The sequence below is a fragment of the Magallana gigas genome, chromosome 9, assembly GCF_963853765.1.
Source record: "Magallana gigas chromosome 9, xbMagGiga1.1, whole genome shotgun sequence".
Taxonomy (NCBI): Eukaryota; Metazoa; Mollusca; class Bivalvia; order Ostreida; family Ostreidae; genus Magallana; species Magallana gigas.
Window position 1 is genome coordinate 36,729,311 of NC_088861.1, and position 144,179 is coordinate 36,873,489.

Here is a 144,179-nt window from a genome sequence, read left to right on the forward strand (position 1 = left end):
AGCTCGAAGTCCATGGGACCGAAGAAAAACTTCGAGGTTTCAAGAGTTCGAGTTTTCAAGAGTTCGGAATTTTCCAGGTTGACCGACGGGTTTTAAAATTAGTCTTACCGGATGTTATGATTCAGCCATTTATTTAGTGCTAACCTTACGCACGTGCTTAAACAACGTTTTCTTTTCAGTAAAATATACAGAAATTGATGTTTTTCTTTAAAACTGAATAAAATAACTATTAAATAAATTCATAATAATTATTTATTTTATGCATCATATTAAGACCAAATTGCTCAGTACTACTGTACTGCGAGACGATCGACATGTCATAAATGTGATAACTGAGTACCACCCATTGTTCCCACTGTACGGGTCCTTCACCAGCTGTAAGAACTTGTTCAGGAATAATCATTATAATGACAATGATGCTGCTAAACATAATTTTTTTCAGTTTTATAATTTTAAAATTTGACCATGGCTCAATATCATCGTTTCGTCTCAATTAATTTCTCATTTTCATTGCGTCTCCAAATTATCGTAAAATGGTTGGTGTTGATTATAGATTAGGTATCGGTATGGGCAATCATCAAACAGGACAAGTGTCGCCTAAATAAACAACCCGTGACACGGGTCCTGCATCTAACGCCTGGAGCAATTTAAATGACCATGTAGGTGTTAATTAGGTATAGCGCTTGGAGATAAAGGGCGACTTCGAGGTATCGAGAGTAAAAAACTATAGATTATGAATAACGGGACTTCAGTTTGACTTCGAGGGATCAAGGGTTTCGAGAGATCAAGAGTTCGAGAAATCAAGAGTAAATTTGCTTAGTTATATAGGGAAAAAAATCGGGACCCTAGACTCACTTCGAGCGATCAAGAACTTCGAGGGATCGAAGTTCGAGCCATCGAGAGTTACCTGTATATCTATATTAGCCAATGAATGGACAGTTAACCATGGGTAGACCTGACCTTTATCAATTTGAAGTTTGTCATGAGTAAAAGTGAGAGTGAAAGCTCTTGTTAAAACAGTATTGTTTTATTTAGGTATGACGAGTGGGAGAAGAGTTCTCAGTACCTACCTTCATCAGATTCTGGAGACGAAGATGAGCAGTAAGGAATACTTTCCACAACTTTACAAAAACATAACACTGAACTACGTTGACAGGTCGTTGGCAAAAGAAATTTTAACAATCATATTGTAAAACGCTTTAAAGTTGCACCAATATAGAATATATACATGCAATATGTAGACCTTTAAATATTTTATTTATTTCTCTTTACTGTTCTGTAAATGATGAATTTTTCATCTTTGTTGCCTAAAATTTACCCCTTTTAACTCTCTCTCTCTCTCTCATTCAAGTCACAAGCAGTTATGTCTCAACCTTTATTTCTATGATCTGATTGGGCAAATGCTCATCAAAACATTACTGGTAGTTAAGACTTTTCTGGAGGTAACACCTATTAAGAGCTTCTATTCAGTTCTCTGTAATTCCATAAATCTTCTGATCAGTAGCTGCAGTGTTATGATTTAGTAATTGAAATGTTTTTAATACTTTAGGGGCACCCAATAGAGGCTGTGTTGATGATCTTTTGATTTAACTTTATTCTATTATTAGCTCACCTGAGCCAAATCATCAAGTGAGCTTTTTTGACCAAAATTTGTTCTTAGTAGTTGTTGCACAAACCTTCCAAGGGCCAAGGGAATTCAAATTTGTCCAAGGGACGTGCCCTTTCTGCAAGGGAGATAATTAAGAAATAATGTAAACTTTTTTAGATTCATTTGTTAAAAAATCTTCTTCTGAAATATCATTTTGCCAATAAAGTTGAAACTTGTATGGATGCTTACTCAGGTAGTGTAGATTAAAGTTTTTTCAAATCATGATCCCGGGGTTGGGCTGGGTCACATTGAGGGTCAAAATTTTACATTAGAATATATATTTAAAAAACTTCCTCTGGAAAACTGCTTGGTCAGAAAAGTTGAAATTCATGCTTAAGTATCTGGATGTTGTAGATTCAGGTTTGTTCAGATTAAGATCCTTGGGGTAGGGTGGGGTCACAATGGGGGTCAAAATTTAATTTGTAATTTCTAAGGGAAAATCTTTTTAAACTTTCTTCTCAAAAACCATTTGACCAGAAAAAATTTAAAATTATGTGAAATCATTCTTATGTACTCTAGATTTAAATCTATTTAAATCACAATCCCCTGTGGGACAAGTTTAGCCTAAATGAGGGGTCTAATTTATACATAGGAATATCAAAAATCTTTAAAATCTTCCTTTCACATACCATATGGATATTAAAGTTGGATCTTGTGTGGAAGCTACCTAGGGTAATGTAGATTCAATTTTGTTCAAATTATAATCCTTAGGGAAAGGGTAGGGTTGGGGAAGTGGTAAAATTTTTTACATAGGAACATTTATAATCTTCTCAAAAACTTTTTTGCAAGAAAATTTGAAACCTATATGGAAGTGTCCCCAAATTGTGTATATTCAAGTTCATTCAAAACATGATTCCTGGAGTTAGGGTTGGGCCAAAATAGGAGGGGGGATTTTTACATAGGAATAAATAGAGTATTATCTTTAAAAACCTTCATTCTTAAGAAGAAGCAGAATGTTATGAAATGTGCCAAAATAGAGAGAGAAAAAAATGTGAAATTTTACAGATATTTTCATATTTGATATCTGATAAAAAAAAAAAGCTGTTAGAGTTATGTCAGTTTTGTATTGTTGTCCAGATGAGCAATGTAACCCCTGGGCCTCTTGTATTTCATAAGGTATGAAAAGTGGAAAGAAAGCTCTCAGCAGCCATCATCTGCATCAATGTCCAACCATCCTTATATGACAAGGCATTCACTGAAAAAGATCTCGCAGCATCTACCTTCTGCACAAAGTTCCAGTGTTCCTAATACAACACAGCCTGAATCTCATACTTCATCAACAGAAGATGAAGATAAACAGTAAGGAATACTTTCTCACAGATTTAAAAGAACATTAATTCGTCACATTGTAGAGGAATCTTCAGTAGTTGAAGTCTTATAATCTACAAATTTGAAATGTTTTAAATGGTTGAGGGGCATCCAAGTGGAAATCATGTTGATGTTATTTTAAATATGATAATTCAATGTGGAACTCCATAGATTTATCATATTCAATATAAAGGTATGCAGAGTGGAAGAAGACCTATCAGCACCGACCTTCATCACCAGTACTAAGCCATCCTTATACGACAAAGCCTGAACCTGACACTTCATCAACAGACACAGGAGACGAAGAATCAATAGATACTGTAGAAGAAGATGAATATAAAGGTATATATGCTTTTATATCTATACTGTATACAGGGAATTATTCGTCATCGTTTTAATTTTGCACATTTCGCTTTGTTGTCAGCAGGTGAGATTAGGACTGGGCAAATCCCAGTGTCTCAAATTATCTCTCTTTAAACACAACAATGTCTTAGTGAAATCATGATGGGGTAAGGCTGTTTGCAAGTGTCAAAGGGCAAAAATTACACAGGGCAAAAATAACCCTGACAGCTAGTGTATATCGTAGTTGATTTGGGTAAATACTTGTCAAATAAATATAATTTACGTGTCAGATATCTATATATAATATTAATATTGCACATGATTAAGTTTAAGTTTGTTTTTGTTCTAAAATAAACATATCATCATTACAATTTTTTAATGTTTAAATAGACGTACATGTATACCTATCCCATTCAGTGCACACACTGTGAAACAAGGAAGTCTTTGAGGCTTAATTATTCAGTAGGTACCAGTTAATTAATAAAACTTCCCAAACTTGACAAAAATATTGATCATTTTCCGAATCTAGAGAAAATTGTCATTCGGTGCTTAAGTACATGTATAAGCTGTTACCTGTCACAACTCAAACAGAATTCTGTAGGCTATATTATAAGTACATATTTACGTGCAAATATTTACCATTATGAAATAAAAGAATTGTTTTATATTTTCAGGATAAGAAGAGATACCAGTTTGTAAATTCTAACCGACATCTGGCTAAAAAGTTTTCAAAATATAGATTTTGAGAGATGATGTGTTCAACCAACTTAACCCTGTGGCAGGCACATAACTAGACATTGCTGTCTCGTACAGTTTGGTGGAACCATGTTCAAAGAAGCAAACTGTGTTACGCTGCAAATCTAATGGCAATGAAATTCAAATATATGTGTGCTACCATTAAAATATTCAATATGGCAGCTCTCTTTGCACAAAGAGGCTTTTCACAGGAGTCGGAAGTACTTCTGGGTAGTATGCAGTGTGCAGTATGGGAAAATTTTATTTTCCAGAGACTATGCAAACTAAATAAATGTTGATTTAAAACCAAAATGAACCAGTGCAATAGCCAAAAATGTGACATATTTTTCTGCTTGTCACAATTGAATTTTAAAAACCTTTATGAAAATAGGTATTTATGTACCTGTTCCTTGTATACAAAGAAATTAATGAGTGTGCAAGAACTTGTTATTTTATTGATACATACCACATTGTGTAAGTAATAGTGGCGCAGAGAGAGAGAGGGAGAGAGAGAGAGAGGGGGAGAGAGCAGTATGAACAAGAGGGAGACTCAGCTAGATGATATATTAGTGATACAATTAATCTGCTGAACTAGAGGTACATATAACAGTTACACGGACTCTTTAAAAGACCCCCAGTTAAGTTTAGGTCAAAAGGTCATAGTTAGAATGCTGTATATAACTGTATATGTACATGAAATGGTTGTCATTTAAAAACTGATTATTTTTTCAGTTTTTGCAATAAAACTTTATACATATAAATGTATTGATTCTTTTTTTTTATGGAACCTTATTGATTTGGGGTAAAAATGACATTTATAGGCCTATATTGTATTTTGGGGGTTGTTTATATACTATTAATTTATATGTATTATTATGCTCGATCTGTCAGAACAAAGATTTTAGATTTTCTGGTTTTGAATTTATTCTGCTTTGCCTGTTAGCATGTGTTAGACTGCATGTTTATGCTTCAAAAAGATATAGGCTGAAGATGTGGAAATTAATAGTATGACCACCAGACACATATACATTCCTGATCTCATTGTTAGCAAAAATTGAAGCAAAAACTGCCCCCCCCCCCCAAAAAAAAAATGTAATTTTAAAAGCAAGATATTAAGTAGAAGAAAAATTAAAGAGTATTAATTGACAAAAAGTAAGGACACTTGATTTTTTTTTTTTTGGGGGGGGGGGGGTTTACTTATTGGTGTAGGCAAACCCCCCCCCCCCCAAAAAAAAATGTAATAATAAAAGCAAGGTATTAAGAAGAAGAAATAAAGTATCAATTGACACAAAGTAAGCATAATTGATTTTTTTTTTTTGGGGGGGGGGGGGGGGGGTATGCATATTGATGTTGGTAATATTAAGAAGGTAGGATCAAAGTAAATAGACCGAAAAACATGATGAATTTTCATCGGGTTCGATGTTCATTTAGATTTTTTTCTCACGCAGACTTGAGGAATTTTTGGGCAAAAACTCAAAGGTAAAATTTTGTTAATTGCGGTTGAATTTTTTATGGGACATGATAATACATGTATATTGAAGGGTCTATGATTCAGTTGCACAGTTTATATCATGTACGTAGTCGAATACAGCTGTGTGACTTCCAGCATGTCACAGCAAACCCTACTGTAGCCTGGGTGTAGAGTGTAGGGACTCGTTACTAACTTTTTGTCTTCTTACTATGATACCCACTCTAAACAGCTAAAATACATAATGCATTTTACGTTTTTAGTAAGGCCATCGATATATATGTTTATATAAGCATTTTTATCGGATATTGACGGTACATTTAGTTATGCATTTTTTTTTCTCTGATTGCAGCATAGGACCCACATCTTTTCGGTATTCATCTTTTCATGGTGCCCAGGCGTTGTAAAAGTCTCAGGGAACCTTTGTACCTTTTTCCTATCAGCAAAGCCTGTCCTTACAGGTGCCTAGGATTTTACCTCTGGTTTTTAGCCTTCATATCAATTTTTCATCATTGGGTGATAGAGGGGGATACAGATTGAGCAAATGATAATTCATGAAACCCCAGCTGACAATGAATCAAAAATAGTTATTTATCCTGTTATTTCAAGGTAATACATGAAATCCAATTGTGAGTACCATAGAAAAGGCCTTAGGAAGTTAATATAGATATTACCAGTCCAGAAATGAATACTCCAGTGTCAAATCGTCTGAACAGGATAAATCCAATGAATGTGTTGAACTCCAGTGCAGTGACACATCCATTCAAGTCATGCAATGCTCTACGTATCAATGCAGTTGACAATTTGAATGAACAAAGGGTGATTTTTAACAACATAGATGTTCCTACAACTTCACAAGATATGGTTATTGAGGATAAAAATGAACTTGACATGACTGCAGAACAGACAAGTTACCCTGTCTCATTTGAACCAGTTCAAGAACCGGAGGTTGTTATTGAGGTTAAAGATGAACCAAATGTAGAGATAAAAGATGAACCGGACTTGACCAATTCATCAGCAGTTAATTTCAAAGCACCTATAGTTAGTTGTCCTTTTAATTTTGAATCAGTTCTAAAACCAGATGTGGATATTGAGGTCAAAGTTGAACCTCATATAAAGATTAAAGATGAACCGGACATCACCAGTACATCAGACACAATCTTTCAAGAGCATAGTTGCCCTGTTCACTTAAATTTGGTTTCAGAACCAGATATGGTTACTGGTTATCATGAAAAACCTGGTCTGTCCTATTCAGTAGATGCAAATTTTGCAGCTCAAAGTTTCCCATACCTATTAGATCTGGTTAAAAAACCACATGTAGTTATTAAGGTTAAAGATGAACCAGATTTAGTGATGAAAGATAAACCAGACTTAGTGAGTAAAGATAAACCAGAATTAGTGATTAAAGATGAACCAGACTTAGTGATTAAAGATGAACCAGATATGATTTTTTCATCAGATGCAAATTTTGAAGCACCTTCCAGTAGTGACCCTGTCAAAGTAGAACCAATTCAAGAACCTGAGATTAAGGATAAACCAGACAGAACCGGTTCTTCAGGTAATACAAATTTTGTAGCACAGAACTACCCAGTCCTAACAGAACCAGTTCAGATGCCAGACTCAGCCAGTCAAGCTCTGGAAAAACCAACACAGAGCGTAATTTTGAAAATGGGCCCTCAACATTTTGGCGCAGGAAAGGAGAAAATTGTATTAGGACCAGTGAGTTTTTATTTATTATTTCTTGAAACTAAACCAAAAAAAAACCTTTACATGTCTAATTTTTGCATTATTATTACTTTAATAATCCCCCACAGATGAGACCACTGAAATCTATTTTGTGGTCTGTCCCCATTTTTCAGATAGCAGTATATTTTCGTTACGGTTTTGCAAATTGTTAAATTTGGACTTCCTGATATAGACTCTAATGAACCCAAAATTGATGAAGAAATTAATTTGAAACAACTCTAATTTTCATTTTTTATTGCTATTAATCAGATTTTCCTTTATTATATATTTATAAAAAAATTTATATAAAAAAAAAACTTTCATAGAATTTTCTCCCTCCTTGTCTGCACATACGAGGACAATTGTTTTAGAATTGGAGGGGGGAGGGGACATGTATTGCTTATGCCATCATCTCAGGATGCTTTGATTATTTTTGCAATTTTGCAGGGAGACTTTGGGCCTACTGAAACCAAAGAATCGAGGTTAATGAGAGAGAAGAAAAGAATGGAAGAAATTGGATCCTGTTTTTACAAATGTGGAATTTGTAATGAAGAGTTCAGCAATGCCATGGAATTGCAGATTCATGTTCAATTGCACAATGGCTATGAGAATGAATTGATTATCTGCAACTATTGTGATAAAGTATTCACTGGAAAGACAGGAACTTTCTCGCATCTTAGGCATGTGCATGGGATTGCTTTGGACTATGCAAAGAGCACTAAATCGGAACTATTACTGCCATGGGTTCAGACTAACAGAGAAAGTTTCTCAACTTTAAGTGTTCATCGAGTTAAAAAACTTGATTGTAGTGTCTGTGGTACCAAATTCACATCACTTGAAATATATAAGCTGGATGAAACTGTGTCCAATGAAACCTCAGAGGAGAAGGAGAAAACTCATAAAGAACATTTGTGTGGGAAGTGCCAGAAAGATCATTTCCAAAACTTGAATACAAGAAGAAGGGATGGCAAGAAACAATATGAGTGCGCTCAATGTAGAAGGTTCTTCTTCAAGCCGCTGTATGAGGACCACGTCAGAAGTTTACATGGCCTGCTGAAACTTTTTAAATGTAATGTGTGTGGCATGAGGAGCGTTTCTCGCCCTTCCCTGTTAGCTCACAAAAGATCTCATAAAAAGAGAGGAACGTTAAATTGAATTGTAAAGTATGTGGGAAGATGTATGAATGTTTGCTCACTCTCTTAAAAAAAACCTCAGCATTATTCTTACTGTCAGAATTAGCATGTTAAGGTATGTTGATTGCAAATGGTGCTAAAAATTTACATCAAAGTTCATACCAGTGAGAAGCTTTTTCCTGCAAAGTCTGTAAGAAAGATTTACAATGTATTTGCAAATTTAGTCACTACCATCACTTTAAGCATGTTAAAGGATCAAAGAAATTGGAAATGAAATCTAGTTTTTCTCATTTTAAGTGTATTGCCATTTATCAAACAATAAGCATGTAAACTGTTCAAAGTCAGTTTTGAAGCTCTGAATGTCAGAAATGTAGAAGTGTGGTAAAAAAAAAAACCCAGCTGTTCATTGGCTGATTCCATGGAATTGATGCAAGAATTATTTGTCGCAATCTAATTAAAATTAGATGTTAGATCCGCCCAGTGGGCTTTCACTTAGGTTCAGTTAGCTTTCACTTAGGTCCAGTTGGCTTTTACTTGGGTCCAGTGGGCTTTCACTTGGGTCCAGTGGGCTTTCATCTAGGTCCAGTTGGCTTTCACTTGGGTCCAGTGCGCTTCCTTTTGCGTCCATGCACGAATATGGTCAGTGGATTTTCATTTGTATATAACTGTGTACAAATCACAAAAATCATTTATTGTTAGGGGTGAATGCTTGATGAAAACTGAAAAGACTGTATTTCAGATTTAGAGCTTGAAATATTTTTTGTTGAAAACTCTCTATGTAGTTGTATTACTGAATTGGAATTATTTCCGTGTTCATTTTTATGGCGTCGAGCGAAGCTCGAAAGCCATCTAGGGATCGTACGTCTGGAAGTTACATTTTTAGGAGCCAAACAACTCAAATGAGTGCAAAGTTTTCGTATGTGTTTCAAGAAAAATAGATGACATACTTCAATTTCGAGCAGAACTGTACGTCAACAAAACAAGTTTGCAGATTCGAAATGGTTGCCGTCTTTAAAAATGTTCACATTTTATTGAAAACAATATGTCTCGGTTTCAGCGGATGAATACACTAGCACCGAGACACATGCGATAGCTGGGCTTACATACTCAATTTGGTTATGAAATGTACTAGCCTGCAAAATAGATTATTTTGTATCCATATCGAAAATTGACAATGCACAAATGTTTGATCTTGTAGAAACAAAACTTCCTAATCGAGCGATAAGTACATCTACATAAACCAACTAGTGAACTACTTTCACTTTGTAAACAACGTGAATGGGTGCTTTCTTTTATCTACCCCCGATCTTTTCGGCCCGTGTCATTTGGATCCTTGTGAATTTTAGATGAAATTGATAATAAGAGACAGAGTGGTTATCAGCAGTATACAATATTTAGAATTAAACACAATAATAATTTAAATATTTATTTCCATATAAATAGAGAAAAAAAATCTAAAAAATTTTTAACTCCTAAGATATTACTATAAACTTAAATTTTCAATTGAAATTCAAAACTTTTTAAGAATTAGGTGAGCAAATTTGTAATGAATTGTAATTTTATTAGTTATGTGATAAATAACGTTTTATATTTTTTTTGAAAAGTTTTTTTTTTGATAATTTATGGAAAACAAAATACCAGCTTTTGAACTTGGTCATTTTTTGGCAAAATATTGCATATAGGGTACCATCATTGTATGGATAAGTCCTCCTACAGTTTTCAAAATAGGAAGTTGTTCTTTTGCAGATCAATTAAGCATATATCAGAGGTATGCATATTGCTAGGATTTTGATTTTCGATAATTTATGAAAAAAATACCAGCTTTTGAACTTGGTCATTTTTTGGCAAAATATTGCATATAGGGTACCCTCATTGTACGGATAAGTCCTCCTACAGTTTTTAAAACAGGAAGTTGTTCTTTTGCAGATCAATTACACATATATCAGAGGTATGCATATTGTTAGGATTTTGATTTTTGATAATTTATGAAAAAAATACCAGCTTTTGAACTTAGTCATTTTTGGCAAAATATTGCATATAGGGTACCCTCATTGTACGGATAACTCCTCCTACAGTTCTCAAAATAGGAAATTTTTCTTTTGCAGATCAGTTATACATATATCAGAGGTGTGCTTATTGCTAGGAGTTTGGTTACTGATAATTTATGAAAAAAAATTGCTTGTATTTTGGTTACTGATAATTTATGAAAAAAAAATTAAGTCATTTTTTGGCAAAATATTGCATATGATATAGCGTACCCTCATTGTACGGATAACTCCTCTTACAGTTTTCAAGATAAGAAGTTGTTCTTTTGCAGATCAATTATACATATATCAGAGGTGTGCATATTGCTAGGATTTTGATTACTGATAATTTGTGAAAAAAATACCAGCTTTTGAAGTTAGTCAATTTTTAGCAAAATATTGCATATAGGGTTACCTCATTGTACGGATAACTATTCCTACAGTTTTATAGATAAAAAGTTGTTCTTTTGCAGATTAATTGTACATGTATCAGAGGTGTGAATATATTTAGGATTTTGATTACTGATAATTTGTGAAAAAAATACCAGCTTTTGAAGTTAGTCAATTTTTTGGCAAAATATTGCATATAGGGTACCCTCATTGTACGGATAAGTCCTCCTACAGTTTTTAAAACAGGAAGTTGTTCTTTTGCAGATCAATTACACATATATCAGAGGTATGCATATTGTTAGGATTTTGATTTTTGATAATTTATGAAAAAAATACCAGCTTTTGAACTTAGTCATTTTTGGCAAAATATTGCATATAGGGTACCCTCATTGTACGGATAACTCCTCCTACAGTTCTCAAAATAGGAAATTTTTCTTTTGCAGATCAGTTATACATATATCAGAGGTGTGCTTATTGCTAGGAGTTTGGTTACTGATAATTTATGAAAAAAAATTGCTTGTATTTTGGTTACTGATAATTTATGAAAAAAAAATTAAGTCATTTTTTGGCAAAATATTGCATATGATATAGCGTACCCTCATTGTACGGATAACTCCTCTTACAGTTTTCAAGATAAGAAGTTGTTCTTTTGCAGATCAATTATACATATATCAGAGGTGTGCATATTGCTAGGATTTTGATTACTGATAATTTGTGAAAAAAATACCAGCTTTTGAAGTTAGTCAATTTTTAGCAAAATATTGCATATAGGGTTACCTCATTGTACGGATAACTATTCCTACAGTTTTATAGATAAAAAGTTGTTCTTTTGCAGATTAATTGTACATGTATCAGAGGTGTGAATATATTTAGGATTTTGATTACTGATAATTTGTGAAAAAAATACCAGCTTTTGAAGTTAGTCAATTTTTTGGCAAAATATTGCATATAGGGTACCCTCATTGTACGGATAAGTCCTCCTACAGTTTTTAAAACAGGAAGTTGTTCTTTTGCAGATCAATTACACATATATCAGAGGTATGCATATTGTTAGGATTTTGATTTTTGATAATTTATGAAAAAAATACCAGCTTTTGAACTTAGTCATTTTTGGCAAAATATTGCATATAGGGTACCCTCATTGTACGGATAACTCCTCCTACAGTTCTCAAAATAGGAAATTTTTCTTTTGCAGATCAGTTATACATATATCAGAGGTGTGCTTATTGCTAGGAGTTTGGTTACTGATAATTTATGAAAAAAAATTGCTTGTATTTTGGTTACTGATAATTTATGAAAAAAAAATTAAGTCATTTTTTGGCAAAATATTGCATATGATATAGCGTACCCTCATTGTACGGATAACTCCTCTTACAGTTTTCAAGATAAGAAGTTGTTCTTTTGCAGATCAATTATACATATATCAGAGGTGTGCATATTGCTAGGATTTTGATTACTGATAATTTGTGAAAAAAATACCAGCTTTTGAAGTTAGTCAATTTTTAGCAAAATATTGCATATAGGGTTACCTCATTGTACGGATAACTATTCCTACAGTTTTATAGATAAAAAGTTGTTCTTTTGCAGATTAATTGTACATGTATCAGAGGTGTGAATATATTTAGGATTTTTATTTCTGATTATTTATGAAAAAAATACCAGCTTTTGAACTTAGTCTTTTTTTAGCAAAATATTGCATATGAGGTACTTTATTTCACTGGATATGGGTTGACATGGATTATGGATACAGTTCACATATAAAAAGAAAACCCAGTTAGCTGTCTCATTGACAGCTTTTCACTTGTTTAAAAAATTATTTAGGTTTTTACTCTTCAAATTAACTTTAACTCGACGCCATTGTGGCCCTTCAGGCCTTTGATTTTATTAAATGATCTTATACATTGTACGTTTTCAAGATGTAATTATCTTTTGAGCGTCATTGCTTTTCATAAGTACGTTAGGTAAAAATATACAAGATTGAAAAACTTATTTATGAAACATTGTTTAAATTAATATGCTTTTGAATTACTTATTTTACCAAGACAACATTTTCGGTGTCAAAAAGATTTTTAAAAATATTTGTAGATATGAGAGGATGACTGGAACACGTATTGAGAAGACAATCCAGAATTGCGCCTTAACAAATTTATCAAATTACTTTTCATTACAGGTATGAGTTTTATATTGCTGTATGGGGTACCGTAGTCATATTTAATGATGGAATATCCATATCTATACCGTAACGGTAAAAAGACATCACTTTGCAGAAAATATCAAGCTAGATAATGTTGTGATTTACCGGTATTATTATTACGAAGTTTGTCAGATTATTAAAATAAACGACATCACAAATTAATGCAAATTTTAATTAGCTAATAAACATTCACCTGCCTTATTTATCAATTATTTTAGCCCTTGATGATGTAGCGCACTGAATATAATTAAAAACTATTGATACCCGTGATCATACTAACACTTTACAGTACAGAAGAGTTGCCGGGTCATTCAAAATATTCAAATTAATTATTGCAGAAACTTGTATCTAAAAACGAAACCAAATTGAGTTCTCAGGTAAATAAAATGTTAGTGGGGTTGTTGAAAACTAGACACAATCTACATTATTTATTTAAAAATGTCTTTATGATAGATTTGATCACCCCAGACCGAATTTGATCACCTCATTTTATTCAAGAAAAATTCCATATTACTTATATTTATATAATTGTTTTAGCAATTGTACGAACAGAAAATTGACATAATTATGTGATTTCCATTTCTTTAAATTATGCAATCCCCGCGCCCCGAAATCGATTCGAAGTGTCATCTCAAAGACACTGGGAAGTGTAAATATATGGTTGTAGTGATATATATTGGATTTGATCACGCCCGACCGAAATTATAACCTCATAATACTCAAAGAACGATTCCTTATTCCTTACATAATTCACTTTGCGGAAATTCCATGTGATCTTCAAGAAAACTCAATGACGTTAAAATCTTTGAAGTTTGAAATTACTTGCAATTAAATACAAAAAAGATCCTATACTGTATGCTCCGATTTTTTATTATAGACGTGGACAATTTTCCATAGAAATAAATTCGTGTTCAATAATAGGTATGTAGTGTGTGGTTATATCTGATAGCGGTATTCTCAACGTCAAGCAAAATCACGTGCGCCTTGAACAAATTACTAATCTCATGTTTGAACTGGCCTACAAAATGCGCAAAACTGCGTCTCATAATAAGAAACAATCAATCAAATTGAATGCAGATATTCTGAAATAATTGCAAAACGGTTGATAATTTCAACAAAAGCAATTGATTTAAAACCAGTTAGCAATGATTCGTTCAAATGGATACAATGACATTTATCGATCGATCCATGTATTCAAAAATGAATCATTGTATGCTATTTAAAAAAAAATTCAATACTTATGTGATCTCACACTGGATCATATTGTTAGACCAAAAACCTGCAATCGCAACCGTGGATTAAACATCAGGTTTGAGTGTGTTTGTGAGGACGTGTAGTAGATGATACTGGTATGTACCACTTAATTATCAGAAAAACTGTACGCAGGGTTATTTTCGCCCCGTGTAATTTCGCCTTTCTACATTTGTTTTGCCATTTGAATTTCAATTGGCGATCTTGACTTGTATTGAAGAAAAAAATTTAACTCCCGAGCTTTTCACTCAATCCAAATTAAAATTCATGTAAATGTACCTCGGGCCCATTTCTTATCGTCTGACAAATTTTGAGCGGATTGAACTTTTTTAAAGAAGAAAGTCGTGAGATCATATGGCACAGATTGCTTGAACGGGAATTAAATTTTACACAGTTCACGGGTTGTAAGCCATAGTAAAATATTTTTGGTGCATGTACATTTCTTTTCTTGTGAAAAGTTTTGCCCCGTTTTAATTTCGCCCAGATACAATTGATAACACAGAGATAATTTAAGTAGGCCGACTTTAGTTTCCATTGCGCATGATTTTGCGCATTCTAGTATAATACGGTTGATTTTATTGTATATTATTTTTAAGAAAATTTGTATTTTTTTAAAAGATTTTTCTGTTGTGCGGTAGGGGAGCGTTGTCATTGCGCTTTTATGACGTTGTGAAAAAATGTAGCTTTGTAGGAGTACGTTATAAGGAATAACAGAAAAGAAAAAGTAAAAGTTGTACGCCGTTAAAATTTTATACACAGAATGATGCTATCCTCGAGGACATTTTCCTTATTTTTTGAATGAATCTATTTTACCAATCTTCATTCGTAATGCTCCAAATATATAGCAAAGAAGATGGGTGGATAAGGCGTGTAAAATGCCCATACGCGGTCGGACAGGCTACTGAAAAATTAAAGTATCAATAAATCTGATGGGTTTTTTTTTAAATCATTGAAAACAATATATATTTAACGAATCATTGATTTTTAACCTATAGGTATGTTCAATACTTGGAATATGTTGACTCAAACAGGCGTGTACGTATCAAAACTTACAAATACTGTCATTTTTTAGAACTTCAGGGCATTTTCTTTTATAGAGTGGGTCTGTGCTCCATATTTTTCTCATAGTCTAATTAAGGTCTAGTGGAAAACAAACCGATTTCAATCAACAAAAAAGTGGAGAGATGACCCACTATACATTAAAAATATCATTTTATATCCCAACAATTGAACGTGTTGAAAAAATAATACAAGTCCGGTAGTTCGTGACCTTAGTCACACATAATATTTAAAAAGCCCACTTTGTTGTGTCTGAAATGGCTCAGTGGTTAAAGCACCTGGTATAAGCTAACCTTATATATCTAGGGTTTTTATGTTACGGGTTCGATACCACCATAATTTCCGACACTATTTTTTTTTCTTATTTTTTGTTAAATACCGTATATCAGGTTTTTTCCGCGTCATGTTTTTTCTGCGATTCAGAACCTGGAACGGTATATAAAATTTACGCGAATGAAATTTTCACTATTTCAAATTCATAGTGAAAATATAATTCAAGATTGTTTAACCCTGTGAAGTAAGAGGGTAAACGTATCTAAATTGCCGCTCTTTATAATAAAAATATTGGACAAACCATTTACACGATTTCCTTAATGTTAAATAATTACCGATAATTATTTTCAGAGACGCAAACAGTCATAGATAAATAGATCAAGTACCGTTACATATACCAGTAGCTCAGGTATAATTAGACATCGGTTTACGCAAGAAAAGCGACCGTTTTAATTAGCTTGTCAATGGATTATTAAATAAACTATGAGTCTTACATACCTATTATCCTGCGCTTCCGATCCCGCAATTTCTACTCTAAACTGACTGAACACAGTTCAATGTACTTTTACATACCTGTTTACTTCATAAGGAAAGAGAGAATTATATAATAAGAACAACACTTTATATCAAATTTACGCTGATACATGTATATTTTCCGCGATTCGGAAATCGTGGCGAACAAAGCGGAAATTGGATACACGCGGAAAAAACCTGATATACGGTATATTAAAAACTGACTATAGTTAAAAATTTTGCTTTCGCAAAGTTTTATTATAATATATTTGAATAGATTTAATTGGGGAAAAATAAATTCAAAATTGTAATTCCCTACTAGACCGAATGGGCATTTGCGCCATCTTATTCCCCCATCTTCTTTGGTGCATTTTAATATTTTGAAATGGCCGCACTAAAAACCAGACGGTTAAATTCAGTATTTTTTTACATATAGGAAATAACATCACTAATCATATATCACAATTTTCTATATACTCCTATAATAAATGTACCTCTATTTTGAGATGGTTTCTAAAAAGAACCAGACGGTCGATTTTCTTGAAACTTTGCAAATGAACTAGAGTTGGTTTAAACGACATATGGTTAACAATTAATATTTCTGAAATCAAGATCAGAGAAAACTTTTACGGTATTGCAACACTTATTATTTTATCTGTAAATAAATATTTACATATTCATATACAAATACATTTATATTGCTGTTTATCTTTCGTAGGGAAATCAAAATCATAAACAAGTCATGCATTGTCTTTCAGAATTCTTTAAATGAATGATTGGGGCCATGGACGCCAATTTTAGCCTCCAGGATATCGTAAGGTGCCATCTTTGTGAGAACCCTGACCCCTCTCTATACTGTAGCGTTTGCCTGAATAATATATGTGGAGCCTGCAAAAGTAAACATACCAACTTAAGTAAATCTAAAGATCACGAGATTGTACCATTTAGAAAGCGTAGATATACGTATAAATGTCCAAAACATTCCACAAAAATATGTGAAATGTTTTGTGAAGATTGCAACGTATCTATGTGTGATAAGTGTGACTCTTCCGGTGAACACAAAAAACACAAACAAGTTGACATCTTAAAGAGATTTGAATTCAAGAAGGAAGACTTACAGACAGATTTTCAAGAACTACAAAAATCTATTTATCCGATATATCAGGAGATTGCATCCTATGTAGCACTTCAGAAAGCTAATGTGTATCAAAATTCTCAAAAATTGACGACTGTTCTCAGTAATCAAGGAGAGAAATGGCACAGAGAAATAGACGATTTGATTGAGAAACTCAAATCTGATTTTGAAGAACTGGACTCAAAACACCTGGCTGTCGTAGTTAAACAAGAAAAAGAAATCACAACTCGGATTTCTGAAATCTCAAAATGTATCGTTGAACTAGAAACATTAATTGAATCCACCGATGTACGTCTTGTCTCGAGCTACAAATCAAAAAATGCTGAATTCAGAAAATTACCCCCAAAACTGACAGCTTATTTGCCTAATTTTATACCTCCAAACATCAACCGAGAACAACTTTATCAACAGTTTCTTTCTCTTTCAAAATTATCTTTTAAAACAGAAGAACATGGCTACACAATGAATTGCCCAGTGTTATCTCCCCAGGATAGAGCAATGATGCAAAAGCCACGTATCGTTACAGATATAGCCACGCATTATACAGATGGAAGATATGACAACTTACTACGTGTGTCCTGTTTAACGGATGAGGAAATTTGGATGCATGGCGATACCAACATCATAACACTCTACAACCTTCAGGGAAAAGTGGTTCAGTCAATTAAAACCAAGTCAGGACATAAACCACGTGGCATAGCTGTGACAAAAGGGGGTCACTTAGTTTATATTGATTCATATAATCGAACTGTGTATATAATATTCTGTAATATGATTCATGAAGTTGTCAAAATTCACGAGTGGGATCCTATCAATTTATGCTGTACCTCCGCTGATGAACTCCTGGTAATCATGGATAATGAAGATCATACAGAAACAAGAATTGTGCGTTATCGTGGCGAGATTGAAAAGCAAATAATTGAATCAAATGACAAAGGGAGACCTTTGTATTTACCTTGGCATTACCGTAAATTTCTTTGTGAAAACGGGAACTTAGATGTATGTGTGACAGATAGTGATGCCGGTGCACTAGTAGTGGTCAATCAGGCAGGGATACTTCGATTCAGATACACTGGATTTTCTACTAATAACCGAAAATTGTTGTTAACTGGCATTGCCACAGACAGCCAGTGTCGGATCCTGACAGCAGACTTGAACAAAAGTTGTATTCACATCATAGATCAGGACGGACATTTTCTCCGCTACATTGACATGGAGTTACTAGTATACATAGTATACAAACCATGGAGTTTATGTACAGATTCCAAAGACAACCTCTATGTGACTTACACTGGCACGGGTCGAGTGAGGAAAATCCAATATTATATGCCAGTTTTTATGATTTAATGATAGTACATCTACATTCCATCGGCATCACACATCTTAACAGGCTCATCAAGCCTCCTCTTAGTTGACATGCAGTGGCACACTATTAAGACGCGACCAAATGCGATCCAAGTATTTGAAATGCAACGTACCAACATTATGACGAACGTCTTCAACGTTTTGTGTACTCTTCGCAAGAGTGATGCCATATTTTAAAGCTTGGAAGATGAATTGCAGCTGTTTATGCATGTGTTTTGCGACCATGATACTGTTGTTCAACGTCATTTAGTCTTACAAAGTTGTACTATCATTGCACGATTCATGAGTTAAAATATGTCATATTTTGTCACTACTATACATACCCTGAATAAGGAACTCTTTTTTCAGACCACAATTGACCACGAAACTGCTGCGCATGCGTCTCCTTTTCTTCGTGGGCGGCATCTTCTCCCTCATTCAACTATGTCTACCTGGTTTTGTTCGTTTGATAGGATCTGCCTCTTGGAAACTTTTTACCGGTCCAAAATACTAGTAGTGCCATCATTTGCATGCACAGATCCAGGAACTGTTCATGACATGTCCGTATTATACACGGATTCGTGGCTTGGCATTGTTTGTTTGTGGTTTCATCATTATTAGACCATTATCGAACCAAAAAAGTCTACAGTTTGTATTTTTAAAATAAATGTCCAATTTATGTAATTTCCAAAATTATTCACGGGGCTACGACATGTTTGTCTGTCCCAAGTTACTGTTTCTGCCACTTTTTGGACAAATTTTAACAAAAATACGCTTACCTGTTAAAGAAACAAAAATGTTTTCATATTGCTCTTTATTTATGCATTGAATATATTTTTTTCAAGGTACAGTCTCATAACTGCAGCGGTGTGTGCATACACATAGAGTAACGCGTTAAAGCGCGGTATGATAATTTGTCTGCACCGCTTGGTGTCATAGGACCGACGACATCCAAAAATAAGCATTCAATGCTTAAATGGTCGTGTTGAACCATTCAATACAAGACACCTCTACAGTAGCTGCCTCTCCTTTCAGACAGCAGTAAATCCTAATGCGCATTACTCAATTTGTATGCTCACACCACTGCAGTTATGAAACTATATTAATTTTTACCCGGAAAAAATTCTTACGAAGATTTTAAATGGGAAATGCTGATGTCTTTTCACCATTTGGAAGTACCATGTCGTTTGTAATACAAAATCCCCGTTGACTGTTTATTTTTAGTTTGGTTTGGTGTATTGAAACCCGAAGCGATAGAGTGGGTGTTTTATTTAGCACAGAAAAACTGGAGTTTCTTTAGTTTTTAACAACAACAGATTACATGTGACTGTTTTGTCCATGCATTGTGACAGTAAACTGGGTTTTCTTTTGAGTGAACAGTATCTATAAATCATTTGTCAACCTTGATTTGATAAACAATACCTATCTAGAGAAATGGGGTACTCTATGTAATATGTAATATGCCAAAAAATAACTAAGTTCAATAGTTGGGTTTTTATGATATGCACATCTCTGATATATGTACAGTTGATTTGCAAAACATCAACTTTCTATCTCGATAAATGTAGGAGGAGTCATCCATACAATGAGGGTACCCTTTATGCAATAGTTTGCCAAATATAACGAAGTTCAACAGATATATCTTAGATATATGTACGATTGAACTGCAAAACAACAACTTGAGTCCCTATATCGAAAACTGAAGGAGTTATCCGTACAATAGGGTTACCTTTTAACAGCAGCCCTCCTGTCTTTTTCACCGATTCAATAACTGGATTTTTCCTCTGGAAAACCAGGTTAATAAACACCTTCTTTACGGCTCGTAATCTGTTAGCAGTACTTGGACGTTTTGCATTCTTTGATCCCCAGACTCTGTTAGAACTCTTACGTCTTGGTTCAAATAAGTATACCCCTGTCTCATCACCAGTATCTAAACTATCAAAAGTCTGTTTGGAATAATATTTTGGATCCAAATTCAATTATTTTTTTGAATTTTCAACACGTGGTCTCTCTATTGTTCATCGCTTATCAAGTGAGGCATCCTTCTGGCGTTTATCTTTCTTAGCATTACTTAGATTTTTTTTTCAAAATAACATGAACACATTTTTTTTCCAAATAACATGAACACGTTCTAACGACAAGTTTGTCATCCGAAACAATTGCCTCACGGTATATTTTGTGTCTTTTTGCAAGAGTTGTTGGGTTTTTACGATGTTATTATTGGTTGTAACTGTTACATGGCGATCTTGTTGAGCAGAATCTTTGAGGTGTTCGTAAACTAGCTTTTTCTTTGCCAAACCACCTAAAGAAATAGACTTATTAGACATTTGATCAGTCCATAGATACCACAGACCTCGCGATAAATATAGATCTACGGGTGTAATGCCAAGCAAGGGCCTACCATTTTGGGTATGGTATAATGAATACCTGTAAAGCAAAGTACACTGCCGCTTTAAATTTGTGAAATGTTCTTCCGTTACGGTTCAGTGACCATCCTTACGTAACAATGTAATGTAATAATGTACGTAACAAAGAAGGTGAAATGACACTCCTCGTATGATATAAAAACCTTTATTACATACTTAGTAATAAATACAGGTTTTTGGCCTATGTGATACAGATGACATCACAAAATCCGTATCGGCCTCCGGGGCTGATATAGGTTATCAGCCCTCCATTGCTGATACGGATCCGTATCACACCCCTTTCGGAACTCCTCTGCCTTTTTTCGCTTCGGCATTTTTGCATGTTTACAGACGAAAAATAAAATATTTTCAGTTACAGTCGACATTTTTAAGTGCAGTTGAAAACTTCAAATGCTAGCAAATGTTTTAAAGCAGTCAACTTTTAAAATCTGATGAAATTCCGTTCTGTAGCTTCAAGTTAAAACAAGAAGAACTCATATTTTTATTAAATACATGTACACGTGCAGACTTTTTTCAAATAATATGAATAATCAATTCAAAAAAATTTGATGGTTTTTTTTTAAATTTATTATTAAGTATGTAATAAATATAATAATAGATACCCTTTTCCATATCACAGCTTGTATCAGCCCTCGACCAATATCATCCCTCGGGCCTTCGGCCCTCGGGCTGATATTGGAGTCTCGGGCTGATACAAGCTGTGATATGGAAAAGGGTATGTATTATTCTCTATTTCTAATCAAGATATGTTAATATTTAACACAATGTGAAGCAAAATGAAATTTAATTTCAAAATTAATTCGGTATAAAAGTGGTGAAATGTGCAACATATGGAAATATGCCGCATGCAGTTTCTAGTAAATACCACAGGGGCCAAGCCCGTTTTAACATTAATTTCAATGTAACCATAAATAAAGAAAGGGGTCGAACTCTGACCCAAATAAAAAACTACCAGCTCGCTTCAAAAGCCTAATAAATCAATTAATTTTTAAAAATACTCGCAATATGCATGTATTTTTCAGAAAAGTAATGTCTGAGATACACTCATGCCGAATTTCAAATTGATGGGTCTTAAAATAGCGGAGATATACGTCATTATTCTCTCGAAGTCGCCAGTTTATTTTTACTCGGACATTTACCGGTCCAGGACTCACGATGGGATTTTGCCTCTGACAACAGCAGTATTGCAACAAGTCGAGAAAAATTCGCACTAATCTTTGAAAATCTTACATCAAATGCACGCTACTTACATACAAAAACTCCGATAAAATTCCTTAGATACTCTCCATAATGAACTTTCATTCTGCAGCCACATCAACTTCTGACCAGACCGGCCATTGTGATAGCTAATGTTTAACTCAATTTCATTGGTTAATATTCCTGATGGTCCAATCAGAATCAGTCTTTCTCGAAGACGTCAAAATGGCTGGTCTGGTCAGAAGTTGATGTGGCTGCAAAAACTCCGATAAAATTCCTTAGATACTCTCCATAATGAACTTTTATTCTGCAGCCACATCAACTTCTGCTGCAGAATGAAAGTTCATTACGGAGAGTATCTAAGGAATTTTATCGGAGTTTTTGTATGTAAGTAGCGTGCATTTGATGTAAGATTTTCAAAGATTAGTGCGAATGTTTCTCGACTTGTTGCAATACTGCTGTTGTCAGAGGCAAAATCCCATCGTGAGTCCTGGACCGGTAAATGTCCGAGTAAAAATAAACTGGCGACTTCGAGAGAATAATGACGTATATCTCCGCTATTTTAAGACCCATCAATTTGAAATTTGGCATGAGTGTATCTCAGACATTACTTTTCTGAAAAATACATGCATATTGCGAGTATTTTTAAAAATTACTTGATTAATTAGGCTTTTGAAGCGAGCTGGTAGTTTTTTATTTGGGTCAGAGTTCGACCCGTTTCTTTATTTATGGTTACATTGAAATTAATGTTAAAACGGGCTTGGCCCCTGTGGTAAATACATTCAAATAATAAATGCTATGATTGAAATGATATCCTTTAAGAAATCTTTGTTTTTATATTTTATTATACATGTACGATGTACAATTTGATCAAATAAATTATACTTTTGACAGTGTTTTCACCAATATTATGTATAATCTTTATCAATGGGTTCGATCGTTAAAATTGTCATTTTCCTGGCTTAAACTTAGGTCTGACAGAATAGAAAAATCTTTTAGGTATTGTAGCTTTTGTGTGGAAGAGCTATTCATGCAAAATCTGATTACCTTATCGCGTAATTTTGGTCATATAGCGTTGCATTAAAAAACACTGAGATTTGAAATCCAATGTCAACCTATTCATTTTTTTAAACTTTTACCTCTATTAGCGAAATCCTTTTGTTACATGGATGACAGGGTTTTTTTTCTACTTTTGCAAAATTTGGTTACCCATTTTTTGTTCGGGAACCTTTTTTTTTACTCTATTCTTTCCCTCTGGTTCACATAGAAAACATGTTCAATATCAAGTTACTATCTCATTTAGTCGTCCTTGGCTCCTTTGTATATGTCTTTTATAAATACCTTTGTAGAGTTTTATCATTCGACGGGGTTTGTTTCGTGGAAACTTTATGCACGTCCAGATAACCAGTATAGTGCCGTCATATGTAGTTACTTCTTAGGTGTCCATATACTATTAGCGCAGTGGACAGAGCACGCGCTTATCACCGCTGCGGCCAAAGTTCGATCCCCGTGATCGCCAGTGGCTGTATGTGAAAGGGTATGGTGGTCGCCTGCTTGGACACGTGGGTTTTCTCCTCACACCCCGGCTTCCTCCCACACACCAATGACCCCCTCGCCCTAACATCCGTGCCAACGAAATCAAGATACCGATATAAGTTGTAGAACTTGTTTATTGATCTTTGTAAAATTAATAAAGTTATACATGTACAGTTTTATGTTGTTACATGTACTATTCCTTATAGTCATCATTATATGGTATAGTCACTGTAAAAACCATGTTTTATAATTTTAGTTTAAAGCTATTATCGTTTATATCCACACAAAGTCATGTTCTAGTTGACTAGGGATGTCAATTTTACTCGGTTGGCTTAGTCAATTAATCGGAGGCCAGTCGAGTACTCCATGCTTTAATTGAAAATGTGGGTCCTTTTCAATTAAAATCAAATAATGCTACTGCCACATACATCTTATCTCATTTAAAAACTTATGATAATATATATATTTACTGTATTCTGTTTAGAACAAATACTTTTTGGAAAATTAATGTATTTTATGTAAATATCCGGTCAAAAATTATCCTGGCTTTTCCTGTTTTTCATGTTACTCATACACATAATTGAGTTCCCTATCATCTTAGGCAAATCAAATGTGACCTTCCTGTATTGTTCCAAGTTAAGTTATTGTCCATGTCTTATCAACAATCAAAGATTGATATTTTTTTAATTCCTTAAGATAATTAATTACACGATTAAATTTTTGATTAATATACATGTGCAAACATCTAATTCAATAAATATCTGGATAAAAGAAAACACAAACCTAAGAGGAATCACGGACTGCACAAAATAATCACGATGATGTCAGGCTCTAATTCCCAAAGAAGATGATATTTCTAATTCTTCTTTCTAACGTACTGATGGACATTACCAATGATTTAGTTAATTTCACTTATTTTTAAAGTTTCAATTATTAATTTGTTAAAAGAAAAATGTAAATATTAATAGATATGCTTTTCATCAGGCACGTAGCATTCGAAGGGGGGGGTGTATCTTTTTGGCCTGTCGAGGTTTTTGGAAGAATCTAACCCCCCCCCCCCACCCCCCTCCACACACACTTTCAAAAACGATGCTATGTGCTTGACTTTGATGATTCATGGCGGTTATGGAGGTAGCGTCATTGCATAAAAAAACTACATAACCGCTAACGCGCGTTACTTATTTTTTTTCTGCAATGACCTACCTTGATTTCCCGCATGAATCACCAAAGAAAACTTTTTGCGTGGACCCTGAGGTCCACGCAGAAAATATATAAGCGAGGTTAAACCGGATGCTATGGGGAAAATTCAGCCTGCGCATGATCTAGCCTGGTTCCTGTGCGTAATGGGTAGCTCAGGGAACCAGGCTAGCACAAGTTTATCTGAATCGGGATCGGGATTCCTTGCCATATGACACATATAAGTTCAAAGGCGCTGTAATTGTAAAGTTGTCGGTAAACGGTACAGACAAGGTATTCCTTTTAAAGAAATGATTGGCATGTGATATGAACTATCAGTATTATGAAATAAGTTAATGTTATGCCGAAACTACAACATGCATCAAATAGCATAATTTGCAATGTTTTGTTGTTTTCCGAATACACATGTAACTTAACTTTACATTTATAGTAGGCGAGGCTAGAGAACTTCCCGATTAAATTTTTTAATAATTTAAGTATGATTGAATAATTATGTCACTATAAAAGTTTAAATCTCAAGAAAAATGCATCAAAATATGAAATTTTTTAATTTACACAAAGCTGTGACTGTAAAGTTAATAAAGTAAAGCGAATCGTAATGTGTGTACAAATAGCAGAATTCACCGAATGCCTGATACCATACATGTTAACTTCATTCATAGATAAATCATAATTATTTTAGAAGTATGAATCCTTTAAATTCTGAGATAAAAAGTCAGGGCTATACATGCATGTATACGCAATACAACGTACAAGTGGTTAAAAGCAGAGGGCTGGATTCTGTGGAATCTCTGATAATTTTAAGGCTTTCACGTTTTCGTTGGAAACACATGCAAAAGGTCCACGTATTGTAGTCCTTTTTTAAAGGACAGCAACTTGTTATTCTTTAAACATAACGTAAGTGATATGGGTAGGGAGGGTTGACAGCAAAGAACGACAACATACGTGTTTATCCGTTCATTCAGAGGGTCACCTCACACATGAGGTTGCATATATGTTGATAGTTCTCGTTTATAAACGGTTTCGTTTTGTTATCTATTTCTAACTTCTATGTGCGTCCTGTCTTTAACGACGACTAATTTAATTCTGTTCTTGACATTTCTTGTGACATTACACGAAATGGTGGCCTAACATTGTTTATCTGCGGTTTCATCATTAGTCATTGTGATAAGTTGTGTTTATAAAGTAATTGTCGGCAAGTTACGTACTGTCGACATTGTGCATTACCCAAAAACCACGAAAACGGAATGCTTATGAATATCAATGAATGTATTTACTCTCAATTGTAACTGCCATCCCTACCCCTCAAGCCCTACCCTGCGGAACAATCACTGATTTTTTAAGGGAATGAAAAATATTGTATAAATTCCAATAATTCAATGCACTTTTAATTTTTCGAGCAGATTTCAGGGTCGATTAACATAATTTTGGATTTTTGATTAATTTCTCAAATTGCAATCAGCAAGAACAGCACAGACTGCATTCTAAAATTAGTGATTATTCCAAAAAGACAAAAAAAAAACAAAAAAAAACAACATTGGAATGACATAAGAGCACATGATTTTATCCACTATGATTCGTCTTGATTAGTTAATGTATTTAAGAAAGTCGTTCCAATGTCCAGACCTAATGTAATGTCAAATAAAAAGATAGATTTAAAATATAACATTATAGGGATAGGCCTATTCATAATTAACGTACTTTAAACTGTACGTTCTATTTTTAGCATTTTAATTAAGTATCGTAATACATTATATGTGTAAGCTCTCAGATACTTGTTAACTTTGTCCCACTCAATTCGATTCATTAATTCAGAAAAAAAGGCGACAATTCAAGAGCCATAAATGATATAGTTACATGTTTATATATACAAGCAGTCTAGATTACGAAGAACGAAGTGTAATAAGAATTTTTGTGGAAAACACACAATAACAGCAAAGGCACGCTAAAGTCGCCATCCAAAGCTTTATGTTGAAATCGCCCGCCGTGACTGTATTTTGTAATTAACAATAAATGGTGTCGGCGTGTCCCCTCTGGGTAGATTACAGGTCTGTATGAATACTCCTTATCGGCTCTTCACTTCGATTGGCTGGGGCTGATAATGATCACAGGTTTAATGAGTCTTTGACTTTGAAAGTGTTTGTTGAACGCAAAGGGTCGTGTTTGCACGTTATATTAGTGAGTATTTGTTATTTTTATTAATGAAAAAATTACACTGGATACGGTTGACCTAGAATACGGAAGTGAATCAAGGTATTTGCAAAGCTTTTCGTAATAATAATTTCAGTAATCCATCTTCAATGGTGAATAAACAAAACTCTAGTTTTCGTCCGATTTTACGAGCGTAGCATAGGATTTTAAATTAAGTAATATTTAGAGTACCCTTGAACGAGTGTATCTTCCGATACCGGTCGAGGGGGCGGAGCCCCCGAGACTGGTATCGGAAGATGCACGAGTTCAAAGGTTACTCTAAATATTTTGTATCATTGCGTATTCAAATTATTGCATCAGTTTTAATAATAAAACTGTGATCTAACATGAAATTGGCGCGGCTAAAATTTGACCAATCGGACCTCAATCAGGAAAGCACGAGAACAAAATCAGTTTGCAGACAGTTAATTATGGAGGACGGCATGGATTTTTTGCTGTACCAATGTGCGGAATCTGTAGAAAATCAGATATTTATGGAATATTCGTTTGATTCTTTAACTCTTTCCCAAATAAGTGAATTACCGGAAATGAAGAATGAACTCGACGTGGACGTTAACTTTGATATAGGAGATGTTTTACAAATGTTGGAGACTGCTGAAAACGCCCAAAATTCCACCACTTCTGAAGTCGACGATAAAAAGAAAAATGAACGATTTGGTCAGGTTCAGATGATGAAATTCAACGTTTAATTGACTCGCAAACCAATTCAAATACGCACAAGAATACCAAGTGGGCGATTGAGACATTTAACAAGTGGCGTATCGCGTGGGTCAATGTACCACTGTTGACCGAGATGACGAGTGAAACTCTTAATTACTGGATGCAGCGATTTGTTTTGGAGGTTAGAAAACATACCCACCGCTCTACTACATTGTGGGTGGTTTATTACGTTACATGAGGGATGAATACATTCACAATATGAACTTTTTAGACGAAAAGGATCACAGATATGCTGTATTTCAGCGGGTTTTAGACGTGCGAATGAAAGAACTGCTGTCAAAGGGATTAGGAACAAAAGTTCGTCAGGCGGATCCAATTTTAGCAGAAGTCGAAGAAAAAATTTGGAGCCTAAAAGTATTTGGTATGCATTCTTCTAAAGCGTTGCAATACAGAGTGTTTTTTTTATAACTGTAAACTTTTTGGGCTACGTGCGTATGATGAACACAAATCACTGGAATGCGATCAGTTTGATTTAGGCTGAGATGACAGAGGAAAATACATTCATTTTCATTGACGATCATCAAAAACTTATAAAGGAGGCCTAAGGCATATTTAGTTGTAAAACAAAGATATCAAACACTACTGCCTCAATGGTGAGTTAAACTTTGTAAATATTAATAAAGTATAAAATGTATATTTTTATAATGTGCATTTTTCCATGAGATATTCCTTAAGGTTACCCGTTATTAGGATTATGGAAATACAGTAGGTATATTAATTTTTTTGTATTTGTAAATACAGTATTTAACGTCACCATCGAATTCTAATTTTGTATTTCCAGCGGAGAGATGTCTGGCTGACTTTTACCTGGCATATATTGACGCCCTCGGACACAGGGGTGCATTTTACCGACGATGGCAAGTGGTATCAAGTACAGCGAGCAGGTTCTTGGGATAAACAAAATCGAGGGTCTGATGAAAGAGATAACCGGTAACGATGGACTTGTCGGGAGTTTTACAAATCATTCCGGTAAAAGGACCTGTGCTACCCAGCTGTATCAAGCGGGCTTCGACGAGCAAGATATCATGAGTAGAACCGGTCATAGGTCCGAATCGGCTGTTAGGAAGTACAAGCGTACAAATTCCGTTCTTCAAGAAAGTGTATCGAAAGTTTTGAATCCTCCCAAGAAGACAAAATGTGACATCTCATTAACGCCCGACATGGATCTAGATGTATCGCCAATATCAGGAAAACATTCCGACAACGACGAGAAAAGGGACGCCTCGAAGTCAGTCTTTAACAATTGTGTTTTTAGCTTTACGGCATAAAACAAATGTGTGTGGATTCTTAAAACTATACACTTTTGGATCCTAATTTTGCACTCAGTTCAATATCATGCTTTAAAAAGTTTGTGTGTTTTGATATATGCAAGGAAACATTATTTTTTTCATTATTTTGTCAATAAATCTTTTTTTGCTTGTTTCACTTTATTTATAATCTGATAATGGTTTATCTGGATACACCACAGCTGTTAGAGCACAGCTAAACCATGGTGTATCAGAAATAAAAACACAAAGGACATCAAAGCAAAAGTATCGCAGCCATGATACAAACAATAAACAGCGGTAGTTTTATTTCAGACTGAATGGGAACGTACGTGTGATGTTTAAAACTGTGTCCGCTCTTACTCGACAAGAGACAACAGTGAAAGTCTTACTATGTTATATATAACAAAGTACAGTTAGCATTGTTTTAGTGGGACTGAGGAAACTTTATCTGACCCAGTGGAGAATATTATCCATGATGTGGAGCTACAAGCATCTATCAGCGGCGACCTTAGGCTATATCACAATCCTAACCATTTCCTTGACGTGCCATGGGTTCGGACTGACCATTCTCCACACCAACGATGTACACGCGAGAGTTCAGGAGATGAACAATTTTGGTGGACAGTGCTCCGTCGGTGGGGGCTGTTTTGGGGGAGCAGCTAGGATGAGGACAAAGATTGAGGCCCTCCGAGGGTTGCATCAAAACACGCTGCTACTGGACGCCGGGGGCCAATTTCATGGGACCCTTTGGTTCACTCACTACGGGGGCAGGGTCACGTACACGATGATGAATCTATTGGGATACGATGTCATGGTAATATTTGCATATATACATTTCATCTCCATTTTTTGTGTTCTTTAGAGTACTTTGGGTTATGGGTTCTATTCTCAAAATTTGCACTGAACATATCTTATTGAAACGAATGAAAATGATTGGACACAAGTTCTGAAAACTTAGGTGCTGCCTTACATGCATTGCATATTGGATTACCGGTAACTGTCATACATAAACATGTTTTATTTTTTCTGATTGAATGATACTTTAGCGTTTATTCCTTTTCTATGATCACTTGACGTAAAAAAAAAATCCCATACATTTTACCACCGAACATAAATTTATGCAAAATGTTTATTTAGTGATTTATGGAGAAGATATTTGTGCATGAAATGTCATTCCGCACTTCGATTTGGAAGCCTCTGGATAACATTTGTTGCACAAATTAGAGCATCTGGCTTTTGTAAAATATGAAATAACACATTTTACAGACATTGATCATATTAAATAAGCTTTGGTCAATAATTCCGAAAAAAAAACACGGGAATTTGATATAAACGTTTTGAAATTATAGCAATTAACTCAAATATGAACAGAAAGCCAGGACAAAGAATCGGCTCTCGAACAACTCAAAACACTCGACTGTATTTTACAAATTGAATCCTGTACCACGGGTATTTAAAGTAATGACATTTTTTCATTTTGTAACATCGCGATCGATGTGACATGTTTGCCTTGTATGGTCAAAATCATTCATGTCTAGAAATACGACACTAAAATATTCTCAAAAGCAACTTTTAATCAATTTTAGGGCATTGCTATCTGGAGCAATACAAACCTACACTCCTCTGTCTATGTATTTATTCATCCAGTCCTCTGCAATTGACAGGATAGACATAAGTATATATATATATTATATATATATATATATATATATATATATATATATATATATATATATATATATATATATATATATATATATATACATGAAGATACATAAAGATACATGTAAAGACGATTCACATCCTACTTCTTACATTAGTGTTACGACAATCGTATTACATTGATGTTAATTACGACAACCGTATTACATTGATGTTATGGCAACCATATAACATATATACTCAGTATCTAGACCCGACAATAAAATAATGCACAAAATCATTACATGCAGTTGTAACCATATTATAAACGTCAAAATTATCAACGGTCGGGGTTGTCTCACCCCCCCCCCTCCCCCCATCCCATCCCATTGGAAAATTTAAAGTTTTAAAGGATATCGTCGTCAACCCGTGTTTTCTACTTTTTATGACAGTACGCCGCATCAAGGCGATTTTAACCCATAATAAAACAGTTTATATCGCCAAGATTTGTTGTCTTTCTTTGTGAGGCATTGGGTGCGGCCTGGATCTACTGACCCACAGGTCCCGGGTTACAATGCTGCAAGAACTTTCGTTTTCAAAAATAGCGGCAAAATTTAAAAAATACATTTTACCCCAAAACCCCGAGCAAAAATTCCTGGATCCTAAATTGAACAGATTACATTTATAAATTATGCAGGATTATAATTAGTAGGATAATTCTAGCATTTCTTTTCGTTTATTAATCATATCTTGATAATGGATTATTTATCAAATCTTGATATTGGATAAAGCAACCAACTGTTCGTCCCAACTACCAACTACATGCAAACAAAATAACGTTTCTAATTAATCTAGTTCTTTAAAATGATTATCTTTGGCCATAACTAAATGGTTGGATACTTTGGCCATAACTAAATGGTTGGATACTTTGGCCATAACTAAATGGTTGGATACTTTGGCCATAACTAAATGGTTGGATACTTTGGCCATAACTAAATGGTTGGATACTTTGGCCATAACTAAATGGTTGGATACTTTGGCCGTAACTAAATGGTTGGATACTTTGGCCATAACTAAATGGTTGGATACTTTGGCCATAACTAAATGGTTGGATACTTTGGCCATAACTAAATGGTTGGATACTTTGGCCATAACTAAATGGTTGGATACTTTGGCCATAACTAAAGTCACAGATACTTTAACCAACAAAAATGAATGGATACGTTAGCTTTAACAAAATATACGGATACATGTAACTAAATGTACGGATATTTCGGCCATTAAAATTTGTACGGATACCTTCCTGCGAATCTAGCAAATTTAAAAACCTGGGATAATCAAAATGACATATCTTAAAATTTATGGATTAATGTTCCCCCACCTCTCTCTCTCTCTCTCTCTCTCTCTCTCTCTCTCTCTCTCTCTCTCTCTCTCTCTCTCTCTCTCTCTCTCCTGTATAGAGATTGTTCTGTTTCACCAAGTCATTATCCTCTTTATTACGTTACTTCACCTTTGAAAAATGTTGATAAAACTCATTCGATACAGTTCATGAGTCGATCAGCTCCATCGGCCCATTACTCCAATCACGTCAGGAAATAAACGACACCGTGTATTGTGGAGTATCAAGTAATTCCGTGATTTTGTGGAAACGCTTCAGTAAACTTTATAAAAACAATTTCTTAAAGTACTCGAGTCTCTTCAGAACTAAAGTACATGTACATCATTATTTCATACAAAAAAAAAAGAAAACGACAAATTGATTCTTATGCACATGTCTAATCAAATATTGAAGAAAAGTATTTATTAAAAGCATATTAAAAACTCAACAGCTAGTGCCCTACTTGCAACCTATTTTTTTTCACTAGAAATACTGAAAAGTATGGATAGTCTAGAGCGCGTGTTTGTATCTGAAATCATGTTTCGAAAGCAATATTTTGACGATCCACGATGAAACAAAAAGTTACTATTATAGCAGTTTACCCGCTTTGATGTAGTTATTTCGTGGTAATACGAATAGCTTCCTCTTTTGTAAGCCAGTTCTAAGAAATATCCTAAATAATTTCTCTTATTTGTATTTTTGCTATAAAAACTGAGGATGACTTGTATATGAAATATTTAAAATATATGTATTAATATGCGATGTTCTTACATGTATCAGAATGAACTGCAATGCACGAACAAATAAATGTATAAGCAGTAAGTAGATTGTATCATTGCTGCGATAGTTTTGCTTTGATGACCTTTGTGTTTTTATTTCTGATACACCATGGTTTAGCCGTGCTCTAACAGCTGTGGTGTATCCAGATAAACCATTATCAGATTATAAATAAAGTGAAACAAGCAAAAAAAGATTTATTGACAAAAATATGAAAAAATGGTTTGTTTCCTTGCATATATCAAAAACACAAACTTTTTTAAGCATGATATTGAACTGAGTGCAAAATTAGGATCCAAAAGTGCATAGTTTTAAGAATTCACACACATTTGTTTTATGCCGTAAAACTAAAAACACAATTGTTAAAGACTGACTTCGAGGCGTCACTTTTCTCGTCGTTGTCGGAATGTTTTCCCGATTTTGGCAATACATCTAGATCCATGTCGGGCGTTAATGCGATCTCACATTTCGTCTTCTTGGGAGGATCCAAAACTTTCGATGAACGGAATTTGTACGCTTGTACTTCCTAACAGCCGATTCGGACCTATGACCGGTTCTACTCATGATATCTTGCTCGTCGAAGCCCGCTTGATACAGCTGGGTAGCACAGGTCCTTTTACCGGTATGATTTGTAAAATTCCGGACAAGTCCAGCGTTTCCGGTTATCATCAGACCCTTGATTTTGTTTATCCCAAGAACCTGCTCGCTGTACTTGATACCACTTGCCATCGTCGGTAAAATGCACCCCTGTGTCCGAGGGCGTCAATATATGCCAGGTAAAAGTCAGCCAGACATCTCTCCGCTGGAAATACAAAATTAGAATTCGAAGGTGTTGTTAAATACTGTATTTACAAATACAAAAAAATTAATATAGCTACTGTATTTCCATAGTCCTAATAACGGGTAACCTTAAGTAATATCTCATGGAAAAATGCACATTATAAAAATATACATTTTATACTTTATTAATATTTACAAAGTTTAACTCACCATTGAGGCAGTAGTGTTTGATATCTTTGTTTTACAACTGAATATGCCTTAGGCCTCCTTTATAAGTTTTTGATGATCGTCCATGAAAATGAATGTATTTCCCTCTGTCATCACAGCCTAAATCAAACTGATCGCATTCCAGTGATTTGTGTTCATCATACGCACGTAGCCCAAAACGTTTACAGTTATAAAAAAAACACTCTGTATTGCAACGCTTTAGAAGAATGCATACCAAATACCTTTTGGCTCCAAATTTTTTCTTCGTCTTCTGCTAAAATTGGATCCGCCTGACGAACTTTTGTTCCTAATCCCTTTGACAGCAGTTCTTTCATTCGCACGTCTAAAACCCGCTGAAATACAGCAAATCTGTGATCCTTTTCGTCTAAAAAGTTCATATTGTGAATGTATTCATCCCTCATGTAACGTAATAAACCACACACAATGTAGTAGAGCGGTGGGTATTCCGATCCGTCTTGTTTTCTAACCTCCAAAACAAATCGCTGCATCCAGTAATTAAGAGTTTCACTCGTCATCTCGGTCAACAGTGGTACATTGACCCGCGCGATACGCCACTTGTTAAATGTCTTAATCGCCCACTTGGTATTCTTGCGCGAATTTGAATTGGTTTGCGAGTCAATTAAACGTTGAATTTCATCATCTGAAACCTGACCAAATCGTTCATTTTTCTTTTTATCGTCAACTTCAGAAGTGGTGGAATTTTGGGCGTTTTCAGCAGTCTCCAACATTTGTAAAACATCTCCTATATCAAAGTTAACGTCCATGTCGAGTTCATTCTACATTTCCGGTAATTCACTTATTTGGGAAAGAGTTAAAGAATCAAACGAATATTCCATAAACATCTGATTTTCTACAGATTCCGCACATTGGGACAGCAAAAAATCCATGCCGTCCTCCATAATTAACTGTCTGCAAACTGATTTTGTTCTCGTGCTTTCCTGATTGAGGTCCGATTGGTCAAATTTTAGCCGCGCCAATTTCATGTAAGATCACAGTTTTATTATTAAAACTGATGCAATAATTTGAATACGCAATGATACAAAACATTTAGAGTAACCTTTGAACTCGTGCATCTTCCGATACCAGTCTCGGGGGCTCCGCCCCCTCGACCGGTATCGGAAGATACACTCGTTCAAGGGTACTCTAAATATTACATAGTCCCCTGTAATCCCGTTCATAATATACAGTTATATATTGGATACGAGGGGAAAAATAACATGAAAAATACAAATTTTGCTCAAAGCTGAGGGACGAGGGCAACATTTCTGTCTAAAGGTCCAACAAAACTATTGTTTGCCTCACGTATTCTGAACATAACAATCCGACATAATTCCATAGGCAGCCAGTAACAACCCAATAAGTAAATAACTACGAATTTTTATGATAGTATGTGTACATATTCATCTACGTATACAACATTATATATTTATGTTTTCCCCCCTTCTATATAGGCCTTAGGAAACCACGAGTTTGACAACAACATTGAGGGACTCCTGCCATTCCTTCAGAACGTAAACTTCACCATTCTCAGTTCAAACATAAATCTGGATTCGGACCCCAGAATCAAACCGTATGTCAAGAAGAGTTACGTCACAGAAGTGGACGGGGAAAAGATCGGGGTCATAGGTTACACTACAAAGGACACGCCCATGATATCTCAGCCAGGTGAGTAGCACTAAAAAGGGGTGGGTGGTGTTTTTTTCTATTTATTTTAAAAACATATTTATATTGTCTTTCGCCGCCCAAGGGTTGAATTGAATTGAACATATTTTATTGATTAAATCAAATGGATAGGACACAAGTTCTAAAACTTAGATAGTCCTCTCCTAATAATTAAATTTTATAAATATTGCCAGTAATAACATTAGATATGAATACACATAAATATACATGAATAAACAATCTACTACATATATAAAATCACCTTATAAATTCAGACATTTTTTGAAAAACGACGACATTTACTCAAAAAAATTTGTACCGTCTTGAAAATTTCAGTGTTTTGTGTATTTGTCAAAGAATCATCCCCCCATAACAGTAAATGTGCATCTATAATGTGTACATAACGTAATGTCAATAGCTTATTAATTAGAGAATTCGAACTCTTGTATACTTTTTACAGACAAAAAACAAATGGTATGCATCTTCTATTAAGCCACACGAACAGTTTGGGCTGGCTATTAAGTTACAGCGGAATAAATCAGAATTTAAAATACAGTTGTGTCTCAAACGTGTATGAGTTATGTTTAAAAATCTTTTTCCAAATGAAAGATGTTTCTGGGGCTTTACCATATCATTGTATAAACATTTTTTAAATATTTTAATAGAGGTTGCCTCCCTTGTATTAAGACTTAGGGCATTCCATCTTCTGACAGTATTAGGAATAAATGATTTATTAAATAGTTCTAATCTAAATTTTGGAACAGAATAATCAAGAGAGTTTCTAGTTGTGTACCTTGAAACACTGCCTCTTGTATATGATTCAATGTTTTGTATGTAAGTAGGTACTAAGTTATTGTGCATTTTGTACATAGTTATTAATTTAGCTCTATTTCTTCTGTGTTCCAAAGGTTCCCAACCTGTTTCAAAATAAATTGAGTTTCTTGAAGCAAAACTTGTGAGCCCAGTTACTATTCTTGCCGCATTTAATTGAACCTTTTCCAATTTTTCTATGTCCATCTGTGTGCAACCAGCCCATACTTCGGCAGCATATTCCAATTGTGGTCTAATAAAAGATATATACATTTGTGATAGAATATCCCTTGAAACAGAAAATCTTAGCTTTTTAAGTAACCCCAGTTTTTTGTAAGCTTTTTAAACAATGTTATCAATATGTTCTGACCAACTTAAATTTGAGGATAACTGTATATCAAGATGTTTGTGTTCAGTAACATACTCCAATTGACAATCTAAAAAAAAAATTAGGAAAATGATGTACATTTTTCAAATGGAAAAATACAGCTTCGGTTTTCTGTGGATTGAATTTCAACAACCATTTTTTTTACCATTCATCTAATATTCTGAGGTCATGATTAAGATTTTGTTCGATAAGATTAATATTATCTGAACAGTGTTGTAAAGAGTTGTCATCAGCATATAATCCACATAGAGATATCATATTTTCAGCTACATCATTTACATACAATAAAAATAATAATGGCCCAAGTACTGAGCCCCGAGGAACACCAGCTTTAACATGGCCTACGGAAGAAAAACTATTTCTATACATAACTTTTTGTGTTCTGTTGCTTAAATTACTCTCAAACCAATCCAGCAGTTTCCACTAATTCCATACATATTTAATTTGTAAATTAGACCTTTGTGCCATACTCGATCAAACGCTTTTGAAAGATCGCAAAACACCATACAACAAAATTTGCCTTCATCAATACTTTTAACAATCGCGTGGTATATTTCTAATAGTTGATACATTGTAGAATGACCTGGTAAAAAAAACCTGCTTGATATTTGTAAAAGAGATTCTGCGAATGTAAATGATTGTATACATGTTTGAAAATAATTCTTTCAAAAATTTTGCTTATACAAGACAAAAGAGAAACTGGCCTATAGTTTGAAGTGATAGAAGGGTCATCCTTCTTAAATAATGGAAGAACATGTGCTATAATTTCCAACATTCTGGAAAAATTTTGAGTGATAATGATTTGTTAAATAATATGCAAAGTGGTTTTGAGATGGTATCTTTACATGATTTTAACATTTTGTGACTGATGCAATCAGGACCAACTGCCTTATTAACTGGAATGATAGATATGATATCTGTAATCTCATGCTCTTGTATTCTTATTTCTGAAAAAGAGTTATTAAATCTACACCCCCCTATAGTTGGAAGGTCATGGTTGCTGTCATCTAAGAAAGTAATAGATGTAAAGTAATTGTTAAGTAATTCAATCTTATCAGTGCCTGAAAATGCATAACCCTCCTTACCATTGTCCATGGTATACCTTATAGGTGGGATGTCGCGTGTTAGTTTAGTGTGGAAACAATCTTTCAATAATTTTCAGAATAATTTTTGATTGTTTAAGCTAGCATCCTTAAGATGAGAGTCTATATTGTCATAGTAGTTTGCAATTGCATGTTTTTTCATGTTATTAACCTTGTTCCTTATTCGCCGAAAAATAACCCAATCAGATTCTCTTCTTGTTTTTTGTGCCTTTGTTCTTAGCCTATTACAAACTCGCAAGGTTTTTCTAAGAAGAGAATCCATCCATGGTTTATCATTCGGCCTTATAGTTACAGTTTTAGCTCACCTGAGCCAAAGGCTCAAGTGAGCTTTTCTGATCACAATTTGTCCGTTGTCTGTCGTACATGTAGTTGTCGTTGTCGTCGTCGTCGTAAACTTTTCACATTTTCATCTTCTTCTCAAGAACCACTGGGCAGATTTTAACCAAATTTGGCACAAAGCACCACTAGGTGAAGGGGATTCAAGTTTGTTCAAATGAAGGGCCACTCCCTTTTTAAAGGGGAGATAATTGAGAATTATTGAAAATTTGTTGGTATTTTTCAAAAATCTTCTTCTCAAAAACTATTAGGCCGGTAAAGCGTAAACTTGTGTTGAGGCATCATCAGGTAGTGTAGATTCAAGTTTGTTCAAATCATGGTCCCTGGGTGTAGGGTGGGGCCACAATTGGGGGATCAAGTTTTACATAGGAATATATAGAGAAAATCTTTAAAAATCTTCTTCTCAAAAACTATCAGGCCAGAAAGATTCAAATTAAAATGGGAGCATCCTCATGTAGTGTAGATTCAAGTTTGTTCAAATCATGGTCCCCGGGGGTAGGGTGGGGCCACAATTGGGGGATCAAGTTTTACATAGGAATATATAGAGAAAATCTTTAACATCTTCTTCTCAAAAACTATCAGGCCAGAAAGATTCAAATTAAAATGGGAGCATCCTCATGTAGTGTAGATTCAAGTTTGTTATAATCATGGTCCCCGGGGGTAGGGTGGGGCCACAATTTGGGGATCAAGCTTTACATAGGAATATATAGAGAAAATCTTTAAAAATCTTCTTCTCAAAAACTATCAGGCCAGAAAGATTCAAATTAAAATGGGAGCATCCTCATGTAGTGTAGATTCAAGTTTGTTCGAATCATGGTCCCCGGGGGTAGGGTGGGGCCACAATTGGGGGATCAAGTTTTACATAGGAATATATAGAGAAAATCTTTAAAAATCTTCTTCTCAAAAACTATTTGGCCAGAAAAGCTCAATTAAAATGGAAGCATCCTCATGAAGTGTAGATATAAGTTTGTTCAAATCATGGTCCCCGGGGGTAGGGTGGGGCCACAATTGGGGGTTCAAGTTTTACATAGGAATATATAGAGAACATCTTTAAAAATCTTCTTATCAAAAACTATTAAGCCAGGAAAGCTCAACTTTGAGTGGAGGCATCATCAGGTAGTGTTGATTCAAGTTTGTTCAAATCATTGTCCCCGGGGGTAGGGTGGGGCCACAATTGGGGGATCAAGTTTTACATAGGAATATATAGAGAAAATCTTTAAAAATCTTCTTCTCAAAAACTATCAGGCCAGAAAAGCTCAAATTTGAGTGGAAGCATCCTCAGGAAGTGTTGATTCAAGTTTGTTCAAATCATGGTCCCCGGGGGTAGGGTGAGGCCACAATTGGGGGATCAAGTTTTACAATCTTTAAAAATATTCTGGGAAAGTTTTCGGTCCAAAACTCAGTACTTAGTGTGAAAGCACAGGTTATGAGATTAAAGGTAGATTTAAGTTTGATGAAACCATGATTCCCTAGAGAATAGTGGGGCCACGAAATGGGGAGGGGGGTGGGGGTTTATAGGAATAGAGAAAAATCTTCTTACAGGTACAACAACAAAAGGGGCTTGGTATTTACCAAAAAATAAGAGGTGAATAAAAATTGGCAGATTTTCAAATTTTTTTTAGCAAGATCTACTGTACTCAGTTGTCAAGATATTTTGATACTGTAATGCTAATTTGATCAGAATTAGGGCAATTGTTGCTCAGGTGAGCGATGTGGCCCCTGGGCCTCTTGTTTCAGGTATGCATTGATGAATAAAAGAAAGGAGTTTGTTAGTAAAATTTGTTGTGGCCTTATCTATGTTTTCTGTGTCATCAATGATTCTACACCATTCACATTCAAGTATGAGTTTGTTTAAAAGTTCCATATCTGCATGCTTGTAATCCCAAATTTTGCGTTTATATGCAATGTTTGTATTTGTTTTCTGATGAATATAGATATAAGTTGCCCGGTGATCACTAAGAACATTACATACACTTAAAGTACCAGAATCATGTACCCATATATTTTCACTAATTATAATTTTGCTAATTAAATATTAATAATTTAAAAACAAGAAAAGGAGAACATTCATACTTCCCGACATTTTAAACCAATGAAATCCAATTGATGAACTTACAATCAAGATCATATAAACTGCATGTAGTTTGAAATGGATCAATAAAATGCTCTATTTGAGAGAATATGTCATGAGGGTTGGCGAAGATAGACCCATTGTTTTCAGTTTCAAAACCACAGGATGAAATCAAGTGATATCGGAAATCAATACACAATTAAATATTATATTTATATTATTATACATAATAAATTTGAAAGTTGATTAATTGTATTTTTCTTCTGACAGGAAGCCTGAAATTTGAGGACGAAGTGACGTCAATACGCTCTGAGGTCACGAACTTACAAGGTCAAGGGGTCAACACGATCATTGCTCTGGGTCACGCGGGATTTGCCTTGGACACCAAAATAGCAACGGAGGTGGAAGGGGTAGATGTTGTGATCGGGGGTCGCACCAAAACCTTCCTTTACACAGGTAAAAATTCCAGGTGTTTGCGTGTGATGGGAGGGGAGGTATCAAAACATTATTTTCTAATGAATCAAGGATACACGGATTGCCCAGATTGAAAACATAAACAATTACAGTGTACAAATGACGTTGCTTGCAATGCCCCCCCCCCCCCAAAAAAAAAAAACCAAAAAAAAAAAACCAAAAAAAAAAACCAAAAAAAAAACCCACACACACAATATAGAATACTAGTATATGGATATATAAAAAAGGATCTCGTCTAAACAATACCTTGATTATTCAATGATTTTATACCCGAAAAGCACAACATTGTCCAGAGTGTAAACATAATCAATTACAGTGATTTGAACATTGTTGCTTGCAATGCCCCGCCCCCCCCCCCCAAAAAAAAACCCACACAGTATATAATAGGCATGAATATTATCTGTGACCTATGTTTATAATGCGGCGCAATAGCATGCAAACGGACGTGTCGAACAACTACGAGCCAAACACTTGAAATCAGCAAACACATGTTTCAACACAGCAAACCTGTCCATGTCTACATATGGCTCAACGAAAGAGGAGACAGTTTACTTACTCGATAGATGCTTATCACCAATCAAAAACAAGGGACCCGGTCTATTAGTAAAACTATAACTGATATTAATGTGTCTGTGTAGGAAAAAAATCCTTTTTTTTGGATTTAAAAATTGTTTTTTGATAACCTACTTTTGAGCAGTACTGTACTTTAAATATGAATCATCTTGTGCATTATAGGACATTGTTCGATGTTCGAAAAAACGGAATTTTATATAATTACATGTATGGCCATGCACGAAGACAGACGTGATTTTCAAAAGAGTGACGATATGCAATAATAGTAAGGGCAGGCAAATATACAATATATGTACAACCCACTAGTGTGATCTTTGTCAGCCTGCAATGACATTACATGAATTAATTTTCATACGTTGTTTTTATTTAACTACTTATTATCGATTATCACCAAATGGTTAAAGGGGCTTAATAGTCGCTACCATTTATAGGCCATATTTACCTCCAGTTAACGAAGAGCTCTGCATATAAAATTTAGGGAAAATGATCAAATTGGAAATCTAAACTATTAGGATTTTTTTTTACTAAATAGTAGTATGAGGCCCCAAATATAATTATTTAAGTTTTAGGCAGATCTGACGGGTAATTTGTTCACCGTCCATCCTCCTTAACGACGTTTTTCAAATGTTTGTTGTCAATCTTTGCAGGCACAGCGCCCTCTGTAGAGAAGCCCATTGGTGATTATCCTCACGTGGTCAACAAAGCCAATGGCGAGAGAACGCTGGTAGTTCAAGACTACACATTCGGAAAGTATCTGGGCGTTTTACACGTTCAGTTTGACAACACGGGGAAAGTTGTTTCCTACGGTGGAAATCCAATCCTACTTAACAACAGTATTGCAGAAGGTACAAAATCTCACCAAATGTTAACTGCATTAAAAAAAAAGTGAATTCTCTTCTTATGGTTTAGAATATATAAAATAAGTCTTACAAATGACTACAGTATGAAATAAGAATAACATGCAAAGCTAAAACTAAGCTAGATAAAATAAGTTTTGGGTCAATTTTTTCAGACACAATACAAATGGAATCCGATACTAATTAAGTCCTTATTATTTAATAAATGAATGTTACTTTGCAAAACTCATTGGTAAAACATTCATGTGGGTAAATGTGTGTAAAAAATCTGTTTAGAGCTGTATTCTAACAATGGTTATTTTTACAGATCCAACCGTTAAACAAGTGGTAGATACAATGTTTTTGGAGATAGAAAATTCCACCAAAGAAGTTATTGGTAGAACGTTAGTCAAGATGGAGGGATCCAGATCAGTGTGCAGGCTGAGGGAATGTAACATGGGTATAACTATACAACGCTTTGCATAATTATCATTGTTTGAAAAGGAAAATAAGGCAAACAAGTTTTATGCCTATATTTTCACAAAGTAGTTTTAAAGAATTCTTGTCCTCGGTTAAAGCACGCAATCGATTTTAATTGATCAAGACATGAAGTACTAGCCCTATATTAATTATGCTTTGGTCAACGGACAAAGAGTTACGGTACTAGAGTACACTTGACTGTCTACAAGTGTTTGTGCTTTGGTATGGTGTCCGGATAGGGCCATTTGCGTTAGCGCGACATTCCGTTCAGATAAACGAGACATCGCGCTAACACACAACACGCCGTCGCGCTAAAGCAACTTTGCACAACACGCCTTCGCGCTAACATACAACACGCCGTCGCGCTTAGCCCCTCCCCCTCTTTTTTTGCTAAGTTATACCTAACCATTAGGAACATAGCAGAATAGAGGGTTTTTCGCAGGAATTGTTCCGTAATATACGTTTAAAAGATTTAAAAGTTGGAGTAAAAAGCATAACCCCCCCCCCCAACCCCCAACCCCCACAGATTAGGATTTTCATGATTTTGGGAATAAGGTTTTTTTCTCTCAGTATTTCTGACGACCCCCCCCCCCCCCACACTTTCAATTTGCTTCCGACGCCAGTGTGACATGTTATATACCTGTAATTTTACATTTTAAAATTTCTTTGCTTTGGTAATATACAGAGCGCCTAATATGAATTTGTGACATGTACATGTTATAAATATATCATTGCTGAATTAATTAATTATATCAAATATTTAAAGTAAATTTATCAATTGGTAGATTTATTAATAATTTATATGCACTCTAGCATATCCTTATACAGTGACATACTAGTAACTATATTTTTATTTATATGTATTGATAATATCGGTAATTGAAAATAATAATTTTTATTTCAAAGTACATCTATACTACTATATTAAAATAATAGACTCGAAATTTTGAGCTTTAATACCGATAAATCGGAATAGTACTGTCTTTTGTTTTAAACATTTTAAACATCATTGGTACTTGAAGATTACCAATTTGTTTTTATTGTTTCTCAATCAAGCTTCGTTAATTAATAATCAACGAAAATTCCTCAAAATATTCCGGAAATCATCAGAATTTTTTTGATTTTACAATCTTGCGCATGCGCATTATATTCACGCTAAATCACGGGAGCTCTTTATTTTATATTTCCACAATCTCACATTTGCATGGATAAACTTGGAAACGATAAAACAAATGCGTGTTAATTTTCATTGGGAATTTTTTTCTGTTCATCAAAGAAAATACGGGAGATAACTCAAACACAGTGCATTTACTATTAAAAAAATCCCGAGAGTTTCGAATGTCAACAAAGTGTGTAAAAACGTTGTTGAAATATGTTGAATTCTGCAATTATAGAATTTAATCTTTTTGAAGAAAGGTATTTACAGCTTCAAAATGGTTTGTTGTGAACAATTTGACTGTTATTTTCAATGCAACTTTATTAATTTTCTCCAAAATCGTTTTGGAGCGATTTTGCAATTTTCTGCTACATTACGGGTATATGGGGACATTTTAACTGTGGCGAAGGCCTTTCCCGAAGCACAGTTAGATTATTCCAACTCAGCAGAGTGTAGTGAAATTAATAGCATTATGTCAACAATATACGGTGTTTCGATGTATCTACTTTGTAAATGCCCGATATCATATGCAATGTCAACACGTGCACGCACGGGTCAAAGTCTAGTTTAATTTATTTTTCATCCATGCTTGCATGCAGGCCTACAAATTTCAGCATGCGCAGTCTAATATTTCCGGAAACAACTTCCTACTAGACTGTGAAACTTGCAAAGTTGCGTTAGCGCGACGGCGTGTTGTGCAAAGTTGTGTTAGCGCGACGGCGGGTTGTGTGTTAGCGCGATAGTGTGTTGTGTGTTAACGCAATGGCATGTTGTGCAAAGTTGTGTTAGCGCGACGGCGTGTTGTGTTTTTGCGCGACGGCGTGTTGTGTTTTTGCGCGACGGCGTGTTGTGCAAAGTTGCGTTAGCGCGACGGCGTGTTGTGTGTTAGCGCGATGTCTCGTTTATCTGATGGCCCTATCCGGACACCATACTTTGGGCTGGAAGAACCATTAACAAGTTACATGTTCTCATCCATCAATCATCTGATGATTTCAGGGAATCTGGTGGCGGATTCTTATGTGTACATCAACTTGAAGAATGCCGACACCATTAACGCCACTCGCGTGTTCATCGCCATTGTCAACTCAGGCTCCATCCGGGCATCATTTGAAAGAGGCAAGACTTTATCAAGAATTAACATAATTTATGACTATTAAAGTACTAGACTAGGTATATTACACACTGCATGTACATGAATAATTATATCTAATGATCAACCTTAAATGTCTCATGCAATGTTGTACCACACCCAACTTTAACATGGATCGAATTATGATTGTTACTTTTTGGTCTAGAAAGTTCTTTAGAAGATACAAATATTTTCTGTTTTTATTAAATTGAAAAAAAACATTTATACTGGCCTTGCTAATGGGAACAGATAGTTAAGCGTACCTACTGTACGTAGTAAGTTGCATCTTAATGGTTTTTTTTTATATATTGCATCCCTCACGTTTTGACAGGAACCGTAACTCTGGGTGACGCTATCACTGTTCAGCCGTACAGAAACACCATGGACACGATCCACCTGAAGGGAAAGTACTTACGCCAAGCTCTGGAACTTAGTGTGACGTCATACGACACAGGACGCCCAGATGGCGCGTTTTTACAGGTGTCAGGTAAGATCAATCGCAGCCTCTTGGACCTTTCCGGCAGAACTTGAAATTTAGTTCTACGTTTTTCGGAAAGGTCCGAAAAGTTACGTTTTTTAAATTAACTTTTGAAACGCAAAAAGAAAAAAATCTTAATAACTGTATTAATTTAGAAAACTCGACTGATGAAGACCGATAATATGGTCGAAATATTTTCAAAAAAGTGTTTGACGGTGATTTTTGTTACCAATTAAGAATCGAGACTTTTTATTTAAAAAATATGTTTAATTATTAATAACGAGCGCAGCGAGAGGCGGGCGAAGCCCGCCTCGCGAAGCGAGGATTAATGGTAACACATATATGTAAGAAAATCAGTGAAAAATGAAAGTTGAATCACGGGTACTAAGGCAAAAAAAAAATTCTTCCAGCCCTGGGCGCCGCCATATTGGCAGCCATTTTGTTTTTAAAAAGTTAATTCGATCATTGATTGACTGGAACTTATCGATGTTTATTGCCTGTAAACTCAATTAAATAAGTTCCAGTGTTTCAACAGAAGGTAATTTGAATTAAAAGAAATAAAAGAGGACATCAGATAAGTTTCAATGGTACTTCAATCAAGAAACACGACTGGTTCTATGTATGTCTTATCAAAGTATCAGATGCAAAATAAAAACATTAACTTCCAGGAACTGATCTTTTAGATACTAGATAAAATATTCAGTTTTTACAGCGGCATTTAAAGCGAGCGCAGCGAAGCAAGCTCTACCGACAAGGCGTGTGTGAATAGAAAATTCGGACTAGTCGCACATTCATTCAACGGATTTTTTGGCGTCAGTAAATGACGGGCCAGTAATGCATTGTTTTAATCGTCCTAGTAGTTCTCTGTATTCATGGCAATTTTTATCACTTCACACTCACGAGAATCAACAATTAAGACAATAAAAACAATAACAATGTATACGACATACAGTCGGTGCTACCTCTAAAGTTCACCTCAGTACACTCTCAATCAAAAACAATTGAGTGACGTCACAAAGGTTTACACATTGATCCGATAGATTTTTTTCGGCGTCAGTAAATTTTGACATACAATTCATAGTACCAATGGGTTCCAACCTCACGTTCTCACGAGAATCAAAGTAATTAAAACTTTTAAGAAGCATATAAGATGTGTAATTTTAAGAACATCATGCTTTTAAAGTAAATAAAACAGTATACTTCGCGTACTTTTATTTCTCAGGGGAGTTTTGAAGAGTCAGGCGACACTTAACCAACGTCAGCTTTGACGTCACAATAAGCGCTGATAAGGGGAAATTACTCTAATTGAAGTTATTGTAAATCTGCTGAAATGACCAAAATCCTCTAAAAATATTGCAAAGGCTAAGCTAAAGAACATCTGAAGATTAGAGACATTTCTTCAGATACAGGAAACAGTTGTAAATTGCACTCATTTGGATGAATGCTCACATATATTTTATTCACTATATTTACGGTAATTTCCTGGAACGTACACGTACAATGTAACATCGCCCTTTTTTAAAAGGGGGTGGGTGGGTGGATGGCAGCCTCATTTAAAAAATCTTTGCATGCAGGCATAAAGAAAAAAAAATCATGAAAACTCTAATACTTCTGACATTTATTACATGCGTAAGCGTAAATCTAAAAAAAAATTAAATATTATTTTTTTTTTTTAAGTGGAGGGGGCAAAGACATGATAAGTCGATTTTCTATGTGTCAATTGAAAAAAAAAATGAAATATTATTTGTTTAACATGGGGCCGGGGGGGGGGGGGGCTCTATGATGAGTCCAGTTTTATATGTAGGTTTAGGAAAAAATGTCTACTGCAAAAAAAAAAAGGGGGGGGTGAACTTACGTTACAATCACTTTATAAGAGGAGATACAGTGATACAGTGCAATGAATATTTATATATTAAAATCTTTATTATTTAACAACATTGTATCTGAGATTAAACTACTGTTCTACTTATAAATAAATAAATTATAACAAATCTTATAAACTATGAATAATGAAAATTTACTGAAAAATAGGTTTGTTTTATTTTTTTGCATTCAAAATTGTTAATTTTATTTTTATTGATTTATTATAATTGATTGTTTAATTACATGCTGTGCTCGCCCCAACGGTTGCACCGTAAAACATATTATGAATTAAATTGATAAACAATGAAAGAAGAAATAAAAAAATGTTCGGCATAACGTAACTCTCTTCGGCTATTTCCGAAGACAAAACTTGAACGTTTTACGTATGAGACATGACGTCATAATGTAGACTGAGCACGCGACGTTTAGTGCGTTTCAAATACATTTTGTTCTACAAAAATCAAACTGCACTGTGTTAAAAATCTGCGCTCCGTCCAACGGTCACACCGTTTACATATTAGTTAATATGTTTCAACTTCTCCATTTTTCATTTAACAGGAATAAGAGTGAAATATAATCTAAAAAATCCAGAGGGACAACGAATTGTAGATGTGAAAGTCGTTTGCTCTGAATGCGAAGTCCCGGAATATTTACCATTAGACAATGACAAATTCTACGACATTGTAATGTCAAATTACCTACTGAATGGTGGGGATGGCTATACAATGATTCGAGATAACGCTGTACAAAAGCATGTTGTTGGTGAGTATGTTTCACGCAGGACATGAATGTAGCGATATTCACAGGTGCTTGAGGACAGGACCGACCCCCCCCCCTTTTGTATCCCCCACCGCAAGTATCTAGACCCCGGGGTCTTTACTCATTTTTTCACTAAATTATCCTTGTTTGACATATTTATAATTCTGATGTATACATTCATTGCACAAACTTACTTTTAAAACAAACATTTTGAAAAAAAAGCATATCCTATCTACATGCACATGTATATATAGTATAGAGGCGGTATGGTTATTTTTTCAAAATGTTATCATTATAATTTGTAACATTTGTCCATTTCTGTAAATAGTCAACTCTTAAGAATAAAACCCACCTCGACGAATTAGATTAAAAATTAATATTTTTACAATTGACATCAATTTTCAGAACGCATTGTAACCAATTATATTACTTTTTTAAAAAGGTATTCTGGACACAGACGTGTTCGCCGAGTACATAAAGGCGACGTCACCCCTCATCACTGGTGTGGATGGAAGAATAGAAATGGTGGACAGCAACACTACAAGTACATAGGCAATTTCGCCACATATGATTCTCATATGTATTGCCTTTCATATGAGAATCATATGATAATCATATGTGTATCATATGCATATCGAATCATATGAGTATCATATGTGGCAGATCATATGAGAATCATATGAACACTCATATGTGGATCATATGAAGCATTATACATATGATTCCCATATGAAAATCCCTTCATATGATGATCATATGTATGACACAAGTGTAATCATATGAGAATCATATGAAAGAAATCTGTAAATAATTTCATAATATTTTTAGTGTTTATAAAAATAGTTTTTATTTGCATATTTTTAATATAATCAAATTTGAACAACATTATTTAATGTTTACAAATCCTGTACTGTAACGTTGTATAAGCCGTGTTTAGGTTTAATGTACAATAATGACACAACTACATGTATGCATGTATAGTACATGCAGACATGCGTGTTAAAAGAATTAGCTTTAAAATATATGTTTACGTAATACACATTTATCATTTTTGAAACGAATAAGTAACCATAAGAAAAAAATTAATTCATCCAAAAAAAAAATAAAAATAATAAAAAATAGAATCTTATTCCGGGAATGGAACCAGAATCGGTTTAAAATTTGTTTTGTCATATACGTCACATTTTACGTCACCAGAAGCAGGAGATGGGATGAGAGCAATTTTTAAAGTAGGTAAGATTATCATTATCATATCATAAATCATTAACTTAAAGTTTATTTTGCACAACAGATTTATTCAATCTGATCGTCATAAATTTCCTATTCACTCACCGTACCGATAATTATATATGTATGTGAGAATATCGGTACACACGTTGGGCCATAGGCGTAATATTGCATATTGTAGCACAAACATTATCAATTAAGAGGATCAATCTGATGTGCAATTCATATCTTTGATAGATATATGTTACATTTATCACTTTATTTGTTAAACTTCGTTAAATAAACAAACATCAAAAGTGAAAGTAGAGAAAAAAAGATCAACTTCCTAAGGGAAAATTCGGGTAAAAATGACGCAGAGCTTCAGAAATGAAAATTTTAATTCATGTCGTCGCTTCAACTGCCTGAACCTTCTCTGAAATACTGTAATTGATACAATAATCAAATGTTAAATAACGAAATGTCAAATTGAATTTGAATTTTCCCGTTTAGCTACAAACAATTATAGAATTGTTTGTGTTTAACACTTTATGTTTGTTTTAAAAGAAAACAAAGCAGAGAAAATCAGCAGTAACAAAGCCCAATTAAAGACGCACACAACACAGCAGGCGATTGTTATGGACAGGGAAAAAAAAGCAAAACTCACAGGATAACGATTAAATGATAATGTGTAGGATGAAATGATTGATCAACAGAAATCATCCTAACTCATGCAGATATTGTATAGTCAGGTAAATATTCTGCTATGTAAATATGATATGTATTGCAAGTAAATTTATTGATTGATATTTTCCTTTATGAATTTATACATCTTATTTATAACTTGCATTTCTGACCAATGCAAAATGCAAAACATTCACAGTGTCAGTAAAAATATTCAGTATAATATATAAAATTGACCACAATTTTACTATTTTTTGTTATGAAAATGGTCACTCAGTTACTCTTTAAGATATACTTATTGTTGGGATTATTGAAAAGTTTATTTGTTTAGAGTTTTTGATTGCTGAGTGCTCACCAGAAAGCATGTTTCAACTGAGTAAAACTGCACACAAAGACATATTAAACAAAATTTGGGTTTCAAAGGATTTCAAAGGTAGCATATTTGTCAACTTTATGATAACTGTAAATTGTATTACAAGTTCATAACATTTCATTCATGGTAATTTAAAGCACTACTTGTATTTTAAAGAACCAGTAACATTATATTATTTTTAACGTAAATATTTTGAGATGTTTTGAAAATATCATGTGTGTTTATTATTTAAATTTACTTTTAATTTAAGAATAGTTATGTACCACTATGTTCAGTAATTTTTCAATTATTTATTTTAGTAAATTGTTGAAAAAGGATCATGTGCACTACAATCTTAAGCTTAAAAGTGACTTGATTATTCTGAGGGATTCATTGGTCCAGACTTTTGATTAAGGTAAATATTATATGGCTGCTATCAAAAAAAATGTTTTTTTCATTCAGTTCCAAATAAATTCAAGAGTTATTGAGAGATTCAAGATCATGAGCATATGCAAAGGTCATTAAAAATAAACTAATGAAGTCTACTATCTTTCAGGTGAATTGCTTTATTCTCATTTATAATAAGTTGATTTAAAGATGTATGGAATATTGTACATTATAAATTACACTTAGTCTATAGTTTTTAAAATATTTTTTCATCATTTTGAAGGGACCATATATTCTAAAGAAAATTTAGTCTGCAACCAAGGAGATACTGAAGAATTATAAAGAGATACTTATTCTAAGAAGATTCTGGCCATTATTCCATTTCATGACCATGGACAGCAAGCAGATAAACAAGAGAACATGACTAAAAACATGAAATTCTCCAGTTCAGCTCAGAGATTTTTAAACAAGCGCTGGACATTGCTTTTACTCAATTTTCAGCTTTGTTATATACACTTTAATGATTTCTGGTATATTTACTCATGATATGACCTCATTGGTATACATGACAGTACTTATACATTTATGAAATCAAATGTCCAATAATTTGTATTCTTAAGTAGAATATATGTATCGACAAATGCTAAAAACTTGTTTTTCTATATTCTTTGAATAATTCAATTATGTGCACTGTGTAAAATAAGCTATTTCTTTGCTGGAAAACAAGACATTTAAGGGATAAATCTGTAGAATAATATGCTTGTGCCTACAAACTTTAGAAATATATTGATAAATTTTATCTAAAGCAGAAATACCTTATTTTCTGTGTGCACAAGTGTATATTTTCCTTTTGATAAATATGAAAAAACCCACATATGTATTTTTTATATGGTTTACATATGATGCCCCTTTCATATGATTCTCATATGAAAATAACTTCCAACTTCTAAGTTTCATATGTTAATCATATGAAAAGGCTATCACATGTAAATCATTTGTGAATCATATGTGGATCATATGTGGATCATATGATCTGTTACATATGATTCACATATGATGCCCTTTTTTATGATCTCATTTGAAACAAATCATATGATCCACATATGATTCACATATGTGAATCATATGTGGCGAAGTTGCCTATATATTCTGATTAAATTCGAACGGGCAAGTCATGTCATAATGTCAAGTTTTAATTGGAGCTTACTAAAATCAGACACACAAAAATGAAATCGGTGTAAAAGTGGCCCAATTTTTTTATTTTATATTAACTGAATACGTCTATAAAGTAATGCATTTATTATTCAATATTTATTTCTTGAGTCAATTATTTTTATTGGCCAAATAAAATAAAGGTAATAGTTCTCGTCACTCCTGTTACCAAAATGAAAATGTAAAAATAACAGTTATTCCCCCTTTCCTGGAACTCTTCTAATGACCCTCAATATCACATCATTTCCTGTTGTCACAAGTTGAGAAGCGCCTTGATTTTAAAGGGATGAAGAAAACAGACAAAAAGATGGGTAAGTTTGTCTCATTGGAGCTGTATGATATACGTATATGTCCTATATGTTACCTTCTTTATATTCAAACTATTGTTTACTTTCTTTATCTGACTTAACAAAGATATGAATTAGGACTTACATAAAAGATTTCAATCTAATGCTGTCACCAGAAGAGTCTATTATATTAGATCAGGTGTGTTTATATCAAATATGTCCATCCTGTTACTGTCACTCATGTTACCAGTAGGGGCACGTAAAGTAACTGGAAGGAAAATAGACACTTTAATATGAAAACGCTTTTTTATATCCAACAAAATATAAATTCAACCCAGTAGAAGTTTTAAAGTTTAAATTGTTAATTATAAGTGCATGTAAATTTTGTTGTAATATGCTGGAATTCGAACCATTTTCTATGAAATGTACTTTTGGTAACAGTGTGGACAAAGAATGTAACAGAGTGGACAAACTACTCAGCAAACGCGATAGCAATGAATCTTTTAGAATTTTAAAATATGTTTTTATATTTATAATGATAGTTTTGAAAACTTCTTTCAACAAGGTAAATATCCTTCAAATATTTATACATTGATTGACATTTTAAAACTATTAAATATATTTTGGTAACAGAATGGACATATACGATAAAATATCTCAGAAATTAAAAACAGTCTCTCTCTCTCTCTCTCTCTCTCTCTCTCTCTCTCTCTCAGGAGGAAATTCATTTGAATTTATTTTTACAGACTATATCTCGATATGCCTTTATCGGCGGCTGAAAAGCAAAGACGTTGCAGGGAGAGGAGAGACAATGATCTACTGCGGCGTGCAGAATATTTACAGAAAGAACAAAGAAAAAACAGAGCCGATTTAGCAAGTGGAAAAAAAAACTTATAGCCCAACTGACAGATCGAGAAAAACGTCACCATAAATGTGATATTTTGCCTAAACTGATCTTTGCAATTATGCTGTACAGAAATGCAGCACCGTTTAATCCAGTACTGTTACTGTAATGTCCACTCTGTTATTTTGTTTCCGAAATTGTTTTGAATGTCTTCAAATTTATTGAATAATTAGCCAAAATAAATATATATGATGTTTTAATTGAGAAATCAGTTGTTCATTTTTGTAATAGTTTCTTATTTTTATCTATTTGGCTTGATTATTGATAAAATTGTCTGTCCTGTTACTAACATGTCCGTACTGTTATGCTCTACTGCTTTTTTGTCAAATTTTGTTGTATTAAATGAAAAATTACCAAGTTTTAAGAATTTACTTTTCAGATTGTTCGACGTACTATTTGTTTTTAAAACACTTTGTCTTCAAAAAGAAGACTTCTATCACTTATTTTGTCTTGATTCGTAGTGTGATTGTCCATCCTGTTACATTTTTGTCCTGTTTGTTAATTCGAACTCCCTACTGTTATCTATACATATTTTGTTATAAATTTATTTGCTTTTAGAATGTACTTCTTCAATCAAATTGATGTAATTATTTATTCTCACCATAAGAACAGACTGTAAAGGTATTTTGCCAAGTTTTGATATTTTCCCTTGAATATGTAATAAAACACAACACATAGATTTTGTTTTTTCTTGACATGAGGTACTTTATGATAATCTAAAGCATTCATCTACTGTAAAAAGAACTCGTTTTCTGTATGTAATAATAAATTTTTTTTTTATTGGTGTACAACAAATTTATTAAACAGTTGTTACAGTTTTGAATTTTACAGCCCTTTGTATAAAAGTAACAGGATGGACATAATCTTTTAGATGACATATATTAAATGACAATTTTTACTTCATACGTATATTTTCTTTTCTGTATCTTGTTAATTTTATGTAGTTTAAAGTTGTATAATTGAAATAAATAATGTTTTGTCATTTGAAAAATAGACATTTTTTGAAAATGACCCATATATGTACACGAGTGCAATAAACTTAATATTCTTGCGATTGTTGTGTTTTTATTTATAAAATCAGTGCAATGCATAACACTATATTTACTAGGATTATCCAGTAAAACCATCATAATTGTTTTTGGTTTCCTGTTTTATGATGCTAAAATATGATATATCTATTTAAAAAACCAGCGATGCTTCTTAGAGGAATATTAGGATTAAAAAGTCTGCCTGTACCACTTTTACAGAGCGGTATTTTGTTCCTTCCGACAACATACCTTCCTGAAACGTTTGATTCAGTAATATTAATAAAATGACACAGACAATTACCTAAATTACCATATAAGGTCATACAACAATATGTCTATATAATTTCTATTTTGCCAACACGGTTTTACAACCAGTAGCACCGTATACAGGGAAAAATTCGCCCCCGTTGTCAACGGGTGAATATTAGGACTGGACGAATTCCAAGGTATCAAATAATCTCTTTAAAAACAGCTGTGTCTAGGCGAATTTAAGATGGGGACGAAACTGTTTGAAAGTGTAGAGGGCGAAAATTGGGGCGAAAATAACCGTGCATACTGTATTTAATTCTGAAATTAATTTAAATCAATGCAGCGCATTTTCTGGAATCTGATACGTTATACTGTTTGTCTCTATCTTGTCTACACGCTGTAGTACATATCATACCATACCAAACATATAGCATACCTGAGAGATTACAGATCAAAAAAGAAAAGAATTTTGATCATTTAAATTTTAATGTAACTTTTCTGCCATGAATAGTATGTCATACAGTAGGTATGATTTTTGCAAAAAGACAGATGGAATTTGAAGATAACAATTTGAAAGCATAGTTTCCAAATACCAACACAGTCTAATGCGTGCACAAGTATTTTAATTAGTTCTGTAAACTTATTAATAAATTACAAAACGTACAGGTGCCACTACGTGGGCACATTTCTCGCAATATGATAAGTTTGAGGAGGTTTACAATGTCCTAAGGTCTGATCCAACTTAAACACTTAAACATTATTAAAAACTATACAAAATATGTTTTAAAAATATATACAATAAACATAATCTTAAAAAAAATCAAAGAGGATAAATAAATAATATACTCCGTTAGTTTGTCATTGAAATACTTGAAATACAATAAATCTTCAACTACCGTATATAAGTAAAGTCTGAAGTGAGATTATTCAGCCATTTGTGGGGGGGGGGATCCACACAATCCCTCCCACAAACATAAGACAAAGCCCATTGATTTATACACTTTGAACTCTAGGTTATGATATGAGAAATATCAAATTAAAAAGCTCTTAGGATTTGCACTTTTTTTCTTTGGTAAAAATTAGAAAAAAAGATGATTGCATAAACGTTCCTCTGTTGCACAACTAAAAAGGAAACAATTTAGGTAACTGGTTGCGGTCGCAGACAAGGAACTGAGTCTATAGAGTTATAACCGTGGCTAAGTCTGCGCATGTGCAGACGATTCAGTAAATAGTCCACGTGACTTGTTTCATCGGTGAATTCCGTTCTATTGTCACATTCTCCAAAGCTTCCCTGGCCATTTCTGTGGGTGGAAAATGCGTAGATTATTAGAAAATCTAATAACTGTCATCGACTGTTTTAAACTTATTTTACGTTCTAGTTTTGTTACCTTATATATTTACAAAAGTCAAATTGTTTGGCTTTTTGACATTACGTTTGTTACATGTTTACATAATCTTACAATGTGAAAAAAACAAGGTAAAAATGGCAAAAATTGAAATATTTTTTAAAATGAACAATATTTGAAAAGTACATCAAAATAAGTAATTTGGAATTAATAATATCATTCTTCGAATATTAGAAGAATTTTAACACGAGCTTAGACATTAGGTAGTTTTTTTTAAACAGCAAAGTGACGTCATCCTGCCTATTTCATTGCTGGCCACTCAGCAATGGTTCTTTGAATGTACAATTTATTTAAAACCAGCGTCATTTTAAAATTGTTTTGATGCAAGAAAAAGATAGCTACATCCTATCGAAAGTCAATGATCTTGTTAAAATAGTTCTATGTTGTGATCAAAGACAGTCGAGTGTGATCAAATCTATCATATATATCACCTCGACCATATATTATAACCTCGTACATGTAATATATTCAAAGAATGGTACTACATTCCTTAAGTTTGAACCTGTGATTTTTGGACACCCGTGGAAGAGGAATATGTTGATCTGAGGACAGAACTGTAGTATGGCCTCCACCGACTCATCCGTCAACTCCCGGCATCCATTGATGTGAACTTCCTGTTAATGGCGGAAACGTTAAAAATATTAAAAATAAAACTAAATAAAAGTAAAATCAAAACAAGGAGACCGGCTTATTTTTTCATATTTGTGCGACAGTGATTTTAATTTCTTTTCGTTAGCATATGGAACTATTTTGTAAGTGTGTTCGATATGTTTTCTAGTGTTTGGCGTAGGATTTAAATAATGCGGATGGATATGCGTGTTATATGTCACAGGTATTTAAACAGGTGTATCTTACATGTGGTCATTCGAGTTCGTTTTTAGCGTTCAATATGTCAGATATTGAAGAACATACCTCAGGATAAATCGAAACTAATATTGGTTCAGATTCTTTATTTTGTAGAAAACTTCAAAAGACAGACGTCATCAAGATGTGGGGAATCCTTAAATTAATAAATATTTAATTTGTATATTGTCTTACAGAAGACCAGGAAGAAAGAAGATAAACGCGTTGATATGTGTTTATAATTAAAGCTGAGTACATAACTCATGTCTATAATACATTGTTGCATTTGTAATGAGTTTTTGTTATTAATTGAGCACTATTGAAAAGAAATGTTTTATTTGCGGATGAACAAAGTGAAGGAGAAAATAATAATAAATAACAGTCTGCATGAAACTGCATCACAATGGTTGGAGGCAGAGCAGACCGGAAATGGGGTGGTGTGGAGTTTAGCCAGCTAGATAATTATTGCTGACCGAGAGCAGAGAAGGGAAAGATGAAACATACACGCTCCTTGGTTCATAGCTTAAGCATGATAAACTAGATGCTGTCATTAGACAGTAATACCCGCATCATGTGTTTGCCCCTAAATAACACTGTTTTGTACCAGTTTAATTAAAAATGAAGGCTATATGCAAGCTCCGGTAATACAATTAAAATTTATAATTTTCATAACTGAAGGATGAGATCCCTTCCCATATGATAATACACATCGTGACATAAGCAGCACTTTATGTGCAATTTGGGGTAGAACTGTTTGCAGTGAATTTTCAGTTAATCAATAATCTTAACATTTTATGTCATTGAAAGTATAATGGTCTACATAATTATTACAAAATTAAAAATTAAATTATGCCCCCTCCCCGTGGTGGTTGCCGGTTTTAGATTTGCTTCTGTGTGCCTACATGAACATCATCGTGTGCACAGATTAAGAGAAGGGGTGGGATTGAGGGGTCCAGCCCCCCCCCCCCCCCCCCTCCCCATGAAAATTCATTTATATCAATTGTAAAATTACCAAAAATACACCTTGGACCCCAATGCTCTTACAGACATGTAAACGCTCAAACCCATTGCGCTTCAACGTTAGGTAACATTATTTGGGGGGTAAATATTTAATCAATATTTAATATACTTTATTGTTTATCTCAATAGAAAGTATACATGTACATCACAATATGCAGGTGTCCTGCACCACCTTAAAGCTGATATTTACCTAATAAAATAGTGCAAGTGGATTTGAAGAATAGGTCATAAAAATACATGCGTGTTACAAATGAATGATCTTTGTTTGAAGTTACGTACACAACACAGGTCTGCATGTCTCATTAGCGGGTACTAGTTTTACCCAGCTCTTCGATTAGATGGATTCACGTGTATATATACATGGGTGTTGCTAAAACGCGGAACAGAAAACGGAACGGAAGGGAAAACGGAAAATCTTATCTAATGTTATTCACCTCATAGATTTGTTAATCATGCTAAAACGATATACTTTATGTACCTTTTTAATTTTTTTTGAAAGATTAGCAATATTAGATTATTTATTCAAGAATATTTATTTCCTCAAAATTAACAGTACATGCATAGACCACTATATTCTGTCCCAAAATATCCTCGATTCACTTTTTGCTGTATATTTATATATACCTCAGGGTTCAAGCAATTCTCTTTTAGAAGCATAAAACATTTTCATTATTCTTTCTTTAAAACGTCCTCTCTAGCTTATCAGCTGGTATAAATACACGGCTAAAAATAAAGAAGTCTACGGGGTTTTGCATTTCAACAGACCCGGATGATAGTGTTGAAAAATTGTGCAAGGTCTTCTGAGTGACTTCCAAATGGAGAAGAGATGTCAACATTTTTCATTATAAATCGTCCAAATGTGCTGCATGAATATTTTGGGATCGACAGACTATAGTCCCAATATATAATCGGAAAATCAAACCAGGCGACGTCTAGAGCTCTCTATTCGGATCATATGTATATACAGTGTAGCTGCTGGAATAAACAGCTGCTTAGTAATACAAACGTAAACAAAATTGCATTGCTAAAAATACTAGTTTCACAAATTACTAGTTTCACAAATTATCGGGTATTTTAATGTTTACTGTATTTTAATTTTTAAAATCGTCAGTCCTACGGTTTTTTTCTTCCATCTCAATGATACTGTATCGTCTGTATGATAAAAGATCGTCTAGAACACCGAAAATTCAATTTTGATGTAAGTATATACATGTACATCATATTTGAAATATAAAAATACTCAAAACACGCATAAAACGCTTTCATTAACTGCGTACGTTACGCTGATATGCCAGCAATACCATATAAGAAAATTAGTAAAAAGTTATAGCTAATTTGCTCGTTTAATCATGTTAATGTTTCACAATTCGTATACATTTGATTTTTCCGTTTCCGTACTCAACTAAAGCCGAATGAATACAATGCTATTACTGATAGACATTCATATGAATATTAATAATAACATGTTGATAATCATTCATTAGATATAAATAAAAGATACAAAGTAAATCGTTTCTGGCCAGTCTATACCCTTTTTGAGCGATAAACGTGATGATATTTTCCATTCCGTTCCGCTTTCCATTCCGCGTTTTAGCAACACCCATACATACATGTCTGTGTTTTCCGTATGCAGAAAAGGATTAGTTAAGATCAGCTAAAGGAATTCATTATTATGTTTTAATTGGATTATCATTATGATGTTGACCAATTTAGGTAAGCATAATACATGTAGTAGCAGTAGCACAATATAATGAGATGCCAGCATACATATATAAGTTCTACTTTCACTTTCTAAATGTGATCTCCCTTTGACAGCATACTGTATCATCATCTTTTAATATTTAAATAAGCTTATCATCGTTACCTATCCTATCGCATTTGTAAAGTTTCTGTTTCTGTCATTTTAGTTGCAAAAGTTATTTTTTTCATTTGTCAGACTGCATGTACTATTGAGTTGACCCCATATTGACCCTGTATAAACAATTTCTTATTAAATTTGTGTATTACATGTAAGTAGGTGTAGACACTTATCATTTTTATATGAGTTAAAATAGGAAGGAAAGAAGGAGTATTTCTTTCTTAATGTATTATAATGCATCAAATACAATGTAGGTCATGACCTTATGGGACTGTTCTGACCCCACGAAACAGGAAAATACAAAATATCTTCTAATGTCATTATGATGCATCAAATGGTGTAAAGTACATTAATGACCCCCAGGTGTTGTCTGTAAAATTGTATGTAGATTATGCCCCCTGGAGACACCCTGGCATTTTAGAACTAGATATAATAGCGAGCGCAGCTCGCCGGCGCGCAGCGCCGGCGCAAAGCGAGCTCTACCGGCAAGGCGTGTGTGAATAGAAAATTCGGATTAGTTGCACATTCATTCAACGGATTTTTTTGGCGTCAGTAAATCGGACCAGTAATGCATCGTTTTAATCGTCCCAGTAGTTCCCTGTAATCATGACAATTTTTATCACTTCACACTCTCACGAGAATCAGCAAGACAAATTTAGACAGTAAAAACAATAACGATGTAAGCGACATACAGTCAATGTTACCTCTAAAGTTCACCTCAGTACACTTTCAATCAAAAATAATCGTGTGACGTCACAAACGTTTACACATTGATCCGATATATTTTTTCGGAGTCAGTAAATTTTGACCCACAATTCATAGTACCAATGGTTTCCAACCTCACGTTCCAACATCACGTTTTCCCGAGAATCAAAGTAAAACCTTTGGAAAGCTTATAAGATGTGTAATTTTAAGAACATCATGCTTTTTAAGTAAATAAAACAGTATACTTCGCATACTTTTATTTCTCAGGGGAGTTTTAAAGAGTAAGACGACACTTAACCAACGTCAGCTTTGACGTCACAATAAGCACTGATAAGGGAAATTACTCTAATTGAAGTTATTATAAATCTACTGAAATGACCAAAATCCTCTTAAAATCTTGCAAAGGCTAAGATAAAGAACAGCTGACGAATAAGGACATTTCTTCAGATACAGGAAACAGTTGTAAATTGCACTAATTTGGATGAATGCTCACAAATATTTTATTCACTATAATTACGGTAATTTCCTGAAACGTAACGTTATACGTAGCAGCGCCTTTTTTTAAAGGGGGTGGGTGGGTGGATGGCAGCCTCATCCAAAAAATCTTTGCAAGCAAAAAGAAAAATAAATCATGAAAATTCTAATCCTTCAGCTCTTTAGCAGTTCAATGGTTTCTTTATTTTCACTTCCATTTATTACATGCGGGGGGGGGGGGGGGGGCAACAACAAGTTCTTTTAACATGATAAGCAAATATTTTTAAGCGTAAATTAAAAAAAAAATTAAACATTAATTTTTTTTTTTTAAGTGGAGGGGCAAATCCATGGTAAGTCGATTTTCTATGTATAAATTGACAAAAATGAAAAAATGTTTAGCATGGGGGAGCTCTATGATGAGTCAAGTTTTATATGTAAGTTTAAGAAAAAATGTCTACTGCAAAAAAAGGGGGGAAATCAATCAATCAATCATAATCACAATCACTTTAAAAGAGGAGATGCAGTGCAATGAATATTTATATATTAAAATCTTTATTATTTACAACATTGTATCTAAGATTAAACTATTGTTCTACATATAAATAAATAAATTATAACAAATCTTATAAACTATGAATAATGAAAATTTACTGAAAAATAGGTATGTTTTATTTTTTGGCATTCAAATTTCACGTTGTTAATTTGATTTTATTAATTTATTATAATTCATTGTTTGATCACATGCTGTGCTCGCCCCAACGGTCGCACCGTAAAACATATTAATGTATTTTATCTTATTCATATGTTATACAGTAGTGTTTGATCCATGTGCGTAATTCCTAGCCTAATGATGTCACTGCTTTGTTTAGGAGACTTTACAATTGCCCCAAATAGGCGAATACACATGGAAGTGATGCATATAACATTTTGTTTATAAATCTATTAAAAATTGAATTAAGCAATTTCCAAAATGTTAATGTGAATCATGAGAGAAAAAGCAATCAAGAAATGATTTAAAATTTGCTACTGAACACATGTAAGAATGTATTAAGAAGCCTGAATCTTTATAACCAGGTTAGATTGGGGGGGGGGGTGGATGTGGAGTATAAACATTTATAATTTGAATCATTTATTGTTATTAATTTTAACTTGTCAATGAATACGACTTATTGATCCCAAGGTAGAAATATGACCTCTGATCCTATCTCAATAAATCATTTGTCAATTATGCAAAGTGTAATATAATTTTTTTTAAGAATAACATTTTTTACCAGTTTATAAAAATTTTTAGACACCCCAATTATATTTTGTTTTAATAGATCATTCGACAAGGGGGGGGGGGGGGGGGAGAACAGTTTATATTTGAGTTTGTTTGGGAGTGGGGGTTCCAAGTCATATATTTGACAATTTTTTAATGTAATTTAAAATAAGACTAAGCCATACTACAGTCATGAACATGAATAGTATAGAACAAAACACAAACTAATACATGTACATGTATATATACAAAGGAAGTATTACAAAACAGATGACTGATCTATATCTGGGTTCTTAAATTGAATCATATATCATGTACATATTATATTATTGTTTCTTTGTTCAAGGCATTTAAGATGGTATGTAGGTCATGATCCCAAGTGCTCTTCCTGAAATTATTAAATATCATAAAAACCATTGAGATCCCCACCTTAATCCAAAGATATTATTCCTCCTTAGGTCATGCAGGCGCATCAGATCATTATGGCATGTTAGTCATGACCCTAAGGGGTCATCCTGACCCCCTTAGAATCAGAAATTTTCAATTATCTTTAAATTATTGATGTTTGATGATCCTATCTCTATTTAATCTTTATTATTAAGTCTCCCGAATGAAATTTGGAGACTTCTTGTTTTTGTACGGTTCTTAATACATGCATTATTATTCTTCATCTTCTTTTTCTTCTTTCCTGCTCTGAACTTGTTTCTCAGAAATGGCTGAACAGAATTGTACAAAACTCTAGGATATGATAGGCCTGCATATCTAGTTGTGCACCCTGGTTTGATTTTTCTCATTTTGGGTTAGACAACCACTTTTCGGGGGAGGGGGGGAGGGGGGTGTCAAAAGGGTGTGGAGTCTAACATTGAACCTTGTAGGAAGAATCGTAGACTCTATTGTAAATGGTAACTTGAAAACGGACAAAGATAATAATATAGGGTTTCCATAATCATATATTGGCTGTTACTGGCAATATATAGGGTTTATTAGATCTGACCCCTGGGGTCATCCCCACCCCCCAGGAATTTGAAATTACCATATATCTCAGAAACTGTTATAATCATGACCCCTAAACCATATATATTCATGTTTCTGATGTCAAGGGGCATCAAATGTTATGTAGGTCATGGGCCCTGTGGGTGGTCCTGACCCCCTCAAACAGCAAGTCCCTTAATATCTTCAAAACAGTTGAGATCCCCACCCTTAAACCATATATATTCGTGTTCCTTGTGTCAAGGGGCATCAAACGGTATGTAGGTCATGGGCCCCGGGGGTGGTTCTGACCCCCCGTGAACAGGAAGTGCACAAATATCTCAAAAACGGTTGAGATCCCCACCCCTTAACCATATATATTCTTGATCCTTAAAGGGCATAAAAGGTATGTACCGGTAGGTAATGGGCCTCAGGGTTAAATTTAATTTTTCAAAACCGTAATGCACATCTATGGAACAGTTCCTATCATATCCCAAGATATGATGTGCATATCCATTAAATCATAAAAGGAGTTCTAGGATCTATGTTTTTTTGAAGTGATAAACCTCAATTTTTTGCTATTTTTTGACTCCCTGGATGAAATTTAAATTTTGAAAACCTTACTGCACATCTATAGAACAGTCCCTATCATATCCCAAGATATGATTGTCTATCCATTAAATCATAAGAGGAGCTTTTGGATCAATGTTTGTTTTTTTTAGTGATAAACGTCAATTTTCTGCTACTTTTTGACTCCCTGGATGAAATTTAAATTTTTAAAACCTTATTGCACATCTATAGGACAGCCCCAATTATATATATATAAGAGATGACGTAGCTACTCCAAAAGTTGTAAGAGGAAGGGTTCTGGGAACCATTTTTTTTTTGGCAAAAAACGTCACTTTTTGTTGCCCACTGATCACCTTTATAAAAAAAAATTCTGGAACCTGATCACGCCTCAGTATGACACCCCCAATCATATTCTAGAAGATCATTTGGCTACTGCCAAAAAAAATGACGTTTTTGAAACCAGTTTTTTTGTAAAAAAAAAAAAAAAAACACGTCATTTTTTAGCCATTAAATGACCCCCAGGACAAATTGAAAATTCCGAAACCTTATTGCACATCTATAGGATACCCTAAAACATATTCCAAAAGATGATTTGTCTACTGTTGAAAATGTAGGAGGAGTTCGAGGAAGAAGGTTTTTTGTGAAAAAACGTCATTTTTTACCAATTATTTGACCCCCAGGACTAACAGAGAATTTTTGAAACCTTTTTACGAAACAACATGATACCCCAAATCAAACTCCAAGAGTTCAGTTTGCTGGTTTATAAGATGTAAGAGCAGTTTGAGAAAGTAAAACGTGACAGACGGACGGACGGACGGAACAGGGTAACAACAATATACCCGAACTTTCTTTAGAAAGTGCGGGTATAAAAATACACCGGTTTCTATTCATCCTTTTTGACAGTACATCATTAAATATAACTGAAAATAGCATGGTTACTTAAGTAAAAATTGTACATAGTACAAAATTGTTTTATTATACGTCATGTGTCTGATTTTCAGAACACACTACTAAGAGGTCCAAGAAAAATCAGAATTAATTTTGAAATGAAATACCATCTTTAGTTTTCATGAAACCATACCGACAATAAATTTTACAATAATTTCATTAATTCATACATAAATTAAAAGCGAGCGCAGCTCGCCGGCGCGCAGCGCCGGAGCGAAGCGAACTCTACCGGCAAGGCATGTGTGAATAGAAAATTCGGACTAGTTGCACATTCATTCAACGGATTTTTTTGGCGTCAGTAAATCGGACCAGTAATGCATTGTTTTAATCGTCCCAGTAGTTCCCTGTAATCATGGCAATTTTTTTCACTTCACACTCTCACGAGAATCAGCAAGACAATAAAAACAACATGTTGCTGTCCTTTAAAAAGGACTACAATACGTGGACCATTTGCATGTGTTTCCAACAAAAACGTGAAAGCCGTAAGATTATTAGAGATTCCACCCACTCAAGCCTCCTGCTTTTAACCACTAAATTTGTGCGTTGTTTACGTATATATGTATGTATAGCCCTGACTTTTTATCTCAGAATTAAAAGGCTTCATACTTCCTAAATAATCATGATCTATCTGTTAATGAAGTTTGCATGTATAGTATCAGGCATTCGGTGAATTCTACTATTTGCTCACACATTACGATTCGTTCCACTTTGCAGAAACAGCTTTGTGTAAATTAAAAATTTCATATTTTAATGCATTTTTCTTGAGATTAAAACTTTTAAACAGTGACATAATTATTCAATCACACTTAAAAGCTTAAAAAATTTTAATCGGGAAGTACTCTAGCCTCGCCTACAATAAAGGTAAAGTTAAGATACATGTGTAGTCGGAAAACAACAATATACATTGCAAATTATGCTATTTGATGCATGTTGTAGTTTCGGCATAACATTAACTTATTTCATAATACTGACAGTTCATATCATATGCCGATCATTTCTTTAAAAGGAATACTTTGTTTCTGTACTGTTTACCGACAAATTTACAATTACAGCGCCTTTGAACTTATATAAGTATGCATATGGCACGGAATCCCGATCCCGATTAAGATATACGTGTGCTAGCCTGGTTCTTTGAGCTACCAATTACGCACATGCAGGAACCAGGCTAGCTCATGCGCAGGTTGCATTTTCCCCATAGCATCCGGTTTAACCTCGCTTATATAATTTCTGCGTTGACCTCAGGGTCCCCATAGCATCCGGTTTAACCTCGCTTATATATTTTCTGCGTGGACCTCAGGGTCCACGCAATAACGATGTATGAGCCTACTAAACGACATACAGTCAGTGCTACCTCTAAAGTTCACGTCAGTACACTCTCAATCAAAAATAAGCGAGGATTAATGGTAACACGTATATATAAGAAAATCAGTGAAAAATGAAAGTTGAATCAGGGGTACTAAGGCCCCCCAAAAATTCTTCCAGCCCTGGGCGCCGCCATATTGGCAGCCATTTTTTTTTTAAAAAGTTAGTTCGATCATTGATTGACTGGTACTTATCGATGTTTATTGCCCCTAAACTCGATTAAAATGTTCCAGTGTTTCAATAGAAGGTAATTGTAATTAAAAGAAATAAAAGAGGACACCAGATAAGTTCCAATAGTGCTTTAATCAAGAAACATGACTAGTTCTATGTATGTCTTATCAAATTATCAGATGGAAAATAAAAACATTAACATCAAGGAACTTATCTTTTAGATACTGAATAAAGTATTCAATTTTATTACCGCGGCATTTATATGAATTAAATCAATAAACAATGAAAGAAGAAATTAAAAAAGGTTCGGAATAATAAAACGTAACTCTCTTCGGCTATTTCCGAAGACAAAACGTGTACGTTTTACGTCTGAAAAATGACGTCATAATGTAGACAGAGCACGCGACGTTTAGTAAACTTTGGCTAATGATTTGAGTAGGCAACCAGGCGTTTCAAATAAATTTGATTTGTTCTACAAAAATTAAACTGCACAGTGTGAAATCTGCGCTCGGTCCAACGGTCACACCGTTTATATATTAGAATGACGTCACAAAGGTTTACACATTGATCCTATAGATTTTTTCGGCGTTAGTCTCTGCTCGTCGGAGATATACGGAGACAGCCGAGCGTCTGGTTGAACGAGACTATTTCGGCGTCAGTAAATTTTGACCCACAATTCATAGTACCGATGGTTTCCAACCTCACGTTCTCGCGAGAATCAAAGTACAACTTTTGAGAAGCATATATAAGATGTGTAATTTTAAGAACATCATGCTTTTTAAGTAAATAAAACAGTATACTTCGCGTACTTTTATTTCTCAGGGGAAAGGAGTCAGGCGACACTTAACCAACGTCAGCTTTGACGTCACAATAAGCACTGATAAGGGGAAATTACTCTAATTGAAGTTATTGTAAATCTGCTGAAATGACCAAAATCCTCTCAAAATCTTGCAAAGGCTAAGCTAAAGAACAGCTGAAGAATAAGGACATTTCTTCAGATACAGGAAACAGTTGTAAATTGCACTCATTTGGATATACAAATTTGGGTATTAAAATGGCTCAAGAATAGGTCTGACAGAATTTAATATAAAAGTCTTCTACGTATTTTAGCTTTACGTGGAAGAGCTTTTTCGTGCAAAATCTGATTAGCTTATTGCGTGATTTTGGTCATATAGCGGTGTATTAAATACACTGAGATTTGAAATCCAATGTCAACCTATTCATTTTTTTAAAGGTTTACCTCTATTAGCGAAATCCTTTTGTTACATGGATGACAGGTTTTTTTATCTACTTTTGAAAAATTTGGTTACCCATTCTTTAATGTTCGGGCAGCTATTTTTTTTCTATTCTTTCTCTCTAATTCACATAGAAAACATGTTCAATATCAAGTTACCATCTCATTTAGTCGTCCTTGGTTCCTTTGTACATGTCTGTTATAAATACCTTTGTAGAGTTTCATCGTTTGGTGTACATGACGGGATTTGCTTCGTGAAAACTTAATGCACGCCCAAAATACCAGTATAGTGCCGTCATATGTAGTTACATCTTAGGTGTCCATATACTATTAGCGCAGTGGACAGAGCACGCGCTTGTCACCGTTGCGGCCAAAGTTCGATCCCCGTGATCGCCAGTGGCTGTATGTGAAAGGGTATGGTGGTTGCCCGCTTGGACACGTGGGTTTTCTCCTTACACTTCGGCTTCCTCCCACACACCAATGACCCCCTCGCGCTAACATCCGTGCCAACGAAATTAAGATACTAATATAAGTTGTAGAACTTGTTTATTAATCGCTGTAAAATTAATAAAGTTATGTACAGTTTTATGTTGTTACATGTACTATTCCTTATAGTCATCATTATATGGTATAGTCACTGTGTAAAATCCATGTTTTATAATAGTTTAAAGCTAAATAAAGCCCATTATCGTTTACCTCCACACATAGTCATGTTCTAGTTGACTAGAGATGTCATTTTTACTGGGTTGGCTTAGTCAATTAATCGGAGGCTAGTCGAGTACTCGATGCTTTAATTGAAAATGTGTGTCGTTTTCAATTAAAATCAAATAATGCTACTGCCACATACATCTTATCTCATTTAAAAACTTGTGATGATATATTTTTACTGTATTCGGTTTAGAAAAAATATTTATTAGAAAATTAATGTACTTTATGTAAATATCCGGTAAAAATATCCTGACTTTTCCTTTTTTTCTTGTTACGCATACACATAATTGATTTCCCTATCATCTTAGGCAAATCAAATGTGGCCCACATGTACTGTTCCAATGTAAGTTATTGTCCATGTCTTATCAACAATCAAAGATTAAATTCCTTGAGATAATTAATTTCTCGATTAAATTTTTGATTAATATACATGTACAAACATCTAATTCAATAAATAACTGGGTAAAAGAAAACACAAATTCTTCGTAAGCACATTTCTGCCTAAGTAAATCAAAGTAGATCAATAATTAGCCGCTTTAAATGTACACCAAGGAGAGTGTTACGTATGGATCAAAATGTCAAGAAAAGAAAACTGTTACTCTAGTATTCACAATCGTAGCCCCAAAACTGCCGCGTTAGGAAAAGAATAAATAATATCTTTAAATTCTATTAACTTTATTACGAGAAATCGACCAAGAAAATGTTACTCGATGATCGGTGTGACCGAGTGATAGTCGAGTACTGGGTACTTGTTGACATCCGTGGATATGACATGTTCAATTTTGATACAATGTTATACATGTTTTTACATCCGTTAATTATGATTCTATTTTTTACGGAAACTAATTGTAATTGACAGCAACTATAGAAACTAACAAGACTGTTTTATGACACGCGCTAGATATAACCAGTTTATCGAATGGTTGAACCCCAAGAGAAATCACGGACTGCACGAAATAATCACGATGATGTCAGACTCTAATTCCCAAAGAAGATGATATTGTCATTTCATCTTTCTAACGTACTGATAGACATTACCAATTATTTCGTTAATTTTACTTATTTTTAAAGATTGATGTATGGATATGTTATAGGAAAAATGTAAATATGAATAGATATGTTTTCCTTCTGGCACGTAGCATTGGGGGGGGGGGGGGGGGGTGCCTATGCCTATCTTTTAGGCCTGTCAGGGTTTTTGGAAGAATCTGCCCCCCCCCCCCCCCCACACACACACTTTCAAAAACGATATTATGTGCTTGACTTTGGTAATTCATGGCTGTTATGGAGGAAGCGTCATTGCATAAATAACTATATAACCTCTAACGCGCGTTACGTATTTTTTTTCTGCAATGACCAAGCTACCTTGATTTCCCGCATGAATCACCAAAGAAAACATTTCATTGTTTAAACATAACGTCAGTGATATGAGTAGGGAGGGAGGAAGGAGGGGGGGGGGGGGGTCGACAGCAAAGAACGACTCCCGTGTTTATCCGTTCATTCATGCAGAGGGTCACCTCACACATGAGGTAGCATATATATGTTGATACATATTGTAGTTCTCGTTTTTGAACGATTTCGTTTTGTTATCTATTTCTAACTTCTAGAGTGCGTCCTGTCTTTAACGACGACTAATTTGACATTTCTTGTGACATTACACGAAATGGTGGCCTAACATCGTTTGTCTGCATGCAGTTTCATCATTAGTCATTGTGATAAGTTGTGTTTATAAAGTAATTTTTTATTAATTTCTCAAATCGCAATCAGCAAGAACAGGACAAGCTGCATGCTAAAATTAGTGATTATTCCAAAACAAAAAAATCAAAACACAAAAACATTGCAATTGCAATGACATGCAGAGTACATGATTTCATCCACTATGGTTTGTCTTGATTAGTTAATGTATTTAAGAAAGTCGTTCCAATGTCCAGACCTAATTACCGTAATGTCAAATAAAAAGATAGATTTAAAATATAACATCATAGGGATATGTCTATTCATAATTAACGCACTTTAAACTGTTCTATTTTCAGCATTTTAATTAAGTATCGTAATACATTATATGTGTAAGCTCTCAGATACTTGTTAACTTTGTCCCACTCAATTCGATTCATTAATTCAGAAAAAGACGATAATTCAAGAGCCACATGTTTATATATACAAACCAGAGGCGGATCCAGCAATTTGGAAAAGGGGGGGGGTTCCATCTGATGAAAATCAATATGTGCAAAATTCATCATTTGTCAATAAACAAGGACTTTTTGAACGTTTTCCGTGCGTATAAAACTGTATTTAATAAACATTTATCTCATCACTATCTATTTCACATCTATTTCAACATCAGAGGGCACTGCATTTTTGAGCGTTTTGCCGTTTTGGTTTAGGTCAGGAAGATTTGCATAATATCTAGCTTTAAGAAACCCAAGTTTCCAGCAATGAGAAAGTGCGTCTATGCTTGATAGAAAAGAGACACTTAGAAACAAAAAATAACTCAGACTAATTACGACAAACTATTTAAAAAAATAGATATTTTGGTAATTTTTTTTATGTCTTTGATGTTCTAAATTCTGGACTATTTATCGATTTTGATTTCTTTATATCGATCTTGCCTTCTTAAATAAAGGTCTAAATGATAGGATATGACAAAAGAATAGGGATAATTTATCTGTTAAAAAGATGGTACGTGTGTAATACAATGGTAAAAGCAATTGTCGTCCCAGGGAACTTGATGTGCCCTCTGTAATGGGTGCGCTACATCATCCGGACTAGTACAGATGCGATCAAATGCGATTTAAAAAATGTTTTTAAAAGTTGTGCATTTTCATAATGGTTTACATAAAAAACCCTTTACACGGTATTTTTGAATATCCGATTCTTGGAAACAAAACAAAAAAGGCTTCCTTTTGTGTTTCATTTGGGTAGTTTCATTTGGGTATGAAGGTAGCTAGCATTCCAGAAAAATAGCATAACTCGCGTAGGCGGGTCATGAGTTTTCTTTGTATTTTTCGTATGACGAAGTAAAAATCATCTGTTATAATTATTTAACTTAATTAACTAAACAGTACATTTGAAAGCGGCTTTTTAAAGTAAAACGTCGTTTTACTCGATAGCTTGTCAGTTCAAAACTGTATGAACTATAATCGATTTTAAAAAAAAAAAGAAATAGAGTAGAAAATACATTGTAGATGTTATTATAAATCTGTGATACTGCTTAATTTTATGTATTTTTTCTTTAATTGTCCACATGTTTACTCAGTGTAGTAAACACCAGATGCTGAAGGGGAGTACAATGTACTTTATTTTGATAAAAAATCGATAGGGTTTTTTCATATAAGAACAAAATTATGGGACGTAGTACGAAATTCTTTAAATAAACACTTTTAAAGCATTTATTTGAGAAAATTACAGTATTTCTATTATAATTGAGGAAAACTGCATTTAAATAGGCATTTAAACATTTTCAAAAACAATCATATGTCCCAGAGAAAGGGGGGGGGGGGGTTCCGATCCCCGGAACCCCCCCCCCCTCTGGATCCGCCAATGCAAACAGTCTAGATTTCGAAGAACAAAGTGTGATAAGAATATTTGTGTAAACACACAATAACAGCAAAAGCACGCTAAAGTCGCCATCCAAAGCTTTATGTTGAAATCGCCCGCCGTGACTGTATTTTGTAATTAACAATAAATGGTGTCGGCGTGTCCCCTCTGGGTAGATTACAGGTCTGTATATAAATACTGCTTATCGGCTCTTCACTTCGATTGGCTGGAGCTGATAATGATCACAGGTTTAATGAGTCTTTGACTTTGAAAGTGTTTGTTGAATGCGAAGGGTCGTGTTTGCACGATATATTAGTAAGTATTTGTTATTTTTATTCATCAAAAATTTACATAGGATACGGTTGACCTACAATACGGAAGTCAATCAAGGTATTTTCAAAACTTATCGTATTAATAATTTCAGTGATCCATCTTCAATGGTGAATAAACAAAACTCTAGTTTTCGACCGATTTTACGAACGTAGAATAGGATTTTAAATTAAACAATAAACAGCGGTAGTTTATGGGAACGTACGTGTGATGTTTAAACTGTGTCCTGGGTGAGTGACTCTTACTCGACAAGAGACAACAGTGAAAGTCTTACTGTGTTAAATATAACAAAGTACAGTTAGCATTGTTTTAGTGGGACTGAGGAACCTTTATCTGACCCAGTGGAGAATATTATCCATGATGTGGAGCTGCAAGCATCTATCAGCGGCGACTTTAGGCTATATCACAATCCTAACCATTTCCTTGACGTGCCATGGGTTCGAACTGACCATTCTCCACACCAACGATGTCCACGCGAGAGTTCAGGAGATGAACGCGTTTGGGGGGCAATGCTCCCCCGGTGGGGACTGTTTTGGGGGAGCGGCTAGGATGAGGACAAAGATTGAGGCCCTCCGAGGGGAACATCCAAACACGCTGCTACTGGACGCAGGGGACCAATTCCAAGGGACCCTTTGGTTCACTCACTACGGGGGCAGGGTCACGTACACGATGATGAATTTATTGGGATACGATGTCATGGTAATATTTGTATATATACATTTCATCTCCATTTTTTGTTCTTTAGAGTACTTTGGGTTATGGGTTCTATTCTCAAAATTTGTACTGAACATATTTTATTGAAACGAGTGAAAATGATTGGACACAAGTTCTGAAAACTTAGGTGCTGCCTTACATGCATTGCATATTGGATTACCGGTAACTGTCATACATAAACATGTTTTATTTTTTCTGATCGAATTATTGTTTTGCGTTCATTGCTTTTTTTATGATCACTTGACGTAAAAAAAAAATCCCATACATTTTACCACCGAACATAAATTTATGCAAAATGTTTATTGTTGCACAAATTAGAGCATCTGGCTTTTGTTAAATATGAAATAACACATTTTACAGGCATTGATCATATTGAATAAGCTTTGGTCAATAATTCCAAAAAAAAAAAAAAAGCACGGGAATTTGAAAAGCGTTTTGAAATAGCAATTCACTTAAATATGAACAGAAAGCCAGGACAAAGAATCGGCTCTCGAACAACTCAAAACACTCGACTGTATTTTACAAATTGAATGCTGTACCACGGGTATTTAAAGTAATGACATTTTTTATTATGTAACATCGCGATCGATGTGATATGTTTGCATTGTATGGTCAAAATCATTCATGTCTTGAAATACGACACTAAAATATCCTCAAAAGCAACTTTTAATCAATTTTAGTGCATTGATATCTTAAGCAATACAAACCTACACTCCTCTGTCTCTGTATTTTCCCATCCAGTCTTCTGCAATTGACAGGATAGACAAAAGTATATACATGTATAAAGGTACATGTAAAGACGATTGACATCCTACTTCTTACATTTTTTTTTTTAATTTAAACAATATTTTATTATGTAAAAAATATTACATACATGTAATAGGATTGGGCAGCAGGCAATCTGCCTATTTGAGCCCTCTCCTTTAACTTCTTACATTAAGGCTACGACAATCGTATTACATCGATGTTAATTACGACAACCGTATTAAATTGATGTTATGACAACGATATAACATGTATACTCAGTATCTAGACCCGACAATAACATAATGCACAAAATCATTACATGCAGTTGTAACATAGGTCAAAATTACCAACGGTCGGGGTTGTCTCCCCCCTAAACCTATCCCCTTAGAACATTCAAACTTTTAAAGGATATCTTCGTCAACCCGTGTTTTCTACTTTTTATAACAGTACGCCGCATCAAGGCGATTTTAACCCATTTTAAAACGCTGTGCACTATTTTTGACACCATAACTCGGCTGTTCCAAAGGCTCTTCCGTTAATTGCGCATTACACGTTGAATAAGCCCGAGGTTTTTTAAAATAAATCATATTTGTGGAAAGAGAACAAATGTTAAAAAAATGTAAATATAAGCATTGGATCATTATTTTTTTGAAAGATGTGGTCTCATAACTGCAACGGTGTGTGCAAACAAATTTTCATAACGCGCTAGCGCGCGTTATTCAATTTGTATGCACGCACCGTTGCAGTTACGAGACCACATCTTTCAAAAAATAATGATTCAATGCTTAAATAAATGTATAAGCAATAAGTAGAATAGTCCCCTGTAATCCCGTTCATAATATACAGTTATATGTTCATAATATACAGTTATATGTTCATAATATACAGTTATATGTTCATAATATACAGTTATATATTAGATACGAGGGGAAAAATAACATGAAAAATACAAATTTTGCTCAAAGCTGAGGGACGAGGGCAACATTTCTGTCTAAAGGTCCAACAAAACTGTTCTTTGCCTCACGTTTTCTGAACATAACCAATCCGACATAATTCCATAGACAGCCAGTCACAACCCAATAAGTAATTAACCACCAATTTTTATGATTATATGTGTACATATTCATCTACGTATACAACATTTTATAATTGTTTTCCCCACTTCTATATAGGCCTTAGGAAACCACGAGTTTGACAACAACATTGAGGGACTCCTGCCATTCCTTCAGAACGTGAACTTCACCATTCTCAGTTCAAACATAAATCTGGATTCGGACCCCAGAATCAAACCGTATGTCAAGAAGAGTTACGTCACAGAAGTGGGCGGGGAAAAGATCGGGGTCATAGGTTACACTACAAAGGACACGCCCATGATATCTCAGCCAGGTGAGTAGCACTAAAAAGGGATGGGGTGGTGTTTTTTTCTATTTATTTTAAAAAACATATTTATATTGTCTTTCGCCGCCCACGGGTTCACATGTCCAGTGGGTTTTTATCAGGCAGCTGGAGTATGCATGAACGGACTCGACTCCCGACCGTGAAAATATGAGAAATACTTCGAAGCATCGAACGCATTATTAAAAGTATTACTGCATGTAACAATTCAACAACTATACAAGATGTCATATACAAAGGTCTAAAAATTAAAAGATAAAATGAACAGCTCAAAGACCCATCACCAGATTCATTAACAATGTATATACATGTACGTGTATATACAAACTAATATAATAATTTTTTTTTTTAGAATTTCCAAACTTTTGTATTGCGAGTATTTACACGCAAACTGTTTTTCAAAACACATCGGATATATCATACTAAAATAAGGAATAAGGAATCATTCTATGAGTATTATGAGGTGATAATTTTGGTCGGGGTGTGATCAAATCCAATTAAGCCCGAAGGGCTCTATGATAGATTTCGTCACGCCCTTACCGAAATTATCACCTCATAATATTCAAAGAATGATTCCTTATTACATATATTTATGCTATATAATTCAAAGCCATCGTACGATTAAATATTTAATAAATATTAATTAGCAAATCCCGCTGGCTCCTCAATTGGCGTCATTTGAAGTTATGGTTTTTATAGTACAAAGTCGATACGTAGTGTTATCACTGGCAAAAACATTAGAAAAGGTAAATAGAGTTATAATAATAGTTATTGGGAATAATTTGTTATATATTATTTTTCAATTTAAACAGTTTGAATTGAAATAGTATACAGGTATTTGATATTTTGTAAAATAAAAGACCCATTTGTCTAAAATTCATTAGCAATTCATTAGTTAGACTATTCTGCCTTTTTCTTCCATTATGAACGACCATTAAATGACAATAATAAATTTTCCATTAGGTTTGCTTTCAATAATTAGTATAGAAATTTTCAATGTCGTTTTCCCATTCTCCGCCTGTCTTGTTTTTACTTAATTACTACAAATAATACTGCTAATGGACGGCAAAAAACAACTTGAAATTAACAACCTGTGATTTGAAAGGAAACTGAAATAGACATTGCTTTTCTGTTAAGTAAGCAACATTTCCTCTGAGTCAGTTTGATAAGCAATCTGTCATTTAGAAATTAAAATGGCTGTTCATATTACTTTAACGTATTGTTTAAAACACCTGTAAACTGCCAATAGTAAGTAATGTATGGCCTAAACATTTATAAATACATGTACATAACCACATTTTACAAACAAGCTAACGTGCATTAGGAGGAACAAAATAAATGATTATATTTTCACCAAATCAAAAAATTAAGATAACCATTTTCTGAATGAATATTAGGTTTTGTTCCTAAGGTTTGTTTTAATTTGGCATGTTTGAAATAAAGAAAAGCTCAATATCTGGCTTGAACATTTTCACAGAAAAAATGTATAATTATAAATGCGTCGCCTTAAAATTATCTTTCTTATGTACATGTTATAAACAGAAAATGTTGAAACTTTTCATACATTTACCTCAAAATAATGCGAAATTTATTCAACACTTGCTGCATTACACATTTTTTAAGCGTGAAACTGTCGGACGACAAACTGAATTGAATTTACAGGATTTCAAAGTTAAAAGAACAAAAAAAAATTATATCCCATGCTTTAGAACAGTGTAAAAAATTTTTTAGCTTCGTATCGATGCCTCAGCTCTATGCCTTGACATGTAGCAATGATGCTAGTAAAAAAAACCCCCAAGATATTGATGGACAGGTTCATAAAACCATTTTAACAAGAGCTTGGAGTAGTTGTGTCAAACAACAATGTGACATAAGCCTGTCTATTTCATCGTTGGCCACTCGGCCACGGCTGTTTGAAATCAACAAGATTTGTCTGGCTTTCGGGCTAAGACTACGCAATCGGTGTATATTTCGCTTGAAACCAGCGTCATTTTAACTTGTTTTGACGAAAAAAAACCCAGATACTAGTGGTTACATCCTACTGAAAGTCCAAAGCCTTGTTAAAATGGTTCTATATTCACAGCAAATGTGATTATTATGGTGTTCCGATGGGGCCACTTCGACCTTCGCACTTTCGCCTTTAGGTCGAGGTGCGAGAGTGCGAAGTTGCGACGGCGAAAGTGCGAAGGTGCGACGGCGAAGGAGCGAAAGTGCGAAGATGCGACGGCGAAAGTGCGAAGTTGCGAAGGCGAAGAACGATACTACTATCGCACCTTCGCCATCGCAACTTCGCACTCTCGCCTTCGCATCTTCGCACTTTCGCCTTCGCCTTTTTATAATTGTGGAGCTCTCTATCGTTTAAAGACAAATTTAGCTGTATAAACAGTGATAAAAGGACATCTGAGGCAGACGATGAACTTTTTAGAATTTATTTTCAACAGCCTGCGCAGATCCATAACTTTTTCTAGGGGGGGGGGGATGGATACTTATGTTCCGAGACATATATTGGAGATTTTATTATATATAATTAATAAAATTAAATTTTCCGGGGGGATGAGATCCGGACCCTCTCTCCCCTTTACTGCATGTGTGAAGTTATTTATATTAAATTCTCCGGGGGGGGGGGGGGGCGGACCCCCTCTCCCCCTCTAGATCCATACATCAGCAAGCAGTGTCGCATAATGAAATTAGACTGTTACTGTGTTTGATCCACGGTAAACAGACAGCTGGTAAGTGACAGGAGTCTGGAAGTGCATATGTATGCATTATGGCGGACATTACATTTCATATGGAGTATATAATGATTAGGCATAGCCAGCACTGGTAAACATATATATATGTCACATATACACATTAAAACAGTTATAAACATTCATAGTAAGCACAATGGCCTAGCGCATGCGTACCAATGATATCATGGATTAATCGGAAAACCTTGGCGAGTACGGTGCCTGCATCAAATTCTATGTAATCGACCGAGACTTTCTGAATGCTATCAAAAAAGGCGAAGGCGAAAGTGCGAAGGTGCGAAGGCGAGAGTGCGAAGTAGTATCGCTCCTTCGCCTTCGCACCTTCGCACTTTCGCCGTCGCATCTTCGCGCTTCGCCGTCGCATCTTCGCTCCTTCGCCGTCGCACCTTCGCCGTCGCAACTTCGCACTCTCGCATCTTCGACCTAAAGGCGAAAGTGCGAAGGTCGAAGTGGCCCCATCGGAACACCATAGATTATGACACACTCGTCACGACTTCTATCTGTAGAAATAAGAAGTCGTTGACACGATTGTACTTTATAACACCCATTTACCAGTGAACCAAACAGGAAAAACCCCTATTAACAGGAGTGTGTGATCTTTATGGATGATCTAAGCAAACAAACGCACACAAAACATATTTAAAAGCCATATCAGCACCTTTAAAAATAGTTTATTTGCCCATGTCACGACCGATTGAAGAAAAAGTGCAAAGTGCCCGGCATTTTTTTATCAGTCTTACCACCATTTAAGAAATTGTTATCAGGTCTATTTTCTTATTAATGTATAATAAGTGGTTTCGATTAAGATAAAATAAAAACAGAAAAAGACAATTTTTAATATTCAAAGTATGAATAGCCAAACAGTTCTAGGATTAAAATCATTGGTTCGATCCTGTAAAATCTTTCTGCATAACATAATTATACGTTGATGTTCCTGTTCAACTATTAATATTTTAAGAACAAGAAAAGGAGAACATTCATACTTCCCGACATGTTAGACCAATGAAATCTAATTTATGAACTTACAATCAAGATCATACAACAGTTTGAAATAGATCATTGAAATGCTTAATTTGAGAGAATATGTCATGAGCGTTTTCGAAAATAGACCCATTGTTTTTAGTTTCAAAACCACAGGATGAAATCAATTGATACCGGAAATCAATACACAATTAAATATTATATTTATATTATTATACACAATAAATTTGAATTAATTGATTAATTGTATTTTTCTTCTGACAGGAAGCCTGAAATTTGAGGACGAAGTGACGTCAATACGCTCTGAGGTCACGAATTTACAAGGTCAAGGGGTCAACAAGATCATTGCTCTGGGTCACGCAGGATTTGCCGTGGACACCAAAATAGCAAAGGAGGTGGAAGGGGTGGATGTTGTGATCGGGGGTCACACCAATACCTTCCTGTACACAGGTAAAAATCCCAGGTGTTTGCGTGTGTTGGGAGGGGGGGTATCAATACTTTTAGTCTGTTTTAAACTGTCATGTATATATTCAAGGTACAATATATGAATGTATAAAAAGGGGACTCGTTTAAGAATACCTTGATAATTTAAAATTTAACCCCAAAAAACTTAACATTATTTTCTAATGAATCAAGGATACACGGATTGCCCAGATTGAAAACATATTCAATTACAGTGTACAAATGACGTTGCTTGCCATGCCCCCTCCCTCCCCCCGAAAAAAAAAAAAAAAAAAAACAACAACAAAAAAAACAAAAACAACAAAAAAACCACACACACAATATAGAATACTAGTATATGGATATATAAAAAAGGATCTCGTCTAAACAATACCTTGATTATTCAATGATTTTATCCCCCAAAAGCACAACGTTGTCCAGAGTATAAACATAATCAATTACAGTGGTTTGAACATTGTTGCTTGCAATGCCCCCCACCCCCCCCAAACACAGTATATAATAGGCATGTATTTTATCTGTGACCTATGTCTATAAAGCGGCGCAATGGCATACAAACGGACGTGTCGAACAACTATGAGCTAAACACTTGAAATCAGCAAACACCTGTTTCAACACAGCAAACCTGTCAATGTCTACACATGACTCAACGAAAGAGGAGTTTTGAACTTGATTTCATAATCAAAGTAAGACTCTTCCTACACAGGTACTCGACACAGTTGAACAGTACTTCTGAAGATGACACGACTTATTGCATGCGAGCATTAAAATATTACTCGGACAATGATTTTGACACAATAAAATTAAATTTGACCTACTTTTGAGCGGTACTGTACTATAAATATGAATCAACTTGTGCATTATAGGACATTGTTCGATGTTCGAACAAACGGAATGTTATGCAATTATGGCCATGCACGAAGACAGACGTGATTTTCAAAAGAGTGACGATATTCAATATATAGTAAGGGCAGGCAAATATACAATATATGTACACCCAACTAGTATGATCCGTGGCTTGATATTTTTCAGCCCGCAATACCATTACATGAATTCATTTTCATACGTTGTTTTTATTTAACTATACTAGTCTTACTATCGATTATCACCAAATGGTTAAAGGGGCTTAATAGTCGTAACCATTTATAGGCCATATCTACCTCCAGTAAACAAAGAGCTCTGCATATAAAATTTAGGAAAATGATCGAATTGGAAATCTTAACTATTAGGATTTTTTTTTTACTAAATAGTAATATAAGGCCCGAAATATAATTTTTAAAGTTTTAGGCAGATCTGACGGGTAATTTGTTCACAGTCCACTCTCCTTAACGACGTTCTTTAACTGTTTGTTGTCCATGTTTGCAGGCACAGCGCCCTCTGTAGAGAAGCCGATTGGTGATTATCCTCACGTGGTCAACAAAGCCAATGGTGAAAGAACGCTGGTCGTGCAGGACTACACATTCGGAAAGTATCTGGGGTTTCTACAGGTTCAGTTTGACAACACGGGGAAAGTTGTTTCCTACGGTGGAAATCCGATCATACTTAACAACAGTACTGCAGAAGGTACAAAATCTCACCAAATGTTAACCACATTAAAAAAGTCAATTATCTTCTTATGATTTAGAATATATAAATAAGTCTAACAAATGACTACGGTATGAAATAAGCATAACATGCAAAGCTAAAACAAAGCTAGATAAAATAAGTTTTTGGTCAATTTTTCAGACAAAATACAAATGGAATCCGATACTGATTAAGTCCTTATTATTTAATAAATGAATGTTACTTTGTAAACCTCATTGGTAATACTTTCATGCAGGTAAATGTGTGTAAAAAATCTGATTAGAGCCGTATTCTAACAATGGTTATTTTTACAGATCCAACCGTTAAACAAGTGGTAGATACAATGTTTTTGGAGATAGAAAATTCCACCAAAGAAGTTATTGGTAGAACGTTAGTCAAGATGGAGGGATCCAGATCAGTGTGTAGGCTGAGGGAATGTAACATGGGTATAACTATACAACGCTCTGCATAATTATCATTGTTTGAAAAGGAAAATAAGGCAAACACATTTTATGCCTATATTTTCACAAAATATTTTTAAAGAATTCTTGTCCTCGGTTAAAGCATGCAATCGATTTTAATTGATCAAAACAACTAGATGGTAATGTCTATTATCTACATTTGAAAATATATAACTGAACAAAACAAAACTTGTTAAACCGTCCTTTTAATTAAACAATGAAGTACTAGCCCTATATAAATTATGCTTTGGTTAACGGACAACGAGTTACGGTACTAGAGCACACTTGACTGTCTACAATTTTTTAAGTGTTTGTGCTTTGGGCTGGAAGAAACATTTAAAAAGTTACATGTTCTCATCCATCAATTATCTGATGATTTCAGGGAATCTGGTGGCGGATTCTTATGTGTACATCAACTTGAAGAATGCCGACACCATTAACGCCACTCGCGTGTTCATCGCCATCGTCAACTCAGGCTCCATCCGGGCATCGTTTGAAAGAGGCAAGACTTTATCAAGGATCACCATAATTCATTACTATTAAATTATTAGTATATTACACGCTGTATGTACATGTATAATTATATCTAATGATCAACCTTAAATGTCTCATGCAATGTTGTACCACACCCAACTTTGGCATGAAATTATGATTGTTACTTTTTGGTGAAGCAAGTTCTTTAGAAGATATTAATATTTCCTGTTTTTATTGAATTAAAAAAAGTTTTCTACTGGCCTTGCTAATAAGAACAAATACGCATCTCTATTGTACGTAGTAAGTTGCATCTTAGCAGCATTTAGTCTTATCTTTTCTTTTCAAACCGGTACCATATTGTTAGGTTTTTTCCCTCTTCTTTTTAATTTGTATCTTTCTATAGTGTCTCTTATGTTATCAATATTGAACATATTTCAATTTGTTCATTTTGACCTTGATGTAGGGAGAGGGATAAAATAGGCTGTGCCTGCTGTCCATACCCATTCCATATATTATATTGAATAAAATATTATTAAATTAAAAATCTAAATGGGTTTTTAACATTCCCTCCCTCACGTTTTGACAGGAACCATCACCCTGGGGGACGCTATCACTGTTCAGCCGTACAGGAACATCATGGACACGATTCAACTGAAGGGAAAGTACTTACGCCAAGCTCTGGAACTAAGTGTGACGTCATACGACACAACAGACCCAGATGGCGCGTTTTTACAGGTGTCTGGTAAGATCAATCGCAACTTCTCCGACCTCTCCGGCAGAACGTGAAATTACGCTCTTCGTTTTTCGGAAAGGTCCGAAAAGTTACGTTTTAATTTGCTTTTGAAACGCAAAAAGAAAAAAAATCTTAATAACTGTATTAATTTAGAAAACACGACTGATGAAAACGGATAATATGGTCGAAATATTTTCAAAAAAGTGTTTGACGGTGATTTTTGTTGCCTATTAAGAATCAAGACTTTTTATTTAAAAAATATGATTAATTAATATGTTTCAACTTCTCCATTTTTCATTTAACAGGAATAAGAGTGAAATATAATCTAAACAATCCAGAGGGACAACGAATTGTAGATGTGAAAGTCGTTTGCTCTGAATGTGAAGTCCCGGAATATTTACCATTAGACAATGACAAATTCTACGACATTGTATTGTCAAATTACCTACTGAATGGCGGGGATGGCTATACAATGATTCGAGATAACGCTGTACAGAAGCATGTTGTTGGTGAGTATATTAAACATTTGGTGATTTAGGCAGGACATGAAGGTAGCGATATTCACAGGTGCTTGAGGACAGGACCGACCTCTCCCCTTTTCTATCCCCCACCCCTAAGTATCTAGACCCCATTTTTTTCATTTAATTATCCTGTTATGACATATTTTATAATCTAATGTATGTACATTCAATGCACACAATTACTTAAAACACACATTTTGAAAATAAATCATATCCCATCTACATGTATATATACAATATAGAGGTATGGTTATTTTTTCAAAATGTTATAATAATTCGTAACATTTGTCCATTTCTGTATATGTGTAAATAGTCAACTCTGAAAATTAACCCACCTCGATGAATTTATTAAGATAAAAATATTTTTACAATTGACATCAATTTTCAGAACGCATTGTAACCAATTATATTACTTTTTTAAAGGTATTCTGGATACGGACATATTCGCCGAATACATAAAAGCGACATCTCCCCTCATCACTGGTGTGGATGGAAGAATAGAAATGGTGGACAGCACGGAGTGTTTAACTACAAGTACCGGAAGTAGATCAAGTGAATTTCCGGTTTTTCAAATGTTTTTCTTTGCTTTAGTTTTCATTTGCTTGTGATAATTTGTAAAAGAGAGAGAGAGAGAGAGAGAGAGAGAGAGAGAGAGAGAGAGAGAGATTAAGTGCATGTACATAAATATAAATGATTATGAAAAGTTCATTGCTTAATAATTTCATAGTTAAAGCGACGTTCCTACTGATTGTTGTATTTTTACGCAATGTACATTTATGTGTACTACATTTTTGAAGGTGTAATTCATGATTTTTCCCAGTATATTCCATTGAGACATGTCAGATAAATTGTTCATGTGTGGTTTTTTATGGTCGTGAAGAATGTGTGTATTTTGATTATAAGCTTAAGAGTTAATTGTTCACTGTAATAATGTTAACTTGCATATACAGTAAATACAATCAACCAGCGAAGAAGCCATCTCATCATTATAGGAAACTAAACGGACTCTTGTCTGCGTTTATATGTGTACACGAATGCAATAAACTTAATATTCTTGCGTTTGTTGTGTTTTTATTTATAAAATCAGTGCAATGCATAACACTATATTTACTAAGATTATCTAGTAAAACCATCATTTATAATTTTTATTTTGGATCCCTGTTTTATGATGCTTATAAATATGATTGATCTATTTTAATGAACAAGTGTGGTTTCTTCAGGATTAGAAAGTTTCAGTGTGCAACTTTTCGGGAGTGGTTTTTTTGTTCCTTCCGACACCATAGCTTCCTTAAATATTTCATTTATTGAGATTTAAATCAAATTGACACAGACAATGAACTTAATTAATATCTATTGTCAAACTACAAGGTGTCCATATCTTCTCTATTTTGCCAACACGGTTTTAAAACCAGTAGTAGTACTGTATACAGGGAAATATTCGCCCCCATTTTATTTTCTCCCCTTTTTCCCTCGTCAAAGGGTGAATATTAGGACTGCGAGATTTCCAAGGTATAAAATTATCTCTTTAAACACAACTGTGTCAGGGCAAATTCAAGATGGGGGCAACTGTTTTTTAAGTGTAGAAAACGGGGCGAAAATAACTCTGAATACAGTATCTAATTCTGAAATTTTTAAAAATCAATGCAGCGAATTGATTTCTTAGGAAACAAGTTTGTTCATTCTAGAATCTGATACGTTATATATACTTACTGGTAGTACTTTAAGTAGTCTCTATCTTGTCTACACGCTATAGTATATATCATACCATACCAAACATATAGCATACCTGAGAGATTACAGATTGAAAAAGAAAAGAATTTTGATCATTTCAATTTTAATGTAACTTTTCAGCCATGAATATTATGCCATACAGTAGTTATGATTTTTGCAAAAAGACATAGATGGAATTTGGAGATAACAATTTGAAGGCGTAGTTTCTGAATACCAACACAGTCTAATGTGTGCACTTGTATCTTAATTAGTTCTGTAAACTAATTAATAAATTACAATATGTACAGATGCCACTTCGTGGGCACATTTCTCGAAATATGATGAATAGGAAGAGGTTGACAATGTCCTAAGTTCTCCCAACTTGAACAAAATCATGCAAAATGAGTTTTTAAAATATATACAATAAACATAATCTTCATAAAAAATCAACAAGGTATAAATAAATAATCTACTCTGTTATTTTGTCGGATAAATATATACTTCAAATGCAATGCAACTTCAACCACTATATATAAACAAAGTCTATAGTGATATTATTCCGCCAAGTGAGGGGGGGGGGGGGGGAGTACTCCCGTACAAAGATTCGCTACAACCAGCGAGTACACTCATCTAGCCAGACAATCTCTCCCACAAACATATGACAAAGCCCATTGATTTATACACTTTGAGTTCTATGTTACAATATATATAAATATTAAATTAAAAAGCTCTTATTTTGCATTTTTTTCCTTACAGTTGGCAAAAATTAGAAAAAAAAGAAGACTGCATAAACGTTCCTCTGTTGCATAACTAAAAAGGAGACAATTTAGGTAACTGGTTGCGGTCGCAAACAAGGAACTGAGTCTATCGAGTTATAACCTTGGCTAAGTCTGCGCATGTGCAGACGATTCAGTAAATAGTCCATGTGACTTGTTTCATCGGTGAATTCCGTTCTATTGTCACATTCTCCAAAGCCTCCCTGGCCATTTCTGTAGGTGGAAAATAGGCAGCTTATTTGAAATTCTAGTTATTGTCATAGACTGTTTTAAATTTATTTTACGTTCTAGTTTTGTTACCTAATTATATTTTAATAAAAAGTCAAGTTTGGCTTTTTTTTGACATTACGTTTGTTTCATGTTTACATAATTTTACAATGTGAAAAACACGGTAAAAAATGGCAAAAATAGAAATATTCTATAAAATGAACAATATTTGAAAAGCAGATCAATATAAAAAAATTGGAATTATTAATTTCATTCTTCGAATATTAGAACCATTTTAACACAAGCTTAGACATTAGGTAGTTTAAGTGACGTAATCCTGCCTATTTCATTGCTGGCCACTCAGTAATGGTTCTTTGAATGTAAAATTTATTTAAAACCAGCGTCATTTTAAAATTGTTTTCATGCAAGAAAAAGATAGCTACATCCTACCGAAAGTCCATGGTCTTGTTAAAATAGTTCTATGTTGTGATCAAAGACGGTCGAGTGTGATCAAATCTATATCATATATCACCTCGACCGTATTTGATAACCCCATACATGTAATATTCAAATAATGATACTTTATTCCTCCCCAAGTTTTAACCTGTGATTTTTGGACACCCGTGGAAGAGGAATATGTTGATCTGGGGACAGAACTGTAGTATGGCCTCCACCGACTCATCCGTCAACTCCCGGCATCCATTGATGTGAACTTCCTGTTAATGGCGGTTAAAGGTTAAAAATATCAAAAATAAAAGTAAAGCAAAGAAAATGGCATATCTAAAAAAAAAAGGGCTACAGCGTTGTTACATATTAGTGCGACAATGAATAATAAATGAAAGTTTTTTTTTGAAACTGTTTAAGATAGTCCGGGAGAGAGCAGACCGGAAATGGGGTGGTGTGGAGGTTAGTAGATAAAAATTGTTGCAGACTGCAAGCAGAAAAGGGACAGTTTGAACATTACAACAAAAACGTACAGTCATGTTCTTTGATTCATAGCTCAAGCATGATAAATAAAAATACTTTTTCTTTCTGTTCATCTTTTTTGAAAGTACATCATTAAATATAATATAAAATAGCATGGTCACTTCAGTGTAATTTGTACAAAGTACAAAATTGTTTCATTATACGTCACGTGCCTGACCTTTAAAACACAGTACTAAGAAGTCTAAGAAATTCGGAATTATTTTCAAATGTCACTAATGAAATACCATCTTTAGTTAGTTTAGTTTTTTAAAAGACAAATATCAGGAACAACGAAATATGTATAATTTTTTATACTTGCAGATACCTTTATTGTAATAAAGCAAAAAGATTATTCCCTCAATGTTGTTACTGATAATTCCGATATAAAATTCAGCACATTAATAATTCTCTCTCTCTCTCTCTCTCTCTCTCTCTCTCTCTCTCTCTCTCTCTCTCTCTCTCTGAGTGACGTTTCACACATGATAACGTCACAATGACTACAACGTCACAGACAAACTAAGCGTCACTCTGTGATATAACAACGGCATTGTTGACAGTACAATATGGGTTGCATAAACACAAAAGTGGCGCCAATACCTGAAAATATCAGGATTCGGACTAAAAAAGAAAGGAAGATGTTGAAGAAAGCATTGAAAAATCAAGGCATCCGTGCCAAAGTGACAAAGAGCGGGGTCTCTTTCGAAATACCGATCTCCGGCGACTTCCGTGGAGCCAAACTACCGCCAATTGGTGTCCATTCTGGCAAACTACTTGGGAACAAAGAATATATTCATTGTTCTGCTTCTGATGTTGTACTACTTGATACTGAAATCAAACGTACGATTTACTTTCGTTTTTCCTTAACCTCTCATCTTCAATATGTTCCCATTTCAGTCGATATAAATTAGTCGATTTCTAAGACGTTTCTTTCCATTAAATATCATATCAATTTTCATTCATTTCTTGTAGGAGAAAAAGCAGCTCAGCAGTTGGAGAGAGTGAGATCCGCCAGATCACGGCGCGAGAATGCAGAGCAGCTAAGGAAAGGTAAGTTTATGATATATCTATTTCTTTAAGAAGGACTAATTAATCACAGATGGAAAATAAATTATTTATACTAAAGTAATGAAAATATAAAACACGTTAATAGCGAATACTTAACAATCAGAATACATGCATATTTTTAATGAATTGAATATTTTTTCTTCAGCTGCCGTTGAACGCAGTATTCAGAGTAGGCAAGAGGAGGCCGCACTGAGACGGGCGGATAGAGAGAAAGAATTAATGGACAAACTACACCGTCGCTCACTGAAACGAAAGACCAACAAGAAGCTGGCCCACTTAATGGAGCTGTTTGATATGCTGCAATAATTCACCTTCGATCTTAAACTTTCTTTTTCAAATTAGAATGACTGCATACCAGTATACTATAGTACTTCTAAAAAGATATCGCCCAAATAAAATCTTCATTCGATTCTTATTCTTAATATGTGTTTTGTTTTCTGTATTACATTCAATATTTTTAAGATCTAGAGGGCATTTTTGACCAAAAAAATATTATCTTTCGCTACATCAAAATAATTAAACAATGATAATCCAATGGTTATCATCAAAACAATTATAAAACTTTTCCAAGTTATTACATACGAGAAAGTCATTTTAGAGTATCGAGGTCTTCAGCCCAATTTAGCAAGATAGCATTCATAGGACAGGTAATTTACCAGAACTATGCATATGCCACAATTTATACATGAACTTACGTGTACCAAACATTAAGTCAGTCACAGCGTTATGTACATAGAAGTTCAATGTACTATATCTACATCTACCAAGCATAATGTCCTCTATTTTTTACGGAAACTTATAGTTAATTCATAGCTCTAAAGAAACAGCCAGACTGAAATCTACATGCCCTATTTATCGATTGGTCGAAATCTACAGCGGCTGAAAGTGACAGGACTGAAATTGACACGCCCTGTATACCGATTGGTCTGAACCTACAGCAACCTTAGAAAAATCCCGGACTGCACGAAATAATCATGACGATGCCAGACTCAAAGTCTCACAGGAGACGATTTGGCTGTTTATTTTAGCTACCGTACTTTTGTACATTAACAGTAATTAAGTGAATTTTACTAACTTTTCATAATCAGTTTATTAATTAGTTAAAGAAAGATGTTAATATAAACAATAAAATGCTTTCTTTGATGATTCATGTGGGTTATGAAGGTAGCGATCATTGCAGGAAAAATTTACATAACCCGCATTCCTGCAATGTCGCTACCTTCATATCCCGAATGAATAACCAAAGAAAGCATCTTATTGTTGAAATAAACAATGAAATGCTTTACTTATATAATAGTGTTGTGTTGTGCATGTACTATGCCTAAATAGTAGTCAGGGTTTGATACATAGTGCACGAGCCGGAGGCGAGTGCACTATGTATCAAACCCTGACTACTATTTAGGCATAGTACATGCACAACACACCACTATTGTTATTATTATGCCGACTGTTGAATATACTGACGTGCTTTGCTATGAGTAGCTGTGACGTTCGAGGGTTGACAAGTCCCGTAAAAATATTCACCGGAAAAGCAAGCGTTTGTTGTTGTTTTTTTTCTTCAAATTAATCAATTGATTTGATTGTTTATTTAATCAACAAGTTGTTGTACAATGAAAAGTCAACAGAGGTTTGTGTTCTTTTCAAGAAATGACAGACGTTTGGCCTTACCGAAAAAACTCGAAATGTTAAGCAGACGAAATCCCATTGAATTTTTTTCTTGTACATTCTTTATCAAGCGTCATTTAAAAAAGCGTTTTTGTGATTCTCATGTAGAATTTCTTTGAAAAATGTTCAATCAATTTGTTCAAAAGTTTAAAAGAAACTTTAACTTTAAAATTACCGTCAATAATGAAGTGTTTTTGGAAAAATGAATAATTTTAATTGCTTGATGTCAGTCGTATATATCTACGTTATATATATAATAAATAATATGATAAATTACCTAACCTACAAACGTGGGTTATATATTTTTCCTGCAATGTCGCCACCTTCATATCTCGCATGAATCACCAAAGAAAGCATTTTATTATCTAATTTGTAAGGAAATGAAAAAGTTTAAGTGTGATATCTTAGAAAGTATAGGATTGACGGTGATTTATTTATTTTCGTGCAGCTTTTCGAGTCCTCTTTTTTTTCAATTCAGCACTAGCCAAAACTAGTATATTTAAGCTTCAACCTTTATGCACAAACAAATCAATAAACTGTTATCAATTAAAGAGGAATATTGCACTTAATTTATATACGTTTACATTAAATGAAAAAATGCAATTGCAAACTTGATTTTATTTGTATGGGTGTTGATGAATTTTAACGCTAAAAACGCGAGAAGAAAGTATTCGATGCGTAACTTTTTTTGGACAATAGCACACTTCAACCCTTGGGTGACGTTGCATGTACGCATAGCGTCATAATTACAACAACGTCATAAACAAACTCAACGTCACTCTGTGTTATAACAACGACATTGTTGGCATTATAACCATGGGCTGCATTAACACAAAAGTGGCGCCAATCCCTGAAAACATCAGGATTCGCACAAAGAAAGAAAGACAAATGTTGAAGAAAGCTTTGAAGAAGCAGGGCATCACTGCTAAAGTGACGAAAAGCGGGATTGCTTTTGAGATCCCAATTTCCGGCGACTTTCGAAGAGCCAAACTGCCTCCAATTGGCAAATCAATGGGGAAAAGGGAGCATACACACAACTCCGCTACTGATGTTATTGACACAGAAATCAAACGTAAATTCCTTAAGTTTATCATATGTTTTGTAAGCTTAAAATTTTCATTCTGTGATGCAAACTATACATTTTCGTATTTTCATTTTTTATTTAGGAGCTATTCATATATGTTTTTTTATTCATTTGTTGTAGGAGAAAAAGCAGCTTTGCAGTTGGAGAGAGTGAGATCCGCCAGGTCACGGCGTGAACATGCAGAGCAGCTTAGAAAAGGTAGGTTTATGGAATATATTTTATGTATAACATTAAACATGTACATGTATGTGTGTGCCTTTCAGATAAGTGCATACATTAAGAATATAATCATTAATAATTTAATCCATAGAGCTGTTTTCATCCATACAAGTATATAAGCTGCATACATATAACATATTACAAATTTGATAACGCATCATATTAAATTGAATTCAATTTTCCTTTAGCTGCCGTGGAACGCAGTATTCAGAGTACTAAGCAAGAGGAGGCCGCACTAAGACGGGCGGATAGAGAGAAAGAATTAATGGACAAACTACACCGTCGCTCACTGAAACGACAGACCAACAAGAAGCTGGCCCACTTACTGGAGCTGTTTGATATGCTGCAATAATTCTCTCTCTTAAACTTGTAATTCAAACTGTGATATCTCAAAATAAACTGGTCTCTCTCTCTATTCAATATTTGGTGTTTTTCTTTTAGCTTTATTTTCAGTTTTTGAAAAGAATAAAGGTGCACGGATTAGGGATTTCAATGAGAAATTAATATTTTACACAGAAAATTTAGGGTGGTAAAAGATTTCATTCAAAAACCTTGTCACTGAAGTTTCCCCTTTAAAGTCCAATTCCTGGAATTTGCCTCTACAACTACTTCAATAACAGAGTAAATCTAGTCAAACTGACGTACATGTACCAACTATATATGTACTATGGTCTACAATGTTGCTGAGAGAAAGGCTGTGTAAATACCGTATTGGACCCTTATTCTGTTTTCATTAAAAGTCAAATTCAGGTAAAACTGAAGTCTCTTCGTAAATCATATAGACTGAATTCATAAGTCATAGCAATGAAAGTAAATCATCTAGTTCTTAGGACTTTGCTATAACTGAGGTTCACTGCAGTGGTTAATATTACGAATTCAATGTTAAAGTCACAAATAAGAAAGAAAAAGAAATACCCCACACTCCCCCATTACTTGACATGCTACACATTATGAATGGCAGGGTATGCATTAAATGCTGCAGCTCAAAATAATTTGATATAAAGTGCTTAACTTGCAAAATTTCTTTAGAAAAAAACTTCCTGCAAACATGCATATCAATTCCTTTGCCAACCATAAAATTCTAAATTTAAAACGGGCCAAAATTCTCATGCCAGAATTTCCTGGTGATATGCAATTCTACACATTATGTATATAGCTGAATTATTTAGATGTGTAATCTGACTTGTTCAGGTCTGTGAATTCAAGTCTGTTAATTCACATTGTCTATTACAGATATATTAATACATTGTCTGATACAGTGACATTGTCTGATACAGTGACATTGTCTATTACAGCGACATTATATAAATAGTGCCTGTTTGGGAGGGTAACAGTTGAAATTGACACCCCGAGAAAACCATTGTCAACCGACGCGAAGCGGAGGTTGACAATGGTTTTCGAGGGGTGTCAATTTCAACTGTTATCCTCCCAAACAGGCACTATTTATTTTGTTATACTGAATGTCTTTTTTAAAATTTTTAAGAAAATTTTACTGCTTTTATATAGGAATAACGTGAATTCTACAGCGAACCGTACGCGCATAATTTTCGCCCATGTAACATTTTTTAATGTTACCCGTTGCCAAGTGCGTTGCTAACGCTGAGGGTAATAGTAAATATTATTAACTGCGTCTTAACCAATCAGATTTCAGTATTTAACATGAAAGTATAACAATGTCTATTACAGTGACATTGTCTATTACAGTTACATTGTCTATTACAGTTACATTGTCTGTTACAGTTACATTGTCTATTATAGTTACATTATCTGTTACAGTGACATTGTCTATTACAGTAACATTGTCTGATACAGATACATTTTATATTACAGTTAAATTGTTACCGCTATGTTGTCGAACACAGTTATATTTGCTATTAAAGTTACATTGCCTATTTCAATGCTATTGTTTATTTCAGTTACATTGTTTTTTTTCACTTATACATTGTCTATTACAGTTTCATTGTCTATTACATGTACATTCTTACCTTCAAGCATTGTTTGCAGTCACCAGTTGCTATCTGCATTATGCCTGCGTCTGTAATCTATTTAATAAATACAAATAATTACATATATACATTTTTAACATAAAACAGTACAAAGATTGAAAGACATGTAAACTACAGAACTAGTTGATTGTTCTTATTATGAAAAATAATTACAGTACTGTTGAGTAACAAGTAACTGCAGCAGCTACATTTTCAAAAATTGTTAGAATATATAGTACATTAATAGTTTATTGGAACTACATTTATATATTCAATATGAATCCAAAGAAAAAAGATGTATATAATTCCAACCAAATACATACCCTGGAGATAATATTCTATGAAATCTAAAAGGATGGCTTGCATGTATCATGCAACAACAATCTCAGTTGGTGGTATAATTTACCGATAATGTTTATAGTAGGATTGTCAAAATGTGCAATTCTCTAATTTATTTAATATAAGTCAGTGTCCATCATTTATATACAAAGTAAGCAATAATTGATTTTATTAGAAATTGCTCTTATACAGAACACTATTCTACTGTTCATATTAAAAATATACCTTGGTGTTGGCCATATTTAGACATTTCAGAAATCGTGAGTTCCTCCCCAGGGCCTCCAGACACCTGTCAGTCAACATGGTACACCCGCCCACATTGAGGAAGCGGAGCTGTGGACAGTTCGTAGACAGAGCTATCACAGCTTCGTCTGTCAGGTTCAGACACCGTCGGAGGTACACTGTCTGTAAATTGCGACAATTTTGTGCGAGCTGAATAATGCCTGCAATGAAAATTGATGTAAATGTAATGCTAGCAACACTTCACAATATTACTGCTCTGAACCAGGCATGCATATAATGGTACTATGATTGATTACTTAACATAAATATACATCATTGGTGGTAAAATATCAAACCTAAGGATGAGATTAATATGTGTCTCAGTCTTATTGAAATAACTTTGAGATGATATGTTATATCCCGATCAATTGAGGGAGTGGAAAGTACCTTGAGATGAGTTGTTGAATCGATCAGGATCATTTGACTAAATCAGGGCTGAGTTGTGATTATACTGAGATGAGATGCTGACTTTTCATGTTTAGATGAAATGAGATTATCCATTGTGATAAGATTATTAAATTGACTCAAGACTGTTTGACTGAGTTGAGAGTACCTTGAGATGAGATGTTGACCCGGGATTGTTTGGCAGAGTTGAGGTCAATTTTCTGTAGCTGCGGACATTTACAGAGATGTCCCAATCCTTCGTCAGAAACATCAGACTCACTTAAGTCCAACACTCTAAGATTCTCGTGCAACACCTAAAATCGTACCAGCAGAACTCAGTAAGACCAATACTGCTGTACAGTAAACATGGTTTCAGCGAACATATGATAATGAATTGTTAAATCATAAAATTGTATTCCTCCTTAAATCTTTGAATGTATTATTTAACTAGAGTAATCTTAACAAAGACAAGAAAATGTACCTACATACATGTATGCAGAATCAAAATCATTTTATTAAACATGTTTTACGGTGTATCATGATAATATATTGTATATGAAGACAATGTAGCGGTAAATATTGGTTGTGATTCGACTCTATATTTACATCATCAAAATTACACATTTGTGATAATTAAATAATTTTATGTAAAATTTCATGTTTTCAGATCATTTCTTACTTTTGGAAGATTTGCGTCCGTAATGCAGCCTCTCTTTGACATCAGATACAGACATTTGTCTTTCAGGTTGCCTGGCAACAAGTTGATGCTTTCTATGTACAGAGAGGACAGGTTGGCCACCACACACTGCACTGTCCTGTTCAATACAATATTCAAATAATAATTATTAAATCAATCACACGATTTTTGCATTAATCTGTTCATCTTAAGATGTACCATTCAAATAATAAACAGTCATAACTTCTGTACTTTGAATGCAGCAATGTAGCACAGAGTACATCTACATGACATAGTTAACAAATTTAATGATATAAATCAATAATGGACCAGTTTTATGTTATTTTGTTCTTAATGACATGCATGCATGCTTCAGGGAATTAATTCATATATCATGATAATCCTCATCAAATAGTCCCCTCTAATATACACGTTTAAATGTTCAACTATGAAAAGTTATGTTTCATTGATCAATAAATTGAACATATTTAGAGCGGGAGATCTATATGCTACTAACATGAGTTCATAATGCATTTAAAAGATCACGTACATAAGGATAGTGATTGGTAATTATACACACAGAATTTCTTATGTTAATAAATTATTTTCACTATGAATCATGAGATATCTGTCTATATCTTATGGCGTTATGTATCTTATTTAGAGATCAAAGGATTGCGATACGTAAATTCTTCAAAGATACATTGTAGAATAGGTGATTATCATCAACTAAGCTTCTCAATGAGCCAATTTAGGCCTCAATTTCTTTAATTGTTTAAAAAAACACCAAGCGGATCATTATAAAAACAAGACGACGGCTATCGACAATTAACGGCAATATAATCTTACAATTATACCAGGTACGTCTTTTATGATGAAGGAAAAACATAGAATATACTAATAATAATAAAAGTTAATAAGTTTTCAGTTATTAAGGAGCGAACGAGGTTTAGGGCGAACGATAATTTGGGCGAACGATAATTAGAGCGAACGGACTTAGAGCGAACGGACTAAGGCGAACAGGTGGATAGGGCGAACGAACCCGATACCATATAACAGGGAAGAGAAACAGCTAGAATGGGAGAAAATTTTACATATTGATGTGTATAATAAAATGATCAAATTTAATTCAATTTAGATACATGTAGTTTCTTTAAAGTTTAATAAATGCGCAATAATACCGAGCGCAGCGAGAGGCGGGCGAAGCCCCCCTCGCGAAGCGAGGATTAATGGTAACACGTATATAATATAAGAAAATCAGTGAAAAATAAAAGTTGAATCAGGGGTACTAAGGCCCAAAAAAAATTCTTCCAGCCCTGGGCGCCGCCATATTGGCAGCCATTTTGTTTTTAAAAAGTTAGTTCGATCATTGATTGACTGGTACTTATCGTTGTTTATTGCCACTAAACTCGATTAAATAAGTTCCAGTGTTTCAATAGAAGGTAATTTGAATGAACAGAAATTAAAGAGGACACCATATAAGTTCTAGTAATAGTGCTTTAATCAAGAAACACGACTAGTTCTATGTATGTCTTATCAAATTATCAGATGGAAAATAAAAACATTAAAATCAAGGAACTGATCTTTTAGATACTGAATAAATTATTCAATTTTATTACCGCGGCATTTATATGAATTAAATCGATAAACAATGAAAGAAGAAATTTAAAAAAGTTCGGAATAATAAACGTAACTCTCTTCGGCTATTTCTGAAGACAAAACGTGTACGTTTAATTTACGTCTGTAAAATGACGTCATAATGTAGACAGGGCACGTGACGTTTAGTAAACTTTGGCTAATGATTTGAGTAGGCTGCACCAGGCGGAACCTACTGTGTGCGTTTCAAAAAAATTTAATTTGTTCTACAAAAATCAAACCGCACAGTGTGAAATCTGCGCTCGGTCCAACGGTCACACCGTTTATATAATATTGAATATGACACTATCTACGGGAAAATATTTTACTGATAAAAACCCACTAAGTTATTTAGGTTTCATCAGTTTTATGTCTAACTGACGTATGCTTCATGTTGAATGATTGTGCAAAATGCCACATAAAACATGGCTGTAGATTATTGTCTGTATGATTTGAAAATTCTGTTTAACAGTCTCTAATTAAAGGAAATATGTTGTCTACACGAAATGGGTTGTCAATGCTTACACGTCCAATAGTGGCGCTACTTTCCCGTATCCGAGAACATGAACTGTGGCGAGAGAGTCCATATTGTTTGAACTGACAACCTGTCGAGTTCCGGCCAATCAGGTTGTTGGAACTCTTTTGTCTATGAAGGAATGCAAAGTGGTGTCAGCTGACTTGTCAAAAACAACGTCACACATCGGCAAAATGGCAGATGGACCATCAAAAACCGATATCAATGCTATTTTTAAACGGCTACGGTCAATTCCAACAAACAAGGTATGTTTTAAAAGAACAGAATGAATATGAAAATTATTAAACAAAAGCTTGATTTCATTCATTTGTCATGAAAACGTTTATTTTTGCCGGTTGATATGACGTGTAGAAACGCATATGTGGCACACATTCGAATTTTCTCGATGTAAATGATGAACCACATTTAAAATCGCTTTTTACGTTTTATATATATGTATCTATTTCTGTTTTAACTATTCATGCAGATGTACTTGCCTCTGATAGTTACAATTAGTCTTGTTGTATGTAAACAAATATGGAGTCTAGATCAGATAATCAATGCAAAGTTCAACCTAACAGGTTAGGCAAGATATAATAATCGTGTACGGGCCATATAAACAGAATAGTTTCCATCATTTATATTTATGTCATTTTTATTTGCAAAAGAAGTATTTTAAAATGAGGGTATGAAATTAGCTGTCCCAAATGAAATTCACATTGGCATCGTGAAACACATCTTTAGATCATAAATCAGATTCCAAAGAAAATGACTAGGTAGTTCATTAATCAACATTCTCCTTAGTCCCAAAGAAAAAAATCATCACAGAACTTTCCATGCCTGTTATGCTAAATCTTTTGAGAATCATGCAGTCAGTTCAAAGTTTTTCCTAAATATTATGAATCATGATTTCAATAATTTCCTTGTCAAGTAAAAAATCAGATATATAGCTGATCATGATTTTTTTATAGACATGCTTTGACTGCAATAGCAACAACCCGACTTGGGCCAGCGTGACATATGGAGTATTCCTGTGTATAGACTGTTCTGCTGTGCATAGATCTCTGGGCGTCCATGTCACCTTTATTCGCTCCACACAGCTGGATACTAGCTGGACATGGCTCCAACTCCGAGCAATGCAGGTCGGAGGAAATGCCAATGCTGTAAGTTCCCAAATACTGTGTAAAGTAATTTTTTAATGATGAGTGAAGAGAAATTAAAGAATTGCGCTGGTGAAAATTTGGTTTCCAACTACACTCAAGAGATAATAATGATAAAAATCTACCAATAATCTTTCTAGCTTTGAATTTTGAGTGTGGTCATTGAAAATTATATTATGGGATTGCTTTGTTTTGAAAATTGGTCAATTTTGTTAAAAAAGGTATACATGGCATTAGCTTTACAATTTTTCAAGGACCCTTTGTGTACTGACCAGGTCTGAATTAAATCAAATAATACAAGATTTCTAACCAAACAATGATCTACTTGCAGACGGCATTTTTCCGCCAGCATGGTTGTACTACAACAGACGCTCAACAGAAATATCACAGTCGAGCTGCCAAGCTTTACAAGGAGAAACTACATTCCCTGGCCACAAACGCAATGAGGCTCCATGGAACAAAGGTTTCAATAGAAGCAAAAATCATTAATAAATACTGTATTTCAACTTCTATTCATGTGCCAAAATTTTTTATAACATTTACCAGAGTCTTGTCATCGCAAATATTTCTAGTTCTTGCCATTTAGCCTTAAGAAAAGCTCAAATGTAGGTATAGCTTGATCGCAAAAAATTAGTGGTAAATTGCGAAATAAAGTTGTTTATTATGAATAAAAGTTGGTTTACAGTAGGCTATATGGTAAATATTAAACACAATCTTCATATCTTTGACTGATTAGCTTCATGATTAATCAAAGGACTGGGAGCTCTGCCTCTACATGTATTTCTGTAACTTATACTTGCTATTGACAATTTCTCAGACAAGTCACAATAGTGAAATAGAAGCAGCATTAGAGTATGATAATTATTACTAAATTAAAAGTATGATTTTATTTTGTCTTTCTTTCATAATTATATGTAGAAATGAATGCAGATATTTAGTGGAAAATAGTTGATATGGATGTGATGTGTTTCTCTGATGACTGATATTCTCTAGTCTTCTTTATTTTATTTATTTATTTATTTTGTTCTTTACTTCACAGTTACATATTGATAGTCACCATGACCCCACTTCACCCACAACAAAAGAGGAAGTGGATTTCTTCAAGGAACACGTGGACATCATAGATTCTAATCCACTTTCTGACAACCAGAAACTCTTCAGTTCTTCAGAACCACAGCCAATCAAAAACGGCAACATCAAGAAGGAGGAGTTTGGTATGACATGATTAAATTCAACAGGATTTTAAATAGATTAATAAGACCCTTTAAATTTTGTATTTGACGTCCTGCAAGGTCTTCCATTATGGACTATTTATTAATAATAATTGAAAAATTAGAAACCATTTCCTGTATTGAATAATCAAAAATATGTCAAAGCAGTTAAACTTCCGCTCTCAATAAGGAGGTTAAGACTTGAGAGCATTGTGTATGTGTGGGTTTGGTCATAAGAATTTAATCTGAAAATAAAGGTGTTTATCAAAACAACCTTATTAATTTTTTTACCCATGTTTTATTAAACTTATTTACTTAGTCTATTGCTACAATATTTGAAGCTTATTCTTTTGTATTAGATGTAATCTAATGTTTCATGTCTATACATTATCTAATCAAATTTTTTTAGCCAATCAAATACTGCATAACAACCAAAATTGTTCTTGTAAATTATTCATGGATTTTCCCAATTTTTGTACAGACCCCAATGAGGGCCCCAGTGTGGAGGCAGCACTCAGTATGTCACCTACTACTGCGGCAGCCCAGGCGGAACCTCGCAAAGCCATCATCGGCACCAAGAAACCCGCCGGCAGGAAAGGGGTAAGGGGCGAGCAATTTGTTAAAAAGGAAATATCTTTTGCTCGCCTTTAGTAAAGGCATTTGTTGTAATCATTTAAACTTTCAGAGCTTATGATAGAGGAGACTGGCGGCAAATTTCAAGGGGCAAGAGACTAGTGCAAGGAACATTTTTGGTCGCTTTTAATAGTGGTATCAGTTGTTCTTGTTTAAAGTTCCAGGACGATCAAAAGGGGGAGGTGGTGTTATTTTTCACTCTTTCAATGATCTAGAATTAGCTGCCTCAAAACTCATTATTTTCAGAATAAGCCATGAAAAATATATCTAAAAAAAACACCTTTTCAAATGAGCAATTCACTGTCTTCAGGTTTCAAAGTTTATCAATGAAAGCCCTTATTCACTTGAGCATACATGTGGACTAACGCCTAGATGTATCAAACTTGCCATTTGTGTACAGTAAGATAAGACAGATTGCAAGGTGTGTCAAGCTGTGAAATTCTGGCCAGGATAGATCTTATTCAACTCTTTGGTCTCAAGATTTTGTTGGAGAACAAAAGATCCTTCATGTTACACTTGACTTTTTTTTTTCAACAATGTCTTTTGACCTCAGGGAATAGTCCTCAACCATTCAGCGAAGGCGGACACATCTCAGAAGATATACTAGCTAGCAAATGAACCCAAAATTAGTTTCGCGGAGGGTTTACATCATTGGTCATATAAAAAAACTATCTGAGGTTTCTGGCATTGTATAGAAATATTTAAATGTATATGTACATGTATTTAGTCTTAGGCATAAGTTACAAATATATTTTACTTTACTTTTACATTTTAAACAAAAATAAATCCCGAAATTTTGTGAGTCAATTTCAACGCTGATTTTGAATCATAAGGTGTAATGTAAATCTTAGGAGGCATTAAGTGTTTTTCAATGTGTATTTCTTAGAATTTTGCAACTTTGAATTTTAAAATGATTATGGTTGTAGAAAATTTATTGAGTATGTGAATCTCATTAATAATTATGGTCCCCCAAAAATATTTAAATCTAAATGTAGTAAATAAAAGATATGTTACAAACTTAGCCTGTAATCTTCCTTTGTACATTACAGAAGGGTGGACTCGGAGCCCAGAGGGTGAAGGCCAACTTCTCGGAGATTGAGAATAAAGCCCAGCAGCTGGACAAGGAGCGGGAGGAGCTGGCTGCCTCGCGGGCCGTGCAGGAGGCCAAGTCAGAGGAAGAGCAGGCTAAACAAATGTAAGGAGGGATCTCTTGATAAGAGGGGTGGATCTCACAATGTTAGAGGTGGATCTCAAAATGTATTGGGTGGATCTAAGAATGTAAAGGTTGGATTATGTAATGTAAAAGGGTAGATTCTACTTGTAACTGATTGATTTCAGTATGTTAAGGGTGGATCTAAGATTCTAAGGGGTGGAACTTAAAATTTAATGTGTGGATTCCATTTTCTGGAATGATGGATCTTAGTTTGTAAGGGGTGTATCTCATTTTTATGTGGAAATTACAAAACATTTTCAGACCAAAGATCATTTTTAAGCATCACTGTAAAGTTATTACATGTATAGGATAATGTAAAACTCAGTGTAGTAGAGATCTGACTGATATTCATATGAAAAAGCTTATTACTAGATGTTTTGAATTACTAAATAAATATAAAGTATTTTTTTTGACAATCATGAGATTTAATGTGAAAATTAACTTTTCAAACAATTATGTAATGCCATTTGTTTGGTACTTGACAGGGCCTCCATGAGATTAGCGTACCAGGACATGAGTATAGAGAGAAAGAAGCAGGAAGAAAAGTTGAAGATGTCCGATCCTAAAAAGGCGGAGCAACTAGAGAGGCTCGGCATGGGGTTCTCATCGGCAAAGTAAGAACTTGGTTGGCAGATGCGATAATGCAAGCTGTTCTATAATCCACTGCAGATTTAGCTAAGTTTAGCATTTGATGGTAAAGTCTTGAATGTTCAGGTCCAAAATTGGAGAGGAGAAGCATAGCTTGCCTTCTATAGACTTTAAAACAACGCACCAATTTTCTGTAATCTTATAAGTAATCATTCTGTGCCTTGTTTCAGAGTAATAACTGCTTCTATAGTTTTAGTGTTAATAAATCAGTGTATTATAGTACCAGTTTTGTCGTATTTACACGTACATGTGTTCTTTATCAAAGGAACTATGAGTCACTGTATTACCAGTAACATTATTTTCCTATCAACTCTGCACCTTGCTTCAGGGGATTGGGCGACTTTATACCTAAGATTTCTTTATTTTTGTATTGCTCCGTATACTTATATACTTCCTGTGTGCTGTGTTTCAGAGGAATGAGTCACTCGGCCATGACAGACATGCAGGTCATAGAGCAGGAACAGCCCAGCTCCTCCCGCTCCTCAAAGTTCGACTCCTACGAGAAGAAATCCTCTAAGGGGCGGAGCTTTTTTGACGACGAGCTGGATGAATTCTCCTCTTCATCTTCCAGGTACGAGTTAATCTCTGAAATCTTGTCATGCTGATTATTTGGTCAGAGAGTTTGAAAAAATAATGTTAAATTGCATTGATATTTTAGATACAGAATATGAAGTAATTTTTTATAGTGAGATCTTGTTTATGATCAAGTAGACAACATTGGGCATTTTTATAATTATTATGAAAATGTTTGCTAAAGTTATGATGTGACAAACTTAGGTTGCCTTAAATTACATGATAATACATTTGTTATATCTGAAAATATTATTGTATTTAATGTTTTATGTTGGGGGTGGGGTGGGGTTCATAATCATTTGTTAGAAATCGAAATAAGAAATTATATTTTTAATAAGTTAAAATAATTTGGGAATATTTTATTTAGAGTGAAGGAGAAAAGACGGTTTGAAAATTGTATCCTTTGGCAATACCATATAATAAAAAGAATTTAAAAAGATGAATGAAAAATTTTGACGTACAAAGGTTGAGTCCGTCATACACATATTAATTATTCTTTTGATGATGTATCATTTGTTAGATACGACAGAGACTTTGACTTTGATAAAAAGGACTCGTTCAGTTCCTGGGGAAACAACAACAAATCTGGAAGTTGGGACATTGACCGCTTCGACTCCAAACAAAGCTTCTCCGACACCCTATCCAGCAAGTCAAAGGATGATGACAAGTAGGTCAAACTAAACTGAAAGTATACAGTAGGTTGGATATGAAACAGAAAGTAGATTTAAATTTTTTTTTTTTTAAAAGCAAACTTTTAGATGTATTTAATTTGTTGAATTAGTGTATTGTAGAAAACACATTTAAAAATCTTGGTTTTGATAAAAGTGAAAACTGATCTTAATTTAAATAACTTGAACACTACTTGAATATCACTTACACATGTATTTCTCCCACTGGGCAGCTTGGAAGAGTCATATGACATTTGTTCATGTGACGATGAGGATACAGGGTAAATGGATGTGTCTCCGATCAACCATTAAATTTTTTGCACACAGTTCTCCATTTGTAAATAGAATGTACATTGGAAGGATGGGGATTTAATTTGAAAATTAATGAATCTTATTGAAAACTAATAACGTGTTACTCTAGGTAATATGTACATCAGCATTCGTTGCTTCCCTTCAAAATACAACAATATTTCGAAAAGTAATATTAAGTTTATGACAGATAAAGCTTACAATGAGGAGAGCAGTGTCACTGGGAGATGTAGAACAAAATAGCAATGACCTTAGTTGTAGTTTGAACTTTCATTTTGTTGATTTTGCTTTGAGTTTTCCAACCAACACTTAGATGATTTTGTTGAAAAATACATGTTATGAACTCTAGCCAAATTTTATGTAATTTCTGAACATGTAACAAATTTTGCCTATAGGACATCTCTTTTATAATTTTTTGTTCATGCTGCATGTAGGTTGAAATAAACACAGAGTCATATTATTTGAGCTTTTATCAAAATTTTCCTAAGTTTTCCATTCTTGAGAAATCAGTTAAGTTCAGAAAATTCTAAACTGCTATAATGTTTAAATCCCATCTTCTCTAAGATAACAATATAGTAGAAGATACCAGAACAAATATCAATCAATCAGTGAGAATAAGTTTTGGATTTATGGAGGTTTCACAGATATTCTCTCAAGAGTGATCAGTTGTTTAATTAAAACTGGAATTACTTGATTGTAATTTAAATAGAGGATGGGTTATTTTACGTTAGTAACTGTTCTTATGCAGGTGGTGTTGGTTACTGTAACAGCATTTTGTTATGATTTACAGCTTTTATCACCACTAAAGAGATACATGCATCAGACACAAGACTTGTATATACCTGTGTAAATGTATTGATTTTTTTATCTGTCCTTTCTACCCGTTCTTCTATATATTTATCATGATCAACATAATTAAGAGTTAAAATACTCAAAAAATATTTGATTAACAAAAAAACTCCATGAAGAAATCGTGTGAATTACTGTTGGTTTTAAAGATCATTTAATAATCAATTGCAATTGAGGGGAAGTGAGGGGAACAAATGATAGATTGGTGGCTATTTTTTATTGACAGTCCATATTATACTTTTCATTTATGAAAATAGGAAAACACTGAAATATAGATGTGTAAAATTTTATTTCCATTAAATTAAATTGAATTGAATTTTTTAGACAAGGACGAAGCAGGAAGGCTTATGATTACAGCTCGCAGTCGACGTCAGACGAAGCCCAGAAAAAATTCGGCAATGCTAAGGCCATTTCTTCAGACCAGTTCTTTGGAAAAAATGATGCAGATGTAGGAATTCCTCCCTGAAAATTTATTAGATTTGAAATGAATTGCACTGTTGAAGATAGAAACTCCCATCAGGGAGATAATAAGGATAGATTGCATTTGTTTTTGAAAAAAAGAATCAGATTTAATAAGATATACATGTAAAAGATAAAATTACTATAATAATGCCATAAAAATTTCATTTTATATAAGTGAGAATTTAAGAAATTAATTTAATGTGTTAGATCGAAAGTTTATGAAGGTTAAGTTCAGAAATCAATTTTTTTTAAATATGAGTCATGATTTTAAATAAATGTACCAGTATTTATAGCTGTACAAACTTTGCAATAATTTATTTTAGTTTGAGACCCGCCAGAACCTGTCACGTTTCGAGGGCAGCAACAGTATTTCCAGTTCGCAGTTTTTCGGTAACGAGCCCGCTGGGCGCAAGAACTACTCCAACAATGCGCCTGATCTACAGGATATAAAGGACGGGGTCCGCCAAGGGGTCACAAAGGTCGCGGGCAAGCTCTCCAATCTGGCCAGCGGGGTCATGAGTTCATTACAGGTAAGGAGCTGAAAAATTTTAGTGTATATATAGACCAAAAAAATTGAGGCAGAAAAGTTTCTGACTTAAACTAAAGAATACTAGGGAAAATTAAATAATTTGCTTAGGATTAATGTATTTTGGATAGATCTGGGTAGCAATACTGAGATGTGAAAAAAATATTTAGTATTTCATGGTTTTGCATATTTACCGTGAACTCACTGAGAGTAATGTTACACAGAAATAAGATTTGTAGTACTGACAGCTACAAGCCCATTTAAATCTTGACTAAAATATATGCAGAGTTGGCATGCAAGATATAACCAACTTTTAATTTACCCAGCACACATTAACAAAATTTCCATTTACATGTATCTCAAACCAGTAACAGCATGCTTATAAAGATATTGTCATTTAATCTCTTGTTATGATGATTGGGAAGGGGGGGGGGGCATTATGGGGATCCCATTTCATTTAAATTAAAAACAAAAAATGGAAATATTTAAATAGCTGTGTTATTTTGTTTGATGAAGAGAGAATTTCTCTATGAGTAGGATTTCAAAAGGTATGCTAAGTTGATATCAACATTTTGATGTTTGCATGTTATTCTGTTTGATAATTTTGTTCAAATTAACTTCACAAAATTGAACCAAAATATTTTATAGGAATTATAACACAAGGAGTCAACATGGTCATTTTTTTTTAAAAAAAGAAAGAGTCTCAATATACTAGGATAAATTATAAGTTTGGGCCATCATCTATAATCTTTTCTCATTTCTTTTCGTATTTATTGTCATTATTTTTTGGATAAAAATCTATTGCTGCAAGATGTAAAAAAAAAACAATGTAGAAAACAGTTACTAGCAATATTTGCAATAAGGTGATATAACTGCTATTCTTTACAGAGAAATAAATAGCCAGGTAATTTTAGGGGCTTTTATTAAGTTATGCTATATATCAGTACCATGCATTAAAGACCAATTTCTGGGATATTTTTTGGTGTCATTTCATTATTCTGTGTATGGCTTTTTGCAATTTCTTTTAAAAAAAAGCAAGCAGATAATGATTTATAAAAAGGGATATTTTTTTCTTCTTATTGATATTTGACATGCATTCCTTAAATATTCCTACTGTCTCCCTGGAGTATTTTGAGACCTTTGGGTAATCGGCAAGCATGTTCTGCTTCTGTTGCATGCTGGGAAGACGAGGGGTGATTGGGTTGTTCAGTTGATTGCATTTGTCGACACGATATGTGGTATTACCATATATACATGCTACATGTATTATCATGATTTTATTATTGATTTTAAACATTCAGTAATAAGTTCAACAATAAAAATGAACAGATTTTTTTTTGCAAGAGTACTATAGTTTATCGAAATTGTAAAAAAAGGAAGACATTTTTGATTAAGACTTTGTTGAATTTTATTTCATTGAACATGTCATCCCTTAAAGATCAAAATTCATTCAGATGATTTAAAATTCCATGATTTTTGTACTTAGCATTCTTTTGTGATACATGTATATAAAGAAAACCTTCCAAATTACATGAATCAATCATTTTCAAGAGCTAATGACAAGAGGCTTTCAATTTTATTGTTGGATTTGTAACATGTCAATGTAATTTTGATTCACTTATTTTTTGTTGTCCTCAATTTGGAGGTTAAATACTAGAGAAAAAAAAAACTATTTTAAATGTTTTGATTTTAGGATTGACAATGGCTGCCATATATTCTGAGGTTTGCAAGTTTTTCCAGCAGAAGATCACAAATAACAGAGACCACCCTCTTTGTCTTTCAGATTCCTAGCTCTGCTCTTAGTTATTCTGTATGCCTGTAAATGCACCTGATTTGAATCTTTGTTTAAAATTCATAAAAAAATATTTTTATCCTAGTTGATATGAAAGAATTAATTAAATAAATGTTTTTCTCACTGGATGGTGTCATCAATAGAGAAATTAGACAGAAAACTTCTTAATTGTATGTAAGGTAAAATTATAACATTATAGTTGTTAATGATTATTATAATTAAATGAAAATGTTGTCAGATTTTATTAAAATTATTTATCCAGTAGTGATGAAGTTGTTTGCCTTTAGAATTGATAGTTAAATGAGCAGAATTGCTTGTGTTATCTCAGAGAAAGAGTCTGGTTTCATATTGTGTGGCATTACCAAAAATTTGAAAATTTTTACTAACCCCAAATCTTGTCTAACTTTCTAATGCTACAGGTACCTTTTATTGTCAGTTTTACCATCAATTCTTCAGCGACATGCTCTGTATATATGTGTGCTGCCTCTCAAAAGTCACAATGTAGTTCATACAATAGTGAAAGCCTAACTAATTCTATAATATGACCTGCTATGACTCTCTTCATAACTCTTAATCACAACCCTTTGCAAGACTGGTAGTTCTAGAGCTTTAGAAGTAGAAGTCCATGGTTTATGACCAAAATTTTCCAGAATTGATTTCCTTTTGCCATTTGCATGAGAAGAACTATTTATGTATTCAAATACTTCTGAAGAAAATTAATTAAGTTGGACAAATTGACAATGCCTCTTATTAAGTCTATTGAAGTGTGGTTGCTGTGTGGAATGGTGCAGATGATGATTTGGGGGTAATGATAAGGGTATTTATGATAGTGACCAGTAGACGAAATATTGAATCTTCTGCCAGCTGTACTGAATTTTGATTGAAATTTTGAATTCTTATAACTGTTTGTAAATGAATTTATTTATAATGTTTGGACTGTTTCTAACTTCACATTGTAATTGTTATTGTTTTTTATTGTCAAGGTTACTTATACAATGAAAATGTTACCTTGATATTGTAAAGTTTCTGAAAATGATTAAGATATCAGGAAGTTGTAAATTGTCTTTTTTACAGATGAATCAATCATGATATCAATTTATGGTTAGTTTTTGAATGTGGTCTATTTTGTGTTTGACAGAAGCCACGAGTTTATGCATGAACATTTTACATATTCAAAAAGATGTGTTAGATACACTGTATAATTTTATTTAACAAAAATGTTATTTCTCAATGTCAATTAAATTTTTATTTCTCTTTCTTTTGCAGGACAAGTACAGTGGTTGACAAAAGCTTTATCCTTATTTCAATATTTATCTATTTACAAACTGGACAATAAATTGGTGATGGAGGCAGACTTATACACGCAGGAAGTTGTTGCTCGGGTCGCTTCCAATGGTGGAATCGGGCTCGGAATCTTGCGCCATCTTCAGATACTTGTGTTCCTGGAAATATAGTCCTTCTCCAACAACAGTCAATTTATCAGTGACCCTGTTCATTTTGTCTTTACATTTTCACCGTGAAATATGAAATACAAATGTATTGATATTACATGTAGATGTACATTTAATTTCCTCCCCCAGATTTATCACTGACGTAGTCAATTCATGTTCAGTATCATCTATATTGCTGGGTCATTTTACTTTTCAGGAATTTATTTGTGTGCTAATATTATCATCTTAAGTTGTGATGTCTATTTAAGCTGAATATGCCATTGTGAAAGTCAGTAGAATTCTTTTTCCCACTTGCATGTCAGATTTTTTTCTTTTTGATTTTTTTTTCATGATAAAGCTTAATATATGTTCATGTAACTGTATGAGAAAAGGGAATAAATAAAGATATATGAACTTAAAAGTGTGTATGCCAGTTTTGTCTTTAAATCACAAAATTATTAGAAAAAAAGAGAAACATAGCTAGTGTTAAAATAGTATAATAATTAATAAAAGAAAATTAAAATCTTATGGTTTGTTGTTAATGTTAATTATGTAAATGGTTTACCTGGAATTTTATAAGACAGGTCATTCATAACCGAAAAAAATAATGAATGTCATCAAAATTTATTGCTAGCACTCTCGAGCGCTAGCAGCGACGTTAGTCTTTTTGACTGGAATACACATGCTCGACTTCAAGGTAGGGCATTCTTGGAATACTACAGTAGATACTGAATAACACTGTACCATGTTAATTTCGTTTTATCATCTACATATGGGTTGAAATTTTGTTGTAAATGCCAAAAAGTGACAGTATCCTAGGTATTATATTGCCAAGTTATTTCTCAAATGATAATAAAAGCTAGATTTTCTTAACTAGGCCTACTTTCAAGCTACACCTCTGTATGTTTTCCTAGCTTGCCGGAAAGGCCCAAGAAAATACGATTGCACAAAAAACAGTACCAATGGTTCTTCTTTTATCTGTTTTATCTCAAAATTGAAAGTATTTACAGTAAATACAGAATGATTAAAGCACAGTTAATGAGTTATTCCTTTGCCAATGAGAAGCCCACTCTAGACTCACCATTTTGAATTGAGACCCTCCAAACCCACCAACACAATTCCAGTGTACCATTGTGCCTTTCTTTTAATAATTATAATCGATTCAAAAAATTAAACCAATAGTTTAAACATCAATTTTTATATTTCATGATGGCCAGGCTACAGCGCTAGCTTACCAATCTTGTCAATAGATAAGCTTGCTGTGTATCATAGAGAGCATACAATATAATTTAGAAGACTAAATCTAGTCATCAACTTTCTTTTGATATTCAGGATGTGGGCATCCAGCCCCTTTTAAGAAACCCCGTTATGACTGTATTATACGAAATATCCTATTTTCGTCAGGCTACCTAAGCCTGTTACTGCTCGTGTAAACCCAATTCCTTTTAAGGGTCGACTGGGCTGTCCCAGGGCCCCATCCACACCAAATATGGGATACAGGGTGTTAGCCAGCCCCTTAAAAGAAATCCCGTTATAACTGTATTGTACGAAAAGTCTATTTTCGCCAGGCTAAGCCTCTTACTGGTACTCAAAATGATGTCAATGTCCAGGTCAGGTCAGCAAGTAATCATTTTTACAATATATAACTGTTTCTTTCAATTAAAAGATCATAAGAATACAAAAATAGGTCTGCTAATAATGGGGCACAACTGGAATTCCAACAGATTGTTGGAAGACTTGATTTCCAAAAACTGTCAACTTCAGAGTACTTGTCAGAATGGTTTTTAACAAAATAATTTTTTATTTTTTTAGATTTCCAATGACAAGGTAAGCATTTTTAAGACTTCTATTTTTATTGAAGAAACAAATGTCGATTATATCAAAAAGCCTAGATTTTAATTTGTCAAGGGGAATGGTTGTATCAAGCGTTGAAAAATCATACGTTTTGACGCTATTGATTTTGGTAAGATTTTGTGACCTCAAAGTTTCTAATAATTCTTTAGAGTTTTTTAGTATCCAAATCTGATTCACACCACTTCTGGTGTATATTGATGCACATTACTCTTGAAGTTGCTCCTTCACTACTGTAAGAATTTTAGTAAGGAATAAAGAGAGAGGTTTGGTACAAAATTTACTGGAACCTGCTATATATCTCTGTTCGTAAGGACTTTTGTGAAGCTTTGGATCAAGTACAAATAAGGTAAATCAAATTCATTTTGTTTATTGGGAATATTGAGGATGTCCATAACCGATTTATGATTTTCAAGTATTTCTAGCTTGGGAAGGCTGTTATGGGTGTAAATAGGATTACAATGTGTAGAATTGAAACCCAGTTCTTTGAAAATGCAATTAATACATGTATAATGTGCCTTACAAACAAAGACAATTTTGTTACTTGCCTTATCGGGACCAGTACATACTAATCGTGCAGTGTATATAGTTCTTTTCTCACTTCTGCTTTATTGAAAACAGAAGAATAGATGGTTTTCATTTGACTTCTCAGTCGTTTAAAACAAGATTTTATTATGCATCTGATGCTTTTAACCAACTCTGACAATGTGTCAAGGGCTTCTTCTTCAGATTTTGCACATCGCTTGGAGTAATCTTCAACAGATTTCATGATACATGTATGAATGTATAAAATTACGACGCCATGAAGGATCTTGGCTCACTAAATTTTGGTCCTTTCATAATAAGTAATCTTAGGTCTTCGTTGTTGAATAGATTTGATTTAACAATTATTTTCCATTAGTTCATATCAAATAGATTATGTAAGTTTGAATGTTTTATTTAATCTTACAAAAATAAATATGCTCAAAACACGAGGTAACGTGAACATTTGCGCTCATAACGCATGAATTGGCTAAGTTTATCCATAGGAAATTGAACGTCGCAGATTTCAAATACAAACAAACGGGGAAATATACACTGAATATAAATATATAATTATGTACAATTTTAATATGATATTGATACATTGTATCAAATTTGATTTTTAAAAGAGTATAAACAAGTAAAACTAATTCAAAATTATTAAACTGAAGAATTGCAAATCTCTGGGTTTGTAAACATGAATTTGTGTTAATAAGATCAACTCTTTGAAGCAGATATTCAAGTAATAAAAAACATGTTGATTACCGTTAATTCAAGTACTGGTACTCTTTACTACACGAAAAAAATATATACATCGTGAATTTCATGAATGATATTTTTCGGAATCGACATTATCATACTATTTAAGGAACAAGGAATCATTCTTCGAGTATTATGAGGTGATAATTTCGGTCGGGGCGTGGTCAAATCCAATAAAGCCCGAGGGCCTTATGATAAATTTGAACACGCTCCGACCGAAATTATCACCTCATAATATTCAAAGAATGGTTCCTTATTACTTATATTTATATTATTTCCAATTTGTACACTTTAAAACAACATTGCTTTAAGACCACTATTTTTTTTTATGTAGCACATGCTATGTATTACTACGCGGCGCAGCCAATATCGTTTATTGGTTTTGCTATAAGACACGCCCATTTTGTGTCACTAGTGTTTTACGAAGTTATTGGGGTTTAGGGTTCAAAATTGATTCGTTATGTCATCACAGAGAAAGACAGTTGAAAATGTAAATACAGATTTATGACAGACCAAGAAATTTAATTATTTGCTTTCCATATCATATACTATTAGCTTTTTTGCTTGCTGCATTTCAGCTTTTTTCTGATTTTATATGGATTGAATATCTTCATCCACATTACCATGTATGCAATTCTGATTTACTGTCTGTTTTGACAGTTTTTTAATCGGAAGATTCCAAAATCAATTTTTTATTATTATATATTGAAAAAGACTTTCTTAATGCACATCAACAATCATGTAGTGGATTTTGCCGAAAGCCAATTTGATGTCAGGGATTTCGATGTTTTGTTTTGTTTTGTAAGTGAGAAGATGAGGCAGTCTGCCTTTATCAACTTAAAATTTCCTAGATCCTGAGGATTTATTTTGTCGGGGGGGGGGGGGGTAATTAAAACAAGTATATTAACCATCTTTGGTTTACAAATGAAAACATATACACGTAAAAAATATTTTTGAAAGTGAAAATCATGGGAAAATTGATTATTTCCTATCATTATATAGAGCCTTGCACATTTCAATACCTGGTTTTTGTTTTATCTTAAAGTTGTTCACCAACAAAATCACGAATTTCATGGTCCTTGCTGCAAAATTTCAGACAAAGGAAGATCATTACAATATACCATTTTTTTTACTCCAAAGTGAAACTTATTTTTTATATGAGATTCCTCGACAGGTCAGTGTGTGGGCTATGTACTCAAATTACCGTGTAAGCATGTGCGCCTCTTGTTTTGTTTTAGGGTTGAAATATAAAATCAATGAAAAGGTAAATGATCCATTCGTTCTAATTCTAATAAAGAGGTCGTATCTGGTCTTTTTTATCACAAAAGTTCCAATCACCATTTTTTGTCACAATTTATGTCTTCAGAAGTCGTTAGCAGATGCATGAAACACGAAAGGCATGATTTTTTTCCCTTTTTTTTTATTATTCATTATGTATGTAATTATTTTATACATCAAATTCAGTTCATGAATAAATCCATTGGACATTTAGATCAATATACTGTAATCACTAAATTACTTTCATTATAAATTTAAACTTCGATCACAACTAATCTATATATAAATAATGATGGAAACATAAATTTCCATTTAGTATGAAATAAAAACCCGCAGCCGGTGATCAGAATCAAAATGAACAAGAAATCATATTGCCACAAGCGTCAAATGGGCCGCAAAAATATTATAGTTGTAAGCATCATCAATGGTTGATGACATAAAAAACACACCACAAACAATAACGAGTTGGCTGTACTTATTTTAATGGTAAATTTTAAATACATTTTCAGCAACACGTTGTAAAGTTAAACATTTTACTATTATCATTAAGAATCGAGTTATTGTAACCATTTGTAACGATAATTGTATGATACTGGTAATTGCCATAGTATAAAGTAATGGAGAACACAATGGAGAACCCATTGATTTGTACATTATTCTAATACAAGTTTCAACTCATCATTATTCTTTTGAATATAATGTATTTCAAACCATTTTGATTTTTTGGTTGAATTGTATTGAATTAAAACTTAATGCATTAGTTTATATGATTTCAAGGGACCACAGAATATATAATAGAAATGGATTTTTTTAAAGGTACATGTAAGATCGTCTCATCCGGTAGAACCTGCACAATTTTAGAATAAAAAAAATATGTCGGATATTTTTTTCCTATTTTATTCGACGCAGCACATAGAAATTCAAATATATCATCTATATAAAAGTTTATGTCATTCAGGTCTTTAGTATTTCAGGTCTTTAGTATGTCCCTTATACCGATACATTGTTTTGAAACGAATGAAGACTCCGAAATTTTCCGAATAGATTATTTAAGTCTCGAAAAAAAAACAAACGTGCCTAACATGGCAATCTATGACCTACTTTACATTTACGAGTAAAAAAAAATGTGTATTATTCTTTAAAATGCATAAAACATATTTCTACATGCAACTTTTAATTCATAAAAAAGCATATTATTAATTCTATTTAAAAAAACCTATAATCCCGCAGAAATGCAGTGACAATAATTATAAATAAATGTATATCAAGTAATTTAAAGATGTATGTAACCTATGATTAAATATTACTGAATTACTTTGATATTCTGTATTACAGATAAAAATACTTAAATATCACTGTTACTTGTTACTTATAACTTACATACAACGTCTGTTTATATAAATGCTTACAAAATTAAGGACACTCGCTGCAGTGAACACTATACCATGAATGGCGCAAAATAAAAGCCATGAATAGGTTTGACCAGGCGTAATTTCTGGGTAAATACGTATTACTGTACTAATTTTTAAATTGTGATTGGAAAACTCCTTACATTTTTGTAGATATTGATACTGGTTATCAGTAATCATAGAGAGATAAATCTTTTGGAAAACAGTACAAATTTCTATGAAAGTATTTACGATTTTAGGTATTTGTGACAAAAAATATAAAATTAATATGGTTATGACCCCTATCACAATTTGATATCTGATTTACACTATTTACAATAATTACTAATTATACAAGGACAAGCTAGGGAAGACAACTCCTTCCACAGTTTCAACAGTTTTTAAAAATTTTAAACTGTTGAACCCTCCTGGGGCCCCAGTATTGGTCCGGGGTCACAGTTTTATCAATTTAGAATTTTCACTATTTGAAGATTCTTGCATAAAAATTTCTCAAATTGTAGCATTTTAGTGTTTTGAATAAGATACAAATTAAACATTCCCCTACATATTTCTATGTTAAACTTTGAACCCCCTTGGACTCCAAGTTACTCAATACTAATTTACCGGCATTAAAGCCCGAATAATCTAGTCCATCGTTCTTTTAGACTTCACACTGTTTTGTTTATATGCAATACTGGATTTTCTTCACTTTATTTGTGCTGAACTCAGCAACAAAGAGGTTGTCTCTGGTGTCCACAGATAAACTACGTGGACGCTGTAAATGGCAATTGTCAATGTAGCGGAGGAACTGTCCATTCTTGTCTAGGATATGGATACGCTGGTTGTTTTGGTCTGCAATCAGGATTCGACTCTTGCTGTCGGTGGTGATGCCGACTGGATCAAATGATTTCTCGGTAGTAAAAAGAGGCCTTGGACCAGTGTAGTTAAACCGAAGTTTACCGAATTTATTGACCACCACAACTGCACCAGCTCCATTGTCAGCTACACAGATATCAAGGTTGCTGTTCTCACTAATATATTCAATTAAACTACCAGATGAAAAGAGAGGCCTTCCTTTGTCAGTGTATTTAATTGTTTGTTTTTCACTGGAGCCAGAGTAACGCACAATTTTTGTTTGTTTAAAATCGCTATTGACCAGTACAACCATGAGGTCAGCAGTGGATGTACAGCAAACACCGAGAGGACTCCATTCTTGTAGTGTGATCACTGTCTTTATCTGTGTATGCTCTACTATGTTCACAGTTTTATCATTGTAATCAGTATAAACTAGGTTTCCAAACCTCACTGCTATGTCACTTGGCGAGTTCCCGGACTTGGTTTCGATCGATTCTACTAAGTTCCCTTGCAGATTGTACAACGTCACGATGTTTTCTTTATAACCACACGTCCAAATATGTTCATCATTCGCAACGGATATACTGTGTAATCCACAGACATTTCCAGCGTTTATTTCTGTGATGATCTGTGGTTCATCAATGAGTGCTCTCTCCGCTGTAGAGTACTCAGCCCTGGGGGAATTTTTTTTGCTTCCATGTTTTTCTGTTTTGATTAAAGACTCTGACAGAGAACCAAACTGTTGATAAATCTGTTTTTCGTTTATCTCCTGAGGGGTGAACATGGGTAAGGAAATTGTGAGTTTAGGAGGAAACATTCTGAATTCAGCATTTCTAGATTTGTAGCCAGAGACAAGGCTAACGTCATTGGAGTACAATAACTTCTTCATATAAGCAATGCTTTCTGTAATTTCAGAAATGGTCCGTGTGATTTCATCTTCCTGTTTATTTATGGCAGAAAGGCATCTGGAGTCTTGTTCATAAGCATCTGATTTTAGTTTGCTTATTATTTTGTCTACTACTCTATGCAGGTCTTCTCCATGTTTATCAATATTTGCTGTTAATTTCTTGGAGTTTTCATTCAGGTCAGATTTTTGAATAGGAATTTTCGATGCAATCTCTTGGTATTTAGGATAAATCGATTTCTCTAATTCTTGCAAATCTCTTTGTAAAATATCTTTTTGGATTTCAATTTTTTCCGCCATTTCAATAAATTTATGACCCCGGTGTCCTATAGCTGATACACAGTGCACACATACAGGAATGTCACATTCCATACAGTAAAATTCACAGTATGCTGAAGTGTGCTTCAGACATTTGGAGGAACATCTTGCGCCTCTCCCCAAACTAACTGGCACCACTATGTGGTTTTTAAATTTATTTGAGAGATGTTTTCCGATACAGGTTGTACACAGACGTATTTTGCAAATGGTACAACGAACAGGAGGTGACACGGCATCACAGTAATGACACAGTATCATATTCTGAAAACTGCACTCCGAGTCCATGGTAAAACCATACTCTAAAAATGGAATTGTTTTTAAGATTTGTTATCAACAGTAAAACAGGGAAAATCTACACAGAAGCATGTTATAAAACTTCAGGAAAAGGCTTACTTATGGGGGAAGGGGAGGCACTAACGCCACTTTTAATAAATGTAATCGGATGTAAGGCTGGAGTAAATTATTTTCGACAGTCCTTTTTTTTAAACAAGAAAACATTTTAAGTCAATGACCAACTTTTTGAGATAGCGGAAGTTAAATGTTTTTGAAAATTAAGAAAAGTCCTTCAGAATGTTAAATAATGATTTTCTTAATTGTGTAAATTTAGATTATAAATGGCAGTTTCGCTAAATAGATACAACTCATACCGTTTTAGTAACACCTTTTAAAAATATTCCAGTCCAACTTTTTTCTATCAGTTTTCAAATATTTACCCATTTTTTTTATTCAATTTAGCAAAATATTGAATGATGATAACACTTAAACATTTAAAGTCAAACTACTTACTTTGAATTTAAATTCTGTAAAATCATTATTATTAGTGGGGGTCAATGTTCATAGGTAGCCAACATTTTCCTAGTTCGCGTGGACGTAATTTCGGTGGAAGCAACTTCCGGATAATATTAACACATATTTAACAATTGCTTAAATATTCGTTATTGGGAGTGTAAATTCGTGGGCAAGGGACACTTGGCTTCAACAACCAAAGATGATTTCACAGTAAGATTTAAAACGCAAACTTATAATAATACAATATGTATTTACTTATTATTTAACCATTGATTGAGTCAATGGAATACATTGACTTGACATTTTATAAAGAAATGAGTATATATGATTTATTGGTTGCTTATCATGTTATCAATTTCGTAATTGTCAATTTGATGGCTAATTGTCTACGTATAGTTTTTTTTAGCTTCATGCGATTTTGCTCATTCAAAGCTTACAATAATATAATGATTAAAGCATCAAAAATCAAACGATTTCCCTGTTTTGAATTTCCCACTAAATTTACAAATTATATTCATTTTAAGACGCAGGCTCTGTGAGCCGCCTCTACTGTTACTGGTTAGCTTGCATGTAACGTCAATAATGAACTTGAATAGATTTGACGGACATTCACATAGTGGCAAAATATGCGATATTTGTTTAGGATTCATATTTCAATATTATCATCAAAATAAGTAACTTATTTATATTTACAAAATAATAATCAATTAATTAAAGTATATAATTAATTATTATATTATTTGCTATATAATTAATTGAACGATACATATGATAATTAATGAACTTTATTTTTCTTGTAAAATTTAATTTATTCGCCAAGTTCACAATAAGTATGGATATGCATGACATTGAGTTTAATGAATATTGATGATGTTTGGGACTCAACATGCAATTGTGGTCAGTTTAAAGAAGTAGTTAAAAATGCATTCGTCTGTTCAATATGCGGAAAGTCTGATACATACGAGTATATAATGTTAAATTATAAAATTATAACTTATTTAGAAAAAAAAAACAAGTTTGAGTAAAGGAGTTAGATCATTCACTGAATGTAGACTGTACAATGAATAATAACATTCTAAACATTTATGCTTTAGAAAATATCGTGATGGGAAACTACTCTATAGATTTGTTTGATTGTAACTCCTCATGATTTAATTAACTTACTCTGACTGAGACGCACATTGAAACAAAAAAATTAAAGAACTTTAGATTAACTATATGTGAATATATATTTTTTAATAACCTTCATTTCTTATAGAGACCATTATGGCCTAGATGATATAAACAAGATGAGCACTCTAACTTATTCAGCTTGAGTTACTTTAACAAAATAAACAGCCAGTTGCAGTTTGCAGGTGGAAGCAACTATGACTTAGTTCAGGATAATATAATCATAGCAATAATCATGCAATTAACACTCTAGAGATAATGTGATTAATGGAACATTTTTACAAGATAAAAATAATATAAACCAATCAAGAATGAAAACAAGCAAACAAGAAGACTCTAAAATTAAAAAAAAAATCAATTATAACTGCATTTAGTTTGTAGCTGAATTTGATTTAGCAAGATAAGTTACCGTTGACAGAATTGTGTGATTATCCAAAGTGAAATAAAATTGAAATGTTTAAGTGAAAAGTATGACGTGTTATACTTTCATATGTTTGAAAAAGACAAATACCTAATCCTGTGTGTATTTGGTATTTTTAGGTATTGCCATGCATTTATCTTCCTAATAAACTCTAGTAAACTAGGTCTGTTATACGATATTCAACTCTAGGACGATTTGAATTACGGTAGACATTAAGTATTTTGTAGGTAATAAGGAACATCACGAAAATATTGCTTTCCCGATAATAGTTTTAAGTGCAGATAATTCTCATTGTGCATCTTATTTTCCTTCAGTGTCAAGGGGCAAGCAATGTGTTAATAGCAACTGCTTTATGTTTTACTATTTACACAATTCATAAAATATACACCGTCTATGTCGAGAAATGACTTGCATGCAGTATTGGAAGAGAGCTATATTTTATAAACTTCCATCCAAAACTCAAAGGAGTTTTTTTTTTTACTGATATCAGATCTACTCATTCATGTTCAGTTTAGACAAAAATATTATTAATCATGTGTGAAGAAAACCTTGGTGGGATTACGGTAAAACTCGTTTAGTACGAACACAGATATAGCGAAATCTCGAATATAGGGAATTTTTCTTTAACATAAAAATTCTTAAGGATTACGTTTACTTGGGGCCAAAATAAAAATCATTAATTACATGTAACTGTAGCCAAACTACTGTGATGCTATTTTTCACTTTCAAATAACTAGGTCAATGACCTACTTTTTATGGTAGTGCCTTCTGGATGTTTATTGACAAAATTGTACACCCTTTCACATGTACAGGTTTTTAATTTTGTAAAAATAAGAAATCATAAAACAATTTGTTGCTTGGAAAATTATAAAATACAAACATATTGACTAAATTCATAATTCAAAGACAAAATTATACCCATTTTTGATCGAGTTTTACAAAAAACTGACTAATAGAAGCGCTAAACCATTTCAAACTGTTTTTATTGTATGTATTCTGTATGTATTCTGTCTACATTAACATTATATAAGGTCAATAATCAAAATTTCGAGATATTTCATCCGGAATTGATTTTATGTAAATTTTATGTAATATATAAAAGGCTTATACGTGATAGATATAAAGAGGATAAAATTATGGTACCCAAATTTTAAACATAAGCTATAATTCTCTGATAAAAAAAAGCGAAAATTACGCATTTATTCGCTACAGTTATTCACTGTATCGCGAAGGTTACATGTTTAATCTCAAAAGTTTTGCAATATTTATATTTTTTTAAATCTATGGAAATCTGTTCAATGGGCTTTCGTATGCATCAGATGTTAAAATATAAAGACGTGATAATACCAATACATATATGCAAAATGATTCTAAATACACAGAAGCTTAACTTTTCTGCTATAATAATGCTACAAAATTTTTATAGTTCGAATTTTCTCTGTTTAATTATAAATCTACCTTTTTCGTTGCATATTTTTCCTGAAAAAATTAAATAAATAATTTGGACTCGCTTAAACGGCTTTTATAAAATTGTTTATAATCTTTAATATTTGATATCGAATTATTTCTATATTAAACTGTCAGTTGAAAATTATAGAAGAAATAGTTCAAGAATCTCATAAATTCAAATTACTCGACATCATAACGATTTTAAAACAACGACTTTGGATTGCTTGTCTGTCAAATTGGATGGAACTTGATGAAAAAATTAATTTGTTCTAAAAATCTAAAAATAAATTTATGGACAAAAGGCGTACAGGCCTTTACGGTCACCTGAGTACCATAGCCTGACTGACAAGTAAGAGAGTCTGATATTTGTTTTTAGCTCACCTGAGCTGAAAGCTCAAGTGAGCTATTCTGATCACATTTTGTCCGTCGTCCGTCTGTCCGTCTGTAAACTTTTTACATTTTGAACTTCTTCTCTAAAACTGCTTATCCAATTTCAACCAAATTTGGCACAAAGCATCCTTATGGGAGGGCGAATATAAATTGCAAAAATTAAAGTCCGATCTGTATTCAAAGCGGAGAAAACCTTGAAAGTGTAGAAAAAGGGGGGTGCATTTTTAAAAATCTTCTCAAGAACTACCGAGGCAAATTCAACGTACTTTAGCATAAATTATCCTTATGGGAAGGAAAATATAAATTGCAAAAATTAAGGGGTAATTTTGTTTCAAATCGAAGTTATTACGAAAATAATAATAAAGGAAAGGCGTGTTTCAATCGGGCTCGGCATCCGGTAAAATGGGTAGGCAAGACTTGGCCTGGGCAAAACAAAAGATTGGCAGTTATTAATCTGCCAATCTCATTAAAATTTCAGGATATTTGATGGACTAGTATATTTGTATTCGCTGTAGATATTGCTACAAAATAATGCGTATTTGGAATTGACGATTGCCGATCTGCCCCGGCATTTATTTTGCCACGGCCCGGGTTTGCATACCCATTTTACCAAGACTCGTATTCCATACTTCTAAAACGAGGTTCTTTGTTTAAAGCAGCCATGACATTATACGAAAAAGGGTCGATCTGACTATGATGAATTTGCTTGTTGTGCAACAGTTTGCGTATGAAGGGAAGTTTTGAAACATGAAAAATATATTGGTGCCGATTTTGTGAAGTAAATTGAGGCTAAATATTTCAATGCGTTGACAGTTTTCACACATGACGTTGGTGTTAGCTTGTTCTGATTTTCGTTTCGTTTTCATTATTTATGCTTTGTAACCTGGAAACTATCGTCTGTATTTCGTGCTTTTCGTATCAAATCAATCAGAGACTTCGGTAAATCAAACAGTTACGTTAACTGTTTACCTGCGCAAATTAAGCAAAATCTGATGTAGGGGTACTGAAATACAATTCATTCTATCGGTAATTCGGCATTATCTTTTGCGTAATGGTATATTAATGCAATAGGTTTTGTTGAGATGCTCGGCATTTTCTCTAGTTTATTCAGTTTAAATAGAGTTTGATATCGCTTACGGAAATATGTAGGTATATCCATGTATATATATATGATTCATTTCGAAAAAATAAATTGTGTTCTTTATTTGTTATACATGTAGTGCATGTTGTTTACAATTTCTATTTACTAACCATATTTGAGTGTTAAGCTTCGAATTATAAGCAAGATACAGAGATTTGCTTACAATTCTATGTTTGTACACAGATCTTAAAAGCTGATTAAAAAAGTATAAAAAAATTTCAATATTTATTACGAAAGTTTTCAAAATCTGTTCTTCCAGAAACCCACTTATTGAATTGTAAACTTAACCTTTTTAGCTCACCTGATGATGGGGCAACAATGGGGGGGGGGGTTGTCGAAGTTTAACATATGATTATATACAGTAACTCATAAGAAATCTTCTTCTCAGAAACTATTCGGCCAGGAAAGCTGAAACTTGTGTGGAAGCATCTTCAGGTAGTGTAGATTCAAAGATGTGAAAATCATGACCCCTGGGGGTAGGGTGGGGCCACAATGGAGGGTCGAAGTTTAACATATGAATATAAAAAGTAAATCTTTAAAAATCTTCTTCTCAGAAACTAATCGGCCAGGAAAGCTGACACTTGTGTGGATGCATCCTTAGGTAGTGAAGATTCAAATTTGTGAAAATCATGACCCCCGAGGGTAGGGTGGGGCCACAATAGGGGATCGACGTTTTACATAGGAATATATACAGTAAATCTTTAAAAATCTTCTACTCAGAAACTAATCAGACAGGAAAGCTGACACTTGTGTGAATGCATCCTCAGGTAGTGTAAATTTTAAAGTTGTGAAAATCATGACCCCCGGGGGTAGGGTGGGGCCACAATGGGGGATCGAAGTTTAACATAGGAATATATAGAGTAAATCTTTAAAAATCTTCTTCTCAGAAACTAATTCGCCGGCAAAGCTGGAACTTGTGTGGAAGCATCCTCAGGTAGTGTAGATTCAAAGATGTTAAATTCATGACCCCTGGGGGTAGGTTGGGGCCACAATGGGGGATCGAAGTTTAACATATGATTATATACAGTAAATCTTTAAAAATCTTCTTCTCAAAAACTAATTAGCCAGGAAAGCTAAAACTTGTGTGGAAGCATACTCAGGTAGTGTAGATTCAAATTTGTGAAAATCATTACCCCTGGGGGTATGTTTGGGCCATAATGGGAGGTCGATGTTTTACATAGGAATAAACAGAGTTATTCTTTAAAAATCTTCTTCTCAGAAACTAATCGGCCAGGAAAGCTGACACTTGTGTGGATGCATCCTTAGGTAGTGAAGATTCAAATTTGTGAAAATCATGACCCCCGAGGGTAGGGTGGGGCCACAATAGGGGATCGACGTTTTACATAGGAATATATACAGTAAATCTTTAAAAATCTTCTACTCAGAAACTAATCAGACAGGAAAGCTGACACTTGTGTGAATGCATCCTCAGGTAGTGTAAATTTTAAAGTTGTGAAAATCATGACCCCCGGGGGTAGGGTGGGGCCACAATGGGGGATCGAAGTTTAACATAGGAATATATAGAGTAAATCTTTAAAAATTTTCTTCTCAGAAACTAATTCGCCGGCAAAGCTGGAACTTGTGTGAAAGCATCCTCAGGTAGTGCAGATTCAAAGATGTTAAACTCATGACCCCTGGGGGTAGGTTGGGGCCACAATGGGGGATCGAAGTTTAACATATGATTATATACAGTAAATCTTTAAAAATCTTCTTCTCAAAAACTAATTAGCCAGGAAAGCTAAAACTTGTGTGGAAGCATACTCAGGTAGTGTAGATTCAAATTTGTGAAAATCATTACCCCTGGGGGTATGTTTGGGCCATAATGGGAGGTCGATGTTTTACATAGGAATAAACAGAGTTATTCTTTAAAAATCTTCTTCTCAGAAACTAATCGGCCAGGAAAGCTGAAACTTGTGTGAAAGCATCCTCAGGTAGTGTAGATTCAAAGTTGTGAAAATAATGATCCCCAGGGGTAGGGTGGGGCCACAATGGGGGGGGGGGGTCAAAGTTTAACAAAGGAATATATAGGGTAAATCTTTAAAAATCTTCTCAGAAACTAATCAGCCAGATGATTCTTTATAATTGTTAAGACTTTGGCCCCAGAACAATTCTTTGGCCTCACGAGAAGGTTCAGAGTTTGATGTACGTTTATATCCCATATATAAACTATTGTTAGGGATCTTTTTTAGATCTGCAATACTCAACATATGATTTGACTATAAAATCATCCTGTTAGAAAAGGGACTAATTATTATAAACATAAGAATATCCAGGGGAAAATGGATTTTATTTATACAGGATTTACATGAATTATTGTACATTGTCCAGATAGTTTGTATTATGACTCCATTGAGCTGATTTTATCATACCTCTTGTTCCTCAGGTGAGCGATGTGGCCCATGGGCCTCTTGTTTAAGCTTCATTTTGAAGTCTAAAACCTTATCCAAAATTCTTTGGACTGTTACCCCATTTTAATTATAAGATGTTTTAGAAACATAAAAATATGGGGATGGAATATTAGGAGGTAGGGTTGGGTGGGATTCAAGAGTCGGAGGAATCTCGCATTATCTACACCTTAGCTTCAGGGACCAAAATTACCAAGCATTTTATCAATATTCCCAAACTGCGTATTTTGACGTCCAAATGTATTGTGATGTTATGTCTATCAGGGAGTAGAGAAGGAGATATTTAATGCATTTTTAATATATGGCCATATTTGCCTCACCATTGGGTCTGAATTCCGGGTGTGTTAAGGCTTCCCACAGCGATACTATGCATTCCATTTGATAGTTCTCAGTAAACGCATCGCAACGTTAAAAGTGAATTATATTGAAACAGTAATAAAAACGCTTATTTCATTTATAAATTAGATGCTGACGTTAATGTTAGGCGTATAAAATTCATTCATATTAATAAATGGTATAAACAATTTGGCTAATTCAAAGCTTCGCTTTAGGTGAAATGACTATTTATAAATTAGTGGTTTGGAGACTCTCCCTGCTTTATGTAAACAACTGAATAAATAATTTTAATGCATGTAAAACAGCTTGGTCAATACAATTCTAAACTGTTTAACGTAAAATTGTTATAAGTACCAATGTGAATGATGCTTGGGAAACCTACGGATTTACCCCAATTCTATGTAAATCGTTTTTGATTAGTTAAAATGTGCCTTCTTTAGATGATGTGAGGAGATGTTTTAACCATATCTTTAATAGAATAAATTTCTGTTTCAGCCAAGCAAGAAACTCAAAATATTTGACATAACAAAGAACTTTTATTTAAAATATTTATGATTTAATGTCATTAATCACCTGCGCCGATGCGATTTAATTAGATAGGTTACAATTTTAGAATACAACGAAGTACATATGACGTCGCAAAAATGTATCAAATATAATGTTTAAGGTGGAATAACACACCTGGAAAAAGTCAGTCGAATAAACAGGATATTATTTGATTATGAAAGATATTATGATAAATAAACTGTACATATGTCAAATAAGCGAAAATTTGCAGTTTTGGGATAAAAAATGAATATCTAAAATATTCAATTCAGTCAGTAACAGCAAAAGCCCTCTATGGATTCGACTCGGAATGTACGGATCACAAGATCAACACTTTAACCACCCGGCTATGAAGTAAGGTACATATTGCCGTCGAAAAAATCATTTTACTATAACGAAAGGTCGTTTCGATCAGAGGTCAGCCATTTTGTGACGATGTGTTATTAAGGTGGTATGGGACACCTCCATGTTGTGACGTATTGTTTATCGAAATAAACAATAAAATAAATTGTAATTATATATGTAGTTTTTTTTTCTTAATAGTGTCGCCTTACAGCGTAGCGAAGTGGGTTTGTGGGTTTACTACCAATTTGTAAGATCGAATCCCACTGGGGGTTTTACATTTTTATCTCTGCAAATTTTTTCAAAAGCTGTTTTTGGTTAAATATCGTAAAATTTGAAAATTCTAACCGGTGACAGTATTCTAATTATAATGTAACTTAATCCACATTAATATCGACAGATGTCCCATGCTACCTTAATGTTGTCAATATATGGTATTCAGATTCTAAGGAATACTCCCGGTCAAAATAAATCTTTGTTGATTCCAATAATAACGTTTTGCAGCTGTATTTTAGCTCCGGGACACCTTAACATTGCTGCGTATTTTTTCATTGCATTGCTATATTGGCCCCAGCTGAGGCCTGAACATCTTTTCCAGGGGTGTTGCTAAAACGCGGAATAGAAAACGGAACGGAAAGCGGAACGGAATGGAAAATATCATCACGTTTATCGCTTAAAAAGGGTATAGACTGGACAGAAACGATTTACTTTGTTATTTTTATTTATATCTAATGAATGATTATCATCATGATGTTATCTTAATAAATTTTATTATCAATTATTGCATTGTATTCATTCGGCTTTTGTTGAGTACAAAACGGAAAAATCAAATGTATACGAATTGTGAAACATTAACATGATTAAACGAGCAAATTAGCTATAACTTTTTACTTATTTTTCTTATATGGTTTTGCTGGCATATCAGCGTAACGTACGCAGTTAGTGAAAGTGTTTTATGCGTGTTTTGAGTATTTTTATATTTCAAATATGATGTACATGTATATACTTACATCAAAATAGAATTTTCGGTGTTCTAGACGATCTTTTATCATACAGACGATACGGTATCATTGAGATGGAAGAAAAAATCGTTGAAAATTAAAATACAGTAAACATTTAAATAGCCGGTAATTTGTGAAACTAGTATTTTTAGCAATGCAATTTTGTTTACGTTTGCATTACTAAGCAGTTGTTTATTCCAGCAGCTATATACATATGATCCGAATAGAGAGCTCTAGACATTGCCTGGTTTGATTTTCCGATTATTTATTGGGACTATAGTCTGCTATTCATGCAGCACATTTGGACGATTTATAATGGAAAATGTTGACATCTTTTCTCCATTTGGAAGTCACTCAGAAGACCTTGCACAATTTTTCAACACTATCATCCGGGTCTGTTGAAATGCAAAACCCCGTAGACTTCTTTATTTTTAGCCGTGTATTTACACCAGCTGATAAGCTAGAGAGGACGTTTTAAAGAAAGAATAATGAGAATTTTTAATGCTTCTAAAAGAGAATCGTTTGAACCCTGAGGTATATATAAATATACAGCAAAAAGTGAATCGAGGATATTTTGGGACAGAATATAGTGGTCAATGCATGTACTGTTAATTTTGAGGAAATAAATATTCTTGAATAAATAATCTAATATTGCTAATCTTTCAAAAAAATTAAAAAGGTACATAAAGTATATCGTTTTAGCATGATTAACAAATCTATGAGGTAAATAACATTAGATAAGATTTTCCGTTTTCCTTTCCGTTCCGTTTTCCGTTCTGCGTTTTAGCAACACCCCTTTTCCAGGGGTCATGAAATTTCACAATTTTGGTTATCATAACAATGCATTTAGTTTTTCCCCACATGTGTGGGAGTAGAGAGTTTTATGCATTTTTGCATATTTGGCCCCGCCTATGAGGCCCAGGGAGTGGTAATGCCATAACTTTCAAGATTCCTCTTCTATAGAGATGGATCATACTAAAAATGGCAACAATTGGCAATGTAGGGTTTGAGAAGTTGAAAATGTACAATCATTAACGCACGACGGACGGCGCACGACAACGAACGAAAACCAATTGCAAAAGGTCACATGAGTGACTCATGTGACTAAAAATCTGAACAAAACGTATTGTATTATTTACCTGTTGGTCTTTCTAAGCGAATAATTTCTCCGTCAATAATCAAATAGTCTATGTTATGACGTATTAGCTTGATGCGATCTTTCTCGTTCAAAGCTAACAATTTCCAAATGTAAATCTCCTTTACTGATAAAGAAAGTAAAAAACTTTTGGAATGTCGAACACCATTTAACAGGATGTCTTCATCTTTACAACCAAGCATAACAACAACTGTCTTTATGACGTGATTAATATAAGCTCTAGTGTATCCAGATACGTCTCCTTGTACATGGAAGTCTACATTCTGGAATCCATTGACTGCGTATAAAGTGAAAGAAAAAGAAGTTGTTTTTAAAAAACTTTAAAAGGTAAAAATGCCCTGTTGTTCGAATCTTATCGAAATATATTTGATTAATAAAACAGTTATCCAAGAGAAATACTTCTCATAACAAAAGTGACTTAAGTAAGCCGACTTGGGTTTTTTATGCGTAAAAACTATGATAATTTTTTTATGTTTAGTATTTGTAACATAAACCAACACTGATGTACCAACAAAGTTTTCTAAACTTCTATCATCAGGTTCTTTTTCGGGGCCATATATAAATACAGGTACAAAATGAATATATAGAAAAAACAATTTTTCGCAATTCGAAACAGATAATAAAGATACTACAGAAGACATTTTCCTCAGATTGTAATATCTGATTTGCATTTTTATTTTCTACTTAAGGAGACACTACAGCTCATTATTCTCATCTTAGCAATTTCTTTCTTAAATACATTTCAATAGAAGAAAAGAATTTGTGTGCAAGAACTTAACGTTTGAGTATGTTTTACTGCAATAATAAGCTTGCAATAGCTTGTCAAAAATGTTCTGGAATTTAAACAATATCTAAAAAAATTGAGAAACGCATCATTTTGTGCGCAATATATATACACTTTTTTCAATTAATGGCACTAGAACTTCGGTCGTTCATCCAAGATTTCTTTCTTTAGATCAGTGAGCTACAGATCTACAGCTAAATAAATACGCAAAAGTATGCGCACTGAAAACTAAAGTCGGCCACCATAAGTCTATTTTGTCCTGTCTTTCTCTGAACCCCTCTTTCTTGACAAACATTTAGGGCACAGCACTTTTGAATAGGTATAAACCGATAAAAAGTTCCTGGTCTGTTCAGATTTTGGCTAAGATCTTGCTCGGTTTAACACTATAATAAAAAGACATGTTGCAGTTCCTATAATTTTGATATTTCATGATATATATACATGTATAATATTATTAATTTTACTTAATCATCGACTAGCATATAATTTACCTAATGGTTTTTTAAAATAACACAACGCTTTTTGTGTTTCTGCATATTCTATGCATTTTGTGAATAAGTCGAAGCATTCTACTTCCTGGCAAAGGAACTGCATGTAGATGACATCCTTCTGTGTGAAAAGTTGTTCATCCTGGAGAATCTCTATACATTCTAAAACTGAATTTGCTTCTTTTACAGATGTAAGGTTTCTTACTTTTCTAGAATCTACAACATAAACAAATGGAGTGAAATAATATATCACGGAAAACTGAACAATCTTAAGAATAGACAGGACACTGATCACGTGACATGCCAAAAAATGAATTCATATAAGGAATAAGGAATCATTCATTGAGTATTATGAGGTGATACTTTTGATCGGGGCGTGATCAAATCCAATAAAGCCCAAAGGGCTTTATGATAGATTTGATCACGCCCTGACCGAAATTTTCACCTCATGATATTCAAAAAATGATTCCTTATTACTTATATTTATATAATTTTAGGCCATCGTTCAATTAAATATTTAGATATAAATAAACAAACCCCGCTGGCGCCTCAATTTGGCGTCATTTGTATTATGGGTTATATAGTACAAAATCGATACGAAATGTTATCACAGGCAAAGACACTGGATAATGTAAATATATCAAAATAACTTCCTTGCAAGTCAAGTAAATTGCCGATGTAAAAAACATATATATTGTATATGACATCCTGCTGTTGTATTAAAAGAATAAAAAAATTATCGACAAATAATTTTATGCTGGACCCCCCTGATCCCCGTTGATTTATGTTATATACTTATTAAGGTCTTCCATTTCCTACGGAAGACCTTACTATTATTGTGCTTGTAAGATTATTCTTATTTTTTTTCTTCCTAGACGCGAACTTTGAGGCTTCATATCTTGCTCATTTCTGAACGGTTTTTTGCTCAAATTGTCAGGGCTTATAGACTTTACAAAACACTACCTATAACATTTCATAAACTTCAAAATTCCTCTTCCGTTAACGAGTTATTCCCCTTTTAAATTTTGTTAGGGCCTTTGGTTTCCAGACTAAGGCTCCGATACTATGATAGCAGGGAATGGGAATCCAGCGAATTTGAATAACAGAGACATTGAAGTTGTGCACATCGATTTTTGTTTTTGAATTACGTTTTTTATTTAGAAAAAGGTAGGGGGTCAAAAACTAGGATTCCAAAAAGTGCAAAAATTTAGACATATTTTTCTTTGTATCTTTTAAACAAAAAATATTTTGTTAAGACATGAAAGTTGTGCAGAATGCTAAGGGCTTTCATTTGACACCATTAAAAAAAGGGCTGGCCCCTAAAATTAAGGGCCAATAGCGCTTGAAAGTTTTTGCTTAATAACTCAAAAACGGTAAGGATTTCGATATGGCTGTTGTTTGTTGTTTGAAAAGTTGTTTGTTGGGATCTCATAAAGGTCCTTACAATGTTATTTTGTTGATGAATTGTGTTGTATGAGTGTAAAAAGCTTTACATGTTAACATGTACCTCGTTTAATTTGGCAAGTTAACGAAAGTCTATGTGCGTGCAACTGGCATAAAGTTACCACAGAAAGTATGCTGGTTTATACAGGAATGTTTTTTAGAATAGATTTTTTATTTTAGGAGATGTCAGTTTTGTTAAGTTCTTATAGTGCACAATCCCTAAAACGAGAATCGGAAAAAAAAAGTTCTTCCTTTGTAGTAAAACACAAAGTACGGATTTAAAATAAATCTATGTATTACATTTGAGTTTTCATAAAATCTACCTTGATCAGAGCCGTGTGTGTACCGTTACTTAAGCTATCCCTCACCCGCGGCCTACAAAATCGGTCACCATGGTCAAGACGGGGCTAACTAGCGGTCAGCGGTTATCTAATACACGAGAGTTGCGTCTCTCATATATGAGTTTATTTAGCCGCGAACTCTAGAATTGTTTTAGTTTATATACCCGTGAATAAAATACAAGATTTGGTTTAATTTCTTCATGTCATAAGAGTTTGTCTATCTTGTTTTTATTTAATTAAACATCTGAGTGTAAATTAAGAAGAAGTTCTGAAAATTTATAAAGGCGATATTACTACAAATCGGAAACTTCGTCAGACTTAAATTAATGGTTGGTTTGCAGGTCTAAAATGTTTTAAATCTGTACAAATATTGTTTTAAATCAACAAACAACCTACAAATATTAAAACTTTTAAATGATGATCATCCCTCGCACATGGCCGAGGAGATCCCGCGCGAGTGGACAGGTTTGTGTTCTTCTACATGTACCTTATCACGCGTGCATGTTTCAGACTTTTGTACGAACACTATTTTCTTTTATTATGATTTCAACTATGATATTGGTTTAAGATGAAAAGATAAATTTATTTTACATGTACAGTTGATTTAGCAATGATTAATACGATTGCGCACGAGGTAGTGTTCCATGTTTCATGTTTGCGGTAGGCGCTGGCACGATAAAAGGACGTCCTGAATTGAGGCATTCGGATTTTTTAATTGGCAAAAAGATAATCAGATTTGACGAAAATCATTTTATGGCGACTTCTTCTTATGTGTAACATTTTCACTTTCCCACCCGTTTGTTTATTCGGTCAGTCTGTGCTAATTCAATCGCAGCGTGCGACTGAAAATCTTGTGTCGCTTCAGCGCACACAGCTGAGAACATCTATAGCCCCAGCCGGGTTCTGTTTATGGCTGCAGATCACCAATTGTTATGTAATTGAGTAACAATGTATCGAAGGTTATCAAATATTATTGAGTATCCAAGTGTGCTTTCACTACAGTGGTCAATTGTTAAACAATAAGGCTATTATTCGAAATCAATCATCTTCACATTATACATGAAGGTTCGAAATCGTAATCGGATTATGATGCTAATAAATCAACCTGTTGAACACGCTAAACTTCTACAGATATGAACGGAATAATATATTATACTTAAAAATTTTAAGTCAAAGGAAAATTGTTCTCGGATTAAGAAGTTAAATCTTACAATACGACTACATTATGCAACGCAGTCGGTCGCCATAGAAATCATCAAAGCACTGCAAGTGTCAACAGATTTCTTGTTTCTTTGAAATACATGTACCATGATAGATCACTACAAGAGTCAAGCTAGCCAGCACTAACTCCAACGCACTAACAAAAATTAGTTAATATTATCGACTATTTTTCATGCGTTTTCCGATCCCGATGTTACACAACTAAAATTATTAGACCGCCTTGCACCCGAACTAGGACTTGTGCTCATTAGATGAACCCGGATTCCTCGGGGACCGGTGTACCCTCGAAGATTCCGGCGCCAAATTAGGCACTAGTGACAACGATTTCCGGCGCCAGGGCGCGGAGTAGACCTTACGTGAACAATTATTTCTGTAATGTAGCGTTCTAAACAAGGCGCCCTGCGCCCAAACTAGGACTTGTGCTCATTAGGTGAGCCCGGATTTCTCGGGGGACGGGTAATCCCTTGAGGATTCCTGCGCCAAATTAGGCACGTGTGACAACGATTTCCGGCGCCAGGGCGCGTAGTAGACCTTAAGTGAACAAATTATTTCTGTAATGTATCGCTCTATCCAATGTGCCCTGCGCCCAAACTAGGACTTGTGCTCATTAGATGAACCCGGATTCCTTGTGGGACGGGTAATCCCTTGAGGATTCCTGCACCAAATTAGGCACGTGTGACACCGATTTCCGGCGGCAGGGCGCGGAGTAGACCTTAAGTGAACAAATTATTTCTGTAATGTAGCGTTCTAAACAAGGCGCCCTCCAAACATTGAAAGTTCGTACTTCACACAAAGATTGCTTATGACCTAAGTGTTGACTTGTGCTCATTAGGTGAGCCCGGATTCCTCGGGGGACGGGTAATCCCTTGAGGATTCCTGCGCCAAATTAAGCACTAGTGACACCGATTTCCGGCGGCAGGGCGCGGAGTAGACCTTAAGTGAACAAATTATTTCTGTAATGTAGCGTTCTAAACAAGGCGCCCTCCAAACATTGAAAGATCTTACTTTACACAAAGATTGCCTATGACCTAAGTGTGTGTTATGATTTTGTTTCAAGGCAATTTTGTGAAGTTCAAGGACATTGGAAGAAATTTCATAAGTTGTGTCTGCTTTTTTCTGTTTATAAGGAGAAACATTGGATATTGCTTTTTCATTTAAAGATTGCTGATGACTTGAGGATGTGTCATGAACTTGACCCAGGGTCAGTTGTGCAATTTCAAGGTCGTTTGAAAAATAAATGCTTCTTTCTTGTCTGTCATATCTACATGTAATATACATGGAAATGATTAGAAGCTAAAATTTGACACAAAGATTGCTTCTGACATGTACTTAAATATGTCCCGACTTGAACTTTGATCATCTGTGCAAGTTCAGTGTCACTATAAAAAAGAAGCATCCATTACTTTCTAATAGATAAATACTTTTTTTTTTTTTTTGGTTTTCTTAGTGGGGAGGGGAGGAATTATTTGTGAGGTTGCTCACAGAACCGCCAGTTAGTCCACTGAGAGCACTCTCCCCCTTTCTGGCAACCAAAATTCACCTTAAATTAACTTAATAAAGGAGATTGAATTTTGGGGCAAATTTTTATGGCAAATTGAAAACAAATTATATTAAACAAAATAAGTTATAGCTGCCTCACAACCCCCCCCCCCCTCCCCTACCACTACCACGGATTAGATTTTGAAGATTATTTTTTTCTTTTATTGGCTGGTTAATACATTTCGGATAAATTTGTTCCCCGAAGCAAAAACGATGCTGAGTGCTTGCATGGCCATGCATGATTTTATCTGTTAATGAGAGGTGCAACTCTTCAATACTCAGTCTGGGGTTACATAGAAAGCAGGGTTAAAATAATTTGCCTGTCTCCATTTAAAAAATTCCGATACATTTTCTAAAGCCCTGATTGGTTAGAATTTTAGGTCGGGTGAAGATGACCCCCTATCAATACCTGTCAGACCCTGTAAGGAGAAGAGGGTGCTTTTAATGAAACTGATTGACAATCCTTTTCCGAGAGGAAGCTGCAACGGAAGACCTATTCGTTGCTTTGCAACGAGCTCGTCTTTAGTACTTTTAATATATTTTGTTTTACCACATAATCCACATTTCGAAACCAATATAATTTCACCTATTTTAAAGTCGTAGCAGTAATTGAAGTAAAGAAAAATACCATTTCTTTTTTATGAAAAGTTTTAGGTTATCGAGATGACTAAACTTACTTTTTATCAGAAACTTTAGCTTGTCCAATTTTTCTGATGGAAAATGTTTGACAAGGGTGCTACTGAGCATTGTAAATTTGAAGATTTCTCCGTCATCGTTGTAAATTGTATTTTCTACAGTATCTAAGTAGAAGGAAACAAAAATGTAAATAAATATGCAACAAATAAGGTTTTTGTGTTCATTGTTTGATGTTAGCAATAATGTTGTTATGTTTTTGGTATTGTATAAAGTCGAAATAAACACAGGTTAATATTAAAAAAAAAAGTAAAACAAGGAATATATACGCTTTGTACGTTTGTAAGGAAAAATATTATCATAATTCAAAGACATTTTTGGTACTTTAAGACCACATTTGTTAGCCAAATGTTATGTCTTAAACACCTTATAAATATGACATACATATCCATTAAAGGTTAACAAAGTTTGAAAGATTACTTTTTTTCAAAAATCCGAATATTGTGTATAAGGAGTTAGCTAATGAAAATGATCTGTAATTAATATGCTCAGGTACATAATTTTCAAAGTAACTCATTATTTTTGCTTGTTCTACCCTTACCTATTTTCCTCTGTCCAGTAGTGGCATTAGCTGTAAACAGGAATAACATATATATTATCCAAATTGGTATAAGAAACCATAGATCAAATGTAAGTGTTTGTATATGCCAAAATAATATTGAAATATATATCAACTTATTATAAAAAACTTAGAAGTTGCTAAGTAACTACATAGCGTGATAATATTACACAACATTTTGAAATTTCATGTGCATATGTTTTGTTTTTTGTAGTCGTTTTTTTTAAAGAAAAATACGAGTTCCTAACCGAAAATATCTTGCCCAGTTTTTCCAATGAAGTTTGTAACTTCTATTCGGAAACAAATGTTTTCTAGTTGATTTTTTTGTCTCACAAACAACACTGGATAAGGCAAAGTAACCGTTGTTCCTTTATACTCTTCAGCATTGATATCTATCGGTTTGAAGGTATCTTCTTCTTTTCCCTTTGCACTCCACTGTACATGACAAGGTGCTGGAATTGAATTTATCGTTACGGTTATCAACTGACCTCCATTTTGCTCATTTTCATTTTTTTCTTCAGACACGCAAGGGGCACCTATAAAACAAATAATGATATGTTAAAAGTAATAGTATAAATTGTATGAAAATATGGTACTGTATGCGTTACATGCAGTCTTCTTCTATCTAAAAACTGTGTACTTATATAGCTTAAGGTACCTGTCGCAATATGAAACATAAATACTGCTTCTGTAATGGCGTCTGTAACAATAAATTTGTCATGAATTTGGGAAACCTGTACCGCGAAATAAATATATATAACTCTGTATAATGTTAGTTAGTATTCTGAGCCGTGATAATTTGTATATAGAATACATGTATGTTTTATTAAAGAGATATGTTTAATTAGATCGGGTGTGCTCATATTCAGGCTGAATTAAACAAGATAATTCTGAAGATAAAAAATACAGCAGATTAGATACATGTCATTTAATCTATTCGTGCCATGCTTCAATTAAGTGTAAAAAATAGTCACTATTTGGTGGAATCGATCTAGCGACCACAAAACCAAAAAGATCACGTTACCACTAGGTCACACATGAAACACTTTCATTGAATGTCTTTTAAGTTCATATGGCTATACACATGACTAATTGAAATGTTCTTTAATTCCAGTACAAAGACAACGTTTAACCAAAATCAATTCAATGTAAACGTGTACTACAATACCTGTAGAACGAAAATTTTAATAAATATTTTTGGTTAAAAATTGTTGAAATAGTCAAATATACGATTTTGTCCCCGCATATTTGCTATTTTCCTATGTATACCTGACAAAACCTGACTATTTCAAAGATGTCGTTCAAGATAACTAAGACTCTCAGAGCATGGTAATTGTGTAATTTGCGTTTCTTTAAATATATTTCAACTAATGGTGTCTAATATTGGAAATATCTAATATTTGCAGAAGTGCTATATTTAAGGCAAAATCGTGTATTAAAGAGACAGTACAGCGCATTTTATTAAAAAACCGACTTGAAAAAAAAATCCAATCGGGTTCGGTATCTTTGTATTACCCATAAATGTTTTAACTATCAGAAAATTACAAATTTCTTCACGAAATAAATCTGATTTTTTCATTAAAATTAATAATCACGTATAACCTATAAATATATACATCGCAACGTGTTACAGGGATCAGCCTTCTGTGCTATTACGCATGCATAAATGTATTTTCAATGAACAAAACACATGCAGGGCTGGCAAAGATTCTTTTGGACAGGTTTTGTTGATAGAAATATGTCGTTTCTACTTCTCACAGGTAGTAATTTTTCAAAGTTTTTGAAATAATCAGAATTTTTATTTTGTAAGCATGTATATTGCGTGTTTATCGCAGGTGTTGCTACAATCTAAATTTATTTTGTAAGTTGGGCCCCTTAAGGGGTTATTTGACATATTTATGTCTGTTCATTTTAAAACGAACTGAACATTGGTAAACCATCGATAAAGTATCGAGAAAGTGATGGTGTGTTCCGTTTAGAAAGTCCCTTTTACCTCGTTTACCATGATGACCGAAGTCGGGCGACTATCGTGTAGTTTTCAGCACGTGTCAATTGCGGTCAATAAAAATCCACGTGGTACAAATAAAAGATATATGAATATTTTGGTTTGTACGACCCTTACATTCCCGGAAGCTCATAATTAGATTAATTAGTTATGTGGAAAGGATTTTTATTTACTTAAACTGCCAAAATCAATGTAATGTTTTATTTCTTACCGATACAATAAATCTGAACTTAAAACACATGTATTTTTAGCTGTACTGTCTTTTTAAGTCTCTATACCTCTTTCTAAAAAAAATGACGCAAAAAATGTAAAATGACGTTATTATTTCTATAAATTTTATACAAAGCAATTGTTTATTGTCGTTGATAATCGTTTAAAATGAAACTCATATATTTTTCTTTTGCAATGAAGCCACTCTGACAATTTACAGTGTCGATATGGTACATGTAGTTTAGGATGTAAAAATAATTTCCAAAATAAGAACACTTGAGCTAAAATAAAATATATCAACGAACTGAGTGACACAGCACAAATGGTTTTGTCAAAATCCCGCAAGAAAAATCTGCATATTTTGCTGATGTTTTGAAAGGATATTTTATACGTTTTGTACATTGCATTTATCATTGCAGATAAATCATAAAAATATATATTTTAGGAGACTGGGTGGTCAATAAATGAGACATCAGAATCTTCCTATATTTTTTTCAGATATAAGGTCTTTAGCTTTAAACTTTTTTTTAGTAAAGGAGGTCTATATATTTAACCGTTTTAATATGGGCATTTTCCCATATTCTTATATAGAGCTCTCCTTTAAAAAAAAGTTAAAAACAATTAGTGTAAACTCAATTAGTATTAAATAATTTCCGTATATGAAGTTAATGTAAAGACTATACGTTAGCGTGAAATTCAAAGTGTACCTGTCCTGTCGTTTAACACTTTTCCCGATGAACAACATCTCTGCAGATAGATTCGTTCGAGTAAAGTATTTACAAAAACAAAGTGTTCTTTATATGTTTCTTTAATATTTTTGCAGGAAATTTTCAATTTAAGGACGACAATTAGTGTAAACTCTATTAGTATTAAAGCATTTCCATACATGAAGTTACTGTAAATATTATACGTTAGCGTGAAACTGTAAACTCGTTTCACTGTAAATTTCGAAATTCACTAATTGAGATTCCCTGTATCCCATTAAAACAGAGAAGTAATACAAACACATTTTTGAAATGATCCCTACAAAAATTCCAATTCGGTTTTCATATTATTTTTTGATTGATTTTGATATATTTCTATAAATCTTTGATAACTCTACCTCCTGTAAAAGTTTCATGAAATCCCTAGAAATGTATTAGGTCCTTCAACCTTAAAGATTTTTATATGCTTCATCCAATTTTAAAGATATGTAGATACATTTTTAAAGAGTATAGATAAGTTGTTTCAAAACAATTGATATGCAGTGGGAAATTGAGAGAGAGAGAGAGAGATAATACGCTAGTAATGAGTGATTGCAAATTCCTCTGAGACTCTCTCTCTCTCTCTCTCTCTCTCTCTCTCTCTCTCTCTCTCTCTCTCTCGTCATTTCAATCTGCTTAATTTAGGTGGAAATGAATATTTTTAAAATATGGCTATTATAGTGTGGAAAGTATGGGGAATTAAATTGAATTTACATGCAATGTTTTCTTTCGGACATTTCAAGTCAATATATTCAGAAGTGACTGAAAACTAAGGAAACGCAGCTGGCAGAAAACTTGTACTTATTCACATTGAATTAAACCTAATATTGTTATACAAATTTTTAGGTCTTTGTATCGTATTTAATTTTAAATCATTTATGTAATCAAACAAATTAAATGCATGGGTTCTAGAACTTTTCTATAAATATAAGAATTAATCTTTGAAAACACATGAAAAAAAATGTAAAGTATGTGTAGTATATGTTTAACATATTTTAGCATGTGACACATGCGTTTTAAAAGGTATGTGAAACATACGCAGTGGTAAATACGCTTCATGTACGTTTAATACACATGAAAATTAATTATGTTGCACATATTGCTATGGACAATGGGCATATTTTAAAAGTGAAATGATATTTTGAAATTAACTTAAATACCTAAAACGATGGCTTCACTTGTACATGATCCAACAGCGTTGATGGCAGTTAATTGGTATTCACCAGCATCATCTGGGCTCACGTTTGTGATATTAAGTGATGGATTGTCAGTCCTCGTTTCTGACAGCTTTCCATCAAATTCTTCAAGCTTAATCGGTTCGTCATTTCTTGTCCAAAAGAAATCTTGAATTCCAGGCGAATCAACATAGAAAATCAGATTACCTGTCAACTTTACTGATCTGTTTTTGATGTTTGTTTCGGGGATGATCTTTATAGATGGAGGGCCTAAAAATAGATAAATGATGGTTTCTTATTATCGTCATCCCTTATATATATATATTAACAATATGTTGAGTTGGTTTATAGAAAAAGAGGCTAATGGGCCACATCGCTCTCCTGAGCAATAACAGGCATGATAAAATCAGCTTTATGGAGTCATAATACAAAATATCTGGACAATGTAGTATAAAACATGTAGATCCTAGCTGACAATGTAGTATATTAAACATGTATATCAATTTTCCCCTTGGATATTCTTACGTTTACAGTCAAGTCCCTTTACCAACAGGATGATTTTATAGCCATATGACATGCTGGGCATCGCAGTTCTTAAGAAGATCCTAAACAAGTGTTAATAATTATATTGGAAATAAACCTTCATCAAACTTTGGATCCCTTGTGAGGCCCAAGAATCGTTTAGGGGCTAAGGTCTAAACAATTCTTACAATAGAATCAGCAATTTGTCAAAATACTTGCATATAAGTAAACAATATATAATAAAATTTAAGTTTTTGTAAATAATCTGTTTTCCTCTGTAAAATTGATTCCCCATTTTGACCTCACCCTTCTCCTCAGATTTTGATTTTAACGAATTTAAATCTACACTATTTAAGGTTTCTTTCACTAAAGTAACAGTTTTTCTAGGCAAATAGTTGTTTAGAAGATTTTTAAAGATTTTTCTCAATATGTTCTTATGTACCCCCCCCCCCCCTCCTCCCGATCATTATATGAACAACCTTGAAACACCCAGTCCCAACCTGAGGATGCCTCCACACAATTTTCAGCTTTTCTATCCAATCGTTTTTTAAAGAAGATTTTGAAATATTTTTCTTGATATATGCCTATGTAAAAATTCAACCCCTATTGCAGATCCACCCTTTCCCCGGAAATCGTGGTTTGAACAAACTTGAATTTACCCTACATGAGGATGTTTCCACACAAGTTTCAGCTTTCTTGACTGATTGGCTTGAGATTTCTAGAGATTTTCTCTATATATTCCTACGTAAAAATTCAAACCTCAATTGTGATTGCACCTTATCCCCGGGGATCATGATTTGTTCTTACTTGAATCTATTCTATCCAAGAATGCTTCCACACAAGCTTTCCTGGCTGATTACTATCTAAGAAGAAGATTTTTGAAGTTTTTTCAAGATTAACTCACTATTTTTCTATGTAAAAATTTAACCCTGTTGTGGCCCCACTCTACCCCCAGGTGTCATTTGTTTCACAACTTTGGATCTACTCTAGCTAAGAATGCTTCCATAAAAGTTTCAGCTTTCCTGGCCAAATGGTTCTTGAGAAGAAGATTTTTGAAAAATTCTTAAAATTGTTCAATAATTCCTTATTATTTCCCTGTTAAAGGGGGTGGTCCCTATTTTTTAAATCTTTGAATTCCCTTAGCCTATGAGTGTTTTGAGTAAAGTTTGGACGAAATTGGCCAAGCGGTTCTAGAGAAGATGTTGCAAATGTGAACAGTTTACAGACAGACGGACAGACAGACGGACGACAGACAAAATGTGATAAGAAAGGTTCACTTGAGCTTTCAGCTGAGGTGAGCTTAAAAGTTGAGATAAATAAATATGATGATCTTAAGATTAAAGCCATACTTCCTGTGACCTTTAGGTACACCGGTTTACTAAAAGTCTCTCCGATGCCATTCTGAACATGAAGACGATAATAAAGCTTGTCGGCAAAAGTTGCTCTGTGTATTACTAGAGAAGAGCATGTATCACTTTCAAAATCTTTTTCTTCTCCGATGTTCTGGTAGTCTTTTTCTTTATATTTGCTTTTCTGCCATCTTAATTTTGTAGGTGTCGGTGTTGATGAAATAACAAATTTTATAGTTGTTTTGGATCCAAAACATACTGTCAAATCTTCTTCCAAAGGTTTAACATTAGGAACGCCTGTAAGTCAATTTAAACAAAATTCAAAAAAAAAAATTTCAGTTGTATATTTTTAAATACTTGCGTGCGATCAGTTCTCGCAAAGTACCATTTCTCGCCAGTACTTTGAGACGTCATTTTTCGTTTATAATTTTATGTGTTGATAAAATGACGTCACGATGTACTGGCGAGAAATGGTACTCGGCGAGAACTGATCGTACGCCAGTATACATAAACAAAATAAAGATAAGGTTTGCGGTTACAGGGAGATAACTCAATGATTTTCATTGTGCTATATTTACATTCCAAATATTTTTTGCATGTTAAGTGTGTAAAAAGATACTGCAGTTATAAGACCGTAACACACACAGGGTACTAAAAGGTTAGAATGACTAGTTTTATTATGACGTCACAAACGTTGAACGCTGTAAAATGCAACGTCACAAGCGAGAATCAAAGTTTATGCTTGTGGCTGTTACACTGGCTCTTCAATTAATTTGAACTTACCCTTAGGATAAAACAGAAATTTTGACGTAAAAATCACATTTGCAGACAAGGAATGAAGTTTTAAAAAATGTAAATATAAGCATTAAATCATTATTTTTTGAAAGATATAGTCTCATAACTGCAGCGGTGTGTGCATACAAATTTTCAGAACACGCTAGCGCGCGTTATTCAATTCAATCACCGCTGCAGTTATGAGACTATATCTTTCAAAAAATAATGATTCAATGCTTAAGTAACACCAAATACCCTTTTTTCAGATATGACGTCAAGATTTATATGACGTAATAATCAATTGCAGATTCTAATTAAGCGGGGTTTTGTAGTTAACAGTAAAAATGAGACAATGAACAAGCGTTTTATCAATTTCCACAAAAACGAAGTCCGCAACATATGGTTTTAAATAGTGTTTTTTTTTATAAACACCAGATTATACATATACAAAGATTAGTTTTTCCTGAAATCGGTGGACTTGGAATGGTTTTAAATAACATGTTTTTGTTTACGTTATAGTAGTCCAAAATTTTGAATTTTGTTGCACTTTATTCTATTTTTGAATAGATTATTAGAAATTAAAAGAAACGAATCATGATATAAATAGAGACATTATTTTCAAACATTTTAAGCATAAATAACCCCCATAATAGTAACATTAATATGTACATATGTTCACGAAATTATTTACGTTTCATCAAAATGACAGTTTGAAATCATGAACTTTGACCTTTTATAGATATAAAACGGGTCCGGCAAAATAATTTCAGTTTTATAAGAAAAAGACTTTAGTATAGTGAACTTAAACTTAAAAAATGCAACCCGCATTATATTCGTATTTGCACCAACAAACTGTTATGAATGTTGCCAAAAACTTGGATTTACAAGCTGTTTTTTAATACAATCGAAAGGATGTAATTAGAGACTTTAGTAGAGACTTTTGAAGTTATCTTTTTGAACACATGTACTTCATTAACACTTAAAATGTATTAATATAACTTAACAGACTTCTTCAGATAGGGTTCCCAAAATGCCCACTTTAATTGTATTTAACAACTTATAATTTCTTGAAAAATAAAGCTATCGCTGACATAGTAATACTTTCTGATAGGCAAGACAACCACAGGGATAAAGAAAAACTGTATGTAAATAATAGAAATGTAGAAAACACAGACATTAGTGTTTATTCGTTTGCCAGTCATAAAGGGTTTTATGCCAAAAAGATATAAGCGTAATGGGAAAATTCTTTATGTGTGAAACCACTTAAACCATCTCACGAACTACTATATAATATCACAACAAACGTTGGGCGCTCGCGTTCTGATTTTCTCGATTAAAAGTGCGGAATAATAGTTTTAACACTCGCGTAAATTAAGAAATCGACGGTTACATATAAAAAGATGCAAACAAGGATAATACTTTTGACAAGAAGAAAATAAGTGCATATCGAAAATAAGAGTAGTGACACTGTTCTCTGGTGTTTGTTGTGTAGTGTTTCTTGCAGAAATCCAAACTTAGAATATAACTAAAAGTTTGAAAATCTGCTATTTGTTATAAATGTAAAATTTACCACTCCAAAGTACAACTTGTCAATATCTTCTAGTTAATACAAGATACTGTTGAATATAGAGACTTTTAAAACAAGTTTTGATATCATAAACTGTAAGATTAGATACACCCAAAACACTTCCACTTTTCCTAAACACTTAAAGCAAATCTTTATTAGTTTATACAGAGAATAGTGTAGGAAATTAGTAGTGTTTTTTTGCTCACTATTACATATTACCCAGATTAACACTCTTTGATAAGAATCCAACAGCATTGGTAACTTTACAGGAATAGTTTCCTTCGTCTTCGTTTGTCGGTGACATGATTGTAAAATGACTGTCACGCACACCTCCTCCAACGTATTTCTTTGCATTTAAATGCAGTGGCTGGCCATCTTTACTCCATTCTATGTGATGCACCTCAGGTGAATGTTTTAAAACCCCACAGTTGTAATGTATAGTTATTCCTTCTAATCCAGATACAGCATTCGAAATGTTAAGAAATGGTTTCTCTAAAATATAAAAAAAAAATATTTTACTTGTTATTTTATACGACCAAATCCTCTTTCTATAATACAGGTATGCTGTTTTATTTTATTAACCAGTTTACCTCCAGTTGCATGTAGGCGAATGATATTTCTGGATTTATACTCGGGTCCATTTGATTCAAGTGAAAGAACAGCCTGATATTCTCCTTCATCCTCTTTACATACGGATTTTATGATAAGTTTTTTCTTTGAACTACCACTGTACTTCTCCATATTTGTGTCAATACAATTAATGACATTTCCTCTCCGTTTCTGCCATGTAATTGACCAGAAAGAGGATTTAACATTTCTCACCTCAGCTTCAATTTGTGCTGTACCTCCACATATTATTTCATTTTCACCTTCTATAAAAATATCTGGATCATCTATAATAAATAAAAAAACAGCTGTTTAAAAACACATGTTACTATATCCAAAAAAGAAGTTTATTGATACTATTTAACATTCAAACGATGATCAATATGAATGTATGAAATACCTCTACCATCTGTTTGTTTTTCTAACTTTACAAGAGCTTCTAAAATGACCCTCAAAGTGGTCAAATAGTCATCTGTAAATGTTGTGCGTTCTATCTTTATCAACTCTGCCTCATAATCTACACTGCATCCCGTTTTTGGTTGAATTCTCCTGAAAACTAACTTTAAGTTTTTCCAAACATCTTTAAACACAGCGTCAGAAATCACCGCAGACTCGGCATGAGCGTAGTAGTTGTTTCTGAACAATCTCAGACGCTCAATGTCATCACTAATTTGTGTGTCAGTGGGTTTTGGTTCTTTTCCCCATCCTTGTGCTGGGCTCGGTAAAGAACATAAATTCCGTATAAGTGTGTATAGCAAAGTGACATCAAATTTGTTGTAATCAGGAACACCAGGTGGTGGAATAAAGCAGATTTTTTGTTGGTCTGACCGAAGTTTTAGAGTTGATAATGACTTGATTTTATGATAAAGGTCTACAGGCTTGATATGGCTAGCCAAAATGTCTGAAAGAGGTAGTTTTATGACATCAACACTGGCTACTGTAACGCACTGGAAGTTACGTGTATCGTTTGATGAACCAGTCGTTGCCATTCTATAACTGTATTCCTAGTTTTATCTGACAGTCACTTGCTTTCTTTACTAAGGCATTTTTATTTTGGTGCTTATAAATTACTTTTGTGGTTGTTTTCTTAACAAAGTTGATCACATGGTATGCTGGTTTGTATTGTCACTATCATCTGTCAATAATACAGCATTAGTTTAATATATATAATATCCAGTATTTCACAGTGAATTTTGTATTTATAATGTTGTTATATGTGTCTCGGCAAAGTTTTAATATAAAGCTTTATATATATTTTGATCATCTTTTTGTCAATGATTTTACATTGTTATCAAAAGATTTTACATTGTCATTTTTCAAAACGAAAGTAGAATTCACTTCAACAATTTACTTACATTTAACTAGATATAGATATCCTGATTATGTCCTGGGATTTGAGCGAAGAAATATCAACATTTTTTTTCTTCTCTATCTAATCGTTTTCTTTTGACAAAACAAACTTTATATTAATGGCGTTCTTAGCAACCGCCATAACTAGATTGCCGGATATAGTTCTAAAACACCTACTGTTAGAACCGGATTTTGAAAAAGGGTACCTTTAAATTTAAATACACATAAAATTGTGTTTGAAAACTAATGCCATTTTTTTCTATATTTAGTTCACGGATGTAAGAGAAAATCATGG

At 33.8% G+C, this 144,179-nt stretch overlaps 8 protein-coding genes and 1 long non-coding RNA gene across 24 annotated transcripts in view; 7 read left to right on the plus strand and 2 right to left on the minus strand.

The window, feature by feature from the left end:
- LOC105348902 (proteoglycan 4) overlaps window positions 1–4,409 on the plus strand; it is a 19,279-nt gene extending 14,870 nt beyond the window's left edge. For 2 of the 3 annotated variants that reach the window (XM_034477215.2, XM_011458500.4), the window contains 4 exons: window positions 1,036–1,101; window positions 2,765–2,947; window positions 3,150–3,298; window positions 3,973–4,409. In XM_034477215.2, coding sequence (XP_034333106.2) covers window positions 1,036–1,101; window positions 2,765–2,947; window positions 3,150–3,298; window positions 3,973–3,977 — 403 coding nt within the window. In that variant the 3' untranslated portion in view covers window positions 3,978–4,409. Of the gene's footprint in view, window positions 1–1,035; window positions 1,157–2,764; window positions 2,948–3,149; window positions 3,299–3,972 lie in introns of those variants that run through there. The other variant, XR_004603063.2, reaches the window with a different exon arrangement.
- A 1,023-nt stretch (window positions 4,410–5,432) lies between these two features.
- Window positions 5,433–8,635, plus strand: LOC105348903 (uncharacterized). The gene is made up of 3 exons (XM_034477217.2): window positions 5,433–5,512; window positions 5,854–7,220; window positions 7,674–8,635. Exons 2-3 carry the CDS (start codon window positions 6,186–6,188, stop codon window positions 8,379–8,381), a joined length of 1,743 nt encoding a protein of 580 aa, XP_034333108.2. The 5' UTR covers window positions 5,433–5,512; window positions 5,854–6,185; the 3' UTR covers window positions 8,382–8,635.
- An 18,220-nt stretch (window positions 8,636–26,855) lies between these two features.
- Window positions 26,856–51,734, plus strand: LOC136269780 (snake venom 5'-nucleotidase-like). 6 transcript variants are annotated; one of them, XM_066071304.1, is made up of 14 exons: window positions 26,953–27,151; window positions 29,410–29,911; window positions 35,353–35,566; window positions 40,542–40,727; window positions 41,966–42,163; window positions 42,483–42,614; window positions 44,787–44,906; window positions 45,251–45,406; window positions 47,819–48,022; window positions 48,462–49,668; window positions 49,790–49,974; window positions 50,238–50,339; window positions 50,579–50,673; window positions 50,929–51,734. In XM_066071304.1, the coding sequence occupies exons 2-10, from the start codon at window positions 29,570–29,572 to the stop codon at window positions 48,569–48,571; spliced, it is 1,662 nt and encodes a 553-aa protein (XP_065927376.1). In that variant the 5' UTR covers window positions 26,953–27,151; window positions 29,410–29,569; the 3' UTR covers window positions 48,572–49,668; window positions 49,790–49,974; window positions 50,238–50,339; window positions 50,579–50,673; window positions 50,929–51,734. The 6 variants fall into 6 exon arrangements, with proteins under 6 accessions (XP_065927377.1, XP_065927375.1, XP_065927376.1 ...); XM_066071306.1 differs by having other exon boundaries at window positions 48,462–49,252; window positions 50,929–51,721; XM_066071307.1 differs by having other exon boundaries at window positions 48,462–49,248; window positions 50,929–51,721.
- A 3,690-nt stretch (window positions 51,735–55,424) lies between these two features.
- Window positions 55,425–96,176, minus strand: LOC105338056 (protein AMN1 homolog). 3 transcript variants are annotated; one of them, XM_066070531.1, is made up of 7 exons: window positions 96,032–96,176; window positions 93,875–94,010; window positions 93,365–93,509; window positions 92,755–92,972; window positions 92,191–92,247; window positions 56,234–56,345; window positions 55,425–55,626 (listed from the first exon to the last, which is right to left on the minus strand). In XM_066070531.1, exons 1-7 carry the CDS (start codon window positions 96,091–96,093, stop codon window positions 55,547–55,549), a joined length of 810 nt encoding a protein of 269 aa, XP_065926603.1. In that variant the 5' UTR covers window positions 96,094–96,176; the 3' UTR covers window positions 55,425–55,546. The 3 variants fall into 3 exon arrangements, with proteins under 3 accessions (XP_065926603.1, XP_065926602.1, XP_034333116.2); XM_066070530.1 differs by lacking the exon at window positions 56,234–56,345 and adding an exon at window positions 85,811–85,922 and having other exon boundaries at window positions 55,428–55,626; XM_034477225.2 differs by lacking the exons at window positions 55,425–55,626; window positions 56,234–56,345 and adding exons at window positions 84,412–85,212; window positions 85,811–85,922.
- Window positions 71,564–83,572, plus strand: LOC105348905 (snake venom 5'-nucleotidase). Of its 2 annotated transcripts, none has more exons than XM_011458505.4 (10): window positions 71,564–71,700; window positions 71,810–72,414; window positions 74,349–74,562; window positions 78,567–78,752; window positions 80,127–80,324; window positions 80,639–80,770; window positions 81,168–81,287; window positions 81,846–82,001; window positions 82,298–82,501; window positions 82,937–83,572. In XM_011458505.4, exons 2-10 carry the CDS (start codon window positions 72,073–72,075, stop codon window positions 83,119–83,121), a joined length of 1,737 nt encoding a protein of 578 aa, XP_011456807.3. In that variant the 5' UTR covers window positions 71,564–71,700; window positions 71,810–72,072; the 3' UTR covers window positions 83,122–83,572. The 2 variants fall into 2 exon arrangements, with proteins under 2 accessions (XP_011456807.3, XP_011456811.3); XM_011458509.4 differs by having other exon boundaries at window positions 71,566–71,700; window positions 72,029–72,414.
- LOC136269635 (uncharacterized) lies at window positions 86,682–87,659 on the plus strand. The gene is made up of 3 exons (XM_066070532.1): window positions 86,682–87,009; window positions 87,142–87,219; window positions 87,383–87,659. Exons 1-3 carry the CDS (start codon window positions 86,736–86,738, stop codon window positions 87,541–87,543), a joined length of 513 nt encoding a protein of 170 aa, XP_065926604.1. The 5' UTR covers window positions 86,682–86,735; the 3' UTR covers window positions 87,544–87,659.
- LOC105348906 (uncharacterized) lies at window positions 89,719–90,620 on the plus strand. Its single transcript, XM_034477228.2, has 3 exons — window positions 89,719–89,974; window positions 90,107–90,184; window positions 90,394–90,620. Exons 1-3 carry the CDS (start codon window positions 89,719–89,721, stop codon window positions 90,555–90,557), a joined length of 498 nt encoding a protein of 165 aa, XP_034333119.2. The 3' UTR covers window positions 90,558–90,620.
- LOC105338055 (ADP-ribosylation factor GTPase-activating protein 2) lies at window positions 96,139–107,915 on the plus strand. 6 transcript variants are annotated; one of them, XM_066070527.1, is made up of 15 exons: window positions 96,139–96,286; window positions 96,992–97,183; window positions 97,512–97,643; window positions 98,220–98,394; window positions 98,873–98,991; window positions 100,074–100,219; window positions 100,723–100,851; window positions 101,298–101,456; window positions 101,979–102,125; window positions 102,360–102,407; window positions 103,609–103,732; window positions 104,070–104,276; window positions 105,161–105,176; window positions 105,966–105,994; window positions 107,331–107,915. In XM_066070527.1, the coding sequence occupies exons 1-13, from the start codon at window positions 96,155–96,157 to the stop codon at window positions 105,170–105,172; spliced, it is 1,722 nt and encodes a 573-aa protein (XP_065926599.1). In that variant the 5' UTR covers window positions 96,139–96,154; the 3' UTR covers window positions 105,173–105,176; window positions 105,966–105,994; window positions 107,331–107,915. The 6 variants fall into 6 exon arrangements, with proteins under 6 accessions (XP_065926599.1, XP_065926596.1, XP_065926598.1 ...); XM_066070524.1 differs by lacking the exons at window positions 105,161–105,176; window positions 105,966–105,994 and adding an exon at window positions 104,789–104,820; XM_066070526.1 differs by lacking the exon at window positions 105,966–105,994.
- Window positions 107,916–133,562: 25,647 nt separating this feature from the next.
- On the minus strand, window positions 133,563–137,980 carry LOC136271175 (uncharacterized). Its single transcript, XR_010709034.1, has 3 exons — window positions 137,702–137,980; window positions 133,832–134,119; window positions 133,563–133,595 (listed from the first exon to the last, which is right to left on the minus strand). It is a non-coding gene; the product is annotated as an uncharacterized lncRNA (long non-coding RNA).
- Between the last annotated feature and the right edge of the window lie 6,199 nt (window positions 137,981–144,179).

Excerpts from the sequence above, each read along its gene's own strand:
- LOC105348903 (XM_034477217.2), top strand. The coding sequence starts at position 6,186 with ATGAATACTCCAGTGTCAAATCGTCTGAACAGGATAAATCCAATGAAT. Across the intron at positions 7,221-7,673 it reads AGAAAATTGTATTAGGACCA|GGAGACTTTGGGCCTACTGA; the intron begins GTGAGTTTTTAT and ends GCAATTTTGCAG.
- LOC136269780 (XM_066071305.1), top strand. The coding sequence starts at position 29,570 with ATGATGTGGAGCTACAAGCATCTATCAGCGGCGACCTTAGGCTATATC. Across the intron at positions 42,615-44,786 it reads GCTGAGGGAATGTAACATGG|GGAATCTGGTGGCGGATTCT; the intron begins GTATAACTATAC and ends TGATGATTTCAG. Across the intron at positions 45,407-47,818 it reads CGCGTTTTTACAGGTGTCAG|GAATAAGAGTGAAATATAAT; the intron begins GTAAGATCAATC and ends TTCATTTAACAG.
- LOC105348905 (XM_011458509.4), top strand. The coding sequence starts at position 71,670 with ATGCGAAGGGTCGTGTTTGCACGATATATTA. Across the intron at positions 72,415-74,348 it reads TATTGGGATACGATGTCATG|GCCTTAGGAAACCACGAGTT; the intron begins GTAATATTTGTA and ends ACTTCTATATAG. Across the intron at positions 82,002-82,297 it reads CGCGTTTTTACAGGTGTCTG|GAATAAGAGTGAAATATAAT; the intron begins GTAAGATCAATC and ends TTCATTTAACAG.
- LOC136269635 (XM_066070532.1), top strand. The coding sequence starts at position 86,736 with ATGGGTTGCATAAACACAAAAGTGGCGCCAATACCTGAAAATATCAGG. Across the intron at positions 87,010-87,141 it reads ACTTGATACTGAAATCAAAC|GAGAAAAAGCAGCTCAGCAG; the intron begins GTACGATTTACT and ends CATTTCTTGTAG. Across the intron at positions 87,220-87,382 it reads TGCAGAGCAGCTAAGGAAAG|CTGCCGTTGAACGCAGTATT; the intron begins GTAAGTTTATGA and ends TTTTTTCTTCAG.
- LOC105348906 (XM_034477228.2), top strand. The coding sequence starts at position 89,719 with ATGGGCTGCATTAACACAAAAGTGGCGCCAATCCCTGAAAACATCAGG. Across the intron at positions 89,975-90,106 it reads TATTGACACAGAAATCAAAC|GAGAAAAAGCAGCTTTGCAG; the intron begins GTAAATTCCTTA and ends CATTTGTTGTAG. Across the intron at positions 90,185-90,393 it reads TGCAGAGCAGCTTAGAAAAG|CTGCCGTGGAACGCAGTATT; the intron begins GTAGGTTTATGG and ends ATTTTCCTTTAG.
- LOC105338056 (XM_066070531.1), bottom strand. The coding sequence starts at position 96,093 with ATGGACTCTCTCGCCACAGTTCATGTTCTCGGATACGGGAAAGTAGCG. Across the intron at positions 94,011-96,031 it reads GTAGCGCCACTATTGGACGT|GACAGTGCAGTGTGTGGTGG; the intron begins GTAAGCATTGAC and ends TGTATTGAACAG. Across the intron at positions 56,346-92,190 it reads ACTGCAAACAATGCTTGAAG|GAAGTTCACATCAATGGATG; the intron begins GTAAGAATGTAC and ends CGCCATTAACAG.
- LOC105338055 (XM_066070524.1), top strand. The coding sequence starts at position 96,155 with ATGAAGGAATGCAAAGTGGTGTCAGCTGACTTGTCAAAAACAACGTCA. Across the intron at positions 98,395-98,872 it reads CATCAAGAAGGAGGAGTTTG|ACCCCAATGAGGGCCCCAGT; the intron begins GTATGACATGAT and ends ATTTTTGTACAG. Across the intron at positions 104,277-104,788 it reads GGGTCATGAGTTCATTACAG|AGAGAATTTCTCTATGAGTA; the intron begins GTAAGGAGCTGA and ends TGTTTGATGAAG.